General features: G+C 44.3%; 2 protein-coding genes across 4 annotated transcripts; both read left to right on the top strand.

The window, feature by feature from the left end:
• Window positions 1–6,242: 6,242 nt before the first annotated feature.
• On the top strand, window positions 6,243–47,128 carry dspa (desmoplakin a). Its single transcript, XM_083782518.1, has 24 exons — window positions 6,243–6,622; window positions 7,655–7,739; window positions 22,821–22,939; window positions 24,258–24,438; window positions 26,379–26,504; window positions 26,747–26,806; window positions 26,976–27,143; window positions 28,296–28,400; window positions 28,530–28,625; window positions 28,764–28,889; window positions 31,429–31,581; window positions 32,123–32,277; window positions 33,230–33,356; window positions 34,623–34,809; window positions 35,272–35,480; window positions 36,449–36,630; window positions 37,143–37,281; window positions 38,088–38,281; window positions 38,467–38,629; window positions 39,226–39,309; window positions 39,401–39,508; window positions 39,827–39,925; window positions 40,736–42,550; window positions 43,391–47,128. The coding sequence occupies exons 1-24, from the start codon at window positions 6,387–6,389 to the stop codon at window positions 46,616–46,618; spliced, it is 8,145 nt and encodes a 2,714-aa protein (XP_083638644.1). The 5' UTR covers window positions 6,243–6,386; the 3' UTR covers window positions 46,619–47,128.
• A 3,625-nt stretch (window positions 47,129–50,753) lies between these two features.
• Window positions 50,754–99,458, top strand: tns3 (tensin 3). Of its 3 annotated transcripts, none has more exons than XM_083782917.1 (27): window positions 50,754–51,120; window positions 60,055–60,225; window positions 61,050–61,100; window positions 61,342–61,464; window positions 62,029–62,093; window positions 63,252–63,335; window positions 64,111–64,223; window positions 66,227–66,287; window positions 66,474–66,549; window positions 66,661–66,790; window positions 67,078–67,143; window positions 69,086–69,187; window positions 75,397–76,659; window positions 83,426–83,583; window positions 84,200–84,335; window positions 84,485–84,568; window positions 88,172–88,310; window positions 88,581–89,176; window positions 89,299–89,385; window positions 89,504–89,635; window positions 91,386–91,481; window positions 91,698–91,775; window positions 92,220–92,300; window positions 94,999–95,167; window positions 95,393–95,461; window positions 95,771–95,800; window positions 96,241–99,458. In XM_083782917.1, exons 2-27 carry the CDS (start codon window positions 60,076–60,078, stop codon window positions 96,386–96,388), a joined length of 4,287 nt encoding a protein of 1,428 aa, XP_083639043.1. In that variant the 5' UTR covers window positions 50,754–51,120; window positions 60,055–60,075; the 3' UTR covers window positions 96,389–99,458. The 3 variants fall into 3 exon arrangements, with proteins under 3 accessions (XP_083639043.1, XP_083639044.1, XP_083639045.1); XM_083782918.1 differs by having other exon boundaries at window positions 60,058–60,225; XM_083782919.1 differs by lacking the exons at window positions 83,426–83,583; window positions 84,200–84,335; window positions 84,485–84,568.
• Window positions 99,459–117,401: the final 17,943 nt, after the last annotated feature.

Genomic DNA, 117,401 nt, shown 5'->3' on the forward strand with positions numbered 1-117,401 from the left:
ATAAACTTCCAAAATGTCATTTGCATCCTGTTACCAGCAGCCAGCTTCAGTGTGGACAGAGCATATCTCATGTGTGCTTGCCAACAGAAACCAGTGAGTCGCTATCTCTCTGTTTGTTATCATTCAAACCTGTACTGAATGTGTACTGTATCTCCATAGTAACCAATTCAGGTGTGTCCAGGATCCGCCCTTGATATTAGTTGCATTATAGTTGTTTATTTGTGTGTGTGTGTGTGTGTGTGTGTGTGTGTGTGTGTGTGTGTGTGTGTGTGTGTGTGTGTGTGTGTGTGTGTGTGTGTGTGTGTGTGTGTGTGTGTGTGTGTGTGTGTGTGTGTGCGTGTGCGTGCGTGTGCGCGTGTGATTCCTTGCCAAGCCCAGGGGGTGTGCCAAAGGCTGACAGGCTATCAATCCAAACTTGCATAATTACACTGCTGGTTTATGCTTCTTACCACTTCACGTGTGGCTATGATATGTGAAAATAAGCACCACAATGCAAAAGTGCAAAGCTGGACAAATAGCTGTCCACTTATTTGTCAGCAACATTTTATTCAAGGTCTTAAACCTAATTTATACAATGTATTACGTAACTAAGTTAATAGCTTGAAAATGTGTTATTATTCCCCATTCTCATGGCAATAATAAACTGCAACTGAGAATTTAATTCAAAGTCCAACAGATAGGGCTGAGGGCAAAAATGAATTTATGGTCCTTTTCTTCTGTGTGTATGGGCGTGCACGTATATGTGTGAGAGAGGGGAGGGGGTTATCTCAGGCGGTTGTAGTTAAACGAATGTGATCCAAGGGCATATACAAGGGCATATACAATTTCTTGGACCATGCCCATGTTGCAACTTCATTGTTATCTTATCTCAACTACACGCCTGCAAAGTTTCTTGTGACTGAATCATGCATGTCTGTTGTCTGGGCTGGGCCTTGTCACAGACAGACAGACATGACAGACAGACATGTAAACACCTGTCAAAGTAGGCCTACAGGTACAGTAGTTCCTGACTGGTTTCTCCAAGATCTTTTTTTTTTTGTTGCCATGATGACACAGACCCACCAGGTGAAAACAATTCCAGCCAAGCTGTCACAGTTGGTAATCTTGCTTAATGAACAGTAGTGTGAACCCAACAATGTAAGTGAAATTGTAAGTGAAATTGACATCTTAAGCCGTAGGCCTATATGCAGTATACTGAAAACATTTTGTGATAATGCAACACATTGTGAACTTTATCTGTTTTCACTAGTTCAGATTTTTTTTGCCCAGCTGCCTGTGTAACACCCAGGGAGATATTAGACTTTTGAGGCCATCAGGCAGAAGCTCTGAGCCACTGCTACACCTGTATGTCAATTGTTCTTTACATCATTTCTTCTATATGTTCAACAACTTCTCACAGTTGCTGAAATAGCAAATGAAGAACCACAAGGTTCTACAAAGCAGTGGAAGTTGTACACAACACAGTCACCTATTGTCTGCTGGTTGTGGATAATTAATCATGACCATAAAATATTTTATTCTGTGAAAACCCCAGGGGGTAAAAAGGGAAAGTGAGAACATGGCTTATAAAACCTCATAAAACCAGCTGACACTATAGCTTAGTAGCTTTTTTCCCACCGTTACTCAGTCAGTGATGTCATATATATTGTCTGCTGTACTGTCTGGTAACATCAGGTGTGCGTCTAGCTCCTATAGAGTCACCTGTGAGTCAGACACAGCCAGGAAATAGTGACATGGCAGTGACCCACTGTGCGTGCGCGTGCCTGCATGCACATGGCATGCATATGTGTGTTGACAGATAGGGATAACTCTGAAAGGCAGGAATTTGCTGCAGGGACAGTAAAAGGGAAAAGCAAACATAAGTTAATAATTTACTGTCAACCTGAAAAAAGAGTGACTTTATACAGCTCTTCATTTTAAAATAGATTCTCCTTTGCTCACCTCCCAAAAGGCACCCTGCCTTGTAGAATCATTTAAGTTCACAGCTGAATGGATTGTGCAAGGTGAAAGTGAGGAAACAAGAATGCAGTAATCCTCAAGAAAGGCACATTGAGACGTAACAGAGCATGACGACTAACTAACACACACCCTGTAAAATCCTTAAGAAACGATGACAGAATTGACAAGATGACCCTGACCTGCGTGCCACGCCTATACAGTGTAAGTATACTAAATTGTGACAGTGAAGTTACAAGTATGCGTACTGTACAAAAAGGGTCTCACAATCTGGAATGCAACAGTGGTAGGTGTTTTTTTTGTGTGTGATGCATGCTGCTAACAGAGCACTGTCAAACAGACACCAACACGCTAGCTTCTGAAAATAAATGAATCAAATTTGTCCTCCTGCCACTATCATGCATCTGTGAACCACCCATTCAATAATGCCCAAACCATGCTGTGAGAAAGCCTTGTTACCGTGACTCATCCTGCATCACACTCTGTCATTAGAATTCAACTTCACCATCCCTCCCACTGTGTGTGGAGCCCAGGCCCATCTCTTCTGGGGTGGTACCATGTTGCTAGCCTAATGTTTAGAACATTGTGCTTGTTCAGTCTTGCAGTGGGGTTTTGTTGGCATAGAGGAGATTACAGTGTATTATACTATAATACACTGTACAAGACAAACATCACCCACCTGAGTCGAGTGGGAAAAAAAGTTGGGTGTGTCTTGGGTGTGTGAGTACTGGCCTTTAGAACAAGTTATGGCTACAATGGATTGGGATTTAGGAAAGTTTTAGTTTTGAACAATGTGCAGAAAAAATAAGCAATTATTTGAACTGCATCAATATCTACAGGTGCTTATCAGGTTATGAATAATGGGTGGGTACTAAATAAAAGCATATAGTCTCCAACTCAAACAAATCAACTCACAGTTTAATAGGCCTACTTGTGCTTACGAGGGGTAGGCCTGGCTACAGCCCTACACAATCCATTATTGTTTTATGTTAAAGATACATTATGTGAGTATTTGAATTGTATGAATGACAGCAACAGAATAGTACCACCTCTGGGTGTGGAGATCCAAGTCAGGGCGTTGGCTTAATGACTTCCAACAGTCATATTGCTGTCAGGCAGAAACCTTGTAGGCTTATCTCCATATGTCGGGTGGTCTACAAGCTCACAACACATCATGATGAGCTGTGTTGTGAGCTATTGTTGCTATTTTAAATTAAATTAAGTTATGTGAAAGTGGGTTTTATAAATATTGAACCAATTGAAAGTATTAACAAGAGCTTGTGTTGTGAGTCTTGTGACTATAATAACTGCATTTGAACACTGCTCACTTTCACATTTCCTGAAAGTAACACTTTTGGACAGACAAGAATTCCACCTGACATCTGACACAAATGCCTTTCCTCCCCCCCCACCCCCACCCCCCACCCTCCTCTCTCTCTCTCTCTCTCTCTCTCTCTCTCTCTCTCTCTCTCTCTCTCTCTCTCTCTCTCTTTGGTGATAAGGCCAGCTCATGACTAAAACACCAGAGGGCAGAATAATTATGTCCTCAGGAAAGTCCACTCTCTCTTTCTCTAAGACTCTCTCTGTCATTCAAATCAAACTTCCTCATTGGCTTGAAAACCGGCCAGTCTAGAAAATATAATGCAAATGTAGTTCCGGCTCAGCGCGAAAAACAACAACAAAACAAACACTGACAGACTCAGAAACATAGTAAGTGCATCCACATATCATTATGATTAGTGTGTCTTGATTACATTATTTTCCCACTTCTTTAAATTAGATGGTGTGTGTGTGTGTGTGTGTGTGTGTGTGTGTGTGTGTGTGTGTGTGTGTGTGTGTGTGTGTGTGTGTGTGCGTGCGTGCGTGCGTGCGTGCGTGCGTGCGTGCGTGCGTGTGTGTGGCTGTGTGCGACTCCCCCTTAATCTCTTTCTATCATTCATGATTCCCTTTTATGGACACAGACACATCTGTGGTGTAGCTGTAGCCTACTGAGAGAGAGAGAGTAATTGTATTAAGTTAATAAGTATCGTATCCACTGTTTATGGATCCTATAGCCTATAGAGAGAGACTCCACATAAGTAAGCTACAAATAATAATTATATATAATATATATATAAAATAAAAAGCATGCATATCCATGGATACAAAAGCTGGGTTCAATTTCAAACCATTAACAGATGGTGGAAAATGAACGAAAACAACAAAACAAAACAAAACAAACCAAACCATGGTGAATTCTTGGTGTTTCTTTACGACCCAGCAGATTTGAACTAAAGCGTGACAAATACTTTGCACCACCATTGAGGTTCAGAGGAATTTCAGACATGTAGGCTGCTGTCTTCCAGAGAGAGACAGAGAGCTCTACACTCTACAGTGGTGGTAAAAAGTACTCAATTTATTGTTTTACTAAAGTAAAAGTATCAATAGGTCTACTGCAATGTAGAAATAAGTCCAGAATTCAAAATGTACTTGAAGTTTGAAAAAAAAAAAATTGGCATCAAAATATAAGTAAAAGTAGGCTACACATCATGAAGAATGAACACGTTTAAAATAATAGCCGATCTACAAGCTCACGACGCCTCATGATTGATGCCGTGTGAGCTTGATCGGATATTTAATAATGACCCCATACCAAAGTGGTTGATTGATTGATTGAAAATGTTAAACAGTTTGCGGAATGGGTACAGTTTAAGGAAAGGAAAGTACAGGTCAATACAAAATCTGCTAGATAAAAACAGAAAAAGCACTACATAAGTGTCCTCCAAAATCAAAAGGCACTGCTGAGATTCGAACTCAGGATCTCCTGTTTACTAAACAGGCGCTTTAAACAACTAAGCCACAGCGCCATGCAAACAGAGCCGTAGTGAGTGTAATATGTTTGAAATCTGCAAAGTAGCCTATAACAAGGTTTTGGTATTAGGCTACAATATTTGACTGAGATGTAGTAGTGGAAGTAAATATTATTTAAAAACGCGACTGCAGTGAAGTAAAAAATAAAAAATAAATAAAAAATGTTAAACAGTTTGCGGAATGGGTACAGTTTAAGGAAAGGAAAGTACAGGTCAATACAAAATCTGCTAGATAAAAACAGAAAAAGCACTACATAAGTGTCCTCCAAAATCAAAAGGCACTGCTGAGATTCGAACTCAGGATCTCCTGTTTACTAAACAGGCGCTTTAACCAACTAAGCCACAGCGCCATGCAAACAGAACCGTAGAGAGTGTAATATGTTTGAAATCGGCAAAGTAGCCTATAACAAGGTTTTGGTAGTAGGCTACAATATTTGACTGAGATGTAGTAGTGGAAGTAAATATTATTTAAAAACGTGACTGCAGTGAAGTAAAAATAAATAAAAAATGTTAAACCGTTTGCGGAATGGGTACAGTTTAAGGAAAGGAAAGTACAGGTCAATACAAAATCTGCTAGTAAGAGGATAAAAACAGAAAAAGCACTACATAAGGGTCCTCCAAAATCAAAAGGCACTGCTGAGATTCGAACTCAGGATCTCCTGTTTACTAAACAGGCGCTTTAACCAACTAAGCCACAGCGCCGTGCAAACAGCGCAGTAGTGGGTGTAATATGTTTAAAATCGGCAAAGTAGCCTATAACAAGGTTTTGGTAGTAGGATACAATATTTGACTCTGAGATGTAGTAGTGGAAGTAAATATATTAAAAAACGCGACTGCAGTGAAAGTGAAGTAAAAAAAAAAAAGAAAAAATGTTAAACCGTTTGCGGAATGGGTACAGTTTAAGGAAAGGAAAGTACAGGTCAATACAAAATCGGCTAGTAAAGAGGATAAAAACAGAAAAAGCACTACATAAGTGTCCTCCAAAATCAAAAGGCACTGCTGAGATTCGAACTCAGGATCTCCTGTTTACTAAACAGGCGCTTTAACCAACTAAGCCACAGCGCCGTGCCAACAGCGCCGTAGTGGGTGTCATTATGTTTGAAATCCACGAAGTAGCCTATAACAAGGTTTTGGTAGTAGGATACAATATTTGACTGAGATGTAGTAGTGGAAGTAAATATATAAAAAAACGCGACTGCAGTGAAGTAAAAATAAATAAAAAGCACCACTCAATTATTATTTTTTACAAAAAAACATAAAAAATATAGTAAAGGTACTTTAGAACCACTGCAGTCTCACAGAACAGAAGCACCCATTAAGGTGCAGGGGAGGAGGAGGCGTTCCGTTCCAACAGACGTACAGAGAAAGAGCAAAGGTGTGGTTTCGTCTTCGTCCAAAAAAACTGCCCCCTTCCGTCCTTTGACTTTCACAGTAGACTAGTGCATTATCTGCGCAACAGGCGACGGGGCAGGACAAAGCGCAGGGTCTGTCCTCCTCCTCCTTTGACAGAACAAACAACACAACACTTTCTTTCCCGACAGCAACAACAACCTTTTGGTCACTTTTGAACAATTTCAAACAATGAGTTTGTACGGCTCTAATTCGAGGCTGCCGACCATGGAGCAGAGGAGTAACTCGCGGCCAGATCTGGCCAGCGCCAGCTTCAGAACGAACGACGGTCCTCCCGTGTTTCAAAGTGGGAACGGTTTCAACTCGGAGTATGGAGACGAGAGATACTTCAGTTACTCCAAAACCTCCACGGCCGGTGGGAGGCCGAAGACGCAGATGAGCATGGGTGGAGGAGATGGAGGTGCAAGGTAAGGAAGGGGTTTCAACTTGTATTATGCACACGAGCCGTTGAGGCAGGTGGATCGAATTTCGTATAGCTATTGTATAGCCTATAGGCCTATAAATGCATCTTCTTGATAATGTTTAGACTTTGGACGATAATTAAAATATTTGTTAAAAGGGGGAAATGGGAAATACACCTGACCGAACGAACGCTAACCTAACATATTGTTGGATGTTTTTTCTCTGAATTAGACTGTGTGTGCGCGTGTGTGTGTGTGTGTGTGTGTGTGTGTACACACTAGTGTAGTGACTCATAATGTCAGTTCGGGTTGTATTTCTCGTCGTCCCATCCCACGCTCTATAAATGTTTCTCAATAATATTTGGCATGTAACTGTCATGTATTGTAGATGATACTGTTCACAGTTCACACCCTATCTATCATCCTCCTCCCATCCCATCACTCAATGACGTCATTCATATTAACTGGCGTACTCCTACACACGGTCAGGTCACTATGGTCAGGGGCAAATGACCGACTATCCATATCAACTTCTAATTTATGCTTACAGTGGATATTTGTCTGGCAATGTTTTCGTTTTGTTCAAACAAAACAAACTAATTAAACGGACACACACACACACACACACACACACACACACACACACACACACACACACACACACACACACACACACACACACACACACACACACACACACACACACACACACACACACACACACACGCAAATTTAGCCTACATTTAAAGGACTCCCAAACTGAAAAGAGTCATTGAAATTCTTGAAAGAAGATACCTGTTTACAGACCTGTAAGGGTCCATTTGGACCCCCCCCCCTCCCCTCCACAATGAAACCTGAGAGTCCTTAAGTTGGACCCCATGAGAACCACCACTGACCTATATAACTAATGTTCTTTACTTAATTATGTTGGTTAAAGTTTAATAAATTTTCATATTTATTTGGGTCTTTTCAGTTAAGAACAAGGTTTTCTTTAGTGTGATGAAACTGTGCTCATTTGTTTTCAACTGTTGCGCGCAGCATGTACAACATCAACAACAAAGCTTTGGCCCTGCAGTCCCGTTGCCATGAGTACCTGCAAGGAGTGCAACACCTTCTGCAGAATGTAAGCATGACGCGCGCACACACACACACACACACACACACACACACACACACACACACACACACACACACACACACACACATACTTGTATTTGTTACCTACTTAGGACCAGCTACGAGGTCCTAAGTAGGTAAGTAATTATTGGTCTATTATTTATAGACATAGTAGAAACATATAAAATACACTCCTGGATGTGGAAAAAAATCTATTTTAATATAATCACCTCAGATTAAATTAAAAATTAAAAAATAAATTACCACATTTTTACCCTACTTGTTAGGACCATCTCTATATGCACTGGGGAGGCACTGGGGAGGCACTGGGAGGCACTGGGAGGCACTCAGGGGCACACTGGGGAGGCACTCAGGGGCACACTGGGGAGGCACTCAGGGGCACACTGGGGGGGCACTGGGGGGACACTGGGGAGGCACTGGGAGGCACTCAGGGGCACACTGGGGAGGCACTGGGGGGGGGCACTGGGGAGAAACTGCAGCCACTGGGGAGGCACTCAGGGGGACACTGGGGAGGCACTCAGGGAACACACTCAGGGGACACTGGGGAGGCACTCGGGGGACACTGGGGAGATACTCGGGGGACACTGGGGAGATACTCGGGGGACACTGGGGAGATACTCAGGGGACACTGGCAGTAGCGAGCTGGGATTGTACAACACTGTCCCCTGGGTGTTGCACTCTGAATGTAAACAGCTGATCTACAAGGCATGTCAACTATAACGTCATTGATATACCAAAAAGAGGGATGCAAGGTTGTCAAATAATGGCAGTCGCAGATATGTAGGTCAATGCAATATATACTCTGGTCCGAATGGTCTAATCCCCATTTGGTCCATTTGTGTCAGGGTATTTGATGACATAACTTTGAACTGAATTACAATGAACTGGGGAGGCACTGGGAGGCACTCAGGGGCACACTGGGGAGGCACTCAGGGGCACACTGGGGGGGCACTGGGGGGACACTGGGGAGGCACTGGGAGGCACTCAGGGGCACACTGGGGAGGCACTGGGGGGGGGCACTGGGGAGAAACTGCAGCCACTGGGGAGGCACTCAGGGGCACACTGGGGAGGCACTCAGGGGACACACTCAGGGGACACTGGGGAGGCACTCGGGGGACACTGGGGAGGCACTCGGGGGACACTGGGGAGATACTCGGGGGACACTGGGGAGATACTCAGGGGACACTGGGGAGGCACTCAGGGGGACACTGGGGAGGCACTCAGGGGGACACTGGGGAGATACTCAGGGGGACACTGGGGAGATACTCAGGGGGACACTGGGGAGGTACTCAGGGGGACACTGGGGAGATACTCAGGGGGACACTGGGGAGGTACTCAGGGGGACACTGGGGAGATACTCAGGGGGACACTGGGGAGGCACTCAGGGGACACTGGGGAGGTACTCAGGGGACACTGGGGAGGTACTCAGGGGACACTGGGGAGGCACTCAAGGGACACTGGGGAGGCACTCAGGGGACACTGGGGAGGCACTCAGGGGACACTGGGGAGGCACTCAGGGGACACTGGGGAGGTACTCAGGGGACACTGGGGAGCCACTGGGCAGACACTGGGGTGGCACTGGGGGAGGTACTGGACATATCATATCACACACACACCATGATTCAATAGCCACCATGATTCAATAGCCCCCTTCTTTATTTATTTTTATTTTTTTGGGCAGCTTGGCATGGCGCGATTTATTTCAAGCATGTTGCAGCGCCATGCCAACAACATTGTGCAGGAAACCCTGCTTTAATACACGACAGGTGAGGCGATATACCTCATCTCTAGTGAGTGGCCCAGCCCTTCCTATATTTTTCTGTATGTGGCCCTCAGTGAAAAAGGTTTGGGCACCCCTGATATAGAATGAATCACCCGTTTTTAATGTGATACAAATAAAAACAGCTTTAGTTTACTTAATCACAATCAAATAAGTACCAATTTGTGCTGTATAGTACTGTACACGTGATGGGACTTGTGACTTCCTGTTTGCTGCACCCAAGGGATGTTCTGTTGCTTAATTTTTAAAGATATTTATACTGTTTTTAAAGATTCTTTGTCAATATATATTTTAATATATTGATATTAGCAGTCAAGTGGATTAAGGCAACAAGTGGCTGTGGATCGACAACTGCTTGAGGTGATATTTGGTGGATTCTGTTTGAGGCCTACCTGAAGCCTCTCCTGCTGAAGCCAGGGCCTATCTGAGGCCTACACTGTGCAAACCCTCCAACCTGCTGTGGGATGCCTAAAGGTGGTGACAAAGGGGCAGCTGAAAAGGTAGCTCATAAACCTTTGCCAAAGAAACAACTCCGATCCCATCAACCTGGGTCGGAGAGTGTGAGTGAGTCGGGTGGTGTCATGGAGGTGGATGCATCAGTGTTTGAATCAATCAATGCCAGACTGAGCAAGTTGGATATGCTGGACGCATTACAACATGACCTCCGTGAGCTGAGAACCAGCATGGAGTTCAGTCAAAAGCAGATTGAGGACCTGAGGAAGGAAAATACCTTCCTTAAAGGTGTGGTAGAAAAGGTACAACAATCTGTAACCTCCAACACTGTGGATAACAAGAGAATGAAAGAGACATTATTGGATATGCAGTGCAGATCGATGAGAGATAATCTGATATTCGCTGGCATTGCAGAGGATAATGCCGCTGCCAACCCTCAAGAAACTGTAAGACACTTTATGACCAACAACCTCGAAATGTCCCCTGAGGTGGTGAGAGACATAAGCTTCTCTAGGGTTCACAGAATGGGCAGACCTGTGGATGGAAAAGCACGTCCAATAATAGCTTGTTTTGAGCATTACAAACAGAAAGAATTGGTGAAGAGCAGAGGTAATAAACTGAAAGGGAGCTCTCTTTGGCTAAATGAACACTTTCCAGCAGAGATCAATAACAGAAGGAAAATACTGCGACCAATAATGAGAGAAAACTGGGCCCTGGATCATAAAGTGGCATTGGCATACAGTGGCATACAGGGCATTTCCCCTTCTTAAACTGGGCTCCTCTGACCACATCTCTATCATGCTCACACCCACATACAGACCTCGGGTGAAACTGGTGAAACCAGTCAAGAAGCAGATTAGAGTGTGGCCAGAAGGGAGCACATCAGCCCTACAGGACTGCATGGAAACCACAGACTGGAACATCTTCAGAGAAGCAGCTACCTACAATCATCAGACGGACCTGCAGGAGTATACAGAGGTCGTGATGGACTACATCAGCAAATGTACGGATGATGTAACAACCACCAAAACAATTACTGTGCGCTCCAACCAGAAACCATGGATGACGGGAGAGGTTCGCTCTCTGTTGAGGACTCGAGATGCAGCCTTCAGGTCAGGGGACTCGGTAGCCCTGAACATGGCTAGGAACGACCTGTCTCGGGGAATCAAGAAAGCGAAGAAACAGCACTCCAGGAGGATACATAACAACTTCACTGAAACCAGTGACACACGTCGCTTGTGGCAGGGGATCCAAGCCATCACAGGCTATAAACCTCCCCCACAGGTCTGTGACAGTGACCCCTCCCTCCCAAACCAGCTGAATGACTTCTATGCACGATTTGAGGCCACAAACAACACCCCTGCTCAGAAAGCCGTGCCACAGTCTGGTGAACAGGTTCTGTGTCTCACCCCTACCAGTGTGAGGAGAGTCTTGTCACAGATTAACCGCCGAAAGGCTGCAGGGCCAGACAATATATCTGGGCGGGTACTCAGAGACTGTGCGGAGCAGCTGAAGTATGTCCTCACAGACATTTTTAACACATCCCTGCATCAGGCTGTTGTCCCAAAATGCCTCAAATCTGCCACCATCATTCCAGTCCCAAAAAAGTGCCCTGTATCTTGCCTAAATGACTATCGCCCCATAGCACTGACACCCATCATTATCAAGTGCTTTGAGAGGCTGGTCTTGGAGAACATCAAAAGAGCCCTGCCCCCCAACATGGACCCCCATCAGTATGCATACCGGGCCAACAGGTCCACTGACGATGCTGTGTCTACTGCCCTGCACTTGGCCCTTACACACCTGGACAAGAGAAACACATACGTCAGAATGCTGTTCATTGACTTCAGCTCCGCTTTTAACACAATCATCCCCCAGCAGCTGATAGGGAAGCTGAGCACACTGGGTCTCAACACGCCTCTCTGTAACTGGATTTTGGACTTCCTCACCTGCAGGCCGCAGTCAGTCAAAATAGGAGGACATAGCTCCAGCACCATCACACTGAGTACTGGCTCCCCCCAGGGCTGTGTGCTCAGTCCACTCCTGTTCACCTTATTGACCCAGGACTGTTCTGCCAGGTCCAGCTCCAACCAGTTCATCAAATTAGCTGAGGACACGACAGTGGTGGGTCTAGTCACGAACGGCGATGAGACACAATACAGAGAGGAGGTGGAGAAACTGGCCATGTGGTGTAATGACAACAACCTGTCCCTAAATGTGGACAAGACCAAGGAGATGGTCATTAGAGGCCCCACTGTGCTCAGCCCACTTACCATCAACGGTGCTGCTGTGGAAAGGGTCAAAAGTACCAAGTTCCTGGGGGTGCACATTGCTGACGACCTAAAGTGGTCCACTAACACCTCAGCCATCACTAAGAAAGCCCAGAAACGCCTGTATTTCTTGCGAAGCCTGAAGAAAGTGAACTCCCCCCCCCCCTCTATCATGACATCCTTCTATAGAGGAACCATCGAGAGCGTCCTGACGTACTGCATCACAGCCTGGTATGGGAATTGCACAGATGCCGACCGCAAGTCCCTACAGAGGATAGTGAGAGCAGTGGAGAAGATCACAGGTGTCCCCCTCCCCCCCATAGCTGACATATACACGGACCGTTGTGTCAGGAAGGCCATGAATATTATAACCGACCCCTCCCACCCCTCCCACCATCTACTTGAACTCCTGCCATCTGGTAGGAGGTTCAAGAGCCTAGGAGGAAGCACCAGCAGGCTGACCAACAGTTTCTTCCCCCAAACTATCAGGACACTGAACACTCGCCACATATTGCCCCCAAGGAGGGATGAATAGCACCTTACACACATGCACTTTGAATGCATCAGCACTTTTTCCTGCCAATGTTGTCTGCTCCTTTTACCTTCTTAATGTTCTTTTAATAAGGCCTTGCCCCTTTTTAATGTGTCTATTGTTTTTAAATGTGAAGCACCATGAGCCATGGAGAACGGTATTTTGCTCCCCTGTATGCCCAGTGTATATTTGTGGAAGTAACAATAAATCTGATTGATTGATTGTCAGTCGATAGGCTGTATATAAATGGACAACTCTACAGGGACTCAAAGGTGACCCCCTGGCTCTTTTAGTAGAGGCCTATGGGTCGGTGGTGAACACTAACCTATGGATATGCAGTCAGACGACTGAATGTCAATCAATCTACCAAAGAAAGGGTTAAAGATTGCACATATTAATATCTGCAGTCTACGCAACAAAGTATATGAAATTGAGAGTCTGCTGATGTCTAACAATGTTCACATACTTGCCATATCTGACACATTTAGATGAAACATGTGATAAGGAATTAATGGTACATGGGTTTAATATCTACAGGAGAGACAGAAATATTCATGGTGGGGGTGTGGCTTTTTATATTTTAAATGATATTCCAGTAAAGAGGATAGATGACCTGATGATTAGTGACATAACTTGAAAACATACTATGGCATACTGTAGGTGAAGAGGAAAATCCAGAGATAGCTTTGAATTTGTTTATGCAGTTATTTCTGTCAATAGCTGACAAGCATGCTCCAGTTAGAAAACATACTGTTAAATCTGTAAGAGCACCTTGGATTGATAATGAATTTAAAGACTGCATGGCTTTAAGAAATACTGCTAACAAAAAGGCAAGTGAATCTGGCAGTCTGGCTGACTGGCAGATCTACTGTAAATCAAGAAATAATGTTACAAAAATGAATAGGAAGAAAAAAGAAATGTTATTATCAAACAAGGATAAATTAAATCAAATCGGACAGTAAAATGCTGTGGAAAACTTTTAACAATGCTCTGGGTAGGGGCTCCTTCCTTGAGGTGGATGGGGCTTTTATCAATAAGCCATATGACATAGCTCAATACTTTAACAACTTTTTCACCAGCAAAGTAGAAAGGTTAAGAAAGGATATGTCTTGTTATGATGTGCATTGTGTTTCCTCTATATCAGACAGAATTATGAATAATAAGTCCTGTATGTTTAGTTTTGAACCCATCAGCTCTGAGGTGGTGGAGAAACTGTTACTTTCAATACACAGTGAGAAGTCTGCAGGCCTGGATAACCTCGTTACTGGAGCGCGCTGTACACCTGGTAACTAATCCAATTACCCACATTTTTAACCAAAGCTTGATGTGGGGGGGGGGGGGGGGGGGTGTCCACAAATATGGAAGGAAGCTAAAGTTATTCCAATACCAAAAGATTCTAAAACAAACATCACAAAAGTTAACAGCCGCCCTATTAGCATTCTGCCAGTTCTTGCTAAATTAATGGAAAAATATGTATTTAACCAAATTCAATCATATTTCTCTGAGATTGTATTGAATACTGACTTTCAACACGCCTATAGAGATGGGCTTTCTACATGTACAGCACTGACACAGTTAATAGATGACTGTCTAATGAATGTGGATTCTAAGAGACTAGTGGGGTCTGTACTGTTAGATTTTAGTCCCGCGTTTGATATTATTGATCACAATCTATTGCTTGACAAACTTTCATGTTATGGTTTTACCTTATCTGCACTAAGGTGGATAAAAAGCTATTTATCACAGAGAGTATACTATAATGGGAGTCTATCAGACACTAAACATTCACAGTGGAATTCCACAAGGAAGTTGCTTAGGTCCTTTGTTGTTCACTATATTTACAAATGACATGCCACTGGTCTTAGACAGGGCCAATATAGCCATGTATTCTGACGACACTACTTTGTATATGTCTGCCACTAATGTGGAAGATCTGTCTGTAGCTCTTAACAAGGAACTACAGAACATATCAGAGTGGGTGGTGAACAATAGGATGGTCCTGAACATCTCAAAGACTAAATCCATTGTATTTGGATCACAGCATATGCTCAAGTCAAAACCCAAATTGAATCTGAATCTGAGCAATCTAGCATGGTAGATGAAACAAAACTACTTGGGGTTACATTAGACAGTCATCTAACATGGTCTACTCGTATTCAAAACATAACTAATAAATGGGAGGGGGTTTGTCCATGATTAGGAGATGTGCTGAGTTTTTAACTCCAACATCTGCTGTCCTGGTCATCCAGGCACTAGTGATATCCCACCTTGACTATTGTCCAGTTGTGTGGTCCAATGCTGCTAAAAAGGACCTGCGTAAATTACAAATAGCCCAGAATAAGGCAGCTCGCCTTGCCCTGAACTGCAATACTAGATCTAGTACACTGTTAAATCATCAGAAGCTGTCATGGCTGTTGGTGGAGCAGAGATTAGCTGCCAGTGTTGATTTCGGCGACTAGAACTATGATGAAAAATGTTTTGTCGACTACCTTTTTTCACTGAAGAAAACCAAATGAAGACTAAGCTGTGATGACTAAGACTAAATATTTTGACAATTTCTTCAACAAATAAAAACCAGACTAAAATGTTTAACCCTCTAAGACCCAGCGTTGCTTTTTAGCAACAATTTTATTTTAATGAATTACTATATATATTTTTTTCTGTTCTTTTTTCACCTAAACGTCATCAGTTATGTTCATTGCACTGCCATTTCAATGCCATTGGTCATGATATTTGCATATAAATACCCCCCACAGAGGCTGAAATTCACACAAATAAAAAATGTCTGGACTGTCTGGACATTTTTTAACTTAAGTAACCTAACTTTTGACCTTTACCCTAATAAAAGTAGGTACAATAATTGTAATATATGTTTTTTGTGATCATTAGAATGTCTAGAACATGTTTTATTCATTATTGTGAAAGATATCCACCAAATGTAATTATTATTATTTTTTCATCAAACTATTTTATTTTATTTTTTTAAACATATTTTTTAGTCTTAGTCCTAGTAGTACAAAGTAGTAGTAAGGTTGAAATCTATTTTTTGTAAGTAGAAATGAATGCAGGTCTTAGAGGGTTAAAGAGGAACTAATGGAGTAGTACTAAAAAAAGCTCTGTTCTTCTTAGGACCGAGTGTGTGTGGACTGATGTGTTACCCTCCCCCATGGTTCTTCTTAGGACCGAGTGTGTGTGGACTGATGTGGTAGCCTTCCCCATGATTCTTCTTAGCCCTCTAACACCCGCATTAATTTCTACTTGCAAAAAATAGATTTCAACCTTACTACTACTTTGTAATACTAGGACTAAGACTAAAAAAGATGTTAAAAAAAATAAAAAAATAAAGTTTGATGAAAAATGTATAATAATTATATAATATAATATAATAAATTAATAATTTACATTTTGAGGATATCTTTCACAATAATGAATAAAACATGTTCTAGACATTCTAATGATCACAAAAAAACATATATTACAATTATTTTACCTACTTTTATTAGGGTAAAGGTCAAAAGTCTTAGGTTAAAAAATGTTCAAAATTGCACAAAGTTCAGACATTTTTTATTTGTGTGAATTGCAGCCTCTGTGGGGGGTATTTAAATGCAAATATCATGACCAATGGCATTGAAATGGCATTGCAATGAACATCACTGATGACGTTTAGGTGAAAAAAGAACAGAAAAAAAAAAAAAAATTAATAATTAAATAAAATAAAATAGTTGCTAAAAAGCAACTCTGGGTCTTTGAGGGTTAGGACCGAGTGTGTGTGGACTGACCCTCCCCCATGGTTCTTCTTAGGACCAGCAACCAGTTGGTATGACGTGTTTCTAAAAGCCATCATATCTAGACCAGGGGTTCCCAAACCTTTTTGGGTCAAGACACCCCTATAAATACTTTTTTCATCCAAGGCACCCCTATTGTTAAATATAAGATATATTTTTCTAACCTATCTTTTTATAATCCTTAAGGTGTCTAGTTAATGAATTTTGATGTTCCCAGAGCCAATCTTTGTCCGATATATGTTTTTTTTATCATATGTTGTGTCCGTCCTGGATTTTTGGCTGTGAAAAATAAAAACTTTAAATAAACATAGCTCCTAAAGTATACAGTAGGCTATATTATACAGGAGAATTGATAACCTTGCATTTACCTGCATTTGTTATATGTTGCTATTGTAGGAATGAGGAGGGCCTATTTGTACACTCTGAGTTACATATATGCAGTGTGAGGTTTTAAAGTTCTAACTGGAGAGTGGGTGTGGTGATGTTTGTCTGTAGTATGAAGGTAGGCTACAGAACCATAGATACACTCCGAGGCACAAGCAGGTGGGATTCTGAAGTGGCTGCATTGATAGAGGGGGACAGATAATGAGCAAAGTTAATGTCAGGGAGTTTTTGCAGCTCCATTTCCCATGCGTGCCATTTCTCCAACAACAAGCTATTCGTTTCAATGAAGTTATCCCATCCTCTTTCCTGGTTCCATAAATCCTGCACTATGATCTTTGCACAAGATGTGAAAGGAGTCATATAGCCCAGAGGATCATAATGGCTTGACACTATTTTTTTTTAATGTTCCTCATTGTAGGCTGATGGTAAATAATGGACTTGTTCTTATAACTCAGTATGTCAGTAGAGAAGTTCCGTTGGAGGCCTAATGTTAGCTGTCATTGCTAGCCCATTATCTGATGTCAAACCCATAAAAAATCAGCAAGTAGGGGTCTCATTTTTGTCAATTAGGGACTTGGATGAAGGGGAATTTTAAAAGCAATTATCAACATAAGAACTATGTTGGACAGAGTTAAGGATATCCTCATTACAACATGTTTTTGCCATTAGGGCCCTCTAAGCACAGCAACATTCCCACCAGAACATGGATAAGGGAAAAATCATCCAAGGCCTTAACATTACTAATGCGAATAATAGGGGAATTCAATAATGTGACAATTTCACTCTGAACTAGCAGCCTTGGTAGGCCATATCGTTCTTGAAGTGCTCAGAGAGCAGTGGAATATGGCTAAAAATAAGTGTGTAACATATGCATTATGTACATCATGTGTCTCCCTTTTCCAAAAAAGGTGTGCGATCCTGGAGGTAAGGTGGGGGGGTTAAGAAGCGGACTGGGTTGCTTAGCAACCACAGAACCGCCACTATCGGAGGAAGAGACAAAAAATGTTGTCAACAACAAGGACAATTTGTGTTCTAAAAAAAAAAACATTTACTCCTGTAAGTTATTGTGATTTCGTATGTACATGCTCAGATAAATAATGTAATGTCTCCTCCCCTGAAAAGCTTGTAAAAGAAAAATAAAATAAAAAGTCGGTCACAAGCAGTGGAATATGGTCTTGCATGCTGAATCTGGCCAATTTGTTAGCACCTGAGTGCTGAAGATGGTCTCTAGTAGGATCTGATATTTATATTGTTCAGTAAGTTGGGGGTGAATATCTAGGAGGTTATCTAGAGCGGGTGCATCCCTCCATTCCTACATGCTGCCATTCCGACACCCCCCATTCCGACATGCCCCCATTCCGACATGTTGCCATTCCGACATCCCCCCATTCCGACACATTTTAGTCCCACCATTCCGACAGTCCACAAATCTTAAATGTATTTTCAAGGCAATTTTTAAGGGGTGTGTAGCAACTTATAATGTAATAATCAGCTCATAATTGAATTAAAAGACGAGCACATAACTTAATAGATTTTTCTATAATGTAATAATGTGTTACATTAAGAACCTCCACATAGGCGACTCATACTGTAATAAGACTTCATAATGCAATGATGTCTTTATAATATATGAGCTGATTGAGTTTTTATTACATTTTAGCCATGATACTGACATGACACTGACATGACACTGACCATGACACTGACATGATACTGACCATGATACTGACATGATACTGACCATGACACTGACATGATACTGACCATGATACTAACATGACACTGACCATGATACTGACCATGATACTGACCATGACACTGACATGATACTGACCATGATACTAACATGACACTGACCATGATACTGACCATGATACTGACCATGACACTGACATGATACTGACCATGATACTAACATGACACTGACCATGATACTGACCATGATACTAACCATGACACTGACATGATACTGACCATGATACTGACATGACACTGACATGACACTGACCATGATACTGACATGACACTGACCATGACACTGACATGATACTGACCATGATACTGACATGACACTGACATGATACTGACCATGATACTGACCATGACACTGACCATGATACTGACATGACACTGACATGACACTGACCATGATACAGGCATGACACTGACTATGGGCCGATTCATACTCCTATTTTAGAGCCGAATAAAAGTCGGTTCGGCTCTGTAGAGCCTACAATTTGACGTCATTTGAGGTTCGGGGGGGCGGGTACCGTCCTAAAGTCGGCTCTTCAGTGCTACTGAAAATTTCTGACGAGCCGAAATCATTTCGGCACTACAGCGCCGAAACAGCGGTAAAATAGGAGTATGAATCGGCCCTATGACACTGACATGACACTGACCATGATACTGACATGACACTGACCATGATACTGACATGACACTGACCATGATACTGACATGACACTGACCATGATACTGACATGATACTGACCATGACACTGACATGACACTGACCATGACACCGACCATGACACTGACATGATACTGACCATGATACTGACATGACACTGACCATGATACTGACATGACACTGACATGATACTGACCATGATGCTGACCATGACACTGACTATGATACTGACATGACACTGACATGATACTGACCATGACACTGACATGACACTGACCATGACACTGACATGATACTGACCATGATACTGACATGACACTGACCATGATACTGACATGACACTGACATGATACTGACCATGATACTGACATGATACTGACATGATACTGACCATGATACTGACCATGACACTGACTATGATACTGACATGACACTGACATGATACTGACCATGATACTGACATGACACTGACCATGATACTGACATGACACTGACCATGATACTGACATGACACTGACATGACACTGACCATGACACTGACATGATACTGACCATGACACTGACATGACACTGACCATGACACTGACATGACACTGACCATGACACTGACATGACACTGACCATGATACTGACATGACACTGACATGACACTGACCATGACACTGACATGATACTGACCATGATACTGACATGATACTGACCATGATACTGACATGACACTGACATGATACTGACCATGATACTGACCATGACACTGACTATGATACTGACATGACACTGACATGATACTGACCATGATACTGACATGACACTGACCATGACACTGACATGATACTGACCATGACACTGACCATGATACTGACATGACACTGGCATGATACTGACATGATACTGACCATGACACTGACATGACACTGACATGATACTGACCATGACACTGACCATGACACTGACATGACACTGACCATGACACTGACCATGATACTGACATGACACTGACCATGATACTGACATGATACTGACCATGACACTGACCATGACACTGACATGACACTGACCATGATACTGACATGACACTGACCATGATACTGACATGATACTGACCATGACACTGACATGATACTGACCATGATACTGACATGACACTGACCATGATACTGACATGACACTGACCAAATAAAAAGAGCACCAATCACAAACATTCAATCAAGAACTGACCAATCTAAGCAAGGCAGTAAAAAGAGTACTCTGCTGCACTGAGCAGTAAAACAACATTTAAACGGAGTGTAACATATTGCTACTGTCAGGGACGGATTAACCCCCACGAGGGCCCCTGGGCCGGTAGTATTTGCAGGGCCCCCATAGCGAGCGTGCGCGCGACATTTCCGTGTTTTTAATCATCCTTTTAACCTAAATTGAACAAAATCAACAGCCAATGAAGGGCCCCAGGAGCCCTTCAGGGTGTCAAACCTAGTACCTCACGGTCTAATTTCCCCGAAGGGACCCTGAGAGCCAAGGGCCCCTGAGGGCCAAGGTCCCCTGAGGGCCAAGGGCCCCTGAGGGCCAAGGTAGCCAAGGTCCCCTGAGGGCCAAGGTCCCCTGAGAGCCAAGGGCCCCTGGGGGCCAAGGTCCCCTGAGGGCCAAGGTCCCCTGAGGGCCAAGGGCCCCTGGGGGCCAAGGTCCCCTGAGGGCCAAGGTCCCCTGAGGGCCAAGGTCCCCTGAGGGCCAAGGGCCCCTGGGCCACGGCCCCACTGGCCCAATGGCTAATTTGTCCCTGGCTGCTGTCGGGCAGAAACCTTGTATGCCCATTTATATATATATATATATATATATATATATATATATATATATATATATATATATATATATAAAACCTTTTATGTTGTAATGTAGTAGTGAAAATAGCCATGTGATGGATTATTTACACTCGAAATTCACTTTTTGTTCTACACACACACACACACCTGTAATTACATGAGTTGGCCAGAGGGGGCGATCTCAAATGTAAAAATGCCTCCTTCTTAGGACCATCAAAAAAAAAAAAGATTTCAACACCAGGCATGGTAAAATGGCACCCTCTATCTGTTGCAGTGGTCATCCGTATAAGGACCATGATTTTGGTCCTAACTTGTCAAACGGCCCTAATATGGAAGCTGTTTTTACGGGTAAAGGTCCTAAGTAGGTAACAAATACGAGAACACACACACACACACACACACACGCACACATTTGAATTATTTTATTTGGATCGGCACAAAAGGTGCAATTCATTAGATCCAAACACTGATCAGAAGAAGGTTTCATTACGATAAAACGATCAAACCAGACCTTTATGGCCTACATTAATGACAGTTAATGGGTGTGTTTACGATGGGTGTGTTTTAAAGTGGCCTACTGCCATCTTGGCACACACACAACACAGGAGGTAGAGCAGGTCGTCCAATGATCCATGGGTCGGCGGTTCGAATCCCGGCTCCTCCTGTCTACATGTCGAAGTGTCCTTGGGCAAGACACTGAACCCCAAATTGCTCACGATGTGCTGGTTGGTACCTTGCATGGCTTCCGCCGTAATTGGTGTGTGAATGGGTGAATGTAATGCACTATGTAAAGCGCCTTGGATAGAGGCGCTATATAAAATGCACCATTTTACACACACACACACACACACACACACACACACACACACACACACACACACACACACACACACACACACACACACACACACACACACACACACATACACACACATGCAAAACAATAATAATGGGCTATTCATTACGACATTATTACCACTTAATGCATTTAGTAGGCCTACAACATCATTGATTCTTCAGCTGTGTAACACATTGAGCTTCGATTTAGTTGTCTATATTTAAACGCCAATATTACTGATGATGACTTGCAACCCAACAAATATTGTAATTTATTTTATGATCAGTACTTTATTTTAATTTTTTACAAATAAACATAAAAAACAAACACAAGCAACAACAACAACAGAATAGGTATGCATGGACATACATTATGTATGAGCACAAAAACATAATAAATAAAAATAAATCAAATTAAAAGTTTAGTAGTTTACACGACCAAACACGCAGCATCATCAACCGTATCATGTATACTAAGACAGTAAACAATCAAAAGGGCATTGCCTGACCATGGATCACATCAAGGTCAACCTGCAACATGACACGTTCCACTTCAAATCATATTAATCTAACTGATTATTCATCTTAAAAGATAACAAATGTTGTTTTTCATGGTTTTCGACATACTATAGGTCATTTTTCATGGTTTTCATCATTTCTTTATTGTCGAAAACCATTGTTTTTTATCTTCTAAAACCATGAAAATGTATGTAGTTTTTCATGGTTTTAGAGAATACAAAAATTATGAAAATTATGAAAAGGAGACAATATTTAACTTCTGGTTGTTTTTTCTTTCTAGGGGGGTTCATACATGGAGATGGACAAGTTTTTGAGCATAGCTACAGAGAGCTTGGAGCAGCTGAAGAGATGTGCCATTGAGCTGGACAGTATGCGTGTACCCCATGACCTCAGTAGAAGGTAATTACAGAGGGTGTTTTATTCATTCTTTATTCTTTATTCGGATCCCCCATTAACTGCCGCGGTCGCTAGTCTTCCTGGGGTCTACATAAAACATCACAACATAAAACAACATACAATATACAACTGACACTAGTCAGTCTAAATCCTAATTACACTGTTCAAATGCCAATGACTTAGAATCTAAGTCATTGGCATTTGAACAGTGTAATTAGATAATAGAGGTTAAACATCATGCACAACAACCCAATAATATTTTAGCTTTTAATTTGTTTAATATTTACAGATAATAAACATTACCTACAGATGCCCATTTGATAACACTTATCTCTGGGAGTGTACACAGATCAAACACTTATCTCTGGGAGTGTCCACAGATCAAAGACAACAAAAAACCACAGGAATACTGTCTTCACTTGCGCAATAATTGAGCAAGTGAAAGTGAAGACAGTGTGCGTGTTTTTATTTGATTGTGTTTTCATTTTTTGAGGATGTACAAATGGAACAAAATGTACCCATAAAGTCCACTTGGTTCTATTTGTACAGAGTACTGTCAGGGTTACAGACCATTAATGGTTCCTTCCTACCTATCTGGTTCCTGCTACTATCAATTATTTAGCCGGAGGCCCCTGCTTTGGACCCCCCTCAAGGACCCCTGGTTGTCTCTCCAGACATCATGTTCTAGAATAGATGTTTGGACTGTTGAATAGCTGGGTGCACACTTGTCCCCTACTCATAGATTATCATCCCAAATGTCATGTTATTTTTAGATTTCTCCTCAAACCAGTAATCTCTATGAAGTAATGTCTATTTGTCAACAATAACATGAACATGTGCGCCTGTCAGCAGGTGGTAAATCTGCAACAGTAGAAATATATGTAATAGAATAGATGTTTTGTGTCAAACGCGGCAGAAGTATTGTAATCAATCTATGAACACCTCCATAATGTGTTTTTTCAATATGAAGATATGTCGGTTATCGTATTCAATCATCATCATCAGGCCCTCCAGCAAAGTAGGGAGCTGTAATAATAATAATAATTATTATATATCTTTTATCTATTACTGTAAATTTATGCAACAGTTAACTAATTGATTTAATAGATTATAAGAAATAATCAATTTAACAAAAAATAAAATAATTTCAGTCTTTGTTTCATCAATTTTAGCGATTATTAATTATTAATATTGACTCGTTGATTATTCAATAAATCATAAACGTAATCGATAGAATGATCACTGAGAACATTATTGATAATTTCAGCCCTATTCACTACTTTAATTTAGTTTCAATGTCTTCCTGTTTCAACACCTCCAGCATAGAACAGTTCCATCAACAACTCGTCCATGAAGGCCATAGAGTGACCGTGGCGGCCCAGGGAACACGTGGCACCCTCGGCGGTGGCATGAGCCAGCGCTTTCCCAAAGGAAGCGCTGGCTCCATGGATGGCGGAAGTCGAAGCTTTACTGACGCCATGGCGTGGATTACTCAACAGAAGGTGAGGCCTTTGCATTTTGGCACCATGCTACGACACTACGGCATCACCCGTCAAGGTTATTACTTAGAGCGAATGCAAGTCATGACGGCACTGCCCAGGAACTCCCCCCGATAAAACTGTGATTCCATTCCCTGCAGCACTCCCCTGGACCCTGACAGCACTAAGTAGTTTTGTGAGTGTCTGTGTGTGTGTGTGTGTGTGTGTGTGCACGTGTGAGTGTGTGCTTGCGTGCGTGCCTGGCCTGCTCGTTTGTTCGCGAGTAGGTGTGCAATTCTGTGTCAGCGTGTGTGCAGAGAGAGAAGTGATGCATGACACGTCTTATCAAATATTCGGTCCCGCTGTAACACAAACCCGTCCGGACGGACGTGTTGCCAAAACACGAGTCGCTAGTTTGAAAGAGGCAGAGAACGACAGTGAGTAACATGGAGGCGAACTCTCTCAAATTGGCAATTTGAGAGAGTACAAGAGAGAGAATGTGTGTGTGTGTGTTTGTGTTTTTGTGTGTGTGTGTGTGTGTGTGTGTGTGTGTGTGTGTGTGTGTGTGTGTGTGTGTGGAGGGGGGGTATTGATGACAAACAAAAAGCTTGGCGAGGAGGAGAAAATGAGAAATGATGAGGTAAAGTGGTGTGAAATATGACACTCTCCTGACTTGGTCCGCTGACTTGGTCGTCATGGGACACGGCGGTCTGGGGTTGTTCGTTTACATGCTTGTGGGAAAACGCCCTTTCACCCCCCACAGACACACCCTTGAACTCTCTCTGAATTCAAACCTCGCCCATTTTGCAATGGCTGCATCACACTGCTGCTTTCTCCCCGTATTATCATATCCAGACGTGTTTCACTATTGACTCTTTCACTCCATGTGTTCCTTCCTGGTTTCCTTCTCTCACACTCAAAATGTGTTCCTCCTGTCCTTTCCTTCTATCTCACTCTTTCACTCAATGTGTTCCTGCTTTCTAAAAGTCCTCTGCCCAAAACTGGAAATGTAACACCTGGTGACCTACTTCTGTCCTCATTCCTACTACCCAGGCCAGTACCCAGGGGTTTATTGTGTCTTTTGGTCCAGTTTAGTGACATTGTACGCATACATTAAGTCATAGTAAAACAAAGCCTTGAAACTTAAGCTTCCTTCATTAGACAGCATGTGCCCTACAAATGTCCAACACTTGAAACAGACACAGGCTATTGTGTGTATATCTTTAAATCTGTAAAGGAAGGGAGTGGTGAGATAAACAGAAAGGCTGGAGAGCAGGGATTGAAAGAATAATCAGTGGACTGACTACTAGTAGGAGTGGTTTGCTTTGCAGGCCCTACTCTTATCGGAACGAACTTTGACAAGCAGGGAATAGTTGGAATAGTTGTCTTTGTCTGCCTAGGAGACACAGGGGGAGACAGGATTCACTTAATGATTATATGCTGACACCTAGAGGACAAAAGGGGTATGTGTTTCAGAGAAATGTGGACCAACTGCTCTCAAGTTTTTAGGATCTTAATTGCTTGTAACATAAGTATCTGTGTTACCTGGTAGAGACACACCGTGCGTGCGTGCGTGTGTGCGTGCTTATTAGGGATGCAAGTCATGCACATGGTTAAGTTGCATCAACAAAATGTTTCCTAAATTCTCTCCACACCAGTAGCTTACCGGTTAGTGTGTCCAGTGGTCTACTTCGTCTCTGACCTGATTTTCCTAAAAAGAATGATCTTTGCTTCCACCCATAGCACAGTGTCATAAGCAAGAACATATAATATAAGGATATATGTATGTGTTACTAATACTATACTTTACTTTACATACAGTATACTTACTCTGTGTGTATGTGTGTGTGTGTGTGTGTGTGTGTGTGTGTGTGTGTGTGTGTGTGTGTGTGTGTGTGTGTGTGTGTGTGTGTGTGTGAGAGTATATTTTCGTATAATAACTTAATAAGCTGTGTCCCATATAGCGCCTGATTGAGACATCACCATGGGGTGACGACGCAGCCGCCATTGAGCAGCAGATACTGAGCCACAGCAAGTACCACAGCACCCTGCAGAGGAGTGCAGAGGTGGACCGGGCCAGGGACGAAGTGGTGAGGGGCCGCCCTTTGTTTCTTTGCTTTAGAGTTCATTTAATTCTTAATTGCCCATAACTCAGACTGTCACGTTTTCATTAGGGCTTGTTCAACAGTGATTCTGTGCTGTGTGCTTTATATGCTTACGTTTGCTTGGATCGTATATTTTGAATGAGCATGTATATTTGACAAATACATTAAACGTTTAGGTTTAACAATCCTCTTAAACCTCTACAAACCTCTTTATTTTTCCCCCATAGAACGTGAGGGGTGATAAGTCTAGCCTACATGCTCTGGAGCAAGAATGGGACAGCCTGCAGGTAGGACTAAAACCGACAACCACAATGTCCTGTATTATTATAAGCACCCTCTTGTGAACCCTATTCTGGGCATGTCATAATGGACGAACATCTGGGCAATATACTTTGTCTTATTTTACACAAGACAAAAGTATAGGGTTTTTGACTGTGGTTATCATGTCTCCTTCAGAAAATGTCCCACAGTCGTTTGGGTCAGCTGCGTGACCTCCAGGACATCATCGAGGAGATCTCCCAGGCCATCATGTGGGTCAACGAGAAGGAGGAGGAGGAGCTGGTCTTCGACTGGGGAGACAAGGACATTGAGCACTACATCCCCAGGAAGCAGGAGAGCTACTCGGTAAGCAGCTCAATGGCAAACTGACATCTTCATTCATTTATTTTTAACGGCATGGCTCTGTAAAACAGATCAAAATCCAATATAATTATGATCAGTACTTTATTTGGATTTTTTACAAATAAACAGAAAAAACAAACACAAGCAACAACAACAACAGAATACATGGACATTATGTATGTTTACACAAACATAATATAAAACAAGGATAGACAAGATAAACAAATAAAAATCAAAATAAATCAAATTAAAGTTTAAAATTAGTTTACACGACCAAACATGCAGCATCATCAACCGTACCATATGTATACTAAGACAGTAAACAATCAAAAGGGCATTGCCTGACCATGGATCACATCAAGGACCTGCACCATGACCGAGGAACACGTTCCACTTCGAATCATATTTATCTAGAACAAAATCCAATTTGAATATTTAGTGTACTGGCAAATATACTTAGACGATTCTAGTTAATGAAACGTTTTGTATGCATTTATTATAATTTATTTCTCCGTTCCAGTAAACAGAATACTGTTAATTCCAGTATTAAGTTATTATTGTTTACTGGAATAGGTTGATACACATTAAAGGGTACAGAACAAAATTAGGCAGTTCAAAGTAATCCTCCATGACGTTGATTGGCTCAGTTGAGTCAAAATAATGTTCACAAGTCATGGTGGTCACTCAATAGTGTTGAGTGCTGTCCCTGCATCTGTGGTTAGAGGTTTGGGCCAGTTGATCAAGCTTGGGTGGAGATCTTGTACAGTCTCCTCACAGAGGCTTTTCAGTTCGAGTGGTAATATTTTATGGGATCATCTTTGTGATTAGCAGTGGAACCGTGGTTTCACACCCACGTTTGAACACAAGGACGTGACCTCGCAGTGAACTAATGGGGTGGCCGGATGTTTCACATTGCACGGCTTGCATTTGACCTTGTTTATGTTCGATTTTTCGCAGTGCTTGCTGTGTATCACTCTCGCGCGAAAGTGTGTCCATGACCACGTTGCATGTTTCTGCGCGATCTTGCCGGGATGGAACAGTTGTGGAACACTGGTGTCTGTGTGTGACTGTGGGAGAGTCTTGTCTGTAGTGTAGTGGACTGCAACTAAAATGAAAATAGTTATAGAAGAGAATGAATCTTACTGTTCTTTGCAGAAAATGATGAGCGAACTGGAGGAGAAGGAAAAGGAGTTGAACAAGCTGAAGGCCAAAGTGGGCGGCCTCCTGAACAACAACCACCCTGCCGCGGACAAGATTGAGGTGAGGCCTCCAGCCCGCTGAGAGCAGATGGTGGTGATGGTGGGCTGATGGCCGAGCTAGAATGTGTGTCTTGTAATAAAGTGATCTGACTGACTTGTCCTCTGATGGTGGTGTTTGCTGCTGCTTTAGGCCTACATGGATACCTTGCAGACTCAGTGGAGCTGGCTGCTGCAGATAACCAAGTGCATCCATATTCATCTGAAGGAGAATGCTGCCTATAGTCAGGTAATCACACATTATCTATGCTATAGTACGAACACACACACACACACACACACACACACGCACACACATGCACACAGCTTCATATTTTCACCTTAATGCCAATGAATTTCAGCACTGACCTTTACCGTTCATCTCCAGTTCTTCAAGGAGGCCAATGAGACCAATGGTAAACTAAAGAGGGAACTTGAGAATGTCCGTAACAACTTCAAGTGTGACAGGAACACCCCACTGGAGAACCTGACTGAGCTCCTCAAAAAGCTGGAGGTACTGTTCTGTTCCACCACTGCACGCAGTCCAACACGGCGTGTTCCTGGCGTTACTGAGTGATTGTAAACATTCTAGTGCATTGTAGCATGATGAAAGGCAGGGTGCAGCAGTTAATCAAACTAATTGATTTAAACGACAAACCCAATTTAAATTAAATAATTGAACATTAACATTTGTGTTGAACAGTGTTGAAACATTTTTGCTATGTTCATGCGACACTATTGTATGGTAAAGTATAAAATAGAGCTTAAAGTGCAATGACACTGCTATGGGTTTGGGTTGTGTAGTTACTAGTTACCTTGTCACGATGTACAGTAACTAGTCCAACTGGGGAGATATCTTGCTCTGTTTCTCCATTGATTAGAAATGAACAGGCTGTTCACACCAAGCAAGACAACTATAATGATTCCTTCTGTAAACAGTGTCACCAAGCACATCAGAGAGCACACACTCCTCCTCATTGATTTGCACTATTTACTACTGTAAATCAATGAGGTGTCTATTTTTGGAATATCAATATCTAATCAATAGAGCAACTGAGCAAGATATCTCGCCTATTGGGCGCGACAAGCCTCTATCAAAGTGTCTATTGTGATAAAACATCAATTCGAATTTCTTTGTGACGATTCGTTGATATATTATTCCCCCTAAAAACACACTTCTTGATCATTCGATTAATTGAAAAAGTAATCAATAGAATAATATATAATAGATAATAATATAATGGATAGTCGCAGCCCTAACCAGAGCAGAAGATGAAAGGTCATATTTGTGTGCAGTTGAATGTCACTTTCCCTCCAAATGGTTTGTATGGATGATAAAGAGGTCTTACTGGTTTTATTCACAGACTCAGCGTGTTGTGTGTGACTCTCCATCTATGGAATGCAGTAACTGAGAAAGAGTAAACAGAACTTTCATCCTTAAGTACTTAGGCCCTCATTTATCAATCGAGTGTAAAATCTGCCACAGATTCGAGTGCAGGTTTCGTAGTACACCCACGTCGCCACAGCATTTATAAAGTGATCGCAAACAGCTGATCCTTCCTTAATTTTGTTCTCACGTTAATAAATGTCACAGCTGAATTTGATCTGGCACGCCCTAAGAAATCAAGCCTCGCCCTCGTTTTTGCGACCTGAACCACTGCTATACGATCTGGAAACCATGGTTACCGTGCCTTTCTGCCCGCCTCACCCCCGTCTCTCATACACACACACACACACACACACACACACACACACACACACACAGACGCACATACGCTGCACGCACACGCAACTTGCAAGCCCAACTAACTGGTGTGTTGTTAAATAAATAAACAACGAACACCTGCATGAATTAAATAAAGTTGTAGGCCTACCCTGTCTGTTTCCCTCTCACCTCGCTTGCCTTGCTGTCATGTCCACGCACGCACGCACCTACATGACACATCGACATCGCATCGCCATGAATGGAATACGTTTGGGCTGGCCTATATTAATTTTACCCATTCGTGCGCAGTGCACGGCGAAGGCGTGATACTGCGCACTGCTGTGATATTAAAGTCCTGTGGGTGAGTGTCAGTGATGCCTGCATGAGAGATAGGCTATCATGTCGTCAAGGTAGTCATAATCAACGTTTATGTAGTGATTTGATCATTGATGAACGAATCATAAACATATGGATGAAGGCTTGCTTGCATGTGTGCTGGTGTGTGTTGGCGACGCACGCCGCGACCCCCGAAAATGATCACGCTTTTATCTGAACTGTCAAAACTCTCAAAACTGTCAAAACCTGTCTAAGCACTTATTTAAATGGTGAATGATTAAGCCCCTTACGCCTATAGCCTGCTAGTACTTACTACAAATAGGCAAGCTGTATGCTTGTCATTATCACTTGGAAATAAAGGCGTGCAGTCCATTTATGCCCTTTTTAAAATAATATCATAATCACATATGCCGCATCACCGCATGCTCTCCAAAATCATCTCACAAGTGCGCTCTCATAACAAGGCCAGTAAAGCACTGTTTGATTAAGCACAAACTAATACATTGTAAACATGTTATATTGTTTTTAATTGCGCGATTTTAATTACTTGTAAAGTTGGAAATCTCTCTTTTGTTTTTTACATACACATACCGTTTTATATTAACATTTTAGAACATTTTAAACATATGTTTAAATGCCTGTGACAGCCTCTCAGCTGGTCAAACAATGCTGCTCCGCTGTTCTACGACAGAAAAACAGGTGAGGACAAAGCGTACGACAGCTGCCGAGCAGACGTGGTTTTTGAACGTTGTCACGTTCAATTTCAAGCTTTGCCGGAAATGTTAAATGCCGAAAATGTCGGTAATTTCGTTGTGCGCCCATATTTTGGCGTACGCACGGTTGATAAATGAGGGCCATAGTCTGCTCTTTTACTTAGTTTGCTCTACACCAAATCTATTTGCTGAAAATAACTGCTATTTTCAGAAAAGGAAGAATAGGGACGCTAGGGTTCAAGTGGGACGTGGTTTAATGGCCATGTTTTAGAACCCTGTATGTGGATCTTTGCTTTCAGAAAGAGAAGGAGAGAATCATGGAGAACAAGCGGCAGGTCCACAGTCTGGTCACCAAGTCCAAGTCCATCGTCAGGCTGAAGCCTCGCAACCCAGAGGAGAAGAGCACCAGCCAAGTCATAGTCCAGGCCCTGTGTGACTTCAAACAAGACCAGGTTAGATAGATACCGTAAACCTGTGAGACTTAGAGAGTAGATATTATACCGGTATGTCAAATTTGTCGACCCACACTATCTCTCTCTCTCTCTCTCTCTCTCTCTCTCTCTCTCTCCCATACACACAAATGTGTCCATGTGTACTGTCCACATACTGTACATACTGTATGTCCACCTCATGGCAACATTTTAATACCTAAACACTATGAGAGAAAAGTACGGTATAGAGTTAATCTACCTCCTATTTCACTATAGAGAGTTCAAGCCAGGTTGTGTGATGACCAAAGTTCTACGCCCCAATGTAGACTCAGGCACACCTTCATGCCTATTGTTTCAAGTAAAGTGGAAGATCAGGAATGTGTTTCAATGCTTCCTGTGTGTGTGTGTGTGTGTGTGTGTGTGTGTGTGTGTGTGTGTGTGTGTGTGTGTGTGTGTGTGTGTGTGTGTGTGTGTGTGTGTGTGTGTGTGTGTGTGTGTGTGTGTGTGTGTGTGTGTGTGCGTGTGTGTGGCGTGTGTGCACACGCGTGTGCGTGTGTTTCAGAGGGGAATCTTGAAAGGGAACGAGGGCATCCTGAAGGACAACTCCCAGCGCAGCAAGTGGCTGGTGACGGGACCCGGAGGTCTGGACATGCTGATTCCCTCTGTGTGTCTGCTCATCCCTCCTCCCAACCCACTCAGCATTGGCCTCGCCAACATGTAAGTTGCCTCTGGCAAAGGTGGAATTAACCCATTTAGACCTGAGATCAGATTCTAAAAATGTCTTCTACATCCTGACAGCTTTCTGAAAAAGCTATGTTTCTATGTCAGTCGTTTTTCAAAAATAGCAGACCTACAAGCTCGTAGCGCGCCGCTCGTAGCGCGCCACTCGGTAGCTTGTAGATCTTCTATTTTTCAATGGCTAAACAACATTACAACATTTAGACCTGACAATCGAAATAAAAGAAATGTCTTCTGAAAGAATATATATTCAAAGATTTGTGCCGCATTTTCAAAGATTTTTCAAAAATAGCAGACCTACAAGCTCGTAGCGCGCGATCAAGTATCAAGTCAAAGCGATGATTTGTTCAGCGACACAAAATAAGATTCACATTTGTCTCATCAGCTGTTTGCCTATGTATATGTATACATATATATGCCCATATGTTGTTTATAACCTTTTATTATATGTGCTAATTTCTTCTGGTTCCCCTAACATGGCTCAGAATTGCTAATCGTTTGGTGACAGAAGTTCAAATACATTGATACTTTATAGAAACATACACGTATTATACTGTGTATATACTAGGATTACGGTATATTGTGATCAGTGTTGGGGAAGTTTCTTACATTAATTTTAAAGTAATAACAGGCATGCTACAATTTTGCTTACAGTGCCATGTCACTCATTCATCCTTTTATTTAACGAAGAACCAAGAAAATTCCTTCCCATTGAGATTAAAATCACTTTTCTAAGAGTGACTTGGCCAGGTTATTGTTCATCAATAAGAACTTTCACATACCGGTACATCGTTCTAGCCTACTGTAGTTATCTGCTCAGTGTGAAAGGCTCATTACTTGTTTAAGTATTAATGTAATGTGCTAGTAGTACCCCAACACCCAGTATGTCGTACATCTTGACTGTGACTGATGATAATATGATATTTCCCAGGAATGACCAGTATTATGAAGCCATCATGAACATCTGGAACCAGCTCTTCATCAACATCAAGAGTCTCATCTCCTGGCAGTACTGTGTCAAAGACATAAATTACATCAACTCTCTCACTGTTTCCATGGTAAGATATATGAATCAGTAGGCTGTCTGTCTGAAACATGTTGTCCCTGTAACACCCGGATTAATTTCTACTTGCAAAAAAGAGATTTCAACCTTACTACTACTTTTTACTACTAGGACTTATCAGAGGAAAATTATGCACATTTATCCTGCTACCCTAATAGACAGCACAGACCCGTTTATCCGTCCGTGGTCTATCTCTGACCGAGCCACACTATTAGCACACATCTCTCCATGCAAAATAAAATCTGCTCCCAGAATCAGTATAGGCTACTTTGCATCGACACAAATTTCTTATTTACAGTACAAATATTACTTTTGTGAAACACGCTGTTGTTGCGCAAGCTCAACAGCCTACGTCAAAATCGTCATGTTGGGGCCAGACTGGCCAGTCCTTCACAGTGACACGCGTTACATGAACCATGTGACCGGGATGGTTTCTTACCCCTCAATGTCGTGAACGCGCCCTTCTAAGGCAGCCTGTCGCCTACTCTACACTGCTCCATAGCAGCACTAGCAGTACAGAGCCCAGCCATCCGAAAGAAACCGTTGTGCAAACGAAACCGAAACAGATGCTTCTGACAACACAACATTTGCCTGTGCGTGCTTAATCGTTGTACTTCTTTAAATTTTTACATCTTTACTATTTTAATTAATTAAAATAGGTTGTATTATTGCAACCCTGGGTGTTACAGGGATAAACATATTAAATTACAGGAGGTCTACGACACCTAGGGGTCTTCAGAGTTACTACATGGGGCACTGACAAAGTTTTGTGTGACAAAATATGGTTATTTTATAGTTATGGTTATTTTTCCCCACTGTTGTTACAACAGAAAACAAACACCACATTTTTCCACACTGATGATAGAGTTGTCAGATATATTTGAGCCGCAACTTCTCTTGGAAACAACTCATAGGCACTTATTGTAACAGTAAAAGTCTCAAATATCTCAGACGGACATTGATGAGAAAATCAGCATTGAGCTCATAAATCAGTATTATGAGAAAGCTTCTTCTCAAGCCTTTTATAACAAATAAATGAATGAATAAATAAAATATAAACATTTAATATGCAACACAATGTTATACAATTTGTAGTGGGAGTCCCTGCTTTGTCTGTCTCCCAGCTAACGGCTCCTTAGTCAGAAAAACGTTGAAGACCTGTGTCATATCATAACGGTCTGTTAAAAAAATCGCTTTACTTCCTCCGATTTCCATTGTGTTGCTGCATCGTTGACTGACTCCTATTGTCTATGGCCCTCAGCTGTCCACGATGCGGCCCGAGGAGTACCGCAGTGTCATCAAGACACTGGAGACTCACTACCAGGAGTTCCTGCGCAACAGCCAAGGCTCTGACATGTTTGGGGAAGAGGAGAAGACGACCTTCCAGGGCCAGTATGCTGGAGCCCAGACCCACTATGACACGCTGGTCATCGAGCTGCCCGTCTACAGTGAGTGACGTAGTGACCCCACCACTCCACAGTCCACATGACCTCTCCATTAAACACGCCAAAGGCTGCTGAATCTTTCTTTAGGCACATACTGTCACATAATTTATCGTTGGTGTCGGGCAAAAACCTTGTGTCTCCATATTTAAATTGTGTATGTTTTTTATAAATGAAATTCCGACTTCAACATACAAGACCGAAAATTGCTGATCTACAAGCTCACACAGTGTGACGTGTTGTACACTGCTTTTTTTCTATTATTGAAAATCTTTTAAAGTTAAAGTTGTTAAGTGTGTTGGTGGAATGGTGGGTTTTATAAATCTTGAACCAATGATGAAGTATTAACAAGAGCTTGTGACTAAATAATATCCACATTTGATCCATTGGAACATGGGTTCCAACAGCTACAATATAATAAAGAATAAAATTCTAAACTCTAAATTCTGCTCTGTCTCGTTGCCTCAGAGGCTGCCAACGAACCTCCGAAGCCGGAGCCAGAACCGGAGCCAGAACCGCCCAAGCCCGTCTCCACCCTCAGCATGACCTTGCTGACTGACCTGCATGCAATGCGACGCAGGCTGGAGCTGGCAGAGTCCGGACTCACTCACCACGTGCACATTCCACTGGGGGAGAACAGCGTGCACGAATGCTCACAGCACCTCCAGAAGCTGCATGTATGTGACTGCTGCCAGCATCAGTGTTACATTAGTCATCTGGCAGAGCTTAAAAGATAACACTCCGAGTCTGTATGCCGACCCCTGTGCCCTCCCTCACCCTTCGATGTAGCTTCTTGTGACTTTGTCACATAGCGTTGCCATCCGGGATAGTGGATGACGAGGTGGAAGTTGTATTTCTGACCTATTTTTCAAGGTCTAATGCCAAATTAGAAGGTATTGACATGGCCCTGTTTTTGGACAGCCTGTGCAGTATTTCACATGGAAGCGTTGTAACATACTCCCGGTCAGTACAGACAGCAAGGAAGAGCAGGCCTCTGTTTTTTTAAATGTGACACAGACTGTCAAAAACCCATATTTAAACAGTTTTTCCACAGCATAAGTTCCTTTTACCACCCTATTTTTACTACAGACATCCGTAGGGCCATGTTAACGCCTTCATATTTGCAATAAGACTTAGAAAATAAGGTTGCCAACTGGTCGGAATAACGTGTTCCTTCCACGCGCTACGTCCGGCTGGGGAAACTCCCCCCTGTCAGGTGAAAATAAGCAGCTTGGACTCCTCATGCATAGAAGGAAGCATGAGGTCAGTCCGCTGCCTCCCCAGGTTGGCAGAGGAAGTGTAGCGCCCAGAATTACATTAGATAATTGACACTGGGGCCCTTTTTGAAACTAGCTCCTCGCCACTCGCCCTACACACTTCCACTCGGTTTGAGTATAGATGTATAAATAATAGAGACGGCACCAGGATTCCCATCCAGTGCCATCTCTATTATTTATATATCTATGCTCAAACCAAGTGGAAGTGTGTAGGGCGAGTGGCGAGGAGCTAGTTTCAAAAAGGGGGTGGGTGAAAAAAATGGGTTGCAAAATCGTGGGATACGAATGTAGGAAAAAAAGAAAATAAGGTTGCTGTCGATGGTCATAAAAGTAACTTGAATACTCTCTTATTTGTTGTTGATGTACAGACTGTGCACCAGGATCTGGACTCTGTCTATGATGAGTATCTGCGTCTGAGAGAGAGGATACTAAAACAGCTGGAGGGAATTCCTCCCGAATCGGAGCAGGCCAAGTTCCTTCGCGCTGAGCTGGATCTCATCAACCAGAAAATTGGAGACCTGCAGGGTCTCTCCTCAGCTTACCTGCAACGGTATTGCAGTTTTTAGTATCATATTTCCAACCTTTCCACTTTTAAGCCTGCTATGACCACAATTGGTACACTACACAACAATCTTGTATTTGCTTGTTTTCAGTTATGGTATGAGTTTATTTCCATGACAGAAGTGTTTGTTGTCTATACCAGTGCTTCCCAAACCTTTTAGCCTGTGACCCAAAAGAGACATGTCTCCCTGGGACCCAAACTAGCAACAATAGCAGATCTACAAGCTCACAATGTGGCACTCTGTGCTGCATTGTGAGCTTGTAGATTGGCTATTTTCGCTAGTTTTCACTACTACTTAAACATGTTTTCTAATTTATAGAATGTTTTAATATTTTTCTTTGATTTCTTAATGAAATTACAGATTTATTTATTTTATTAAAAACAAAATGTAGGATACAAAATATAAAGGGAGTAAGGGACCAATAAAAAACAAATTGGCCCCGACTTTTGTATTCGGTGACGGTGTGTTTAATATTACTATCCGTGTGTCTTCATAACAGAATGTCAGCTTTGAAAGCTTTGCTCCAGAGCCTCCTCCAGATAGAGGATATCATCAAGGTGAATGAGGCCCGTCTGACGGAGAAGGACACCACCTCTCTGGACCTCCATGAGGTGGAGGACTACAGGAACACACTGAAGGTCTGACATATTATCCATCCGTCTATGGTTTGATTAGCCTATTGCACAGCATTCTAATGATCTGTTTGTTCATCCACAGCCCACACAATTGAGGTATAACTGTACTAGTAACGGTATATTCAATAGACAGTTTCAGGCAATAAACAATTACACAGCTGCCCTGAACATTCCCGCTTGTGTGAACATCCTGTTTGTAACAGTTGCCCTGGAAAGTGCCAATGAATTAAGAGTTTATGCCAAGCTAGGCTGCGAAAAAGGTCCAAAGAATTATTATTAGTATTCTAAATTTGGTAGTGGTGAAAACAGGATGTTGACGAGGGTTTTTACATGGCTACTAGCAATAATAGAAAGTAAATTGAAGCTGTCTATACAGTATGTCATGGACCCCACATTTTATGATATTTCAGTAGTCGCATACGTACATGTTTGTATTGTAAGTGAATTGAATTAAGCAGGCCTTACACTCTCTTAGACGTTATGCCTGATTTATTCATAGTTGTGCGAGCATGTCCACAACACCATAATCAGTTTAACAATGGCCCAAATTCTTGTTTTATCCAAGCTATTAGTTAGCCATTGCAATGTACACAATGAAAAGACATTTCCTGCCATGTATTATTGATTGATATGTGAAGACAACTTTAGTTTGCATTCGTGTACAAATCATCCCTCAACAGTAGGCTATTCATCTCATATCACTGCCATGATGAAAACCACTGATCTGTATCACTAGACCAGTGTAGTTTGGATGTGTTTGTGGCTGTCAGTGTGTTGACTTCCCTGGGTTTCTCTGCTACCTCACACAGCAAATGAAGGCAGAGCTGGAGCACAAGAGAGACCTGCTGACGGTCATGGAGTCTGACCTGGCCAAGGCCGTGCACTGGAACGGCCAGGTCTCCCAGTCCTTCCACAGGTGTGACGTGGACCTGTCCAAGTACACTGACCTGGTGGGCCAGATGTCTGACCGTTGGCTTCGCATCCAGAATCAGATAGATAACAGGTCAGACTGCACTCACACACACACACACACACACACACACACACACACACACACACACACGCGGTGAGTTTCATTCACAGAAGCGTGTCATCAAGCCTTCCCCATTGTGTATTCTCCGGTGCCAATAATAGCGCCTGAACAATTTTCTCCATCTCCTGTCTTCCTCCTACTCTTTCCTGCTCCAGATTATGGGACCTGGACAAGCACGAGAAGCAGCTGAGTCACTATCAGCAGAGCAGCACTTCCCTGGACCAGTGGATAGACAATGCCAGGAAGCGCCAGGACGTCCTGCAGTCGGCCAAGCTCACGGACATCCAGACCGTTCAGGAGCACCTCAGCCAGCAGAAGGCAGGCTTTCTCCCCTGATTTATAACCCGAGGACCAGATGTTTCTATGTTTCTTATCAGTGGTGCTCAGACCTTCTCACGTCAAGGACCCCAAAAGTTATCTGTATTCGGCCACCGACCCCCATCTGAAAATATGTTGTTCCAGGGACCCCCCCAGAAGCAAAGAAATTAGTTAAATATGTTCACTAAGCATATCTACAAGCTCGTAGCGCTGCACTCGATGTTGCGCTCTGAGCTTTCATATCTGCTATTTTTCAACAGCTAAAGCATAAAATAATGGTTAAAGAAAGTGGTTAAAAGCTAAAGTGACACAGATGCGTTCCAGGTTAAACATTCAACTCAGTGGAATCAAATGTGGCTGAAATTAAGACGGATCCATTTCGCCATCTCACTGAATTCGACATGGTTTCAGCTACGGCTTTGGCTTGAATGTGTTAATTATTAAATGGGGCAAAGTAAAACTGACTTCTAGATGTTTTATTAGCCAAATAAAACACATGAATGAGTTCTGAACCCTCAAGTGACCCACAGTAAATATCTCGTTATGTCACATTTCCTTTGAGAGGCTGTAAACTCACGCTTTTCCTCACCGAACAGGCTCTTCACACTGAAGTCAAAGGAAAGAAGGAGAACGTGGAAGATGTTCACAAGGATGCAGACACCTGTGCTACTTCCATTAAGGTTAGTGTCATACCTGTCTTAAGTCATTCGTTATACGTTCTATACACATGATGCAACTATAATGAATCCATATTGTATTGCCTGGTTGCAGAACTATGAGATGCAGCTGGCCTCCTACACCGCAGGCCTTGAGACTCTGTTGAACGTCCCCATCAAAAGAACCATGCTGCAGTCTCCTGCCAATGTACTCAGAGATGAGGTAGGGATCGTATTAATGCAATTCATGTATGCAATGTTTAATGTATGCAATGTAGCTAATAAGTAATAGTATTTATAGTAAAAACGTTTACTAATTAGTTTATAATTTGTACCCTTTACTGTTGTGTTAATCCTCTTTGTGTTAATCTGAGGAATTTAACTATTTGCTTATGTTCATGTAATAATATCATTTTCCATTTGCTTATATTCATGTAATAATAACACCAGCTAAAAAGTGCACTCAATTATTGCTCGTCATTTGTGTGATTAACACTTGAGCTTACTAATGCAACTAATTGACTAATTTAAACCTCGTTAGGCGGCTGACCTGCAGTCCCGCTACATTGAGCTGCTGACGCAGTCCGGTGATCACCACAAGTTCCTGGGGGAGATCCTCAAGAGCCTGGAAGAGATGAAGGTAGGAGTTTAATCACATATGACATGACATTTTTTGAAGTTCAGCAGTTAAAATATCCATGTCAGTATGCAAAATAGATCCATATATTTGCAAATGTTTTTTTTTCTCCTTTTTTAAATATAATTTAGAAATGGTGGTTAATGGTTAAGTGGCTCAGTCGTTAAATAATTATTAGTTATTATTTGGGCCGGGACTAATTGCGATTAATTTAGATTAATTAACTACAGAAAAATTTATCGCGATTAACTACAGATAAATTAATCGCACCTTTTTTTTCACCGCGGAACGTTTCTCACTGGGCGCTTTTCTATAGTACTGAAAACTGGAAATAATAAAAAGTCACCCCATTTTGTGTTGCCTAGAACTGGAGGTCTGACAAAAAACAGTAACAATATGAAGTAAGTACAGCTTTGTGATGTCACTGAGATGTACTTGTTACTGTTACTAATTTTTTTTCAGACCTCCAGTTCTAGGCAACACAGAATGGGGTGACTTTTTATTATTATTTCCACAACAGGTAGACTGTATTAATGACAGTAAAATGTTGAAAATGAGTGGTATCCTGTAGTCACTATTCGTTGATTCACTGGGATACCAAAAAACATTTAAAAAAAAGGTTTCTCGCTGTTCTCGGGTTGAATATTGATATGCGAATAAAATGCGATTAATCTAGATTAATTAATCGCAAAGCCTCTGATTAATTAGATTAATTTTTTTAATCGAGTCCCAGCTCTAGTTATTATTAAATATGTATGCTTTACTCAAATACCTGAGAACCTTCTTCAATCTGTACTTTATTGTTGCCCTCAGATGAGGAACACCAAAATTGAGCTGCTGGAGGATGAGCTGAGGCGCCTGAGGGAAGACCTGCAGGACCACAGCCAGAAGAACCAGTCCCTGGAGGACGCTCTGAGGTGCTACAAGCTGGAGCTCTCTCAGCACAAAGACCAGGTCATCTCTCTGGAGGAGGTGAAGAGAACCACCGTCCAGCAGGTCAACGCCACCAAGGACTCTCTGGACAGCACCAGCAGCCAGCTGAGGGAGCTCACCGACACGTTGACCCGCATCACGTTTGAACTGGACGAAGAGAAGAGGAAGAGGAGGCTGGCGGAGGAGCGCTACACCACCCAGCAGGAAGAGTACGAGTCGACCGTCCGCCGTCGGCAGAAAGAGCTCGAGGAGCTCAACTGGACCAAGATGGACCTAGAGAAGTCGGTGAAGGACAAGGAACGTGAGCTGGAGAGGCTGAAGCTACTGCTGGAGGAGGAGGCCACGCGTCGGCGAGGGGCAGAGACGGACGTGTCAAAGGTAAGAGCGCAGAGCCAGCAGGAGGTTAATCAGCTTAAGCAGACGTACGAGACCGAGATCCACGTCACCAAGACGTCCGTGCTCAAGGTCGCACAGCAGAAGGAAGAGGACGGCGCGGAACTCAAGCGGCAGTGCGACAGGCTCACCGAAGAGAAGAGGGACCTGGAGGACGAGCTCAGGAGACTGAGGGTGTCCATCTCCCAGACGGACGAAAGGAAGATCAGGGCAGAGGAGGACGCCCGCCAGCAGAGGAGTGCAGTGACGGAGGAGACCAGGAGGCGCAGTGAGCTGGAGGTGCAGCTGAGAGCCGCGGTCAAGCAGAGAGGAGAGGATGAGCTCAAGCTCAAGGAGGCCACCAAGAGCAGCCAGGAGAAGGCGCGGGAGATGGGACGGCTCACACACAGCCTGGAGGAGGAGGCGAAGAGGAGGAGAGCACTGGAGTTGGAAGTCGGTCAGCTGAAAATAATCCAGGCGGACCTCGAGTCCAAAAACGCGTCTTCTCTGGAGACGATTAACACGCTCAGAGTGTCCGAGCAGGAGATTTGTATCATCAGGACGGAACTGGAGAAGCAGACCGGGGAGAAGACCAAGACGGAGCAGAATTCCACCAGGCTGCAGAGCCGCATGCGAGAGCTGCAAAGCTCTCTGGAAGTCATGGAAGCCGAGCTGGGGAAGCAGAAGAGAGCCGCCCAGGATGAGTTCACGCGCAGGAAGAGGGTGGAGTCTGAGCTGGAGAGCATGACCAAGACCTGCAGAGAGCACACCGTCACCATCAACACCTTGAAGACTCTTCAGGAGGACGTGACCAGCTCCGGCAGGAAATACGAGCAGGACCTACGGGCCCTCCAGGAGGCCTTGGACAAGAGCCGCCGGGACCACAAGGTCACCGCGGAGCAGCTGGCCCAGGCGACGGCCGAGCTAAAGACGCTGAAGCAGCAGCTCGTCCAGGAGCAGGCCCGCGTCCGCGAGGTCAACCTCCGTAACGAGACCCTGTACAAGACCATCGAGGAGAAGAGCCGCCTGTTGAACGACAACACCACGCAGATCGAGAAGCTGCAGGGTCTGACGCAGAGCCTCACCAAAGAGAGGCTGAGGTTGGAGGAAGAGCTGAGGGCACTGAAGCAGGAGAGAGACGAGCTGAAGTTGAGCAAGGACAGTGTGGACGGAGAGAGCTCGGCTCAGCTGACCGCCTTGCAAGTCCAGCTCCAGAGCAGCAGCAGGACAACCCTGGACCTCCAGTCTCTCATCAAGGATCTGACAAAGGAGAGGGAAAAGCTTAAATTGGAAATAGAGAACACTCAAAAGCAATCCATTGAGGTATTTTTGATTGCTTTAACCGGATCAGCTCCAAATAATCCTGACTAATTCAGCCGCTTTTGCATGAATGGCTATGCTGAACTTGTATCATGATCGTGTTCGATTTTTTTGGCTTTGCACTGCTATTTGCCATCCAATCCATCCAGCTTTTTGGGCGCTTTTGCATGAATGGCTATACTTGATGTCTTTGAAAATGTCTTTCATTATCGTGTTCACAAAATGAATTCGATTTTCAGGCTTTGCACTATTTGCATGCACTCTTTTGCTAATACTGTATGCATTCATATTCACTACAGCAAATGTAGATGCTCATAATAAGCATGCATAGTCACTTCATAGATTATTCTTTAACAACTTATTTGAATACATAATACATATCTATGGTATGTATCATGTTAGTCAGTGGATTGCAAATGGGTTTCTGGAGGACTTAACTATCATTTCATATATTGTTGCACACAACAAGACATATCGTCACACTAGCAGGTAGAAACCTTGTATGTACACAAAACTATACAAAAAAATAACCCCTGTTCCAATTTGGTCCGACGTAGTTATTACTTAGTCACAAGCTCTTGTTAATAGTAAATAAATAAAAACAAGAAGAAAAGAAAAATCTACAACCTCAACGCATCGCAATGCGACATGTCAGCTTTAAGATTGGGTATTCTTGCTACTTTTGTGTGACGTCGTCGTATGATGAAGTAGGGCATTAATTTACAAGTACAAGTACAAGTACAACAAAACATTACAAATGAGTTTAAATATGGAGCCTGGTCAATGATGACTTAGTGAAGACATGCGTCTAAGTATTTCTTGTGTTTTTTCATGTCTCCCCAGACATCCAGGATGGTTCAAGAGTCCCAGAGCCACTACAGTGAACTGGTGCTGGAGAAAGACACCCTGCTGACCAGAGTGAAAGTGTTGGAGCAGGACAAGGCCCGCATGCAGCGTCTGGAGGAGGAGCTCAACCGCCTCAAGATCACACTGGAGACCGAGCTACGAAACAAGCAACGCCTACACGAGGAGAACACCACTGTCCGCAAGGACCTGAGCTACTTGAAGAGCCAGTACGAGCTGAAGGAAAGCCAGCTGAAGCAGTGCGACTCGGGCAGAGACGAGACCGAGCGAGAGCGGAGCTCGCTGAGGACCGAGGTGGAGAGGCTCATGAGGGAGCTGAGGAGTTTGGAGGAGAAGTACAAGAGCAAGCTGCTGATCTCTGAGAAGCAGGCGTCTGAGCTGGCGCTGAAGAGAGACGCCCTGGAGAGGGAGATAGCCAGGCTGCAGCAGAGGCCTGACACCCTGTGGAAGCAGACACAGACTGACGAGAAGTTCCAAGCAGTAGATCCCTCCAAGCTGGTGTTCGATGCCGTGCGCCGCAAGGTGACGGCCCACCAGCTGAGCGACTGTGGCATCATCAGCAAGGCCACCCTGGAGCTGCTCCTGAAGGGCAAGAAGTCAGTGGATGAGGTGGCTGTGGATATTCAGCTCAATTTGAAAGGCACTGGCGTCATTGCTGGTATGGCCGAAGGCTCTGGGGGTAAAATGCCATTCACTGAAGCCAAGAACAAGGACCACATCAGCCCGCAGAGTGCTGTCATGCTGCTGGAGGCACAAGCTGCGACCGGCTATATCTTGGACCCCATGTTCAATGAGAGGATGCCTGTGGACACTGCCTCTTCCAGGGGGCTTGTAGACACAGAAGACAGAGACGCTCTGCTAACAGCTGAAGCAGCCAGCACAGGCTTCAAAGATGCATACACTGGCAAAATGCTGTCTGTGGGACAGGCCCTGAAACAGGGTCGCATAGATAAGGAGACGGCCATCCGCTTGCTCCAGGCTCAGGAATCTGTCGGTGGAATCCTGGACCCTGTCCTGGGTGTGTTCCTGCCTAAAGATCTTGCCCTTGATCGCAACCTCATTGACGAGGAGCTCTATCAAGCTCTCAACAAGAAACCTACCTGTTACCTGGATCCAGTCACAGGGGAGAACATTACTTATAGTGATTTGAGGTCAAAATGTAGAATGGAGCCTGTATCTGGCCTTCTCCTCCTCCCTGGCAAAGAAAAGCCCATGACGGTACCGGGACTCCGTGGCGAGGTTTCCATTACACAGCTGATCAACTCCAAGCTGCTGGATGAGAATGATCTGCGAAAGATCCAGCAGGGCGAGCTCAGTAGCAAAGACATCGAGGACAGACTCAAATCCTACCTCTATGGCTCTACCTGTATTGCAGGCATCTATGACGAGGCCAAAGACCGAACCATGCCCTTCTACCAAGCCATGAAGGAAGGCCTGCTCATGAGAGGTACCACGCTGGAGCTCCTAGAGGCCCAGGCTGCATCTGGTTTCATCATCGATCCTGTCAACAACCTCTTTCTGACTGTGGAGGAGGCCGTAAAGAGAGGTCTGGTGGGCAAAGAGTTTAAGAACAAACTGGTGTCTGCAGAGAAGGCTGTCATTGGATACAAAGACCCATCTACCGGAAAGACCATCTCCCTTTTCCAGGCCATTGAGAAAGATCTAATTGAGAAGGGTCATGGCATCCGTCTGCTGGAAGCCCAAATAGCCAGTGGCGGAATAATTGACCCCAAACATAGTCACCGCATTGATGTAGAAGTGGCTTACAGCAGAGGCTACTTTGACGAGGAGATGAATGAGATCCTGACGTACGAAGGGGATGACACTAAAGGCTTCTTTGACCCCAACACCAAGGAGAACCTGACATATCTTCAGCTGAAGGACAGGTGCATTAAAGACCCCAGAACAGGCCTGGTGCTGCTCCCGCTGACGGACAAGAAGAAGGCGAAAAAGTGTGAGGAAAGCCACACCAATGTCCTCCGCAAGAGGCGGGTGGTGATCGTGGACCCAGACACAGGCTTGGAGATGTCGGTGAGAGAGGCCTACCACCGGGAGCTGATCGACTATGAGACCTTCCTGGAGCTGTCCGAGCAGGAGTGCGAGTGGGAGGAGATCACAGTTAAGGGATCAGACGGCTCGTCACGCCTTGTGATAGTAGACCGGAAAACAGGAACTCAGTATGACATCCAGAGCTCCCTGGAGAAGGGCACCATCGACCAAAAAACGGTAGATGAGTACCGCAGCGGAACACTGACCCTGACCCAGTTGGCCGACATCATTTCTAAACAGTCCAGCACCACTGAGATGACCCTCACTGCCAGCAATGTCGATGACTATGTCACCTGCGCGAGCCCCACACTGTCTGCCCCGTCCTCCCCGACCGTGCGCAAACGTTTCAACAGCATTTCCATCACCCTCTCTTCACCTGAGACGTGTGATGACCAGAGTCCTGTGGCGGCCATCTTTGACACAGAGACCATAGAGAAGATAACAATCATGGAGGGGCTACGAAGAGGCATAGTTGATTCTATTACAGCGCAGAGGTTGCTAGAGGCTCAGGCTTGCACTGGGGGCATCATCAACCCTGCTAACGGCCAGAGGCTGTCTTTGCAGGACGCTACCCATCAGGGCATCATCGACGATGACATGGCCTCCAAGCTGAAAGCTTCTCAGAAGGCCTACATGGGCTATGAGGATATGAAGACGAAGAAGAAGATGTCAGTGGCAGAGGCTGTGAAGGAGAAATGGCTGCCTTACGAGGCGGGCCAGAGATTTATGGAGTTTCAATATATTACGGGAGGCCTGATGGAACCCGGCACCAGCCAGCGTGTCAGCATCGAGGACGCCATCCGATGGAGCTGGCTGGACGGCCGAGGGGCCCAGAAGCTGCAGGACACTCGCAACCACCAGAAGATCCTGACCTGTCCCAAAACCAAGCTGAAGATCTCGTACAAGGAGGCCATGGACAGCTGCATGGTGGAGGAGAGCAATAGCATGAAGATGCTGCAAGCTTCCTCCATGTCCTCCAAAGGCATCAGCAGCCCTTACAACGTCTCCAACCCGGGCTCTCGCTCCGGGTCCAGGGCTGGCTCTAAGGCCAGTTCCAGGAGTGGCTCTCGTAGAGGCAGTGTTGATTACTCCTCTTCTTACACCTACACGTTCTCCTCCAGCAGTAAAACCTTAAGCTCTGCAGGCTCCCAGTCATAATATAACATATAGATGATTAGACAAAAATAGTTTGCGTTTGTTGCCAGTGGTTACTATGAGATTAATATACATTTTTTTTGTTTTGTTTCACATAATGTGCTTTAGCTTTATGCAATAAAGCTTGGATGAAGTTAGCAGTACCTACTTTAGAGTTGTATTAAATTCTATTTACTGTTTTTATTGATTTAAACTGCGGGGGTTTGCTGTCTTAATATTCAACTTTTTAGATTCAGGTTGACACTTTATATAATTGTTTTCTTAGATAAAATGTTTAAGAATGTACATTTTAATTACTGCCTTTGTCTTTTTTAGTGTACCAACAATATCTCTGTAATATTGTTATAATATAATATTAGTATAATAATAAATCCATCAGTTTCAGTTTGGCTGAACTTCTTTGAAAGAGAACATTTTTGTTACTAAAAGTTCCACTATGCAAAATGCTTGTTGACATGTAGTAAAATGCTTTTCTTGTAACATGTAATGAAAAATAAAGTCTATTTGATTAGAATATAATGTTTCATTTTCTCGATCTATAACATAGGGGAAGATGAAGCACCCCATGTTTCAAGGACTCCAGACACAATAAGCAGTATAGTAGTAGTAGTAAGGTAGACTACTATCTACAGCTGCCATATGGTGTGGATCATATCGTGTATCAACCAAAAGATATTTATATTGAGACCCTAATATGATTCCCATGTCTGATAGGTTAGCCTTGTCACAATTATTGCATAATCGCCTGATTATTATTATTTGTTCTCCCCATGTGTTTTACATGTTTCAATGTTCAATGCCCAAAACGCAATTAAATTGCAATTATTTGTCATGATTATATTTTGATTTGATTAAGGGTCCCTATTAGCTGCATGGTGCCATAGCTAGACTTCTTGGGGTCCACATAAAAACAAATACAATTGATTGTGACAGCCAATCTGGTAGTGTTTATGCTAGTCACATGAATCACAATGTGATATTTGATTCGTCCTGTTGTGTATCATTTAATTGAGTAACTGTATAGGCCAGGGGTTTTCAACCGGTGGTCCGTGGACCACTGGTGGTCCGCGGAGGTATTGCAGGTGGTCCCTGGCCATGCATTTTCTTTTAAACTTTTAATAACTTACAGGACTCGGGAGTTCTTACTGTATGGTGTGTGTGTGTGTGTGATATGAAATGTGAGCTTATCATAATGACAGTAATCCTTAATCATATTCCATCATATTCAAACAAAATCACTATTTTATTAGATATTATATTGATATTAGGCCTATAGCTATTTTCTCCAGCTCCCTGTGGTGCATGAACCCCACCACTATTGTGTGGGGTAGGTCTATGTTGGACCCGCCATGCACAATAGTGGTGGTCCCCAGGTTGCTCTTAGTCAGGATGGTGGTCCCTGGGTCAAAATCAGTTGGAAAACCCCTGGAATAGGCCTACTAGCTCTGATTTGAAAGCCTACATGAATTTGATGAATTGAATACACTTAATGGAAACAAGAACTGAGGGGGCTTATCTGAGTTATCCTTTTCCTATTTTTTATAAATCTGTGCCACCGTTCCTTTTTGCAGACTGTTAATAAAGTATTCAATCAATTAAAAAAAACATATTTGACAATAGTTGAGAAGACATCTGTTTTTAGTTGCTAGAATGGGAACACTCAGTGGAGTCACGGTGCACAAGGAGCTGCAGTAAGCAAGCATAGAGTTATAGTCTTATCTAAGGCTTAGGCCTACGCCTATATTTGTTTCATTATTATATTACAGTTGTATTTTCTCTGGCCGTAATAATGCAACATGTAGAAAATGGCGCAGCTGGCCAGTGGTCCCAAAAATATTTTTTATGAAGCAACACCCACTTATACCTCTAGATGGCGATAATTGCAATGGTTTTAGGATAATCATCACCTGGAGCGAGGTAAGGTTTGGAGAAAGGCTGCACTACACACTGTGAAGTGAACACGTTGTTTATCATGGAAGGTTTGATACAGAAGAAACGTTGTTTAAACACAATTAAACAACGTAATTGACCTTTGCCTATATATTCGCCTTTCGTGCGGTGAATATATTGTTGTATGCTGCATAATGCTGGCCTATACATGGATGGAATAGTACATGGTTGGTGGAATAGTTCAGGGAGTGTTCGAATGTAAACAAGTCATTCTTTCAGCAATGAAACAAGACTCGGGCAAACAAATGACAGTTATGCAATCCAACCGCAACACTGTCAAACAAACAAGCCGATAGCCTATACAGAATGGCTTCATCGTCATCATTCATCATCATCGATCATACGCAATGAAAGGTAGGCCTACAGCAATTCATCAAAAAGTAAAGCAATGGCGCTGAAAAGATAACCCGACAAACTAGAACACCGGAAGAGTGCTACATTGGCAATTATTTTCAAAAAGAAAAGAAAATAAGAAATAAATCTTTGCTTTAGAAAATGATGTGAAACAAATAAGGTAACGTACTGCTACTACATGATTTGAACATTTGACATTTAAGACCTAATGTTTGACACCTACGAATTGTTAATTTGCCCATAGCCAATCATTTATAGGCCTATATGATATAAACAATCATTTTGAAGGGTAAACTTCACAGTCTATGTTCAAATCATGTATATAGGCCAGGCCTAAGCGCCTGCAGGGGCTCTTGGCTCTCAGGGGCCCTTCAGGGAAACTGTACTCCGCGGTAGGCCTACTGGGTTTGAATCCTTGAAAAGGGCTCCTGGGAACCTTCACTGGCTGTTGTTTGTGTTTAAATTTAGGTTAAAAACATGATAAAAAACGTGTCCTATGGGGACCCGGACCACCAAAGATACTAGCCCAGGGGCCCTCGTGGGGGCATTCTACATACTGTGAATAAAAGTTTCAATAAATCAATCTATATCCAATTATCCATATATTCCAGTGGTTCTCAACCAGTGGTCTGGGGACCACCAGTGGTCCTTAAGGAGGTTCCAGGTGGTCCCCAGCTAAATGATGGAGAGTTGGTAACCAAATAATGGACACTCATTAGATCTTTAACTCTTGAGAGTGTAAAATTAAACCACAAATGGACCCGTTCATTTTACGCTGGTCCGTGGCTGAAATTCCGAATAAATAATGGTTATATCTGGTTTCAGTATTTATTTATGATGTATTTTCTCTATTATTAAGGTTATTGTAGCGGTCAAAATTTGTATTGGGGGTGGGTAGGGGGGCAGTGCGGGTCCCAAAGCATTTCTGGGAGTCCCCAGCCAAAAACATTGAAAACCCCTGGTGTAGGTTACTTGTAGGCCTATAATGGGCCTCATGGCTCGGCAATGCTTACTTATATTTATCAATCAATTGGTCATCATTAATCGGTATAACAATGACAACTCATCTTTCAAGATTTTTAATTCATATATATTTTTAAATTATCATTTTTTTGCCAATTATTTGGGGGCCCACTTGCAATACTCCCACGGCCCACCAGTGGGCCCTGGCACACAAGTTGAGAACCACTGGCCTACAAGACATAGACAAAAGACGTCAATGAGGTCTTCCATGTGTTTAGTGTGGTGGTGTACTTCTATAACATGACCATTGGCAGTAGGTACATACAGAACTGCACGAAGAACTGTGATTTCTCATTTACACTGTATAAATTTAGACTGGTGCTGGATGCTCCTGTGATTAGCCTAGAGCCCATGAACTGAAAAACAAAAAACAAAGAGCTCATTCTGGTGTGTGTGTGTGTGTGTGTGTGTGATTGTTTTTAACAAGTAGCCCATTCATGCAGTGATATGCACTAAGCAAGTTAACAGAATCAAAGTCACACATGTTGATTCTGAAAAGTTTTCCTCTTTCACCTTAAAGCCCTTCATTGAAAGAAATGTTCAATATAGTGTGAAAACAAAATAACATTAACGTGTGTGTGTGTGTGTGTGTGTGTGTGTGTGTGGTGTGTGCGCGTGACTGTGCATGCGTGCGTGTTAAAGAGAGAGGAAGAAGGAGAGGAGTAGAGAGACTGAGTGAGTGAGTGAGGGAAGGTAGTGAGAAGGGGAGGGGAGGGATCAAGGGAGGTTCTCAGTGGGAGGACTGTCCCATGCCAGGACTTGTGGCGGCTGACTGTAGCGGCCAGGCAGAGGCAGCAAGCAGCTGAGCCGAGCCTCGACTGGAGGAAGTTTGGTGGGGGGGTTGAGTGAGCAGCAGCAACAGCAGTTCAGGAACAGAGAGCAAGGGCTTCCATTTTAGCACCAGCCAGCAGCCACAGCAGCAGCCTGGGAGAGCAGTCTGGGGGAAGCCCATGGGACAGAAGTGAGCTCGCCAGAAGTGCCTTCTCTGATCAGCCTGCAAGCAGCACATTCCAGCAGAGGAAAGAATGAGGCTCTCAGCCCCCACTAAGCCTGTGTGACGGCCCACGGATCTTTGACTAAGGACTTTATACCTCCCTCTCTCTCTTTCAGCACTGATTGACAAAGGAAATCACGGGGACAAGGGGAAGAATCAAATTCCTGGGCTTTCAGTTTGAAAGGTAAGGCATGGTGTTTGCGGCTAATACTGTATATCATTCACTTGCAGGGAATGTTTCAATGTGGCACTGGTCACTACTTACAAAGCAGGATTAGGACTTTGTACAGTGTGGAGAAATTGTATATGTTTGTTTTTATTTTTCCTCTTTGTAGCCTGCAGCTCACTCAGTTCCATAATTTATTCAAACTGCAAAAGGGGCAATGCCCTCTGTATTTACCTTGGCTCTGAGACCTACTAAAGCCAGGGGTGTGGGGGGGGGGGGGGGTTGTGTGTGTGTGTGTGTGTGTGTGTGTGTGTGTGTGCACACAGGACCTAGTGTGATTCTGAAAACAGAGATGCGAGTCATTCACAGTGACGAGGTTGTGTGTTGTGTTGTTTTTGGTTTGTTTATTTAGTTATAAGACGGTGTTGTTCATGATGAATCATTAGACCATTATCACAGAGGAACAGTCTTTTGGTATAATTGCCTCCTTTCTTTGCCATGGTGTGGGGCTCCTTGCTGTTTTGGACTTGGAGACCCTTATAATGTGAAACATATGGCGTGCATTGGCGTCGTTCTTGTGTGGGAGCCTATCGCTCCATAAAACAACTTCACAGAACTCCAAGAGAAACAGAAGCCCTCCTTCTCTTTTGTTGACTGTGTGAGCAGCTTTGTCGGGGAGAAAACGATGGAAAAAGATTAAGAACAAGTCTGCGTTTCTTGAGCTACAGCTGCTGCGCGGTATTCGCGGCCCCGGGGCTCTCAGGCAGCCATTGTTGATGACATGTATGAGCGCCGCCGTGACATCACAGCATCTACCGCCTTTCCTTACCTGAGCCTTGGCCCCTCCCGCCCCCCTCCCCCCTGTTGCCAGTCTGGAATCGGATGCACACCTGCATTTATGCCCTCCCGCACACCTTTTCTTATAAAAACATAAACCATGTGGGTTGTTATGAGCGTTTCGCCTGCTAAAACCTTTTAAGATTAGCTTTAATTACAGACCTAACCGAGATAGGAGAGGGGGGGGGGAAACAAAACAAAAAAAACTTTGAAGTAGCAATTATAGCTTTTCTTGCTGATTCTATTTTAAGCTCACGGTTGGACAATATCTGCCTCTTGAGGGTAAACAAATGTGTGTCTAACTAACACTTTTCAAATAAACTTCGGGGGAACCAAAGGGGTCAATTGTTCCCTTTCTATACCTCTATCTCTACAGGAGAGAGATAACAGGAGGGCAGTCACAAAAGGGCTGGCTGAGCGACTGAATGAATGGGGACCCTGATACTGCGGTTTGTACAGGTGGGTTGGCAGAGGGCTGGGGCTGTGTACTGTAAGCAGAACACTCTGATCTAAACCCTCAGGAACGGCATCATGCATGAGGACGACGGAACACTGGGCCATTTCACTTTGTCACTGCGATGCCTTGCAGCCACTCAGCCAACATATGTAAGCCATTAAACGGGGTGAAGGAGACCAGGGAGGGGGGGTGGGAGAGAGAGAGAGAGAGAGAGAGAGAGAAATGCAGGGCGAAAGAACAGGGGAAAAAGTAAAGAAAGAGAGAAAGACGCTATGAAGCGGGGGTGAGACAAAAAAAGAGGGATAGGGAATGAGAAAAGAGCGAGAGTGGGAGCATAATCCATTTTGGAACGCATTCCTCTATGACCTTGGGACTGAAAGCGGTAATTAGGGAGGTCCTTTTAGGAGCCTAGTGGGTGTGCAGATTGACTCCAAGCCAGGAGCTTTCCGTTTTTATTCCCTTTAAAATATCTCATGAAAACGAATTGGACAAATATACGTTTGAGTTCCAGAATCACCAAATAAAACGTAGCTAAAAATACCATGCCCCCCACCCCCATGACCCGTGGCTTTTTTTTCTTCTCCTCCTCAATAGATTCCACGGTTTTGTTTATTTCGGTCCCCTGGTGTTGAATGGGCGTCAAAACCACAGCGTAAACGCACAGAGCCCCTGACAGGAAACAGACAGAACAAACTGTGGCCTCGCTCGTCTCCCTGAGTCCCTGCGCCCTTCAGCCAGCCTGTTATGTCACCGTAGAGATGTTATCCCACTGCACACAGGGTCCATGCCAAGTATGAGGGCACACAACCATGAGATTGATGGAATTAAAGTTGTTACATGGCAATCAGATCCGAACGCTAAGTGGAAACTGGAGCCCAGAGAGTACACTCCGGACTCCACTCTGAAATTGTAAAAATTGAGCCAGAAGGTTACAGTTTACATACGATAGGAAGGGCTTCAATCTATTTGCAAGAAGAATATGGGTCCTGGACGGTTCATCCAGTGGATGAATGAATGAATGAATGAATTACATTGCATGTGCTGTGCAGAAACAATGTAAGCCTAAAATGCATGGGGTGTCTTCAACAAAACATTCCATCCCACCCCTACCAGCCTTCCCAAAGGCAGCCAGACTTCCTGAAGCATTTATGGCAGTTTAGGTGTTACTCAAGGTTGAAGACAAACAGCTTAGAAGATCATTAATCTCTCCCCACCGTGGCCGCCACACAGAGCACAGTGACTCCCAGGGAGACAGTGGACCACGAATGGCTGCTTCTTCACTCGACCTCAGAGTAGAGACAACTCTCTCATGCTGGGCTGGAGTAGTCATACCAACCCCCTGGCAGTAAGTCAATAATTGCTTTCTAGAAATACAGATTTGGTACATTGAAGTACAGAACATATGCAGTTAGTGTTGTAGTTGTGACAAGGGTTTTGGCAGCATTTGCAAAAGGGGTGCTGGTACTTGCTCTGCTTTTTCGGTGTGCTCGCTTTTTCACCACAGACACACAACTGTGGTTCAACGAAACCACAAAAAATATCCAACTAGCCCTAAAATGGATGCGTCTGCCATAGGCTGTCGATCATGAATGTGAAAGAGCCAAGAGGTGCAATTCAGTTTGGTTTTTTTGAGTCCGGGGATAGGGCAAAGGAATCGTTGATTGCTTTCATATGTGCACCAATATAGTGGATAGTAGCTTCTCGGTTTTTCTATGTCAAATTTTGAAAACCTTTCACTTAGACACATTATTATGACATAAACTAACTTCTACTCACACCGCATTGGTGTAACATAAATCTACACTTTGATTTCGTTGATCAAAATCTACACTTTGATCTTAACATGTTTTGTCACTATTGTCTCCAGGCCGAAGTCATATGGAGAGAGTATGTTTTGTACTCTGTCTGTGTGTGTGTGTCCGTCCGTCACACTCCCTGGATGCCAACGACTAACCTCTGCCCCAAATTCTTCAGAACGGCCTGTTATGAGGCAGATCTTTGCTAAACACATTTCATTACATTATGCGTACACATTTTATCCATTCAGTACATCACGCAAATCGGTATACACTATCCGATATTCCATCATGATTGGCTAAGATTGCCTTCCAAAGCTCGCAGGATTGGTCTGTTTCGAACAAAATGCCACAAATCATGAACGCAGCGAATTATACACGCACATTCCCACTGGGCCGGAGGATGAAATGCCACTTATTGGAACTGTCCTACCTTGTACAATATATTCTTTTTGGAATTGGGCTCTTGTGCAGCATGGCTGCACGTATTGATTCAGATATGAGATTCCTTCTGAGTACATGCCTGTACAGTACATTATTAATATGCACAGGCTGTACTGTCTTGTCGTGAACACTGCAGCATATAGAATTGTATCCGCGCCTCATGGTTTTAAACACTGTCTTTAAAAGATTAAGTGCTTCCCTCACCCTAAGCTTTTTCACTGCCTTTTTCTTTTTTTTTCTCCTCACATGCCCTCTCCCTTTCCCAACCTATGTTCCCAACCCAATGCTGATGTTTTCTCTCATGTACTGTCTTTGGAAAAAAAAAAGTACACATACACAAAAACATTATAACCACACCATACGGTGTAATGGAAAATATAGCCAGTCAACCAGAAGACATGTAGCAACCAGTCTTAATGACACACAAACAAACTTTATACGTAAATGGGTTCCGTAGCTCAGGGCTCGGCCGTCCGTTCAGAATAATTTTATTATTTGTGAAGGGCAAGTATGCATGGGTTTTACCAACTGTTGTCACCACAGCTCCAGAATGAAAACAACCAAATGAAGTCATCATCATCATCAGTCACATGATTGAGCCATCCTCGGTTCTTGGAGGACTCCTGACAGTGTTTCAGTTTCTTGCTAGTGAAACAGTTTTATTCTTGTTGCTTTCCTAAATCTTTTCTTTTCTTTATTTTCTTTCATCCGGTGCTTGGAAGTGGAAGATTACTTACATTGTCAGCCGTGTGTGTGTGTGTGTGGGGGGGGGTGCATGCTCTAAACATCGATTTCTATCCTTGCTGTCACTTATTTTCCACTTGAGAAGGAAATGTACTTGAAGTTGGATTTATTTACGACATTGTGGACTGGAAGTAGTGCTGGAAGAAAGCATCCCAAATATGTCTCTTGCTGATGGTCACGCATGTTCACATGGCTAACGCCTGATTTATACTTGTTTTGCAAGCCGTGTCACGCAACGAACGTAGCCGATCTACGAGCGCTAACACTGGCGCACGACAAAGTGTAAATCACCCTTTTACGGCACCCACGCAGCCTAGCCGCGTTCTTCATACCTGCAGGGTGTCTGAGATTGGGGGGGAGCCAGACACACCCTAATCCCCCTGCATCCTGACCCAGTAAACCTGTCGCAGCTTGTTCACAGTAGATCTGGCAACCCACTTTGCTGGAATCTCGCTGCCTACCCCTCTCCTCTCCCTCTGCCAGCCATGCTCTCTCTCTCTCTCTCTCTCTCTCTCTCTCTCTCTCTCTCACAGTGCCATGGGTGGGCTTGCACTTTGAGATCCTTGGCACTCACTGCCTTGAGTTGCGCTCTTTGTGGACTAACGCCGTGCCTCGAACCAGGAACAAAAGCACTCAGCGCAAATTAAACACCAATTATCTGCAGTGCAAGCTGGGGCAAGTCGTCCCTGTTTGCTTGAGTGATGAGACACAGAAAGAAGAGGTCTTAACTGGGAAAGGATATACCTTTTTAAGCTCAGTACATCTGAATTGTTTATAGAAATGTCAGGGATTCATAGAAATGTCAGGGGAAAAAGGCATATATTTTCAATAACCAATATTTTATTTTATATATTATTTGACATTTATTTATGAAGGTGAAAATCCCATTGAGATACACGAGGGTGCAGCAGTACAAAAAGTTGCAACTTTCAACATAAGCAAACATTTACATAAAAAACCATCACATTTTAAATATTTAAATAACTGAAGTGTAGGTTTCACTGTTAATATTTTGCTAATAGTAGAAAGATAATTAATAGGGTCACTTTCATTAACATTATACCTTGTGACTTTGGGTCCCTCTGAGGTTGACTGTGCTGTGCACGCCCTCTCAGGGACTGCCCAACATCCCGCTAGTCAGACTAAGGGCGCGTTCGGAAATGCGCCATGAACGCACTGGTGTGCTCTCTTGTCGTTCGTTTATTCAGTGCACTCAGTGCGTTGTCGTTCGAAAATCCAGTGCGCTGCACACCAGGTGTGCCGAGTGCCCGCACTGAGCGACCCTACCCTGAAGCTGGGGTTGTCCGGTGTGATTCGTGTGAATGCGTCACAGCTGTGGTCGTTCGGAAATAAGGCACACTGAACGCACTCTGTGACGTCACCGCCCACCACACTCAACAAACTGACCACATTCCCGGTGCGCGTTTCCGAACGCGCCCTTAGTCAGTTAAGACTCACCCGTGCTGCGGGTTAAAAACAAGGGGCCAGTGAGGCTCTCCAACGTTGAAGCACTGGGCCCTAGTGGTAAGAGGAGGGACTGCAGGCGGACCCGTGGAAGTATGATTGGGAAACCCCGTGCCGAGCACGTTTGCACTTCCGCATTTGGGCACCAAATTTTGGTGCCCAAATCGAAAAAAGGCGGAAGTAGAAGGCTCTTCCGGGTGCTTCAAAACGCCACTGAGCAACTTCCACTGACGCGCCAGTTCAGTCTCTATCATTCTTTATACTCTATGGTTAAAAATCACCCGTGGCTCCTGACATGCGTGGCGGGTTACAACCAATCCGAACTGTGGATAAAAAATCACCCGTGTTTAGCTGTGAGGTTAGGGTTAGGTTTGGGATAGTGTTAGTAATGGTCTGACCAACTGGAGGTCGGACCAATGACATGAAATGTTACCGCTCTCTCTCTCCAGTGCCGCCGTGCTCGGACACTTGCAAAACAACCAGATTCCGTCCCACACCTCCGTCCGCCCCATAGAAACACACAGACCTCAAGTGTTGTTGGACGACCTGTTCATTCATTTCCCATTAGTCGACAGTTTTTGTTTTACTCCAAACTCTCTGGGGAAATATACTACTAACACCACTATCCGTTTCAACAGGCTACCGATGACCTAGCAGCTCCTACGCACACGCACGCACACGCACACACACACACACACACACACACACGCACACACATGCATGCATTCAGCCCGTTTCCCCTAGTGATGACCTGCTCAACACATAGGGTCTCTTTCATTCCTCTCTGAGGACTGGTTTAAGTCCTGGGTACACGGCCCCAGGTTTACGGCTCTCTCTCTCTCTCTGGAGTCCTTCAAAGTGTCGGGCTGTAGCCTGCAGTCAATTCAGACTTTAATTAACATTCACTCACATTCTCCACCCTAGACCGGCCACCCTTAGTTAATCACAACAAACAATCCACGTGACTGAAGACGGGACGGAAGTTGGTTTTTTTGGGGATGTGTGTGTACGTGTGTGTGCTCGAGCACACATGTTTTCATGCGTGTGCATATGAATAGAACTTCTGGATTTAGGCTAGATTGTGTGTGCGACTGTGCGTGTGCCATTTTTATGTTTTATTGCAAATAGGTGAACAACAGCATAGAGAAATAGTGCACTGAGCACACTGTGCAATGCAAACTAATAGGAGAGTGCGCTCCCGGTGCGCATTTCTGAACGCACCCTATATGAGACACAGGCCAAGGCGGGGGTCAGACTCAAACCTGGGTCCTCCCGCTCCCACGGAGCATATGGTGTAATATATGACTGGCTGAGCCGACCCCCACCAGACACCGGAGTTAGGGTAGATTTGATCCTATTCGATCGAACAAGCAGCAACCAGGATTGATCGAACACATAAAAGCTACGCCGATGCCTTGTCAGTAACTTCCATCTACACGGTGAAATCCTCCGCGTTCCATTCATCCATTTGTAACTGTACTAGATGTAATCTCTGAGCGTGTGGAAAGTGTAACCAAATGGACCGTGTCCATTTGGTTACACGCTCAAGAGTTCAATTAACGGCAGCTTGTCAGGCCAGGGCCCTTCCCCTGTTCTCCATGCTCCCTCAGGGGTTCTCAACCTGTGGGTCGGGGACCCCCCAGGGGAGTCACCAGTCACCACACAATAGTTGTGAGGCATTGTGACCTTGTAGATCGGCTATTTTCACAGTGGTTTATCTGTGGAACCGAGTCAAACTGAATTGTAATGCTAATGCCATGACTGTCAACTCCTACAATTATTCCAAGTGCTTGTCAGGGTGGGGGTGGGGAGGTTCCCAGTTCAAATACGAATATTTTGGGGAGGTTCCCAGTTCAAATCCGATTATTTTGGGGAGGTTCCCAGTTCAAATACGATTATTTTGGGGAAGTCCCCAGTTCAAGTATGATTATTTTGGGAGCGTCACCAGTTCACGTATGATAATTATTTTTGGGGGGGGGTCCCAAGTTATTTTGGGGAGGTTGCGGACTGAAAAGGTTGAGAGGCACTGCTCCAGCTGACGGAGAAGAAGACAGAGTCAGCGGACGAAGCCCACATCACGCACACACACACACACACACACACAGTCACAATCACACACATCACACATGACTGCATAACGGAACAGTCCAAACAACGCAGGAAGTTCACGGCCATGAGGTCACATGGACACACCTCTGACACGTCTCTGAGGGATTTACAACACGCTGCCACGCATAACTGGTTTCAACTGGAATTCTTTGAAAGTTTTTTTCTTTTCCTTTTTTTACACACACCCTTTTCTATTGACAGAGTCAGACAGTACCACTGACTGACTGCTTGTTTTAAATAATATATATATATACTTTTCAGGAGTAAGAAATGTTATTTCAAGCAAATGAAACAACAGACAGTTTGAACTGTTGAGGTTGTTGTTGACAGTGCAGTAGATCGGAGACATTCAGGGCACCGGCGGATGTGTTGTCCAGATGGACTGTTGCTGTGTAAACAAATAACCCTTGTCTCACAATGTGGAATTGATTTCACACTCACGACAAACTTGCACACAGAGAATGAGGCCGAGGACTTTGACTGTCAAATATTGACATGAATGAAGTCACTTCTTGCATCGCATTGTATACTAGACCGGTGGTTCCCAAAGTGGGGTCCTGGGAACCCCAGGGGTCCTTGAGGGAGTTCCAGGGGGTCCCCAGCTAAATGGTACTTTGTAACCAAATGGACCCTTATGGGTCTGTACAAAGGGAACCAAATGGACTTGTTGGGGTCAAATGGACCCTTCCCAGTGTCCATATATGGAGCTGGCCTGTTCTGACATCATTCTGACGTTTGCATATACTCCATATTGCATGCCTGACAAAGAACTCCATATATGGGCATAAAAGGGACACAGACATAATATCTGGGTGGGGCATGCATTTCCAACGTGCATCGTTCCAAGTAAGCCAGTGCCCCACGGGCACCGCTGTAGAGGCCCCACGGGCACCGCTCTAGTATCACATAAATTCAGTTGTCATCCTACATGTCATCGTGAAAAGATGAGTTTAAAAAAACATTGTATCATGGTTAAAAGCTAATAACATAAGTTGGCAAATTAATTCATGAAGTATATTAATTATTTATTGGATGATGTACGACGACAAGAGCGCCCCTCACTTCACACGGGTGTGATTCTTTTACTCATATGTGTTTCAGCAGAAAGACTGAACTTCAAGGATGGAGGAAGGATATGAACTTGACCTGACGTACATCACTGAGCGTATCATCGCCGTGTCCTTCCCCCGTGCGTGCTCGGAGGAGATCTACCTGCACAACCTGAAGGATGTCACGCGGATGCTCAAGTCCAAACACGCAGACAACTACCTGGTCAGTGCTCGTCTGATATCGCCCTTAAAGCCACATGGCGGGACATGGCAGATTGAGGTAGTTAAAGTGCAATCAGTATTGATGACCACCACAATGATAGGCTTCCAAAGAACGTCGATCGAACCATGATCCCCTGTCCCCTCATTCTACATGATGGATGTAAGCACATTGGCGCTTAACAAACGCCTGTGGTCTCCGAGGCTAATTGGCACTTGACCTCTGACTATTTGGCAGTGTTGATTTCGTCAACTAAAACTATGACGAAAAATGTCGACTAGCTTTTTTTCACCAACGGAAACTAAATGAAAACTAAGCTGTGATGACTAAAACTAGGACTATAATATAGTCAATATTATTGACAATTTCGTCAACAAATTAAAAACTAGACTAAAATGTTAGGGAGGGACTAGTGGAGACGGGGTCCAGAAGTACTAAGACAAGGCATTTGGTTGCACTCGGGTGCTGCTCTCTGAAAAATAATTGCAGATGTACAAGCTCACAACGCGTGACCTGGACACTGTACTCTTTGGTCTGGTTGAGGGGTTTGAAGCAGATGTCACCAGGGGTGTAGGTGAAGGGGCATGAGAAGATGCCTGGTGTCCAGGTCATGGGTTGCAACTTGCAACTTGCAACTGCAACGCGTTGTGAGCTTGTAGATCGCCTTTTTTCAGCATTCAACCAAGTGTAAAATATGCCATTACGACGCCATCATGGCACCGCCCAAAATACATTTTAGTCGATTAAATCAATTGTACTAGGTTTTTTATTATCAATCATTAGTGATCAGAATGTCTAACTGTTACCGTGTTGTATTTCTTCTTTAGATTATCAATCTGTCAGAGAAAAGACATGATCTCACCAGAATGAACCCCAAGGTAAGTCTGAAATGAACCGATGGATGAGTGAATCAGGACAAAGTCCACACAAATCAATACATTTCATCCAAATATCCCACGTCACACCCATCTATCCCCTTACAGTGTTCAATAATGGTCAATAGTATTTGACCAATCCTAGATAACGTCACGGTATCAGGCATCATGTTTGATGGACATAGGACTCGTCGTAAATGCATACGAGAGTCATTAGTCTTTTTTTCTCTTGCTGTGTTTGTAGACCTTGGACACTGGCTGGCCTGACCTACACGCTCCTCCGCTGGATAAGATCTGCACTATCTGTAAGGCCATGGAGAGCTGGCTCAATGCTGATCCTCTACATGTGGCGGTCATTCACTGCAGGGTGAGCATCTTCTGCAGGTTTCACCAAGCTCTGTGTGTAAAGCAGAGCCTATAGAGCGTCGCAGTCCCACCCCCTTTCATGACGACGCCAGGCCCAGGAAATGATTCCCAATGCAATTTTCCCGTAGACATTTCAAAAGGTATTTATTTAAAGATGGTTACGCTGCGGACAAAGCCTACTCGAGTCGTGACAACTCATGACAACAAACACAATATTTTGGACCAAACAAATAATTACAAAGAAGAAAAACAACAAAAAAGTGTTGTAACCTGCAGTTTTTTTCTTCTTTCTAATTATTTGTTCGGCCCAAATAATTGTGTTTGTTGTCATGATTTGTCACGACGAGAGTTGGCTTTGTCCGCGGCGTAAACATCTTTAAATAAATACTTTTTGAAATGTCTATGAGGAAAATGAACGGAGAATCATTTCCTGGGCCCTGGTAGGGGGCGGGATTGCGACGCTCTATTACCCCTATTATAAAATTGTAAAATATTTTTTATTTATGTCCACTATGTTTTTTATATATGGCAACTACAGTCCTCTCCTCTCCCGTCTCGTTTTTAGGGTGGCAAAGGTAGAATCGGTGTGGTCATCTCATCCTTCGTGCATTTCACGGATGTTTCTGCCAGGTAATTGACGCCATGTCCCATATTCTTCTTCTCGGCCTCGTCAGAATGACTTGGATCTAATGAGGATTTACGAGCAGTTTGTCCTGCTCAAGTGTTTGCAGCCAAGCGTATCAACAGAGATCCGCAGCATTTTTTGAGAGGACACATCGCGTCGACCGCAAGCTATCTCATTACTCAACCACTACTGAACCGTTTGTCACTTTTAATTCAGGGTCACAGTGAGTCAGAAAGTGAGTCAAAGAAAAGCCCTTCCATCCAAAAATCAAAGGAAAACCACACAATTGAACTCATGAATCACCCCTTACAGAATTACACGAATCAGCCTAGATCCATTTTGTTTACAATAATAGCTCATGGGCGCCATGTTATTTCATTTGAAAGTACCTACAAAAATAAATCATTCATACAGAGTTAGTAGAGAATGTTGTGAATTTCCCAATCCCTAAAGTCAAGAATGGTGGTGAACATTAGACAAAGCCATTTAAAGGGAGTTTTTCTCTCTGCCTTGGTCTTATGTGCCTGTGTGTGCACACATACTGTATGCCCAATATGACGGGAACACACATCACACATGTGATAGACACACATTGGCCAAGGCTACCCATTTTGCACATTTAGCCCTGTGGTTCGTGTCCACGACCGAGGAAGGTTAAACACAGGGTTCAGGGTCACGGCAGGTAAGGCGAGACAAAAAGATGGGAGTAGATAAAGAGGTAGAGGAAGAGATAGACGAAACAAAAGAGACTGATTTACACTGGAATGGATGATAAAGAGAGAGAATGGAAGAGAGAAGAGAGAGAGGGGAGACCTCTGTTGAAAAGGCTGCAGCGGCTGTTGGTTTTAGTATTGTCGGAGTAGCAGCGCTGTGTACACACTCTGTCCTCCTCTCCCCCCTCTGTGTTTACTTAAGGTTGGCATTGTCTTCCTCTCTGCTGGAATCCCTTGTCTCTCCGCTTACTTTCCCTCCCGTTGCTTCCCTCGGCACACGTGTGTGCGGCGCGTGTGTGCGTGTCCTGCCATGTGTCTGAGTTTGCCCTAATATATGTTAGGGGTGTTATGCGCCGTTCAATTACAGAGGAGCCGAGCAGCCTCGTAATCTCCCCGTTGAGTCATAATTGCCACGGGTGCTTAATGCGTTTCTCCCTGGATCTCTCAAAGTGCTGATCAGGCGTTGGATCGCTTCGCCATGAGGAAGTACTACGATGACAAGGTGTCGGCCCTGATGACGCCTTCTCAGAAACGGTAAGACCCTAAACACGAGCACGCCCTTTTCACGTTAGCGCCACAGGGGAAAAGTACCACGGCGCAGCAAAATAAAGTCCCACGCTACTATTACCTACGTGTCGAATGACAAGAGTTCTGCTAATCTGTCCTCCATACCGTAGTTCCCTGGCCACCCATAACTCCACCTGAACCAATACCACGGACATTGCGTGTATTGGAGTCGTTTGCCTATTTTTCCACTGAAAAGGCCTCTAGTAGACCAGCCATTGTTGGTAATAGTGATGGGAATGGGATCCCATGGTAATCCTATCCCCTTGCATCACTGTGAATCACCATGACTCACACTGAGTGAGGGCTCTTTATGTACAATGACTGTGGGCCAGAGGGTCAAGCTGTTTCTTCACATTTCTTGTGACTGGAGTAATTTGGGAGCTAATGCATAGCAACACAATGTTAATTTAACTCTTGAAAGTACCCAACTAACTCTCAAGAGAGTTAGTTAGACCCTCACAGGTCTATTTTTGAGTTTAAGCCCCATTTTATACTTTGTCACACGATGCCGTCATGCGGCAACAAGAATCGAACAATAGCCACAACGTTGTGATGCATTGTTCATATGTGAAAACTTTGAAACCTGTGTCCATAGACTCCATACCCATACAGTTTGATAAGCAGAATAAAACGTTCACAGTGCGCATCAGGGAAAGGAGCATTCTTTCTATTAAACGTTGTCAGTGCTGGCATCGGCAGCCCAGCATGTCGAGTGAAACTTGTCCGTGTTCTTGTCTCTCAGATACGTGTGGATTCTCAACAGTCTCCTGAGTGGATCGATGAAGATCAACGCCTCACCGCTGTTCCTCCATTGCATCATTCTCCATGGGATCCCCAACTTCGACGTCACTGGAGGTTAAACTCATATGTTGTTTACAAGTGTACAGTATATGGTGCTGCGACGGCACCAATGAAAATGCAATTACGGGCACCGCACAGAGTGTACACATCTAGACAAAACCACATGAGTAGCTAGCAATAAAAGAAATATAGGCTTATCTGCATTGCGTGATCGCGAGGCTTTTGAAGATACCCCTCTCTCTCTCTCTCTCTCTCTCTCTCTCTCTCTCTCTCATACACACTCATGCACATATAAACAACACACAATCATAGTTACACACACACACACTATACAGACACTTGCATAAACAAAACTCCAGAGAAGAACTGCTTTGTGGTCTCAATAAACCCAAGCGAATCCACACCCATGTTTCCATATAAACGGTCTCTTTTGCTCATTTCAACTGAGGCAGCAAAGGGCTTTCTCACAACAGAAGCTAATCACCTGTCTGTGAACAGTATCATGTGAGAAGCCACACACACACACACACACACACACACACACACACACACACACACACAGACATCTTGTGTACATGAGAGGCCGGCTGAGGACAAAAAGTCCCTTGAGAAAGTCCGCAACATAACATGATAATGTTGGCTCGTGTTTCACTTTACTATACTATCTTCTGTAGTGTCATATCCACAAAGGGCTGAGATGACAGATTGATAGGTCTCTGATGGTAAAGAGTTTCATGAACTTCTTCAGTGCATGTAAACATTGTAGAATGATGTAACAAAGACTCAATCGACAAAAACACAACTTAATACCTTAAAGGACAACTTTCGTTTTTTCAACCAAGGTTCATGTTCATGTTTTTGGTTATTAGAGAAAGTAAAAGATGAGTGTTATTTCTTTTTTCATTTGCTGCTTTCTTTTTTTTCAGCCCCATGCTTTCTAGCATGGGGCTAAATATGTATTTTTTTTACAAAATGTTATGGCGATTTCTTTTTTTATTATTTACTATGTGATCTTTTGTGGCCAGATGTAATTTCTTGGGGTCTAGTAGGACTATAGTAGATAATAAAAAAAGAAATCGCCATAATATTTTGTAAATAAAGGTGTATTTAGCCCCATGTTCGAATGCCCCCGCCCCCCTGTCAGAAATAGCTAAAATCTCTAAAACAAAAGAAAGCAGCAAATTAAACACTCATCTTTTACTTTCTCTAATAACAACCTAAAACATGAACCTTGGTTGAAAAAAACTAAAGTTGTCCTTTAAACCGTAAGCAGTATGAGGCATAGAGGCCATACTCCCCAAAGGGAAGTTGTTAGGCTGGACGGGTTTTGCAATATGTTGTTTACTTGTTTTTAAAGTTGTGCAATGTTGTTTTAAAGCCGTGCAATACCAGTGTGTTGTTTTAAAGGTTTTCTTTACACAGTATTAATACTAGTATGTGGTTGACTGTGTCACATCACATAGCTGTTAAGAAGCCCGCCAGAACCGTAGATCATGTAGATAAGCTTTAGTCTGGCCGTCCGCCAAAACCGTGTCTTTATATTCTTTAATCCATGTTTTGATCGGATCAAATCGATATTGGTCTCCCGTTAGCATTCCAGTGTAAAGTGTGACACTGGAAGGCGCCATCTTAAGATGCGCACCCATCCACGTGCGGCCTATGTGCTGCTTTCAATGGCCTTAATCTGCAAATCGACGCAATGAATGTCGTTTCTGGTGAAAACATTGATACTTGCAGTGACTGATACTTGCAGTCGGGTTTTTTCTGCATCCAGCAAGAGAACAACAACCGGTCAAGACACCACACACACCATTACATCATCGTGAGTCTTCGTGACATCCGCTTACGGATATTTGGCTCTTCAAAATAAGGGTTGAAGGGGGAAAAACCATGGCAATACTCGATAAATAAATACATTAATCCTGGGGGGAGATTGTGTTAAATGCAGCAACACTAAGCGCTGGACAATAAAGAATATTATATTATATCGTATTGTACCATAATCGTATCCTAACAAAAGTAACATGAGGATTATACTCTCCCTTTCAATCCAACAGTATGTCGCCCATACCTCAAAGTCTACCAGGGAATGCAGCCAGTGTATTCATCAGGAGTTTAGTAAGTATAAAAAATAAAATAAAACACACACACACACACGTGACAAGTGACATTCATCAGCTTTGACATTACTTTGACAGCAATTGGCTGTTCTGTGTGAGTGATGACTGTGTTATCTGAACCACGGCGAGTGATCACGGCAGTGCAGAGATAACCCCCCTGGTTTGGTTTCCTGTTCTGTTGCAGTCATATTGGTCCAGGCCACAGAGACAGGCTCTGCATCAGCCTGGAACCGGCACAGCTGCTGAAAGGGGACATCATGGTAGGAAAACATTCAGTCTTATTCATTGTGACCAACCCCCATGAGAATTAATACAACATCTCCAAGCAGCAACGCCCCGATAGTCAATTATTATTAATACATTCCCCGTAGGTGAAATGCTACCACAAGAGTGACGTGACGTCGGAGCGCGAGGTGGTTTTCCGGCTGCAGTTCCACACGGGAGCAGTGCAGGGCTACAACCTCATGTTCGAGAAGGAGGACATGGAGAGCGCGAACAAAGGTATAGACCCCGGGAAGAAACCCCCGGGAAACAACAGGTCTCAACGCGCCGCTGCAGCCTTTTTACTGCAGCGTGTCGTCTAGCCCCGCGCTTAGCATAGCGAAGGGCTCTCACAGTCTGGACCTCGTTATAGGTTTTGGCACTTTGAGAGCCCCCCCCCCCCCCCCACCCCACCCCTTGATGTGTAATGTATAACGATGCACTGGGGAGGGAATCTCAGTGTGCAGTAAACCACGTACATCTTTAATATCTCACTCATGGCATTCCTGTGTGTTGACATTCCCTAGATCGCAGATTTCCGGACTATGGGAAAGTGGAGCTGGTCTTCTCGGAGGGCCCGGAGAAAATCCCAGGTATTTTTCCTTTTTTAAATGGTTCCCCCCCTCTCTTTCCCCAAAAAGTGACCATTGGACGGATAAAGTGAAAACCAGATGCGCGGCCAGCATTATTCCTTCGTATCTCTGCTCTCTTCTCTTACCCCCCCCCCCACACACACACACCATCCCCAACCCCCACCCTGACCCCCTGCTGTGAGGAGGATGTGGAATGCTGCAGACGGGAAATGTAGTGTGAAGTGTGTGCTGACAGAAGAGGTAAAGCAGCACAGCATGTGCTGCCTCTGAGCCCCACAGGAGGGAGACTGTGTGTGTGTGTGTGTGTGTGTGTGTGTGTGTGTGTGTGTGTGTGTGTGTGTGTGTGTGTGTGTGTGTGTGTGTGTGTGTGTGTGTGTGTGTGTGTGTGTGTGTGTGTGTGTGTGTGTGTGTGTGTGTGTGTGTGTGTGTGTGTGTGTGTGTGTGTGTGTGTGTGTGTGTGTGTGTGTGAGAGAGAGAGAGAGGGGGCATACACTTTACTATTTAGGCATTTTATCAGATGCTTAACTCTATTCCAGACCAACTTACAAAGTTGGCATAGTTAACCTTTTAAAGTTAAACCCATTATTACCACATTGACAGGCATCCCCCAAGGGTCTATACTTGGTCCCCTCCCCCTTTCCCTCTATGCCAAATGTCTTTAGCTGATCTACAAGCTCACAACATGTCGCACCGCGATGCATTATGAGCTTGTACATTATGTGTGGCTTACCTAAAATGTTACTTTCCTTTAACTCACAGTTATAAATATGAATCTGACACAACATTGTCCCCAGAGCAGTGCGCATAATTCCAACCAAAATATCCCAATACTCATTCTAAAGTAATTAGCCAATAAATCAAAGCCTCTTTTGTGGTGCGATTGTCATCTCCACAGAGGGTAAATACATCAAGTTGCGTACTTCGTGGGGTAGTTTTGTTCTTATTGGTAAAGATTATTAATGTCCATTTAAAGACAGGCCTGCTGCTTGCCTTGCGTTGCCAAAATAGTTAACCTATAAAGTGCTTCATAATAACAATGTTGGTGAGAGAGATTCCCGACTAATTTTGCATGCACATATCATCAACTACACAATGTACAGAGGTCTTGCCTCTACAAGGAAACAAAAGTCAATGTCATAAGAGAACGTGAAACTTGATGATTTATGCATGTAAAAAGCAAGGATTTTGTTTTCCCATAAACATTCCTTGCCACGCCAACATTGTTTTTATGAAGCTGTTTTGTTCATAGAGGTGAAACATTAATAAAGATCATCATGTCCTTTTAGCCAAAGGGGACAACAACTCCAGACGGTCCCTCCCACACGCACACAACACTAGCCAAAACAAGCACATCAACATGGGAGCATAGTGAAAGTGGATACTTCTAGCTCCACGGCACACATGGCGTGGCTGTGCAATGACTTAAATGTCAAATAGATTACGTTCGAATAGCAACCTGTTGAACAAATTTGAATATTTTATTGGAATGATACGAAAAGTATATATTTTTATTTACTATATCAATACTTTTCAATAGATAGGCAAAGTCTATACCCAAAAATATAGCATTTTTCCATGTTCAACCTGTGTCTGTGGTTAAAGGCGAACATTAAAAAAAACTAGAGAAGTGTGTGGTTGCCTAGAGACGAGGCAGCCAATCAGGACCATAGGTCTCTACTACAGAAAGGGGGCGTGAATGCACCGGCAAGAGAACATTGACCAGAACATTGAGCAGCTGGTAAAATCCTTTTCTCTCCACAAATGTTCAGTGAAAATAGACGATCTACAAGCTTGCGGCGCGTCAGAAAGCAATGTGTCGTGAGCTTGCAGATTGGCTCTACGATTACAGGTGTGCCTTGAGATTTTGACTTGCCCGTTGGTGTGTCACAGTTTGGAACTGCCGATCTAACACTTACACGTGTGCGCTTTGGGTTTGTTGCAGGTGCAGAGAGGTGGCAGAATGGAGCCGATGTGATAGTGGACTATAACACAGCTGATCCTCTGACCCGATGGGATTCCTATCAGAACATCTGTGATGGGGAAGGTACAGCCAGGCTATATTATATAATGCTGTGTTGTTCACCGCATTACTCACAATGTATCTATAACACGGTGTGCCTCATTGACCCTGCTCATGCGGCGGCCTTGTTGCTCTCATGTCCTACTCATGGGTTAGAAAGTGTGACACAGAGAGGAAGGCAGGTCCGTCGGGTGCATGGGCATATAGCCATAGGCACTGGAGTTGTTTGGTCTGTCTCTGTTTGTGTCACTCTGTATCTCCTTCCGTCTCTGTGTCGCTGCGTTGTCTCTCTTTCGCACACACACACACACACACACACACACACACACACACACATACACACATTAACCACTTAAGCCCTATTTTATGCCCTGTTTTATGCTTTTGTCGTATGATGGTGTCCTCAAATAGCCGATCTGCAAGCTCACAATGCTTCATGATGCATGATTGGCCCTTTGAAAATCCGGCCACCGGGTTAAAAGCAGTTTAAAGGACTGTGGTTTTGTCACCTACTTTGGTCAACTTGCCTCCGTGCATCCATAGCATGACGACAGTAGCAAGCACATGCTTTGGCCTACTTCATTATGTTATATTTTTAGTCCAAGAAGACTTGTTCATTTCTCGTAATGGAGACTTGTGCTCTCAGGGAGGAGAGTATGGTGATTTGTCAAGTGAAGCTCCTCCCGCAGGATCGTCGTGGCAAGGACAGCCATTTCCAACTTTTTTCTGTGTTGGATTAAACGACAGTGCTGGTGCATGGTGAAAGATAGTCAGAGAGAGAGAGAGAGAGGGATAAAGAGAGAAAGAAAGGGGAAGAGTTAGTCTGTGGGCCCAGGCCGTAGCGTAACGGTCTGGGCACCGGACTGGTGATCCAGTCGCGGTGTGCCGCAGGTTCGACTCCCGAACCCGACACGGCCTTTACCGCATGTCATCCCCCATCTCTCTCCCGTTTCCTGTCAGCCTACTATCTGTCCCTTAAAAAAATCAATAAAAAAAAGGCGTAAGCCGCAAAGAGAGAGAGAGAGAGAGTGGGTAGTCCCCTAGATATTTTGTTTTGTTGTTGTATGTAATGAATGGCCTTGCATTAAACAACACACACTCACTCATTCACTCACTCACTCACTCACTCACTCACTCACTCACTCACTCACTCACTCACTCACTCACTCACTCACTCACTAAAGCCTGCACATAGACATGAACACACCAGCAGCAGACATGGCACACATTCACACACTGTCTTTACACACAGTCAGTCACCCCGTCTGTCAGGGCGTCCCATCCTGGTCGCGGTCGCTGCGCTCCCAAATCTCTCCGCTCAGCCACGGAATTCACAACAACCTCCCAGAATAGCGCTGCGTGGTGGTGACATTAAAACACAGATCCACCCATTCCCAGTGTTCACTGAGCGCTTTTATGACTCCGGTTCACAAAACGCATCATGAAAATGAGCCGCTTGCCTTTTTCATTTTTAATTGCCCGAGACGAGTATTATAGAGTTTATTGCACATTTATAGACGCGATGCTGAAAGAAACTGAAAACATACTGAGATTAAGAATGAGTCCATCAAAGGAACCCAACCAACGGCATGGATGATAAAAGAACAACTCTTATTTGTTCAACTCAACTCAACGCATTTTTAAACAATATGTTTATTGGTTTTCCTTTTTACGCAAACTTACAGGACATGACAACAGACATATACTGTATATATACTCAAACTTTGGACATATTTTACCCAGAAGCGAAAAACTAAACTAAACAAAAAAACTAAACAACAGAAAATGACCAGACACTTAACAGAAGTCAATAAAAATAAACTAAAGAATAAAGAAATGAGAGTGAAAATAACTCTGCAAGAGAAAATGCAGCAGTGTCCGAAAGAGTTCATGAAATCACTACAGTTTATGAGTTATTTCCATTATCATTACAGAGCATATTTAACACAACGTTTATTAAGAGTTGGGTAAAAGGCCCCCAGACTCCATTCAAAATATAGGTTATCCTTTCCATAACACAACAACTACTCTTTTCCCTGAGCCATTGGCTCACTGCGTGGTCTTTTGAGTGTTTTTCCATGATCGAGCAATTGTGCGCTTTGCTCGGGGTAACCGTGCGACTGATCAGCAACGAACCATCCGGAAGTCCACTGAATTGTCTCGTGCATTTATGTGGAATATTTACAGTGTTGTTTTCTCGTGTAAACACTAGATTTCAGAGGGGAAGACTTGGAGCTCTGCTGGAATTCTACATCTACTTACCAGTCCCCTGTTCAGCCCCAGTGTCCCTCTGTGGAGCTGTCACTCAGTGGTCGCCTCAAAGGGGCGGAAGTCTAAACACAACTTGCCACTGCAGTGCTAAAGGCTGTGAAAAGACAACTTCATTTACTTCAGCAGCATCAGTCAGTCACCAGTGTGTGTGACTATATCCCCGTGTGGGAATGTTGCGTTGATTCCTAATCTTGACTTTAGACCTATTGATTGTGGCTAAAAGGTAAAGGGACATGTCAACTTCACAATCTGAAACTGGGGGCGAATATTCAGTGAAAATAGACGATCTACAAGCTCACAATAAGATCGGGTGCATAGGGAAGTATAGAGCTGTAGTCTGAAAACCCACCTCTTCAGACTCAGCCTGTAGCACTTGCCCTAGCCTCGACGACCTTACAGGGGTATGCGTAGGCTCAACTTATGTAACTTAGATAGCATTTTATGTAGACATATAGTTTCATTATATAGATATTCCACGTCAAGTGACGTTTTATTTATGGCTTTTTATAGGGATTATTTTTATAGGGATTTTTATAGGGATATTCAGCTGACAGGAAATGGAGAGAGAGATTGGGGGGGGGGGGGGGTTGACACACAGTAAAGACCGTCTGGATCGGGAGTCGAACCCGCGGTACACTGCCAGGCTGGGCTGCCTGGACCGCTGAGCCACAGCCCAGGCCATGATGACAATTTGTATGTATTTGATTACGTATAGTATTATTAAGTTTTTTTGTTCTTGATTACTGTAAGTCGCTCTGGATCAAGAGTGTCTGCTAAATTGTATTATCGTAGAGCCCTGGTGGGACCCCAGCCAACCACGTACAGTACATAGGGTTTGAAGTGGTTAAAGGCTTTCCATGTGAAAAAGAACACATAATGGGGCCGTCGGTGAAGCATGGCCATGTCACGTCTCAATGAAGTGACCCCTCTCTCTAGACTCTATTCATTTATGCTCATTGGCTGGCGGAATGAAACGGCTTTCTGCCTCAACGGTGCATTTGGCTGTGCTTCCAGTGACTCATAGCGGACCCTGCGTATCGCAGGCCAGTTGGATTAATGAGGAATGTCCCCCAGGGGGGCCGTGTCTGCTGTACAGCGGAAGCACACACAGAAGCCATGGGCTGAGGAAAGCATGGATGATCATTAAGCTTGTGACTCACAGTTCTGGCATACAAGAAAAAAAACTGTTTGGATTGTGCCGTCCGTCCTCCATGCTGCGGTATTGGGAGGAGGTTTTTGGGGCATTCACTAATCCGAAAACTGTGAAAGGTTGTTTGATGAAGGCTATATTTAAACGGTGTGTTTTTTTGTGGGTGATTTATTTGGCCATTGGTTAAGACAATTTAATTTAATTGTGCTGGATGAGCCCAGTTTTTTTGTACTTTGTTGTATGGCCGCTGCTCACAGAAAATAACCGATTTTCAGCTAAAGCAACCGTACAACAAACAAAGCATAAATTAGACTTTTAACCATCCTCTGGGCAACAAAAACTGCTGAAACAATTGTTGGAACCCCGTCATTGATGTTAGTGCACTGCACATCTGTTTCCATGCTGGAGTTGTGCACGAGGTTGGCAGGCATGTAATTTCATGATATGAGAGAGAGAGAGAGAGAGAGAGAGAGAGAGGGAGAGAGAACCTGGTCGACCGCGTTTCATAAAAATGGCCCAGAGCTACAAGTAGAAGGCAGAATCGCTCTAATTAAAAAGTGTCTTTACAGTGTGAAAGAGTCTGGAGTAGAGGAATGTTGTTTTCATCCTCTGATCCTCTCTTGGCCTTTCATTCGCTCTTGTTTCCCTCTTTCCATCCCCTGACAGGGTAGTCCCCTGATGCACTGCAAGAGGTCAGGTTACAGGGCTGCTGTGGGGCCCGCCCCCCAGCCCTAAGCCACACCCCACTTGTTTACATTCCTCTGCCCATATTTGGAGAACTCGAGCCCCCCCCCCCCCTCCCCCCCACACACCCAGCCTTGTGAGGAGTGCAAACATTCTCACCTTCTTAGTGCTGGGAGAGAGAGTAAGCAGGGTCAATTCATGCAAACTATTTCAGATTGACTTGACCCGGTCCCTGACTGGGGCTGGCTAAAAGCCACATGGCACTTCACCTCCTTATGTGACTGCACATCTCCTCCTCATCTCTTGTTTTTCTGAAGACTACTTGTCTTGTGGACTTACCTGCTGGCAGGGAAGACGAAGGTAAGGGCTATAATGGCTGGCTGCAATTTCTTTCTTCAAGGAGACAGTCAGGGGGGGCCGGGTAGGGGGAAACAAGTGAGGGGGAGGGGAGAGAACTGATAGAGGCGGGAGGTTGAGAGAGGATTGGAGAGAGAGAGAGAGAGAGACAGAGAGGAAAAGAAGGCTGTAGAGAAGAGGAGACATCTGTCTCAAGAAGTGTTAGCACCTTGCCAGGAGGAATGTTGTAAGAGGGATTTGTTGGAATACTCCTGGGGGATCTGTCCTTCGAGGGTCACACTCGGTGGGGCCCCCCGCGAGCCAGAGCTGTACACGGGCCGGATGTGTGTTTCCCCAGCTAACAGCGTGCTGCTGTGAGAGAGCAAGGGGGAAACCGTCGGCTGCCATAGGAGGAGGAGGAGGGAGTTTTTTTTATCATGCGTGTCTGGTATTCGGATCCTCCAGTCATGGTTTGACTGAAAGGCAAGTACTTAGCGTGGAATCACTGGGGTCATGTTCCAGCTCTCTTTTGTCCAGCAGGCACAGGGAGAATGACAGTGGAAGCAACAGCATTTCTTAACTCAAGCCTGAGTTATACTTTGGTTGCACTTGGTAGCAGATCTACAAGCTCACAGTGCATTGCAGTATTGCACATTGTGAGCTTTGTAGATCTGCTGTCTTTGGTGCGCAACACCCAACCATTGTATAAATCAATTGGCAAAGCTCTTTGCTTGCACTTTGAGTGCAAGCAAAGAGTGCCCCTATTCAGTGCCTCTATTAGTCTATTTTGTGTAAGTAGATCTATTGTTTTTGACCCAATCTTTATAGAATCCCCGTGCAGTGATTGATTGCACACGGTACGCTGAACCTCACCGACCTGCACAACATATTTATTTGTTTTATGATCTTGCCTCGGGGGGGGATTAAGGACGTTGTTTAGACATATGCTGGAGGTCAAGGGGGCGATGGAGGGAGCACACTAGCACAGGGTGGCATATTGGCAGCAGGGTGAGGAATGCAGAGGTCAAATGCTGGAAGATCAATGGCCCTCTGACTCTCAGAATGGCATACGCATGGCTGTCTTTCTGACTTATGTAACCTGAACATGACGCGCACCATTTGTCTGCTGCACAACAAGCAACCAGCACCTTGCCAGGTGGGACAGATGGAGCGAGAGGGGCTCAGGGCAAAATGCCCAGTTTGAAGTGAAATATTATCCATTTTCTCACTCTCAGGGTTACATTTTGCTGTGTTGGGAAGGTTCTGTGCTTTGGTTTTGGCTTGTGTGTGTAATGTGTATCATCATCATCGCAAAGAATGACCATGCTTTTGTAGGTACTGCGGTACACATTTAGATCACACACTGCATCAGTGGCGGCATCGCTGACATACTTTCCTCCTCATTTTACCGCAATTAGTAACGAGGTAGATAATGTTATCTCTGTTACTTCACATCTAATCTGAAATGTCTGTCACTATGTTGTTAGTCTGTCAGCAGTTGAAGTGTGTGTGTGGTGTGGAGTGTGCGTGCGTGTTTTATTGTCTAGTTTCTGTGTATTAATTCCGAGTGACTTGTCTGTAAATGACTGTGTTGCCGTCCTGTTTGTGGGTTAACATACCTGTGTGTTTGAAACCATTAGATTGTAGTAAGTTGTGCAGTCAGTGTTTTGTTCGTGTATGTTTGTGAAAAGGTGTTTGTGTGTGTGTGTGTGTGTGTGTGTGTGTACTGTATGTATGTGTGTCCATACATACCGGCTGACTGTATGAAGCGCTGCATCTCTTGTCATTGCAGTGCCACATTCTCATGGTCTCACCACCCAGGACAAAGTCCCCACCACTGCCAGCAAGAGGAGCCCTAACGGAGGCGTGTCCACGCTGGGCCGAGGGGCGCGCACCACCTCCACCACCTCTAGTCCCGACCACAGCGACCACGCGCTCTCCGCCAGCAGCGACTCGGGCCTCTCCAGCACTTCTCTGTGGGCAGACAGACCGGCGGCGCCCGTCACCGCCGCCACCACCAACACCAACACCATCACCAGGCCCAGCCAGGGGCCCAGCCGCCAGGAGAAGGCCCAGCTCAAGCGCCTCCTGAGTGGCTTCGGCCTCGAGGACGCCTCCCTGGAGGAGATGGAGGATCAAGGCGGCGGCGGTGGCGGCGGCACCGTGCCGGGCGGCGTCCGGAGGTTAGTGCCCGCCCAGGTGCACGTCAACGGGGACCCCCGGCCCCGGGAGAGGGAGACGGACATCTTGGACGACGAGGTCATGACGGGTCACGACCTGCACAGCGTGGACAGCCTGGGGACGCTGTCGTCGTCCTGCCACAAGAGCAGCCAGAACTCCCTGCTGTCGGACGGCTTCGGGAGTCCCGGCGTGGAGGAGCAACAACAGCAGCAGCAACCGCCAAATCAGCACCAGCATCACCTCCCCCACCACCCCGCCCCGCCGGCCACCATGGAGGACTACGAGAGGGCCTACACCGAGGCTCGGAGGGGCTGCCTCGGCCCCCGGAGCAACTCCGTGGCCTCCTCCGCCCCCAGCAGCACTTCATTGCCCAAGCAGCAGGTGTACAGACAGGGCAGCTACTCCACGCACACCTGGGTCCGCCAGCAGCAGATGGTGGCCGCTCAACAGTTCGCCTACAATATGCCCGAGGAGGGCGACGACACGGAGCGGTACCGAGGGGGCAAGCAAGCGAGCAGCCCGCCCAAGCAGCCGGGCCTCCCCGCAGAGCCGCAGCGGCCCGCGCCCCGGGAGACCCCGGAGGCCCAGCGGAAGGCGCCGCCTCTCGGCGAGCAGCTGGCGACCAACAGCAACAACAACAACAAGCGGGACGAGGAGTTCAAATCTCTGACGGTGGACATCGACAACTCCATCGACCAGCTCAACCAGCTGATCATGGACCTGGATCCCACCTTCGTGCCGGTTCCGAGCCGCACCGGCTCCGTCAAGAGGAACGGCGGGTCGCACGTGAATGGTTCGGCCACCACATGCTCCAACGGCAATCACAGACTGAACGATAACAGTACCGCCGCCCTGCAAAACACACAGCAGCCAGGTAAGATAGACAGATAGACATCTGGGTGTGGTGGTGGTGGTGGTGGTGGTGGTGGTGGTCGTCCTGTATGGGAAGTGTAGTGTGTAAGGTTATGTGATGATAAGATGTGTGTGGTTTCAATGGAATTGGTGTGGTGTCATAGCTTGGTGGTAAGGTCTGATGACTGTGATTTGTGCCTTTGGCTACTAAACGTTGTAAAAAAAAGAAAATATAATTGTTTACTAATAACAGTGTTGGGCAAGTTACTTTGAAAGCGTAGCTTGTAAAGCTACAAGTAGCTCACCATGGCAGTAGCTTGATCAAGCTACATAGCTACCACCGGAGAGATGTAGCTTGTAAAGCTACAGCTACATGGAAAAAGTAGCTCAAAGTAGCTCAGCTACTTTTTATTTTTCAGCGTTAAATTGAGAATGTACATGCGGGAGACCCCTCCTCCCCTCTGGGAGACCCCTCCTCCCCTCTGGGAGACCCCTCCCACCCTGCTCCCCTCGGGGAGACCCCTCCTCCCCCTGCTCCCCTCTGGGAGACCCCTCCTCCCCCTGCTCCCCTCTGGGAGACCCCTCCTCACCCTGCTCCCCTCTGGGAGACCCCTCCTCACCCTGCTCCCCTCTGGGAGACCCCTCCTCCCCCTGCTCCCCTCTGGGAGACCCCTCCTCCCACCCTGCTCCCCTCTGGGAGACCCCTCCTCACCCTGCTCCCCTCTGGGAGACCCCCCCACCCTGCTCCCCTCTGGGAGACCCCTCCTCACCCTGCTCCCCTCTGGGAGACCCCCCCACCCTGCTCCCCTCTGGGAGACCCCTCCTCCCCCTGCTCCCCTCTGGGAGACCCCTCCTCCCACCCTGCTCCCCTCTGGGAGACCCCTCCTCCCCCTGCTCCCCTCTGGGAGACCCCTCCTCCCACCCTGCTCCCCTCTGGGAGACCCCTCCTCACCCTGCTCCCCTCTGGGAGACCCCCCCACCCTGCTCCCCTCTGGGAGACCCCCCCACCCTGCTCCCCTCTGGGAGACCCCTCCTCCCCCTGCTCCCCTCTGGGAGACCCCTCCTCCCCCTGCTCCCCTCTGGGAGACCCCTCCTCCCCTCTAGGAGACCCCTGCTCCCCCCTGGGAGACCCCTCCCACCCTGTGATACCAGGGCCAATCAGAGGCCAATTAGAGGCAGCTGTCAAGTGCTGATATGCCCTCAAAGCAATCAGAAAAAGGAACAGTCCTTGATTTTTCAAAGGGGGTTCTAGTACAAGAATTAACACAGCAACCAATGGTCAAAATTTATATATTTCTTTCATGTTATTGCCCAAAATTGTAGCTTGTAACTTCAGTAGCTAAGCTACAAAAAATGACCCAAAAGGTAGCTGAGCTACTTGACGAGGTACACAAATATGAATGTAGCTAAAATACCACAAGCTACAGCAAAATGTAGCTCAGCTACGTAGCTCAGCTACATGTAGCTTAATACTCCCCAACACTGACTAATAATAATAACACATTTCTGTAGTATTACATTTCAAACTAGGATCCGGTTCTTCTGTTTTTACCTCTGATGACTCACAGCATGTACTCTTCTCTTTCCTCTTAAACAAGTACAGAGTTAACTTCACCCAAAAGCACGCCTTGGCTCCGGCTTCCTCTCTCTCCCACCTGGCGTGGAGTGTTTAGTTGGGCTGAAATAGCAGGGTTGCTGCCAGGTTTTTCAGATGTTTTCACCATGATTCTGAGGGATAAGAGAGTGCCGTTGAGGCTTGTCTGTCTCCAGCTATCTGATTCGGGGGATAAGTGCAGAACATGAAGGGGAAGCGAGAGCAGCAGATGTCATCTGCCTTTCTGAACACGGCTCTCTTATTGCTTGATGCATTTAAGAAGAACACAGGACAGTATACTGCTGATGTGGGGATTATTTTTGTTTTTGTGTTATGTGGTATTTAATTTAACCACGTACATTTTGACCGGGGTCCCCCAGGGGTCTATACTTAAAGGGGCTGCAGCAGCTTCGGCTCAGGAGGTAGAGTGGCTGCTTGCGGAAACGAAAAGATTTCCAGTTCGATCCCGGGCCCCCCCCTGACCTGGAGTTGGTTGTCGAAGTGTCCTTGAACCCCCTAATATCCGCTTCGGATAAACGCTACATATAAATGACTTGGTCCCCTCCCTGAAAATAGCGGATTTACAAGCTCACGCGCGTTGCTGGCTTGTAGATATTTGGCACTTTTCGCTGAGTGTTCACCTGCTATGACATGCCCAGAATGGGGACTCTAGGGTTCGTGTGGTTTAGAAGAACACGGGGATACTGCTGATGTGGTGAATGTTTTTGTTATATCTGTATTTCATTATGGAACTGGTACATATTTTTGATATGCTTCCCATCGACATGCAGAAAAACATTTATTTATTTATTTCATTGGTGCGTTTTCACTTCATGTTATGCTCCCTCCTCCCTGCCCCTTTCATCTTTTTCTTTTCTTCTGCATTTGACATACATTTGGCATCCTCCAGAAAATTGTAGTTTTCCAAGACCATAAAATAATATTTCACTGATGCTTAAAGGCTGTTCTTTCTATCCAGTGTACGTAAATCTTCACCTGTAAGACATCACCGGGTAGAACACATTGTTGCCCTCTGATAAGTATTGCGCTCTTATTGGGAAGTGCAACAAGTTGTCACCAATGCTGTGAGTTCTGATTGTCTCATTGTGGTTTTTTTGATTTATCGTGCCATAACAGGCATATGACGGTTATCAGTAGCCTACCAAGTTATATCGACTTGTATCCGAATTAAACCAATACAAGAGCACTAGCCATGGTTTTGAAAAGCTGTGCTAAAGGAATTCAAGGAATGTTTGTTGTCTTTCTTTAACGGTTGGTCTCCTTCTAGCAATAAGCTAGCTTTCCCAGAAGTTGCTGTTGTGGAGGTTTAAGAGGTTTCACAATCTTATGTCAGTGGTTACACTATAAAGGCAACGTTATCCATGTCATTGTTTACACATGAGCTAATCTTGATGGCTATCTTGATACAACAGACATCCATTATTATGGTCTTTTTTTAGGATTTACAACAAGCTTGGCTCAGGTTTTACAGACTTCATTGGGTAATGTAGACTCAAATAGTTGTCATGGTGGCACTCGACTGTTCCTCCATTTTGTTTTTACCTGGTAAGGTAGAGCAGAGCAGAGAGCGAGAGGGATCTATCTGATGGGTGTGTGAATCACACACTTCAATTCATGTACCTGAGCTTGCCTGGGGGGAGGGGGAATGATGAAGGAAGAATACAGGGAGGGTTGAGGAATTTCCAACAAGAGGAACAAGCGTGCCCCGAGGCAAAGCATTTTCCGTCCGCTTCCAAAGGCGTACCTGTCTGTGCATATCAACGACACAGAAAGAGCCATTCCAAGAAGAAACAAGCGTTGGAGGCCGTGACGTGCCTCTAATGTGGGGGATAGCTGCTTTGTTTTTAGCAGCAGGTTTGGTGAAGTTGAATGTTACTGTGTAGACTCTGTAGAGAATTGTGTTCCCGACTCATTCTGCCTGATTGTGTCACATGCCCGCAATTCGGGTGTACAGGACAAGTGATTTATAAGATGAGCGACAGTTTTTTAATTTATGGATGCTGCTACATCAGCATTAAACAGATGTTCGTCTATCTTGGCACCTGCCGTTGCTTTGCGGTGAATGTTGGCTCCTACAGCATTGTAACTCCATACAGTAACCGAGCCTACTTGGTTGTGTGTTGCTTTGTTTTGCATACTTCGCTGTACCTCGGTGATGTGTTGCCAAACATACGACTTGGATTCCTGACTCATTATTGTGTCATATTTCTTTTTCATCCAGTTCTGCTTGTCAACCAGTATGCTTCAAATTAGTGTCTGTTGTATATTTGTTTGAACTCTTTTAAAAGGCCCTTAGTGCACTTTGGCAAGTGAAGAAAGGGATGATTGTAAGGGCAAGGATTTATGTTGTGTCAGAGATCTGAGAGAAATAGCAGATAGTGAAGATTGTGACCCCCCCCAGAGGTGCCAAAAGGGGTTCACTAGCTGTGGCCCTCCAGAGGGATTCAGACAGTGACATTTTCAATGCAATGCTTTAATAAAATATATATATTCTTATTTTGCTATTACTTTTTCGGCCTATATTGGCCTTCTGTAATATGATTTTACTCCCTCCTTGAACATGCAGATAGCATGATAGTTGAAACTGATGTTTGCACTTTGATTCAGGATTTTATTTGAGTTTATTGGGAATTGCGAGCTATTATTTGGATTGACTCTGTAATATGTTGCTGTGGGCTATGTGTGCTTTTCCACTACATGGACATGGTATGGTACCGGGTGAACTTCATTCGGTACCTCGTACCTTTTTTTTTAATGATTTCCGTCAAAGTTCCAAGTGAACTGAGGCAATACCAAAAGGTTAGGCGACGTGAAAACACTGCAGAGTGCACTGCAGACTACTGAATGGTCCGAGATAATGGTCAGTAGCCTGGTTGCATCACTGCATCTCGACAGTTCTTTTAAAGTTATTTTTAACAAACATTTAAGCTAGCTGTTATAAATGTGAAATGAATGACCACCGAGCAACTGTATGGCCTATTTCTCATTTCAAATGTTATGAGAAACTACTACAGGTGAAACACATATTATTTAGAGACAGCATCACACGGCCTGTCCTGGAGAGTGACTTAAGATTTCTCCTAACTCTTAACCTTAAGTCACCTTTGAAAGAGCTTGAAAAGAGCCATATTATGAAAGATAATTTTGATAGATTTTGATAGAAAGTTGTGACTTTTAGATTCCCAGAACTCAGGGTTAGTGCAAGCATGTACAGTATGTTCCTGAGCACTGTAGTCTGCGGGAACTAATCCACAACCCCAGGAAATACGCATCACAGCATTGGCAGGTTCACTTTGTTCTTCCAGTTGAAAAGAGCCAATAGTTAGTTAGACAGTTTATATAGATGAGATGTGACAGAGGTAAGTAGTTAGAGTCATTAGGAGTGTTCCGCTGTCTCTCATCTTATAATGACAGGGGCCATTCAGAGTCATGCCTCCTCAATGAACTCAACAAGTCCCTGGACGTCCTGCTCACACCTCCCACCCACACGCACACAAAAGACACACGCTGGGCCTCACGCACGCACGCACACACACACACACACACACACACGCACACACACACACACACACACACACACACACACACACTCACTCGTCATCAGTCTGCTGCATGCATTGCCGAGCTACTCTTGACTCTAAACACAGACACATTTTACACGTTCCACAAACTGGTGAATACAAATATAAAGTAAAAGTATAGTCTGGTCCACGGGCAGATTTGCCAGCCATGCAGACAATGTGTGGCTAATGATCCCGCGCATTAACACCTCCGGTCCATTAGCATTCCTCAAGCCTGAGAGGGCAGGGCTCTCTGGGAGAGCTCAAATTAACACCCTGGTGCCGAGTGGCAGCGTTCTACACTGTCACAACACGGACCCCCCCCAATCAGCCCCCCCTCCCCTCACCCCTCCACACCACTAGCCCCTCAGCAGCGTTCCCCAGCTGTCTCTCAAAACATCAACAGCACTGCAGGCCAGTGGTGGGAATTGCACTTCGAATCATTTCGCTCTCGTCCACTAAATAGATGAGCTCAAATGATTCGTTCGTTCGTTCGTTCGTTCACCCTTTAGCAATTCCGGTTCTGCGGCTGCCCAGTTGAAGATCGTCTCTCTTCAAGCCAGTCAAAATGGGCGCAGACTGGCCGAACCTCGCGTCACCAGGCGTTCCATAATGGAATGGAAAATGAACGATAACGTTATTGACCGAATTCGTTCATGTTCACACAAAAGACAGAATAATTTTAAACAAATCATTCATGAACGTCACGATAGGCACAGGCTCCGTCAGCGAATACTTCTCAAATGAATCCTGGCTAGGAAAAATAAATTCAGATCTTCACATTTGGTTCAGTTACAATTGCAATGCCGGTTCAGAATGAACAACAACATTGGCTCCCACAGTGCCGGTCTGACCTTGGATAGACATGGTGATCATGGGAGTATGCTGTTCAATTCACTTCTTTATTCTAGTTCAGTGGCTCTCAGACAGTTTTTTCTCAGGTCACCCGTGGCCTATAAATAAACTCTTTCATCCAAGACACCCCTGAATTACATTGTTACTTTATAGATCATAGAACCTTATGTTTATGTCATATTACGGACGGTATGTAAGTATGCAAATCCTTCTCCCTAAAAGACACAGTATATGTCACAAGGAAAATGTAATAGTATTTTCCATTGCAACAGATTGAAAATAACTTCCTACTCGACTTTGAACCACTTGAACATATATCTACAAGCTCATAACAGATCGGCTATTTTTGGCGAGGAGGATTGCTGGTCCGTCTTGCTAAATATAGAGGCTTTAAGTGGATAAACTGAAGTCATAATTTGATAAATTATCAAAGTATTCTGCGGCACCCCTGGACTTACGTCACCCTAGGGTGTCACAGCAGACACTTTGAGAACCACTGTGTTCTACAGTGTTATATATTCTAGGTTACTAATTCAGAATGGCAAATGTGAATGTTCTGTCTTTATCGTCTTATTGTCTTTATTGTGTTTTTTTTACCTGTCTTTCTCTTAGGTGCTAAATAAGAAGTATTTACTTTACTTGTTACTTAATGGTAATATTCAGAAATCATCGTAACAATTTTGAATAACTCACTTCTCGTCCCTGTGTGTGTTTGTGTGTGTTCGTGTGTGTGTGTGTGTGTGTGTGCGCGTGTCCAGCTGTCCAGTCCGTAGAGGTACGAGGGGACGGCATACGGAGTCTGAGTCGCCAGGGAAGCAACATCTCAGACCACCCAGGGTTCTGCAGCTCTGGATGGGGTGGCACGGAGGAATACAGGGGTGCACGGACGTACTCTCCCTGCGTACCTCAATCTCAGGTGTGTGTGTGTGTGTGTGTGTGTGTGTGTGTGTGTGTGTGTGTGTGTGTGTGTGTGTGTGTGTGTGTGTGTGTGAAAATGTGCATGTTGGTCTCTTGTGGTTCTATGGTTACATTCACTGTTGTCTGACCTTATATTTAAATACCGCATTATTTTTCTGCATTTGAGCCATCTGATGAGATTTAGCTCCTCAGACCCAAAACTTAGAATATTTTGTTATTGTTGGATAAGATTTTGTCCACAATTCCATGCTGTATTGATGCGGTACCATTAGGAGAGATAACAGGCAAACGTTGATCAAAATAACAATTATTCTCTAATTATGTAGACTTCTTGTAAATTAAGTAATGCAATAATTTAACTCTTGAGAGCGTAAAACGGAACCAAATGGACCCGTACGGGTCTATATTCTATAAGGGTCCATTTTGGTCACAAACCTCTCCATAGTTTACCCTGGGGACGAACCCCCTCAAGGACCACTGGTTGAAAACCACTGTCCTATAGGGTGGTGGAACTGGAATCCTCATGTGTGTTATTCATGCATGTTTGGCCCATATTTATGTGTGTGTGTGTGTGTGTGTGTGTGTGTGTGTGTGTGTGTGTGTGTGTTTTGCAGCACGGTATGCTGTACAGGAGTGACAGTGTTGACTATCGAGCCCATCCAGGCCCAGACATGGACACTGGCGTCGAAGCTGGGAGTGACATGACCCCGCCCACTCCTGCTTTTCCAATCTCACCCCCGACACCCTACGGTATAATATGTTTCACTATGCACGGCGTCGTGTAAACGGTCTGTTGCTATTATCTGTGCACATGGACTGAGCATGTGCACGTGATATGTCTGTCCATTATGTTTTGTCTGACATTCTCGCCTCACTTTTATTCATTTATTTCTTTTCAGTGAAAAATATGCCAGAGTTTACACACCTGAGGCAAACTCCATCTCCCAGCATGCAGTCCTTTGGAGGTTACAGATCAGAACACGGTATGGTCATAATTATGTCTTTGAACAGAAGATGTTATTTTTTTATTTGTACAGCACATTTCAACGACGAGGCAATTTAAAGTGCTACGCGAAACATTAAGAAACAAAAGAAACTCATTTCTTTCATTTCTTGCCTTTTCAATGCAATTAAAAATACTTAATAAAGACAATAATACGTTTAAATGTAACAGAATAATCAGAATCAGACAATGTTTTTTGCAAAAAAAGAATCATAAACCTGGCGTCCGCTGGCCAAGTGGTCCAGGCGCATGCCACATATAGGTTTTGGCCTGACAGCGTGTTGCGCGTTCGAGTCCCGTTCATGACTACCTTTGCTGCATTTCTCTCCCCTTCTCTCTCTCCCTCTTTCCTTTCCGTCTCCACTTGATACTATCAATAAAAGGCAGAAAAGCCCCAACAAAAAAAAAGAAAATCTTAAAAATAAGAATCATAAATCTCAGTAAAAGCCAGCGGAAAACAGAAGTCTTCAGCTTGGATTTAAAGGAACATAGTTGTAGCAGACCTGCAGTTTTCTGGGAGTTTGTTCCAGATATGTGGTGAAGAAAAACCCAACTCGGCTTCTCCACGTTTGACTCTGGGGACATGCATTGAAGCCGACTTGTTGTCGAGTCTGTCGACCTGGGAGGTCTGGATGGTTCATGATTCAACACACGATCAGAACATCTACACACTCGAAATGCAATGAAGAGCGACGCGTTTTGAGATTGTAGATCTGCTACTTTTGCTGTTTTTGAATTTTAATCCTGAAAAGTAAAAGTTTTGGACATTATGTGATTTCTACCCGACGCTGAGCATTCTTCCTTGGCTCCAAAGAATAATTACTTCAGTTTTGTATTTGTTTAATTTAAGAACATTTTGGCACTACAAATGGTTGATTTGTTAAGTGAAGGATAAATGATTCACATTTTAAGTATCTAAACTTAGTGACATTTGTGTAAAAACAGATGAGAAGAGAGAATAGATAAGATGGACAATGTGATGTACTATATAAAGAAAATGTTCAGTTACCTGTGCGTCATAGACCTAACAGTCTCAAAATAGGCAATAGAAACCTGAACAATGCATCAATAGAAACTCGCTGGATTTATTGAAAATATAGAAATGTCAGTCCAGTGACCCATTGTGAACCCAAAATAGCAGCCACTTACCCTTTGAACGACACTTTGGATTTGTGGTGGCGAGTCAAATAATGAACAAAGTGGCAGTTAAGGCAAAGGGGAGATAACAAGAAATGAAGCCTGCTCAAAGCCCCCGTAAGCTTCCCTCCACTCTGCCACTGACTCACGTGCTATTTTTCTCGCTACTGACTTAAAATGAGTGAGCGAGTGACCATGAGAGGGAGAAAAAAAGCCATGCAGTGAGCTAGACATAATTGCAAGGGACTGAGAGCTATTTCAGGTCACCTTGCTTTAACTATTATGCCATGACTGTCAGAGGTAACGCTGCTGCTCGTGGGAAGCAAGACGCAGAAAACAAAGGGCATCTCATAGATGTGTGTACAGGGAGATTCCTAACCAGGGTCTCGGTTGCCCAATGTACGGTTTTGGGGAATGCTTTGCGTAGTTCACATCCTGAAAAGAAACCTTTTTTAGACATAATAGTGATGTTCTTCAGACTAAAGCAAGCTTTTTTCTGTGTGTGTGTGTGTGTGTGTGTGTGTGTGTGTGTGTGTGTGTGTGTGTGTGTGTGTGTGTGTGTGTGTGTGTGTGTGTGTGTGTGTGTGTGTGTGTGTGTGTGTGTGTGTGTGTGTGTGTGTGTGTGTATGCGTGCGTGGGCGTGTGTGTGCGTGCGCGCGCGGGCAATGCCGTGCGCGTGTGGAAGTTTTTTTGCTGTGGTGTTTCTTGGTGGTGGAACACACCCTGGGCATATAGTATTATTCTCAGAGATTGGGAGTGTTGTGTTGTTCTAGTGCTTTGTTGTGCTGCCATTTGTGGACTTTCATGTCCTTTTTTCCAAAGCCTGTCATGTCAATATTTACTGTTTACAAGCTCTCTTTTTTTCTTCTTCTTCTTCAAAAGATAATGTCCTGGGAAAATTACTGACTTGGCTTCTCGCCTGTCTGGGCTTCCTCTGGAAATTAGACCCCAACATCTTAATATGGTTTTATTTGCACTGTTGGCCTCCGTCTTGCACGGCTGGCTTCCATTCTCAGCAGCACTCCAGTGACTGGGGGGTCAGAGAATATTCACTGCCAGAGTTTGATCCGCATAAAAGACCAGAGCCAATCTTTTATTATAGTTCTAAACCTTCATGTCAATCTTTGTCCTGATCCGACCCCAAGCTGGCCTGTTGGGACGTCGTGTACAAGGAGATTGGGGCACAACAGTTAATCGAACAAATCAATAGTAGTCGATTATGAAAACGAAATTCAACCCTATTTTGGGGCGTGACGTTGCAGACGAAAGTTATCAAAACATTTCAGACATTGTGAAAATATCTGCAAGCTCACGTGTCTACTGTCTACTGACGTGTTGTGACCTTGAAGAGCTGCTATTTTGAACAACACTGCTGTGTAACAAAAGTATACGAAAGTATAAGATACAGCTTAAGTGCTTCAATGTTCAATGATATACTGTATATATGTAGCGCTATATATATATATATATATATATATATATATATACACACACACACACACACATTTGCTTCTTGATTATTCAATTCACCAAAAAAGTCACCGCTAGAATAATCACTGAGGAAATGAAGGATAGCTGTAGCTGTACAAGGAGATACAAGCTAATTTACAATTCAGGCATTTAGCAGACGCTCTTAATCCAGATCGATTTACAGTAAAGCAGGTGAATACGAGGCGATACAAATGCATAGGAATTGTCTTTTAGCCTTTGCATAAGCCTGCATAAGGTCGTCAAGACTATAGGGCAAGCGCTACAACTCCTTGTACTGTGTCTGTGTCTCCAGGCCCAGCAGTGAAAGTGTCTCTGTACACAGAGAGCACAAAGGAGACGCCAGTGGGCTCTTGTCTTGCCTCTGCCCCTCTCGTTCCGTTCCGCCCATAAAGGTAACCCATGGAGACGTCGACAACTAGAGCTACGTCGAGACGTGCTGTCAAGCTTGAAGGATTGGGGGGAAGGCCCTGTCAATGGGGCTCTCTCTGAGCTATGATTGATGAAATAAAAGCTTTTAGATGATTGTGTCAGGGCCAGGGAGGAGGGGCTTTTACTTTCTGGGCTGTGATTGAGTCCGTCTCGTTGACGACTAGTATGTGGTTGGTGAGGCAGATAATCTGTCTCCTGCAGATCGATTGGCTGAGGTGGAGGCTACAGCGAGCAGGCCACATTTTCATTTCCTTCTTTCAGCTCCCTTGTTGCTTGGTTTATTAGAGGAAAAGCCCCGTCGCTCTTAACAGCTTACTTGCAACAACAAAGACATATTCCTTGTCACGTCACATTAGATGTTCTAGACGAGAACTTATGTATTACATTTAGCATAATTTCAAACGTTGTTCCACCTGTATTTTAAGTATAAAATACATATATACAGAAACTTGAAGTATAGACCAAATTGGTTTCTGACGTATTTGTGTCACTTATTTCTAATGAATACTCCTTCCCTCCCACACAGAATTGCGGGGATACCCCGAAATGGTTGCTCACGTCGGCCATCCAGACGAGGGCTTGCCAGACTCCGCCCTCAGCTGCCACAGGTTGCTAAGCAACACACGCTCCGCCTCCATCAGTGGGACACTCCAGCGGACAGAGAGGTATGGTCGCACCTGCGAATGATTGACCCATGATCAGTGGTGGAAAGTAATTAAGTATATTTACTCAAGTACTGTACTTAAAGGAGTAGTTCACTCCAAAAAAAGTACTTTACTCAAGTAAATTGAATACCCGACTTTTACTTGTAAAATGTGTACATTGTGGAATTGATACTTATTTCTTTCCACCCCTGGCCCTTTTACTAATGCCGTTCTTGAGGAATGCTTTATGTCGTGGTGTTTTTAAATAACCCTTCTCACCCCCATGCACAGCTCTTCCATTGGACAGTCGTGGTCAGAGCTTCCCCTCCTGAGCCGCCAGACGTCTCTGAGCGGCGGCTACCCCTCCTCCGCCAGGCAACCTCCCCCCCAACAACAACAACACACCATGTCACTGGACTACGGCCACCACTCTCCTCCCCTGTCCCACCCACACCCTCACCCTGCCCCCAACGCCCACAGCTCTCCACGGGGCAGCCAGCACAGCCGCATGGCGCGCTACGCCCTCGGCCACAGTCCCGCCCAGAGCTTCGACGAGCAGGACCATGACATGGGCCTGAGCTACGGCACGGAGTGCCCGCCCCCCTCCTCCTCCTCGGCCTCCCTGCTCCTGGGGAACGGGGGCATGAACAGGGGGCTACTGGCCTCCCTGGACGGCCAGAGCCGGCCTCCGCAGCAGGCCCTGCAGGCTCCACCTCTCTTGCCGGAGAAGAGGAGGGCCTCGGACGGGGAGCATTCCCTGGGAACGGCGTCCCCCGCGCCCAGTGGCTTCTCCAGCCCCCACAGCGGGAGCTCCCTCAGTATCCCCTTCCCCAACGTCCTGCCCGACCTCTCGGCTCAGATGCCTGGCACAGCCTCGCCCCTTCCTGGTACGATTTGAGTTGACCTGATTTAAGTACCCCCCCCCCCCCACATAGATGAATTCTGTTCTGTCTGTTTTTATGCTTTGTAAACACTGAATGGACATTGCGTGTCTCTCTGACTTTTCCAGATGTGCTGGCTACCAAGCAGGTGACCGTAAAATTTGTCCAAGACACGTCAAAATACTGGTACAAGCCCGATATTTCAAGGGATCAAGGTAGGCATCCAGTTTCCGCCTTTTTACCTCCCAAGTAATAAAACAAACTTCTACATTTTCTCAAGCATATTGTGACAAACATGGCCTCATTAGCCTCCGTGTGCATCTCCCTTCACAGCCATTTCAGTCCTGAAGGACAAGGAGCCTGGCTGCTTCATTGTGCGGGACAGTCACTCCTTCAGAGGGGCCTACGGGCTGGCCATGAAGGTGGCTACACCCCCACCCTCAGTCCTCCAGCAGAGTAAGAAAGGTACGGTGGATCGGCGGTCAAAGACCCCCCAGTTAGATCTTCATTTTAGCTGACGGACCCCCATTTCACAGAATGTTTCATCTCTGGGAGCTCAATCTACACAGTGTTGAACGTAAAAATCGAACACGCTCAGCGTTACAGACATGCAAGGGTCCGTTTGGTTCATAATCTATCTTTAAAATGTGGATCCCCTGGACTTTTTACATAACATTATGATGTTATGTAAAAGTGTAGCGAGCCAGGCAGTAGTAAGGGTGGACCGTAGGGACGCCCTGGGAATCTTAACAGCCACACACATAAAAGCCAGCTACAGTTACAAGCCTCTGAACGCACGCCTCCATGGCTGGAACCTGAGAGTCCCTCTCTGTGTTTGTGTGTGTGTGAGAGCTCCTTGCTTTGGGTCTCTCTCCTGGGCACTGCTGTGATAAAGCAAAAAAACAGGCCCCTATTGCCAAGCAGTCTTAGATGTACAGCTAGGGTTACACCTTCACAACAATGGATGTGCTGCCTTCATACGCCTCCGCTGATCCCAGCAGCTTGTACCGGGAACGTCCCTGTCCCACATATGCATGCATGGTGTATCGAGGGGATCAAGATGTTATTTAAATACCCGTCTTGTTTGTTTTGCGTATGCACGGTGAAACACTGACGGCTGTTTTTAGAAACTGCGGCGGTTTGATGAGGAATCGGCCAACATTCTGTGGTTGCGCGTCATTGTGGAAACAAAGAACAATTAATTGACGATACAATCTCACACGCATGATTTTCACAAGAAAGAAAAGGGCCCATGAATGTTTAATTGTTTTAAATCTTCATGGGCTGTTTTAACTACAGAAATGTAGGAGAGAGGAGAAGCAAGCACTCAAGTTGAGTAGTTCACAGTAAGAGAATGTAACACGGGTGCACACGGTTCTGGTAGAAATAGTCTCTAGAAAGGAATACCAGCACTCACTTTCTCCATTCAGGATTCTTTTGTTTTATTCCTAATTCTCCCCCCCAGCAGCAACGAAGGCCTTCCTTCGTCAGCATGAATTCGTGGCGGAAACATTCGTCGTTGCTGCCGCTCTCTGAACTCTGAATAAAACAAAGAATCCTAAATGGATACACAGTGAGTGCTGGTATTCCTTAAATTCAGAAATGACTGTACTTTCCAGGGAGAATAATCCATCTGGCAGCAGCTAATGGTTAGTGCCTCGAAGCTCCTCCTTGGCACCGGCCCTCCACTGCCAGCGTGTGACCAGTCAGTCCATGTGTCGACCCCGCACACACACAACTGTACCTTTGTCTGCCCTCATCCCATCTCAGCCCCATGGCACCTGTGGTGACATCATGACACGGTCCCACAGAGCTGAGGGCATTGTGGCTCCTTAAGAGGCTGAAACCCAACCCCGGCATCAGGAGAAGGGCCTCTCTCGGTGTCTTTTGTGTCAAGACATTCCTCACATGCGCCTCTCCTCTGGACCCCTCTGAGGGCGCTTCTGTTCAATTCGTAATCCCATTAATCTCCGGAGCGATCGAATGTGGCGATTCAATATGTAGTGTGCAACACTTCTGCGTACCAGAGAAGAAACTGTAGCTGTGCTGAGATGCCGTGTCTGGACCTGGTATTGAGGTCAGGCTAAATGAGATGTGTCAGATGTGACAGGACGGGGACAGAAGCCAGACCACCTCTGTTGTTATGCATAATAATTATAAGTGATGTCTGTGATGTCTCACCTTTTAAACCTCTTAACTCTTTCCATGCTATTAGGAGGAGATCTGTCCAATGAGCTAGTCCGTCACTTCCTGATTGAGTGTACACAGAAAGGAGTTCGATTAAAGGGCTGCCCTAATGAACCCTATTTCGGTGAGTAGTTGTTGTAGTGTCCTTTACTTGAACTGAAACACTGACACCTTGTGGCTACTGGGCTTACCTGCACCACGTTGTTTTGACCATGAACCACACTGCCCTCTGCTGGTCACTGATGCATGCTTCATATTATGAGCATGATTATGCAGCATTCCGTTGCTCGGTTGGCTAAACTCTGGCTGGTTTGCTTTGCTGTTGTTGTGTGTTTTCTAGGAAGTTTAACGGCATTGGTCTGTCAGCATTCAATCACTCCCTTGGCTCTACCCTGCAAACTGATCATACCAGACCATGGTGAGACTCGTCAAGCTCTCTTTCTCTCTCTCTCTCTCTCTCTCTCTCTAATTGTCTCTCTCACTCTTTCACACACACATGTAAACAGAAATCCATTCACATTGTTGCACAATGAATTGTTTGTTAGACTCTAATCACGTCCCTCAGTGAATTATTTGAGCATGAGGTTGTGGTCAGTTTTAGACCAATCTCTAATGAGTTTTGGGGGAAGAGTGTTTAGTTTAAAATGTGTTTAATTACGCCGTCATTGTTGGCCTAAAAAATCAACCCATTAGATTACCGGAAGGGGGAGGATCAGAGGCATTGGGTGATTGTGTGAGGCATGCTGACACAAAAGCCTTATTTTTATTTCTAAAGCAACGTGTTTGGGTGAGTCGCAGTGATGCGACTCACCCAAACACGTTGCTCATGTATTTTTGTTCTCTCCTTCTCCACGTGGCACAGATCCGCTGGAAGATGTTGTGGAGAACAACGGCTCACAGTCGGTCACCAACTCCGCCGCCGACCTGCTCAAGCAGGGCGCAGGTAATCAGCGCCACTAACACCACTCACCACGAATAGCCATAATAACTACGATGGCACAGATACACACTGCAAGCTGTGTGTCACGTTGTAACCTCAGGTCACCAGGCTGTGTGTCACGTTGTAACCTCAGGTCACCAGGCTGTGTGTCACGTTGTAACCTCAGGTCACCATGCTATGTGTCACATTGTAACCTCAGGTCACCAGGCTGTGTGTCACGTTGTAACCTCAGGTTGTAACCTCAGGTCACCAAGCTGTGTGTCACGTTGTAACCTCAGGTCACCAGGCTGTGTGTCACGTTGTAACCTCAGGTTGTAACCTCAGGTCACCAAGCTGTGTGTCACGTTGTAACCTCAGGTTGTAACCTCAGGTCACCAAGCTGTGTGTCACGTTGTAACCTCAGGTCACCATGCTATGTGTCACATTGTAACCTCAGGTCACCAGGCTGTGTGTCACGTTGTAACCTCAGGTCACCAGGCTGTGTGTCACATTGTAACCTCAGGTCACCAGGCTGTGTGTCACGTTGTAACCTCAGGTCACCAGGCTGTGTGTCACGTTGTAACCTCAGGTCACCATGCTGTGTGTCACGTTGTAACCTCAGGTCACCATGCTGTGTGTCACGTTGTAACCTCAGGTCACCATGCTGTGTGTCACGTTGTAACCTCAGGTCACCATGCTGTGTGTCACGTTGTAACCTCAGGTCACCATGCTGTGTGTCACGTTGTAACCTCAGGTCACCAGGCTGTGTGTCACGTTGTAACCTCAGGTCACCAGGCTGTGTGTCACGTTGTAACCTCAGGTCACCATGCTGTGTGTCACGTTGTAACCTCAGGTCACCAGGCTTTCCACCTTGGGGGAAAACCTGGTCTGGGTTTCTGAATCGCTGTGGGATCCAGTCTAGACCGGATGGTCAAATCTAAAAGAAGAAATTCCCGTTTGTGGTTTCTGGCTTTTTCGGCGTCGCTTTGTTTTGGTCCCCCCCCCCCTGTTTGTTTTAGTCTCGTCAGTCGCTACGAGTTGGAATAAAAGATGGATATACCAAACGAACGATTCCAAGACATGCTTGAAGAAACGTGTCGGATTCATACGCCACATCAAGGCTTTTATTCGGTAGGCCATAACATTACGATGCCCTTGATCACTGGGAATTTTGGGTACTTCTGATCCCGGTTTCCTGCCTGATGACTGAATATTTCCCAGGCTAGTCATTTTGTAGCACCTTTGACACTGGTGAATGAACCAGGCATGATACATCATACATGTCGATCTATCTGCAAGATCGTGTTTCTGGAAAATAAAATAAAATCCCCCCAGAAAATATATATTTTTATAATCGATTATATCAATAACTTTGATTAGCTGTTGCACCCCAATTGCGTTAGCAGACTTTCCACACGGTGGAAAGCCTGGTTTTCGTTCCGAACAGACTAGTGTGATCCAGTCTAGGCCACGTCTACTCACCAACTAGTATCTGGTTATATAGAGCACTGAGTGCACTGTGCAATGCAAACTAATAGGCTCCGGTGCGGTATTTCCGAACGTGCCCTGCCCTATATCAGGTTAGCCTCGGTCCCAGCCTTACTCATCTGCGAAGAGAAAAGCCTGGTCACAACCTAATCCTAAGTGCATAGCCGGAAGTGTCGGGCCGGAACATCCATCAGATGTATTTCCCCTGGATACGATATTTTCCGACCAATCACAACACGTCGCTACTTCCGCCAAAGCAGCAGTGCGCTCTACAGCGTGAGTCTTTCCCAGCGTGATATCATGTTAACTTGGGCATCAGAATCTTATTGTTCTTCCCCCTCATGAATGCTGGAAAAAGTAGCCTGTCTTGCCTACACAATTAGAGAATGTAGAAGAATTGTTATTTTAGATAGATAGATCTTTATTTGTCATTGCAACGTGTACAACGAAATTAAAAGTGCCAACCAATCAGTGCATCATATCACAAAACAACATACAAGCTAAAACAAAACACACATGACTTCTTGTTATTGCACAACTACGGAGCCCCTTAGGGGACATTTCTAGGTAGATTATTTAAGAGCTGGTGGTTTATGTTTTCTGGTATGGAAAAACATTTTAGAAAGGGGAATTTTTTTGGAGGGTGTGACAAAAATAAATCAAGGCTGTGACTTTTTTTTTTAGGAGATGAAAATGTTTTTAAAGTGGAAAGATATTTTTTTTGGAGGGGATGACAATTTTTTTTTAGGAGATGAAAATTTTTTTAAAGGGGAAAGATATTTTTTTTGGAGGGGATGACAAATTTTTTTTAGGAGATGAAAATGTTTTTAAAGGGGAAAGATATATTTTTTTGAGGGGATGACAAAAACATTTTAGGAGATGAAAATGTTTTTAAAGGGGAAAGATATTTTTTTTTGATGGGATGACAATTTATTTTAGTAGTAGTTCTTAGTGTGTAGTTCTTCCAGTGTGGAAGAACTACACACATTTTGATCAACGATTGCCAACAGCATGGAATTGTGGACAAAGTCTTATCCAACAACAACAACAACAACATTTTCTTTAGTTTTGTGTCTGAGAGGCTAAATCTCATCAAACGGTAGTCCGTGGCTCAAATTCAGAATAAATAATAGCCTCGACATGAAAAGGGTTGAAACCCACTGCAATAGAGACATGCAACATCATGCGATTTCCCTGTATGCCTGGTTCTAATGGCTCTACTGCACTCCTCCAGCCTGTAACGTGTGGTACCTGGGCTCTGTGGAGATGGAGTCTCTCACGGGCAGCCAGGCGGTCCAGAAGGCCACCACTGTCACCCTCAGCTCAGATCCCACACCCATCTCCACCGTGGTCCACTTCAAGGTCTCCTCCCAGGGCATCACCCTCACTGACAACCAGAGGAAGTAAGGAGAACACACACACACACACACACACACACACACAGACAGACAAAAACGTGACCTGTCTTGATGAAAACAAAGCGAATGATTCAAGTAAAGCTTTACGACCAATATGTATGTCTAAAACATCTCTGGCTACCGCTCGTCTCTAGGGAATTGTAAATTGCGTTTATTATCCTCATCATACACACGTGGTCTACTACATAACTACATTTGTCTTTCTCTTAGACTCTTCTTCAGGAGGCATTATGCTGTCAACACAGTCATATTCTGTGCATTGGACTCTCAAGATAGGAGGTAGGTTACCGATGACTCAGAATTTTTATTTTAGGTTTTTCATTCTGATTTATTACTTTACTCTCTATACGTGGTCCTAAGAAGGGGGGGATTTGATTTAGGGATGTTTTTCTTTGTGTACAGTTTTTTTTATTGTTTTTGTATTAATCCAAGTTTGTAGACATAGTGTGGGCATATTACTGACGCATGATGATTCTGTATGGTATAAAACCAAGCCTCTCCTTACTCTACTGCCTGTAAGTAAGTTACAAGGCCTAAGTTACCTAACAAGATTACTTTATTCTTAAATTATTTTTCTCTCCATCATAGGTGGAAAAAAGAAGGCTGCCCTGCGGCAAAGTACGTATTTTTATACTTATTTTATACATACTTACACAAGTAGATTTTGTTATTGGTACATAAGCAAATCATTTTATGTAAACGTCTGCAGCATGTATTAGGAATGCACCGAAAAATCGGTCACTGGAAATATTTGTCCGAAATGGCCAAAATAAATATATAATTTCTTTTTAGGCCTTTCGGTATTCATTGTTTCCTATTTTCGGTATTGGTTTTTCGGCCAATAATTCCATTCGGTGCAATTCCATTCGGTGCATCCCTAGCATGTTTACAGACTTACAGTTTGGCCCATTTATACGGTGTCATACGGCGGTGTTCCGCCGCTCGGCCATGTTCGGTGCGGGACACCGGCATACGACAATGTATAAACCGGGCTCTACCGCCACGTTGCCATCACATCAATGCCCGCCATTACTGACACGTCTCCTGCACGCGTTCAGGATCTTCGGCTTCGTGGCGAGGAAGACGGGAGGCAGCGTCATGGACAACGTTTGCCACCTTTTTGCCGAGCACGACCCGGAGCAGCCGGCCAGCGCCATCGTCAACTTTGTCTCCAAGGTGATGATTGGATCTCAGAAGAACAAATAGGCCAAGACGATGGAGAGACGATGGCCTGAAGTGTCCTTTTTTTTACCGGGACAAAAAGGACAGAAAACAAACGGATGCCGTGACGAGGCCGTCGCCTCAACAAGGCAAAGGACTAGGAACAACATGCGTTGTTTTAATATCCAGAGATGGAAAAATTGTGGATCTTAGCTGGTCATGTTTGTAATCATCACAGTGCCAGGACCACTCGAGGAGATCATTCCAAAATATGAACTTTATGTACTTTGGACAGACTTTTTTCCCCTCCTTTGCATACACTGTAAGGAAGCCATTTATGAGCGAAAAACAGAAGTCTCTATGTAAGATGTGTGTTCCAGAACCATAGTCTTTTAAGTTTCAGCACAGAGGTTCCCAAACGTTTCACGCCAAGGAGCCCCAGTTAGCCATAGTCTCTGGCTGTGGCCCCCTATTGCAAAATGGAGAAAACGTGTTAATTTTAATTGTTTTGACAACATTCCCAAAATAGGGATGCCAGGTTGAAAGTGGTTACACTGGCACAATAATCTTATTAATAGAATTGTATTTCAAACTGCCCCCCTGGTGGGATCCCATGGCCCCAGACTTTGAAACCCTGTGTTTCAGCAGACCACAACATTGCTTTGTATAGTATACACAATGGTCTGTCTTCCAGTCCACACAGTGGCCCTGGGCACGAAAACTGGAAATGTTGCACGAAACGCTGCGTGTCTGCTAATATTTAACCAAAAGTACTTTACTCAAAGCTATTTAACTATATGTAAAGTTGTAGCCACTGCAGAAGCTCCAAATACATCTCCACCTTTTTTTTTATCTATGCTGCATTTGTGCTGCAGAATCTTCCGAACACTTTCTCTTGGGGTGGGCGGGGTAGTTGTGTAAAAATGGGGCTTAGAAGCTGCATCCGTAAGTATACAGTAAATGTTATACTACGGGATTATCCCATACTTCATCTATGCAATGTAAGATGTTTATTTTTGTAAGTCATTACAGTGTGGCATGTATTAGAGTGGCGTGTACCGACCACTTGCATCCTAACATCCCCGTTCAGGAGGGAGCGTTTCGGCGCGTTAAAATGGCTGATCTACAACCTCGCTCGAGCTTGTAGAGTTCAGCTTTTTTGGCCAAAGAGATTTGGGGGCTCTACTTTTGTCCATGCTAAACCCCTTATCCATTTTTTTTTTGTATAGTTAATCTACACACTCACAACGTGCCAATGTAAATTGGCTATTTTAACTATTCAAAAATGTTTTTCAAAATAGAAAAGAAAAGTAGTTTAGGGATAAGAGGTTTAGCATGGATGATAGAGTCCTATGTGTAGCGGCGAGCAGATCAAGTACCAGAGTAATCTAGTAAGAGAGTGGCGACACACTTTGATCTCGCCGCAAAGCGGGGCGCTATGGGCTATAGTTCCAAACATTGGAACTATAGCCCATTGAGATAGAATGAGCACTTCCGCATTCCATTGTTACAATGGGAGTCAACGCTGGTGTCGCCACTCTCTTACTAGATTACTCTGTCAAGTACAGGGCCGATCCTGGTCAACTAAGTATTGGTTTCATAAGTATAGACTACAGGGTCATACGTGGTTAAGCATCTCTGTACCCCAATGTCACCTGTCGCCACAGAGTAGACCCGTCTGTTACAGTATATACATTTATTTTGTTTGGATGAAGTTGTATGTGAATATGACCTCTTTTAAATTTATCAGTTTTTTTTATAGAGAGAGCTGTGCGTGTGTGTTGAAATGAATGGAACGACAGAAAAAAATAATATTTGAAGTAAAACCTTAATATATATTAATGACAATTATGACAATGCATCAAGACGTTTGTGTCTAAACACAGTGCCAGTTGACATTCCTCTCACAGTTAGATTATTGTCTCTGTCATAAAATGTATCGGATGACATTTTGTACATTTTGAAATGAGAAAGGAAAACTTTATCTATATATTGGCTTCTATGTTGATAGAACAAGTATTATAGGTTATTTTTAAGCAATTAAAAGTGCTTTGACTTGCGCTAATAAATTTAGAACATGACATACCGAGAGTCGGTGATAAGCAGTATACTCTTGCTTTGGAAGAAAGACTAAGTTTGTTAGCCCTGTTGACACCTTACTAAGGTACATTGTTTATGAGATTGTGGCCATTTTTATCCCCTTATGCTTTAACTTGGTCACCTTTTTTTGTTGCTAACTATGTTAGCTACACTATGAAATCCTGAATGTTTTATAGGGTGTGTAAGTGATGTTTTTGTTTTATATATATATATATATATATATATATATAAAACAAAAACATAACATATTAGTGTTAAAGCTTATTTGTTCTGTAACAGGGTCTCCCTGTCTCTCCAGCTCTTTAGTAAACACAAAATAAAATGTCAGTTTGGGATACCAGTTTCATCCAATCAGGAGAGGGAACTCCACAAAGCTTCAGTTTTATAGTGTTCCAGTTCCAATGATGTCCTTTTTTTATTGTTTTATTTTTTCATCCCTTCTATTTCACTTATTTTATTTATCCTGTCTCCTGTATGAATTCTCTCTCGTATCCCCATCTCAAAATTAATGTATTTTCTGTTTATTAAAGAGCTGTGAGGAGACTGAACAAACACTTTATATAGCAATGATTGGTATTGTAGAGCTATATACTTATAGGCTTATTTTAATGAAATACAATGAGTCACACTCCATTTAACTCATTTGTATGCTCAGAGTTAAAAGTAGTGTGAGCAGCCTACATACGCTTATTTTAATGGAAAACTAATTACTTACACTCTTACTTTTAACTAATTTGTACACCCAGAGTTAAATTAACACTCAGGATTTTACTGTGTAGAGAGGGACCTCATTATAATATGGTTTTGTTAATAAGCTTTCAGTGATTATGTACACGTTTGTTACATTGTTTTTTTTTATGATTTTACTATCTGTACCTCACACCTATACTATCTCATATTTTAAAGAGCACATTTTATTGTGTGTCTCAGTCCACGACATACTTTTATGAACAGTTAATTTGTATATTGGAATAAACCTTTGACGTTTTGTGTAAATAAACAAAAAGGAAAAGTTTTCTATCATTGTGACATTGCCATGACTTCGGCCAAGAATGACAACTATTACAACTAAGTGGAACCAATAACACTTGTCAATAATAGAACTGATAACATCCTCATGATGCAGAAAACGTCCAAAATCACATACTAACAAGTTACTTTTAGTATGTCCAAAAGCTTAGTAGCTAATCATACTAATAGTATGGGAGATGCATCATGCACACTAAATTCAGGGTATTTTGTAGTAGGCCTCAACAGTTACACTTCTATGCAAAGTTGAAACCCTACTGCTTAACTTAATAGCCTACTAAACAGTAGACTGAAAATAGCATACTGTGTAGTATGTTAGTTTCAGACAACCTCATTTTCATTTATACCTAGAAAAAAACCCCTCTGATCTTTATATCTTGATTTTCACTAGAAAATCACGTAGGTCTGCTATTTTTGGCGTGTTGCATTCAGATCAATCACCATTTGTAGCCAGCAGAGGGCACTAGCAACACAGTCAGTAACACCCCAGTCTATGGTCACACCAGATTAGATCAGATCCCTCTGAATACAGCACATTTACTATAGAGCTAAATTGAGTCGTTTTGTGATGTTGTGATGTTGTGTTAATTGTCACATCGCCACTTCTCCAATTAAACTTTACTATCAATAGGCGTGTAAAAGTAATTTGTAATTGTAATCATTTGCAGTTCACTGAGACAGAATTGCAGAATTGAAAACTGTCTGTGTCTGTCTGTCTGTCTGTCTGTCTCACACACACACACACACACACACACACACACACACACACACACACACACACACACACACACACACACACACACACACACACACACACACACACACACGTGTCCACTGTCTAATTAGTGAAGTGCAGTAAAAAAAAAAGGGGGGGGGGGGGGGGCAGCGGTGGTGGAGTCTTGTCTCGGTGCAAGCCTGGGCAGGATGGTGTTCTGCTGGGGCCAGTGGCGTTGAGAGAGAACAGAAAAGAGGAGAGGAAAAGAGGGGGAGGTTAGAGGCGTAATAAGGTGGGCCGGTCCCCTCCTCCTCCCCCATCCCCTCATCACTGTCCCTCTTGCAGGTGGTGAAAGTGAAGAATTCCCGGGGTGGGCAGGAAGGAAGGAAGGGCCCAGGTGTGGCAAATGCAGGGAGCCCCGCAGAGCCCATGTCTCTCCCTCTGTTATTTAGCCTGAAAGACACGAGGGAAACTCCAGAAAGCACCAGGCAGCGCATTAGTCTGCCGAGGAATCCTCTGTCAAGAGGCATCGCTTACAGTAGATTACAATATTTCACAAGTAATAACAGCGTGTGTCCACATTTCTCTCTCTCTCTCTCTCTCTCTCTCTCTCTCTCTCTCTGTGTGTGTGTGTGTGTGTGTGTGTGTGTGTGTGTGTGTGTGTGTGTGTGTGTGTGTGTGTGTGTGTGGGGGGGGGGGGGGGGGGGGGGAGAGAGAGAGAGAGAGGAATATGTTGAAGTGTTGGTTCAGATATTTGGACCTAAAGCTGTAGGAAATACTTGCCATTAATATAGTCATTGCAAAGGTATTACTTGATTGACTGGTGGGAGTTCAGCTGGTCTGGTTTTGGTCACATGGAACTATGGTTTGGTGCTGCTGCTGGTGTGATACTGGACACAAAACATATGACAGAGGGGTAAAGGTTGAACACAAGTTGCACTATATTGTTGAAATGGGTCAACAATACGAATGATACAAATGATACGTGGCCCCAGACCCTCACCAAATGACCGGAACTTCATAATATTCACCAGAACCAGACCAGAACTCCCACCATTGGACTTAATGAATTAATACCTTTGCAACCACTATAGGCCTATTTTGGGAAGTATTTCCCACAGCTTTAAAAGTCCAAAAATCTGAACTAACCCTGTAGACAGGCCGGACGTCTTCAATATGTGCAGATGGACGGTGGTTAATGGATATCAAATTACATTACAATTACATTACATTACAATACAATTATTTTGTTTTGATAGGCTCATTATTTCCCACTTCCCAGTATTCAGATCCAGGGCGCCGCTGCTCCCCGGAAGTAAACAATAACACGCCGGCCCACATTGATTAGTCCCAGGCCAGGGATAGAAACTGGGACAAACACTGTGTCGTCATTTCTGCCCTGCCCAGCGATCCGTGATTAGACACTGATTAGGCCTGTCACACATACTGTAGGTATGGATGCCATTTCCACAGACACAGGCAGTGTCCTACAGTAACCTACAGTATACATGCATGAAGGCTCGCGCCAGGCAGTCACAGGACGAAGCCTCTCACGTTTTGGAATCCACGGGCAGCCTCACCTGAAGTTGAGGAGGAAAATATTTAGCTGGAAATGGATGAATTTGGTCAAAGACTAAATTAATTCTCACACTCGATCTGGCTCATTCACTAGCACTCAATTAGAAGGGGCGGGTGCTTTTCCCCTTAGAGGAAGAACAAAAGTAGAGAGACCAAGAATAGAACGTTTAGTTTGGGATGGCTGCGCAATTTGAGGCCCCTGTTTGCTTTTCAGCAGACGGTCTAACCACAAAAAGCATTGTGGGTTTAACTAAGGACTTGCATATTGGGATACCATTGGCTGAGGCAAAGTTAATTGTTCGACTCAGTTCACACGATGGAAAATGCCGGACGTCTACATCAATAATGAAACTAGGTCTTAAATCAATACAGAATAAACAGCCCAAGCAGATATAGAATTAAAACCAACACAAATAAATCTTGACATTGGATGTTTATGTCTTAAATATCCTTCCAAGAGTCTTTCCAGCATTTTTGATAAAATGTTTTAAAGCAACATACTTTTGTTGGGAGGACCTTATAAGGAAGAACTTCAGTAGAGGGACACACAAAAACATTTTTTATCCATTGACGTCATGTGAAGAAGAGATGCTTAAATCATCTCAACTAAACAATAACACTAAACTGTACTAAAAGTAGAGTGAACCCATTTTAATGTGGGCTGGGAGGCCCTCAATCACTCTCTTCTTCAGACCCAAAACACAGATTAGGGCCTATACAGTAGATACAATAGATACTGTAGGTGCCTAGGGACCACCATCACTTCAACAGGGAAATAACAGACATATGGTCCAGTACTGCTGAATCTATCATCATATGTATATGTTTCATGAATTAATATTACGATTAATCATGTGACTGGTATGAGTATTGAAAGAAAATGAAACAACATACTGGGTGATAACAAGGGAATATATTGGTTAAAATATGGTTGAATATTTAAACCTGTAATAGTGTATGCCTGTATGGAAAATATGTTTTGTTTTGTGTAGTTAAATCAAGGTTTGATCATAGGGAGAGCTGTGGGTGAAAAGCGAGCAATAGTTCCAGGAAGTGAGGTACCAGGAATGAAAGCCAATGAAACTGGTCAGATGACCAATGATATCCAATGAAATCAACAGGAACTGGAGCACACACAGCCCAGGAAAAAGGTGAATAAACATGCAGGTTACATTTGAGGTATCAAAAAGAGTGTTTGATGGTGTTTGTGAAAGAGACTCTTTTAAGGCCAATTCTAAACCAGACTTTGTGGACAAAGGGGAAGCTGCTGTGGCCTCCTGACTTGAAGGTTGGGTGAGTAATATATTGTTTCCCTTTTTTGAGCAATACATTGCCTTTTTGTTTTCTAGCTTTGTAAATGACTTGATTTTCAGAAAATAGAAGATCTAAAAATTAAGCTTGGTTCGATTACTTTTGGATTACTTTTGGATACTTTTACTCTTTGGAGACATTTAAAGGAGCGTTTTGTTGTGGGACATTAACATTTATATTTTTAAATCTTGATTGTTCATTTGAATTGGATTATTATTTTTGTTTGATCCAGTTTAACTCGGATAAATATATTACAATTTAAAGGTAGGGTAAGTGGTTTTCTTTGGTTAAAATGAGAGAGAGAGAGTGTTAAAAAGCTCTATAAAAAAAATACATTGCATGGATGCACCTGGGATGTATCCTCAGTGATGTATCCCAAGGTCATCGGGGTTTCGGGTCTTCCAACAACATCATACCCCTCACTCAGGTGACCCAGTCGGGGTGATCAAGTCCCGGCTTACGTCCCAATAGCTACCCTCGATCAGTCCCATTAGGGAAAAACCAGGGCCACACAATCCGCTCCTCCTGAACTACTCTGCCTTGACTGGGTATGCGGGAGGATCGCATCTATCTGGCGCGTGGGAGGACTAGGCCCTGTGGGTTGACTCCTGTCCGGGCCCCTCCTACGTCTCATCAGGTCCACTCCTGCTCTCACCAGGCCCAGCACCTGTGCGTTGCACCAGACTCCCAGCACCAGGCACTTCATTCAGGAGTGGTGGATTCTTGAGCCGCAATTGTTCTGCAGGCTCCACTGGCCCATGGTGGTGCCGCAGGCTCCGCTTGCGGCTTGAATGGCCCTCTTAAAGGCCTCACCGTGGGTTGTTGGGCTTTTTCCTCACGGAAGACACAGGCTGGGGCGCCAACCCATACCGCTCCCGGTGCCGTCTACATTCTGGCTGTCACAGACTAGACTAGACTAGACTAGACTATTCCTGGTTGTCACGTAGTCTATTCCTATGAGTCACTATAAATAGAATAACTAAAACAAAAATACATCGCATGGATGCACCTGGGATGTATCCCATAATATTCTACTTATACGGGCCGACAGCGTGGAACAAACTCCCACTAAACCTTCGACAGGCCTCTGTATAAAACACAGCTCAAGACCTACTTCTACACTCTTGCTTTTAGTTGATCTTTTTAATTCTTTGTTGTTATTCATGTCGCTACTCATGTCCTCACTGTATTGCATTACTGCTATTATTTTAGTAGTAGAAGTAGTAGTATTAGTAGTAGTAGTAGCAGTAGTATCAGGGTGGCTGTGGCTCAGTCAGGAGGTAGAGCAGGTCGTCCAATGATCCCTGGGTCGGCGGTTCGAATCCCGGTGTCCTTGGGCAAGACACTGAACCCTACATTGCCTCCAATGAGTTGGTTGGTGTGAGCTTGCCACCATTGGTGTGGGAAGTGAGGACGCTGGCGTCGACTGTCGCCGCTTCACCTCCCAATGTATGAATGAATTAACCATTGTAAAGTGCTTTGAGCACTTGGAAAAGCGCTATAAAATGCAATTCATTATAGTTTTATTATTAGTATTAGTGTGTTTGTTCAGTAACAGGAGTTTCCACATCTCTCCAGCTTTTTATTAAAAATAAAATGCATTTTCCAGGACAGGATGCCAATTTTATCCAATCAGGATAGAGAACTCAGTCAGGATACAGATTAAGCAAGTAGAACTGTAAGTGATGACACAAATAAATCAGCAGACAAACTGGTTGGAACTGGAACACTATAGAAATTAAGCCAGTAAATTGCTACTTACTCCTGATTGGCTGAAATGTTGTCACCTACATGAAAATGTAAAGAGCGGGAGAGACCCCTGTTACTGAACAAACACTCTATACTGGGTTTTCAACTGATTATGAACCAGGGACCACCACCCTGACTGAGAATTAACCTGGGTACCACCACCCTGACTGAGAATTAACCTGGGTACCACCACCCTGACTGAGAATTAACCTGGGGACCACCACCCTGACTGAGAATCAACCTGGGGACCACCACCCTGACTGAGAATTAACCTGGGTACCACCACCCTGACTGAGAATTAACCTGGGGACCACCACCCTGACTGAGAATCAACCTGGGGACCACCACCCTGACTGAGAATCAACCTGGGGACCACCACCCTGACTGAGAATTAACCTGGGGACCACCACCCTGACTGAATCAACCTGGGGACCACCACCCTGACTGAGAATCAACCTGGGGACCACCACCCTGACAGAGAATCAACCTGGGGACCACCACCCTGACTGAATCAACCTGGGGACCACCACCCTGACTGAGAATCAACCTGGGGACCACCACCCTGACTGAGAATCAACCTGGGGACCACCACCCTGACTGAGAATCAACCTGGGGACCACCACCCTGACTGAGAATCAACCTGGGGACCACCACCCTGACTGAGAATCAACCTGGGGACCACCACCCTGACTGAGAATCAACCTGGGGACCACCACCCTGACTGAGAATCAACCAGGGGACCACCACCCTGACTGAGAATCAACCTGGGGACCACCACCCTGGCTGAGAATCAACCTGGGGACCACCACCCTGGCTGAGAATCAACCTGGGGACCACCACCCTGGCTGAGAATCAACCTGGGGACCACCACCCTGACTGAGAATCAACCTGGGGACCACCACCCTGACTGAGAATCAACCAGGGGACCACCACCCTGACTGAGAATCAACCTGGGGACCACCACCCTGACTGAGAATCAACCTGGGGACCACCACCCTGACTGAGAATTAACCTGGGGACCACCACCCTGACTGAGAATTAACCTGGGGACCATTGTTGTGTTGGGAGGGGGGATATGGTCGTGGTGTGGGGGAAAGAAAGCATCACTCATGTTGCTGTTCATTGTAACATATTCTATGACTAAGCAGACACTTACGATTGATTATGGGCACATTTCCTTATAATGGTGACTCAACTAATCCGGTACGGTTTCCCTTGAGATTCTAACTCACCTTTCTGTGGAAGTTCTTGACATCCGACTTCCCAGTAACTGACCACATCGACGCGTCATCATTTGTCAACAGATCATTTACTGCATTGTTTCTCAACTTGTGGTCAATACAATAAATTCAAATATGAATCTTCACTTTCCTACATTACTAAATGCATGGTCAGGGACCACATACAACATCTTCACGGACCACCAGTGGTCCACGGACCACCTGTTGAAAACCCATGCTCTAGCAATGATTACTATCAGAATATAGTGATTTAACCTTTTAACAAAAACATTTTGTTTTAACCCAAAAATATCACCCTAACGGCAACAGTTTTGTGTTTTCCTTTTCGTCTGCAATACAGTAGGCTATAAAGAATGACTGATGCACGGTGCAGTACAGGACCGTTATTTATTTTGGTTCTTTAATATAAGTCAGGCATACCATTTTATGCGGTTCTGATTGTTCACAATAAATTAATTAAAAAAAATCACACTCGTGTGAAGTGAGGAGCGCTCTTATCGTAGTACATCGTCATACGCCCCTCAAAAAAAATATATATACCGGGGTGTGTGTGTGTGTGTGTATATATATATATATATATATATATATATATATGACGTGTGTCTGTGATTAGATCCTCTCAATAGTCAAACCCATTCACCCTTTGCAAGACACCACGAGGAACATCTCAATGGATGGCTCTCACACATCCCTGCCAAATTATTGTAATTGTTGCATCTATTTATGGAAACGTGTCTCATAATTCATTTTTTGACGCACGCGCAAAGATCACTAAAGTTCAGTAAAGCTGGTCACCTGATTTCCAAAACGACAAAAACCTGTCAGTGACAATTATATCTTTCTATCTGGACAGCCCTAAGTGCAGCTGTGATGACGAGTCACTGCTCTCCACACAGGCAACTAAAACCACATCTGGCGACCACAGACCACCGTCACTTCCAAGATAAATGGAGCATTTAAGAGTCTGTGTCTGCCAGGGGGGGACGAGGCCTTCCTCCAACAGCTATGCTTTTGCCATTGTTCATTGTCATTGACAATGTTGTCGCACTATCATCGCTCATATGAGCTGTAATAGCGTGATTATACACATGGAAACGTTTACGCACTTACCTATGCATGCCATGGGAAAGCAATCGTCTAAAACAGGGGTTTTCAACAGGTGGTCCGTGGACCACTGGTGGTCCGTGAAGGTATAGAGGGTATGCGCAGGCTTAAAGTGAATTAAACATTATTTAATGTTGTTTAATGCAATCAGATAGGACTTTTCTGTGTGGATGTCTGGGGCTGTCAAGGTCAGAAAGTAGTTTTTTGACACTCAGTAGGCGTTCCTGCATAACTTCCTGGTTTGATGATGATGTCACGCGCATACCCTCTATTGTATGTGGTCCCTGACCATGCATTTAGTAATGTGGCGAAGTGAAGATTTTGTATTTTGTATTTTCTTCCACGGAACAGTGCACTAAACCTTTTCCGTGGAAGCGTGTCTGAGGTTAAGAAAGTTACTGAGAAGTCTGAGGTTAAGAAATTACACCGAAAAGGGAATTAGAATCTGAAGAAGGGTAAGTGTACCAGCTTGCCTGCATGATTGAGTCATCATTATTAGGAAATGTGCCCATATAAATATAATCATGTGTCTGCTCTATCAGTACTGTATCAGTTAACCCAGTCACCAGTGTAGCCAGTCACCAACCAACCAGCACAGTTCATCCTGGAATACAATTAAAAGTTTATATTTTGGTCTGAGGGTGGCACTGGAGGTTTCCAAACCTCACGCAATTCTATACACATTATCTATGGTGGTAATAGATATGGTTATTTAATCAAGACGTATCCGTCAGATTTTTCATATTCATCCTGATTGTGGCCCGTTTTGAACAAAATGCCACAAATCAGAAATGCAGCATTCGATTGCCGTGAAACTTTGTGCATTCCCACTAGGCCAGGTCAGTATCATGTCAGTATCATGTCAGTATCATGTCAGTATCATGGTCATTGTCATGTCATTGTCATGACAGTATCATGTCAGTATCATGTCAGTATCATGTCAGTATCATGTCAGTATCATGGTCATTGTCATGTCATTGTCATGACAGTATCATGTCAGTATCATGGTCAGTACAGTATCATGTCATTATCATGGTCAGTACAGTATCATGTCAGTATCATGGTCAGTCAGTACAGTATCATGTCATTATCATGGACAGTACAGTATCATGTCAGTATCATGGTCATTGTCATGTCATTGTCATGACGGTATCATGTCAGTATCATGTCAGTATCATGCCAGTACAGTATTATGTCAGTACAGTATTATGTCAGTACAGTATCATGGTCAGTGTCATGTCAGTACAGTATTATGTCAGTACAGTATCATGGTCAGTGTCATGTCAGTACAGTATCATGTCAGTACAGTATCATGGTCAGTGTCATGTCAGTACAGTATTATGTCAGTACAGTATCATGGTCAGTGTCATGTCAGTACAGTGTCATGGTCAGTGTCATGTCAGTACAGTGTCATGGTCAGTGTCATGTCAGTACAGTATCATGTCAGTACAGTATCATGGTCAGTATCATGTCAGTACAGTATCATGGTCAGTGTCATGTCAGTACAGTATTATGTCAGTACAGTGTCATGTCAGTACAGTATTATGTCAGTACAGTATCATGGTCAGTGTCATGTCAGTACAGTATCATGTCAGTACAGTATCATGGTCAGTATTATGTCAGTACAGTATCATGGTCAGTGTCATGTCAGTACAGTGTCATGTCAGTACAGTATTATGTCAGTACAGTATCATGGTCAGTGTCATGTCAGTACAGTGTCATGGTCAGTGTCATGTCAGTACAGTATCATGGTCAGTGTCATGTCAGTACAGTGTCATGTCAGTACAGTATTATGTCAGTACAGTGTCATGGTCAGTGTCATGTCAGTACAGTGTCATGGTCAGTGTCATGTCAGTACAGTGTCATGGTCAGTGTCATGTCAGTACAGTGTCATGGTCAGTGTCATGTCAGTACAGTGTCATGTCAGTACAGTATTATGTCAGTACAGTGTCATGGTCAGTGTCATGTCAGTACAGTGTCATGGTCAGTGTCATGTCAGTACAGTATCATGTCAGTACAGTATCATGGTCAGTATCATGTCAGTACAGTATTATGTCAGTACAGTATCATGGTCAGTATCATGTCAGTACAGTATTATGTCAGTACAGTATCATGTCAGTACAGTATCATGTCAGTACAGTATCATGTCAGTACAGTATCATGGTCAGTATCATGTCAGTACAGTATCATGGTCAGTGTCATGTCAGTACAGTATCATGGTCAGTATCATGTCAGTACAGTATCATGTCAGTACAGTATTATGTCAGTACAGTGTCATGTCAGTACAGTATTATGTCAGTACAGTATCATGGTCAGTGTCATGTCAGTACAGTATCATGGTCAGTATCATGTCAGTACAGTATTATGTCAGTACAGTATCATGGTCAGTGTCATGTCAGTACAGTATTATGTCAGTACAGTGTCATGTCAGTACAGTATTATGTCAGTACAGTGTCATGTCAGTACAGTATTATGTCAGTACAGTATCATGGTCAGTGTCATGTCAGTACAGTATTATGTCAGTACAGTGTCATGTCAGTACAGTATTATGTCAGTACAGTATCATGGTCAGTGTCATGTCAGTACAGTATTATGTCAGTACAGTGTCATGTCAGTACAGTATTATGTCAGTACAGTATCATGGTCAGTGTCATGTCAGTACAGTATTATGTCAGTACAGTATCATGGTCAGTGTCATGTCAGTACAGTATTATGTCAGTACAGTGTCATGTCAGTACAGTATTATGTCAGTACAGTGTCATGTCAGTACAGTATTATGTCAGTACAGTATCATGGTCAGTGTCATGTCAGTACAGTATTATGTCAGTACAGTGTCATGTCAGTACAGTATTATGTCAGTACAGTATCATGGTCAGTGTCATGTCAGTACAGTATTATGTCAGTACAGTGTCATGTCAGTACAGTATTATGTCAGTACAGTATCATGGTCAGTATTATGTCAGTACAGTATCATGGTCAGTATTATGTCAGTACAGTATCATGGTCAGTGTCATGTCAGTACAGTGTCATGGTCAGTGTCATGTCAGTACAGTGTCATGTCAGTACAGTATTATGTCAGTACAGTGTCATGGTCAGTGTCATGTCAGTACAGTGTCATGTCAGTACAGTATTATGTCAGTACAGTGTCATGGTCAGTGTCATGTCAGTACAGTGTCATGGTCAGTGTCATGTCAGTACAGTATCATGTCAGTACAGTATCATGGTCAGTATCATGTCAGTACAGTATTATGTCAGTACAGTATCATGGTCAGTGTCATGTCAGTACAGTATTATGTCAGTACAGTGTCATGTCAGTACAGTGTCATGTCAGTACAGTATTATGTCAGTACAGTGTCATGTCAGTACAGTATCATGTCAGTACAGTATCATGGTCAGTGTCATGTCAGTACAGTATTATGTCAGTACAGTGTCATGTCAGTACAGTATTATGTCAGTACAGTATCATGGTCAGTGTCATGTCAGTACAGTATCATGGTCAGTCACAAATATTTTCCAAGTCTCTGTGGTGCTGGAGATGTTCTATAAACAAATGGTCCCTGGGCCCTAGTTCAAGATTACCTTTTGGTTCATCTTGGTCTAATTCCTATTAGAGTAATTAGTTGTCACAAGACGCACATCCAAATGTGTATCTGTCTCTGATCATTAACTGAAGAGATAAGAACTGATTCACTGTGAAAGATGGTGGTAATTTGAAAGAATAGCAGATCTTCAAGCTCGCAACATTTTTTGTGATTTGATAGTTCTCTAAATACTATTTAGAGAAAGAACTCTTTAATTGTCACAAATAGCTTTGATACATCTGTGGTGCAAGAGATGAATCACTGCTTCACAAACTCAAGGTTGTTGGTTCAAATCCAGCTTTTGGATTCATGTTCCACTTCAAACATGTTGCGTTCCACTTCAAAAAAGAATTCTGACCATGATACTGAGTGACCATGATACTTGACCTGATACTGACATGATATTGACATGATACTTGACATGGTATACTGACCATGATACTGATTGACCATGATATACTGACATGAAACAGGCCAATAGTTAGGCTGCAGTATTGGGATACTAAATTTAGATTCAACATAACTGATCATGGTGTCCAACTGTGTTGTACCTCACTGCAAGTCTTACAGGACTCAACGCAACATGAAGTCCATGTTTGAGCACAACATATACTAATACAACTGTACAGTACATTACTTTGTTTATTTGGGAGGGTCCGCGTTTTCATGAACGCGACATATACAATCTACGTACAGTATAGAGTTGAGGATGCAATGCACATCTCAGAGTGTGCGAGTGTGAGAAAGAGAAATGAAGAGAGAGACTGAGCGAGACATGAGGGAAAGAGAGACAGAGGAGCAGGGACAAACAAATAGACACAATGCTACAGACGGAAAGGAAGCAATAGTGTGATGTGTATGGGGAAACCTGTCCCCATCGTGAGAGGAAGCAATAGTGTGATGTGCATGGGGAAACCTGTCCCCATCGTGAGAGGAAGCAATAGTGTAATGTGCATGGGGAAACCTGTCCCCATCTTGAGAGGAAGCAATAGTGTGATGTGCATGGGGAAACCTGTCCCCATCGTGAGAGGCGACACCCTCAACCCACTTCAGGCGCTCTGCAATCTTCCAGACGGGGTGTTGAGAGCTCCTCTCCCTCTCTCTCTCCCTCTCCCTCTCTCGAGTTCTCGCTCCGGCCTAATTAGGGCCTTGGCCTGCTCGGTCGAGGCCAGGCTCCCAAGAATGGAGACTATGACAGCTCCAGGGTCCCTCCCGAACAGGCCAGTCCAAAAACTGAACTAACTGACGCTGGAATTAGATGAAAGGAGACCTTTTGCCCTTTCATCCCCGCATTTTGTTCACTATTCCAAACCGTGCCTCTAATAATAATCGGATAATTGCTTTAGCGCCACTGCGCACTAACGAGTGCAGAATCAAAGGGGAAAAGGACATTAGCCATAATGGGGAATTGGGGACCTTTCTGTCCGATTAATCCGCAATGAGGGTCTGTTTGAAAAGCTCTCAGACACCGAAGGACAATTATATGAGAGACCGACGTGTAGGAGAGATGGTCACAAGACTGGTGACAGGGTGGCGGGGAGAGAAAAGAATAACAGCGACTGTACCAGACTGGTCATGTGATCTTCGGCAGCTTCACTCCTAGACATCACACCAACCCGCCCACCGTATCCCTCACTCTCTCCCTCCCTCTTTGCCCACCGAGGCACATACCCCTTCACCAACCACTCACTTACACACCGCACCACCCCCAAAATTCCAAGGAGTTATGGTTGGTTGATGGTTTCAGAGTGAGACACACATACGCACACACAAACACACACACACACACATGCGCGCGCACGGCACGCACATGCACACACACGCACAAATACACATACGCATGCATACCACCCTTTACTGGATAAACACCCTCTCTGCGGACCTCCAGCTGATTCAACTCATATGCTTTCCTCTGTGTGAGCTGTGCCAAACCCCCATGGTGTAGATTCCTGCACTCCTCACTGTCACAACAGTGACACTGAACCCCGGTGTGTCCATGGCAACCACCCAGCATCTGACTTATTACAGCACAGTGCCAATAGAACACTGGTTCTCAACGTGGGGTCCGTCGTCCGTGGTCCAAATTGACCCTTGACGGTTTCTGTAACTCTGAGAGTGAACGAATGGAACCCCAGTCTACACTGTGTCATGCTTATTTAGTTAACTCTGAGAGTGTACAAAGGAACAGATTGGACGGGTCCATATTTTGGTTCCACCTGTAGCCTACATTCTCAGAGGTACAGACCTATGAGGGTCTATTTGGATCCTTGGTGGATTCTCATGGACTTGTTGTGGTGGAGAGGGTACACGGTTGGGTGAGCTAACAGCACAGAAGATCGTTGGCTGCCCTCTCCCCACACTGGAAGAACTACACAGAGACCGCTGTCATAAAAAAACTCTGAACATGATGAAAGACACTTCCCACCCCGCTCACTCACTGTTTGAACTGTTGCCATCGGGCAGACATTACAGAGTGATCAAGTCAAAAGACCAACAGATTCAGTAACAGCTTCTATCCCACAGCGGTAGTTGCACTCAATGCTGCTAAAAGATTATCTGTTGCTGCGACACATTTTAGTTTTCTCTGCTAAGTGCAATAAGGGTTTGTTGTGCGATAACAGCTAAAATCACATGTTTGTGCATTAGTGCTGCTGGGGTTGTGCAATAACAAGAAGTGTGTTTTGTGTTTTGTTTTAGCTTGTATGTTGTTCTGTGATATGATGCACTGATTGGTTGGCACTTTTAATTTCGTTGTACACGTTGCAATGACAAATAAAGATATATCTATCTATCTATCTATCTATCTATCTATCTATCTATAGGGTTGCTTCACTGCTTTTTGTGGTCCTTATGTGGTCCTGATGGATGGCACCATCGGTCCGAGACCTCCAGCTCTCACTGGACCGGTTCACTGTCCACGTACGGCGGCTTGGGATGATGCTCAGCATCTCCAAATCGGAGGCCATGGTTCTCATCAGGAAACCGATGGATTGTGCAGTCCAAGTAGGGGAATGAGACATTGCCCCAGGTGAAGGAGTTTAAGTATCTCGTGGTCTTGTTCACGAGTGAGGGGAGGGGAGAAGATCAACCGGAGAATCGGAGTGGCAGTGGTGGTATTGCAATCGCTGTACCGCACTGTTGTGATGAAAAGACATCTGAGCCAGAAGGCAAAGCTCTCTGTCTACACAGCAATCTTCCTTCCTATACTCTCACCTATGGTACGAAGATCACGGATACAAGCGGCAGAAATGAATTTTCTCTGGAGGTGGCTGGCATCTCCCTTGGAGATGGGGATGAGAAGTTCAGTCAGAGAGAGACTGCTTCTTCGCTTGGAAAGGAGTCAGCTTAGGTGGTTTGGGTCTCGAGTGTCTTCCAAGGGAGGTCCTCGATGCACGTCCCACTGGAAGGAGACCCCCAGGCAGACTAAGGATCAGATGGAGGCAGGGCTCCAGACTAACTTTTTCACAGGTAGCACTGGTGCCACCTACCTTTTCAATTGGTAGCGCCATCACAAATTAGGTAGCACTTTTTCTTTGTATAGTGTGGTATTAATACATGGCCTTATCACCAAGGCTAGCAAAGGTTTTCTTGGCTGAAGCATGAACGCATTAAATTAAGCACATGACATGGAATATTTATATTTTATCTCTCACACGCACGCACGCACACACGCACACACCTATTTAACACTGAGGTGCCCACAATGTTTACGTGCCCACTCTTCCTGCACCCACCCAATTATGTGAAATGCCACCGAATTCGTAATCCTTGCCCAGTTTAATTGCTTGTCTTTAATTGGAATGAAGCCCCAACATGTGAAAGCTGATGTGATTTTATTGTGAAGGGAAAAGTTTCTGAACGTCTCAGCCTGCATATTTCCATGTGCTGAAAATAGCTGAACTACAAGCTCAAGCTGTGGTAGACGCAACACGTTGTGAGCTTGTAAACCTGCTATTTTCAGCATGCAACACGTCATACGACGAAGAATATACCAGGTTTCACGTGGGAGATTAGTAGTATTTTGTTGGCTGAGGCGATCATGTACAGTATGTAGCCTGCACACACAGTGCTACTCGACGCAAAATAACAAGCTATTGGAAGCTATTTTGGCACTCTGTTGAATCAAACAACAACACGTTTACCTCAGTGTGCGTGCTGACTGAGTGCACTGTGCGCTCCAGCCAGGGAAACTAGTGCACGGCTGATTGCTGCTGAAATCTTTGTTTTGTTTTGTTTTCGGGGTTGATCAGGGAGCGCGCCGCTAGCACGTTGTACGTGACTCGCGTGTGCAGACAGACAGGCAGGCACTCAGGCAGGCAGAGATGGAGCGAGAGAGAGAGAGAGGCGAGACTCGGTGGAATGAGCCAGAAGAAAGTAATATTTTATTATCGCACTAATGCACGTTGCAGTGAAAGCAATAAGTAGCACCGGTGCGACCTCGTTATACTTTAACTCGCACGTTAAGAAATTAAGTAGCATATGCGACCTAATAGGTCGCACGCTGGAGCCCTGGATGGAGGGATCATTATCTCCAAAATGGATTTTGGACTAATGTTGCTCTGGATAGGGAAGTCTGGAGCTCTCTGGTGGAGCTGTTGCCCCCGTGACCCGACTACGGATAAACGGTTGAAGATGGATGGATGGATGGATATACTGTATAAAGTATATATAATCTGCGTATGTATATTCTACCCAACTACCATGCAAGTGTAGATGATTTGTCCAAATTGTCGTACAAGCTGTAAAATTCGATTGGGGATTAGGATTTGGCAGGCAGTTGCGACTGGCCTGCTCTGCCTCTGACAGCAGGTTATGTTAAACACATGTACAGTAATATCCTGTGTGTAAAAAGCACATTCTTCACACTCCCTCTTTATAGAGTGGCTGCACTGCGGGACCACATTCCAGTTACGAGACCTTCCAATACATTACAGCCGGGTGCCCAATGCTATCCTAAAGTATGCCGAATATGCGCAGGTGGCTGAGAGACCCCCTTCCACAGAGCTACGACTGGAGGAGAGGGAGGAAAATCAGCAGGCTTTTTTTTTTTCAGCATATGAAACAAATGTTTGGCATTCCACTGTGCTGTAGACCTGTCTGTTAACAGGCGGCAGGACGCCAGGGCTTGCTGGCAACTGAATTGACATTGCCTTCCAAGAAATCCGAAGCACAAAGAGGACCTGTACACCTCCCCTGCTCCTGCTGTTATTCTTTTGAGGTATTTTGGACATTTCTGCGCTGCTATATTCCTTCTCTCATCTGCAACCAATTAATAGCAGACAAAAAAAAGAAGGAAAAAAAGAAACAACACTAGAGATGCTATTACTCAGGAATGTCCCACTTGCATGTTTGCACGTCTCCTTCTTATTTTAAGGGCTGTTTTGCAGCACTAACGACAAAGAACCAGAACATGCTCAACAATGTCGCACATCTTAACGAGACACACTGTGTGTGTGTGTGTGTGTGTGTGTGTGTGTGTGTGTGTGTGTGTGTGTGTGTGTGTGTGTGTGTGTGTGTGTGTGTGTGTGTGTGTGTGTGTGTGCGGCATGTGGTAGAGATGCACATGTGTCTCTGCATTCTCTAAGAGTGATTCCATCACACTCCCTGTAAAGCCCATATGCGTCACGTCTTTTATTGGGAAATCTGCACCGACGCGGCCATATGACGAAGCATAAATCACACTGACTTCCCCATTCCGCCTATGGGGAAGTCCCCCTGAGTGACATTTATAGGCCAAACGCCGCATTAGATGTTGGCACGGAGGACGTTGATACTGGGAATAAATAGCAAGTATATGTCACTAACCAATCCAGTGGTTCAAAAATGAGCCTCATGAGCCTCAGCGTCTTTCCAGTCCTTGCCCATTACATCTGGTCCACACAAGGGCTTGGTTTACCAATGGGTCTTATCCCTAGGATCGTCGTCGTTCCATTTTTAGGAAAGCCCAGCCCAGGAGGGAAGTCCTCCCAACTTCCACACCAGGTGTTATCGGGCCCCGCAAGACGTGAGGGCCAATTTAAGACCTGGCTCACGCGAATGCATGCAGTAATAATGCCTAATTTATGTTACCCATGACTGCGTTGTGAGCCAACAATTGCAGACTTATAAGCTCACTATGGATGCGACGCCTTGTTAGCTTGTGTAGCTATTTTCGGCGCCATGAATCTGGCTTTGTGTCTGAACAGGGCAGCAGTAGGTATGAATCTGTCCAGGGCAGCTAGGACATACAGTAAGAGCATGAGGTGATGAGAGGTGACATTATAGTGGTGAAAAGTATAGTACTGTACCTATTACCTAAGTCAAATTTTGAGGTATTTGTACTTTACTTTAGTATTTCCAATAATTATTTCTACTCCACTAGATTTCGGATCGAAATATTGTACTTTTACTCCACTACAGTTATTTGACAACTTTAGTTACTATAGTTACTTTGTACATTTCGATTATTATTACAAAACATACATTAATCACTTCAGCCCTATACACACATTTCGGCCATTTGAAAATAAACAATCTAAAAGATTGTTTGCTTGTAAATCTGCTATCTTCAAATGACTTGTACCTGTATACATTTTGAACATGTGAAATGGGACATTCAGCACGATGAGTACATTATACTTTTGGTACATTAAGTAGCCTACATTTTGATA

The sequence above is a fragment of the Protomyctophum parallelum genome (assembly GCF_964188405.1).
Source record: "Protomyctophum parallelum genome assembly, chromosome: 14".
NCBI lineage: Eukaryota > Metazoa > Chordata > Actinopteri > Myctophiformes > Myctophidae > Protomyctophum > Protomyctophum parallelum.

Coding starts and splice junctions, on each gene's coding strand:
- dspa (XM_083782518.1), top strand. CDS start 6,387: ATGAGTTTGTACGGCTCTAATTCGAGGCTGCCGACCATGGAGCAGAGG. Junction 35,481..36,448: donor AGCACCTCCAGAAGCTGCAT/GTATGTGACTGC, acceptor GTTGATGTACAG/ACTGTGCACCAGGATCTGGA. Junction 39,310..39,400: donor CCTGTGCTACTTCCATTAAG/GTTAGTGTCATA, acceptor GCCTGGTTGCAG/AACTATGAGATGCAGCTGGC.
- tns3 (XM_083782917.1), top strand. CDS start 60,076: ATGGAGGAAGGATATGAACTTGACCTGACGTACATCACTGAGCGTATC. Junction 62,094..63,251: donor TTCACGGATGTTTCTGCCAG/GTAATTGACGCC, acceptor GATCTCTCAAAG/TGCTGATCAGGCGTTGGATC. Junction 95,801..96,240: donor GAAGGCTGCCCTGCGGCAAA/GTACGTATTTTT, acceptor GCACGCGTTCAG/GATCTTCGGCTTCGTGGCGA.